The sequence below is a fragment of the Nansenia antarctica genome, assembly GCF_963989245.1.
Source record: "Nansenia antarctica genome assembly, chromosome: 1".
In the NCBI taxonomy this organism is placed as follows: domain Eukaryota; kingdom Metazoa; phylum Chordata; class Actinopteri; order Argentiniformes; family Microstomatidae; genus Nansenia; species Nansenia antarctica.
Window position 1 is genome coordinate 93,721,010 of NC_137674.1, and position 144,179 is coordinate 93,865,188.

A 144,179-nucleotide genomic window follows, 5' to 3' on the forward strand; every position below is an offset into this window, starting at 1 on the left:
GTCAGAACATCGACGGGAGAAAGGTCTACGTGGGCCGTGCCCAGAAGAGAAGAGAGCGCCAGACCGCGCTGAAGCACCGGTTTGAACACATGAAGCATGAGCGTATGACCAGATACCAGGTTTGTGGCCTCCAGTTCTCTGATACTAACACAGAAGTTGATACTATTTACACATAGTTATTGTTGATGTATTTGAGGTATGAAAAACATCTCACTAAACAGGTTTTTTCGCTTACCAGGGTGTCAATCTGTACGTGAAGAACCTGGATGATGGCTGGGACGATGAGCGTCTGCACCGAGCGTTCTCCTCCTTCGGAACGATCACCAGTGCGAAGGTGATGATGGAAGGTCAACGCAGCAAGGGCTTCGGCTTCGTGCGCTTCTCCTCCCCCGAGGACGCCACCAAGGCCATGACTGAGATGAACGGCCGCGTCGTGGCCAACAAGCCGTTGTATGTGGCCCTGGCCCGGAGCAGGAAGGACCGCCAAGCACACCAACAGGCGTTTATCACAGAAGAGTACAGTGTCTGCGGCATGCCCGACCTAGTCATCGACCCCTACCAGCCTGCTCCACCGTCTGGATACGTCATGGCTCCCGTTCCACAGCCCCAGACCTGTGGTGGTACTACCTACTACCTCACCAACCAGCTGGATCAACTGAGACCTCCTCCTGGCTGGGCCACCCAGAGTGTGCAACCTCAGTACTTCCAGAACATGCCCTCCTACATCATGCCTCACTACCCAGAGCAGCACATGGCTCCTCCCCAGCTCCAGGTCCCCATGCAGCAGCAGCAGCCTGCTTCGCTGACTGCCTCCATGCTGGCCGCCACTCCTCCTGAGGAGCGGAAACAGCTGCTGGGTGAGTCTACTTTACGATCTTTAGATCCCCCATTAGCTATACTGTATAATAACTGTTACTGATTTGTTTGATTCTCCATCCCTCCAGGTGAGCATCTCTTCCAACTTATCAAGGAAACTCACCCCAGTCTAGCTGCCAAGGTCACAGGGATGCTGCTGGAGATGGACAACGAAGAACTTCTCTACATGCTGGAGGCTCCAGAGTTCCTGAGCTCCAAGGTGGATGCAGCGGTCGCTGCGCTGCAGGCACACTGGTCCCAGGTCCCCATGCAGCAGCAGCAGCCTGCTTCGCTGACTGCCTCCATGCTGGCCGCCACTCCTCCTGAGGAGCGGAAACAGCTGCTGGGTGAGTCTACTTTACGATCTTTAGATCCCCATTAGCTATACTGTATAATAACTGTTACTGATTTGTTTGATTCTCCATCCCTCCAGGTGAGCATCTCTTCCAACTTATCAAGGAAACTCACCCCAGTCTAGCTGCCAAGGTCACAGGGATGCTGCTGGAGATGGACAACGAAGAACTTCTCTACATGCTGGAGGCTCCAGAGTTCCTGAGCTCCAAGGTGGATGCAGCGGTCGCTGCGCTGCAGGCACACTGGTCCCAGGTCCCCATGCAGCAGCAGCAGCAGCAGCCTGCTTCGCTGACTGCCTCCATGCTGGCCGCCACTCCTCCTGAGGAGGGGAAACAGCTGCTGGGTGAGTCTACTTTACGATCTTTAGATCCCCCATTAGCTATACTGTATAATAACTGTTACTGATTTGTTTGATTCTCCATCCCTCCAGGTGAGCATCTCTTCCAACTTATCAAGGAAACTCACCCCAGTCTAGCTGCCAAGGTCACAGGGATGCTGCTGGAGATGGACAACGAAGAACTTCTCTACATGCTGGAGGCTCCAGAGTTCCTGAGCTCCAAGGTGGATGCAGCGGTCGCTGCGCTGCAGGCACACTGGTCCCAGGTCCCCATGCAGCAGCAGCAGCAGCAGCCTGCTTCGCTGACTGCCTCCATGCTGGCCGCCACTCCTCCTGAGGAGCGGAAACAGCTGCTGGGTGAGTCTACTTTACGATCTTTAGATCCCCCATTAGCTATACTGTATAATAACTGTTACTGATTTGTTTGATTCTCCATCCCTCCAGGTGAGCATCTCTTCCAACTTATCAAGGAAACTCACCCCAGTCTAGCTGCCAAGGTCACAGGGATGCTGCTGGAGATGGACAACGAAGAACTTCTCTACATGCTGGAGGCTCCAGAGTTCCTGAGCTCCAAGGTGGATGCAGCGGTCGCTGCGCTGCAGGCACACTGGTCCCAGGTCCCCATGCAGCAGCAGCAGCAGCCTGCTTCGCTGACTGCCTCCATGCTGGCCGCCACTCCTCCTGAGGAGCGGAAACAGCTGCTGGGTGAGTCTACTTTACGATCTTTAGATCCCCATTAGCTATACTGTATAATAACTGTTACTGATTTGTTTGATTCTCCATCCCTCCAGGTGAGCATCTCTTCCAACTTATCAAGGAAACTCACCCCAGTCTAGCTGCCAAGGTCACAGGGATGCTGCTGGAGATGGACAACGAAGAACTTCTCTACATGCTGGAGGCTCCAGAGTTCCTGAGCTCCAAGGTGGATGCAGCGGTCGCTGCGCTGCAGGCACACTGGTCCCAGGTCCCCATGCAGCAGCAGCAGCCTGCTTCGCTGACTGCCTCCATGCTGGCCGCCACTCCTCCTGAGGAGCGGAAACAGCTGCTGGGTGAGTCTACTTTACGATCTTTAGATCCCCCATTAGCTATACTGTATAATAACTGTTACTGATTTGTTTGATTCTCCATCCCTCCAGGTGAGCATCTCTTCCAACTTATCAAGGAAACTCACCCCAGTCTAGCTGCCAAGGTCACAGGGATGCTGCTGGAGATGGACAACGAAGAACTTCTCTACATGCTGGAGGCTCCAGAGTTCCTGAGCTCCAAGGTGGATGCAGCGGTCGCTGCGCTGCAGGCACACTGGTCCCAGGTCCCCATGCAGCAGCAGCAGCAGCCTGCTTCGCTGACTGCCTCCATGCTGGCCGCCACTCCTCCTGAGGAGCGGAAACAGCTGCTGGGTGAGTCTACTTTACGATCTTTAGATCCCCATTAGCTATACTGTATAATAACTGTTACTGATTTGTTTGATTCTCCATCCCTCCAGGTGAGCATCTCTTCCAACTTATCAAGGAAACTCACCCCAGTCTAGCTGCCAAGGTCACAGGGATGCTGCTGGAGATGGACAACGAAGAACTTCTCTACATGCTGGAGGCTCCAGAGTTCCTGAGCTCCAAGGTGGATGCAGCGGTCGCTGCGCTGCAGGCACACTGGTCCCAGGTCCCCATGCAGCAGCAGCAGCAGCCTGCTTCGCTGACTGCCTCCATGCTGGCCGCCACTCCTCCTGAGGAGCGGAAACAGCTGCTGGGTGAGTCTACTTTACGATCTTTAGATCCCCATTAGCTATACTGTATAATAACTGTTACTGATTTGTTTGATTCTCCATCCCTCCAGGTGAGCATCTCTTCCAACTTATCAAGGAAACTCAACCCAGTCTAGCTGCCAAGGTCACAGGGATGCTGCTGGAGATGGACAACGAAGAACTTCTCTACATGCTGGAGGCTCCAGAGTTCCTGAGCTCCAAGGTGGATGCAGCGGTCGCTGCGCTGCAGGCACACTGGTCCCAGGTCCCCATGCAGCAGCAGCAGCCTGCTTCGCTGACTGCCTCCATGCTGGCCGCCACTCCTCCTGAGGAGCGGAAACAGCTGCTGGGTGAGTCTACTTTACGATCTTTAGATCCCCCATTAGCTATACTGTATAATAACTGTTACTGATTTGTTTGATTCTCCATCCCTCCAGGTGAGCATCTCTTCCAACTTATCAAGGAAACTCACCCCAGTCTAGCTGCCAAGGTCACAGGGATGCTGCTGGAGATGGACAACGAAGAACTTCTCTACATGCTGGAGGCTCCAGAGTTCCTGAGCTCCAAGGTGGATGCAGCGGTCGCTGCGCTGCAGGCACACTGGTCCCAGGTCCCCATGCAGCAGCAGCAGCCTGCTTCGCTGACTGCCTCCATGCTGGCCGCCACTCCTCCTGAGGAGCGGAAACAGCTGCTGGGTGAGTCTACTTTACGATCTTTAGATCCCCCATTAGCTATACTGTATAATAACTGTTACTGATTTGTTTGATTCTCCATCCCTCCAGGTGAGCATCTCTTCCAACTTATCAAGGAAACTCACCCCAGTCTAGCTGCCAAGGTCACAGGGATGCTGCTGGAGATGGACAACGAAGAACTTCTCTACATGCTGGAGGCTCCAGAGTTCCTGAGCTCCAAGGTGGATGCAGCGGTCGCTGCGCTGCAGGCACACTGGTCCCAGGTCCCCATGCAGCAGCAGCAGCCTGCTTCGCTGACTGCCTCCATGCTGGCCGCCACTCCTCCTGAGGAGCGGAAACAGCTGCTGGGTGAGTCTACTTTACGATCTTTAGATCCCCATTAGCTATACTGTATAATAACTGTTACTGATTTGTTTGATTCTCCATCCCTCCAGGTGAGCATCTCTTCCAACTTATCAAGGAAACTCACCCCAGTCTAGCTGCCAAGGTCACAGGGATGCTGCTGGAGATGGACAAAGAAGAACTTCTCTACATGCTGGAGGCTCCAGAGTTCCTGAGCTCCAAGGTGGATGCAGCGGTCGCTGCGCTGCAGGCACACTGGGCTAAGGGCTGCACAGAAGTATGACCCCCAACCAGCTTTAGTTCAATGAGACTAAGACAAGGGATGGAAATCCAGACATTTAAAACCTACTCGTACAACATTTAAAAATATTTTAACATAGAACAGCTTTTGCTATATTTTTTAATATTACAGTATTAATAAATTATTTCATTACCAAATGAACAAAATGTACTCTGCTATGTCTGTGTGTCCTTTACTGTGTCAGTGATCAGAATATCAACAGTGTGGTCCTGTAGAGAGAGACTTGATAGCTCTGCATTTTGGATTGTACATTTTGGAAAGTCATTAAATACCGCTGACTGTGATCAATTCTCAAACTATCTTCAGAGGCCAATACATCTCTGTGCTTCTAGATCCAGGCCAAACAATAACATTTGAGATCAGCAAGATTTGTTTACCTCTATTTGATTAATCTCATTTTGGAAAACTAAGTAAGAGCTTTTATTCAAGTGCAGTGGGCTAATTTATTATACAGTATACAATCGTTCAATCATTTGTTATACACTATAAAAAAAAATCCATTCTGTTTGCAAGATAGGACTTTGATTTCACTAACTAGTCGTTTAATTTACTACACATTATTGAAAAGTGATTGCTATTCTGTAGCCGTCATCAAACATCAAAACATCTCTGTGTTTATAGATCTGGGAACAAACAATACGATTTGAAACTAGGGATGTACCTGAATACGAAAATGTTATTCAGAAAAGCATAAATAATGCAATACACATACAGTTTCTAGTTGCTCATTATTATTATGAAAAAATGTCAATATTGACATCAACGCAATCAGTCATCATGTTTCTTAAACAGCTGATGAATGGGGCTGGAGAAATGTAACCACTCTCTCAGTTTCATAGATGGAGCTATGGATGCAAAGAATGACCATCCATGAGATCAAAATTCTAACTCTATGTTTTGAAGCAATACAGTGTTTGTTTAGAATACATTGTTTACAAACAACGGAGTAATAGTGTAGTATATTTTGGGTGAGACAGTTGACTAAGATGTTTATAAATTATAATCTACAAGAATCAATGGCTATTCATTAAAAAATCCCAAAATGGATGTACCAATCCCATACTGCCCCAGAAGGACCAAACAGTGATAGTTGTGAGATGCATGTATGAGACATGACAACAACAGCATTTTCCAGTAGACTTTGCTTATTACTATAACGGAGGAAAAAATAATTAGAAACTGTATCAAATTGAGTGAAATGGTCTGTAAGAGTTTAAGGTATGCCTGGGCACTCTGAAAAACTAATGAAACATTCCTCAAATGAAGAAATGTATATTTAAAAAAACACCCTGACACATATTTGACAGTATAATGGGTTCCATTAGAGAAATTTATTTTTAATTTTCAATTTAGGCAGTTGCAACTCTCTGTGGAGACACTTCAATAACAATTGTAACAAGATATTCCTTAATGCATGAGTGGAATCATATTCTCCAAATGGAATATAAAGCAGTTACACAGAACGCCTGAGTACCCTCCTTGTGCCAGACACTCCTTCTTATATCTCAACGTTTATGGGTCGCTTCTTGATTAACTTCCCTTGTCATTAATGATCCCTTCATATGAAATATGATTTTAAGATTTTGACAATGTGTGCAACCATTTTCAACATGTTAATAGGGATTAGAGTTGGGATGGAAATTGAAGACTTTCATTGTACTCTTATCGCCTGCACAAAAAGCATCTCACACAGGGCCAATCAGGGTTCTGTGACTGGAGGTACGAGGCGCTATTTTAAGCTACTGGATACAAGCCCAGATATCTTGAACCACAGCCTAATGGGACATCACGATGGGACCCATGGTCTTGTCATTTTGCAGAACTTTTTTTATCTGGAAATGGCACTGTACTGAATGGTGAATCATGAGCACCCCTCAATATGGCATACTTTGATGTCAAACGTTGAGCATATTTTTTTGGCATAGCAAGCAGCAATGGATATAATTGCTCTTGCCAACAGGCTACGGGGTCCTGCTTGAGTCTGAGCTGTCTTTATGAGTTTGCAAACCAACATTAAACACAGAGATGGCATATCCCCTGCCCTTCATCAACATCTTATTGATTTAATGTCCGAAACTCTTAAACTGCTGCGTCATTCCACTCCTCTGCATCATTAAGTGCTTTCTAAGCCTCTCGCCGTCTTTTCAACTTATTGCTTTCATGAGCATACATTTCTCCATATGTTGGGATGCCTGCTGGGATTGCCTGCGGCACTTAGAGAAATGCGGCACCCGCACTCCCCTGGCTGTCAGGAAGAGAGGGGTCAAATGTGCTAATGACTGACCCACTTCACTGGCAAGGTGTCTAACTGCCCTTGTTGGCCTCAGTTGAATTTCCACAGGCAGTCCATCTGGCAAAACAACGCAGAGACCCTGGACTTGGAATGTTGCTTACTGCTTTCTCAGGGAGAAAGAATCAACCATTGTTCAAATCTCATTCACAAGGTTTTGACTGGAAATAATTGCTTCCCAAGCTGATATTGGTAGATGTGGATATTGTGTGATGTTGATCAAATTAAAGAGTGAATACATTGTAGAAAGCAGTTTTATCTTCTGTCAAAAATGTAAAAAAAAAAAAACTAAATAATTTAAGTGTACTTTTTCATGAACACTGGAAAAGTGACTTGTGATTTTAATACATACCAAAATCTCACAAACTCATTAGGGGCTATATTTGAACAGCGTAAAAAACGTATCTCATTTAAAATCTGTCTGGGTGCTGGAGGTGGCGCTTAGGGTGTGTGTCTGAAATATTAGTGCTATTTTCAAGGCCAGACTTTTCAGAACACATGATGGCTCTTGACCTGCTTATTATCATTAACACACGTCTATTTATCTCTACTCTACCCATGTGAGGGCAGGTGAGACAGCGCTGCAGGGTAGTGGTATTTTCACCTGTTACTGCCAATACAAATTGTCAACATGCCTGCGTTTAAAGTTGCGTCCGTTTTGCACTGACTAAAAATGGAGCCCTGTATCTATACAATGGATACACAGACACTCACATACTCATGGATAGACCCAATAAGGGAACAACTATAAATGAGAGACAAACATACAACAAGACCAGTACAGTAGTAGCTATGGGCAGTGGTGCGTGCGTCTTGCCCACCCGATCAACAGCTAAGACATTTTTTTCTTCTTCAGAATTGTTGTTATTCTGGGGCGTGTGTGAATGTTTAATCTCATATTTGTATTTACTGTACACCCATATACTATGTCTATTTTAGTGCTGGCGTTGCTATTGCTGGCACCCACCCCCGTCGGTTCTGGTGCCGGGCCTGGCATACACTATGGTCATACAGTTTACAATTACAATTACAATCTCTTAAAATACCAATAAATCTTCCTCTCCAACTCTTCAATTGTCTCCATCAGAGTCATTGGTCTGCACTGCTCCTTCTTGCACTTTGCACAATTTCATGCACAACGGACAATGTTTATACAACAATGATAAACCATTTCCTCATAAACGATTTTGTCATCGCCTTTTGCTGGCTGTCATCTGGGATTCCTCCGCCAGACTAAAACAATCATAATTCACTGGGTGTATTTACCTCCTCAGAGGACAACGCTTGACACATGATAAATGGCTGCTGCTGACAATCATCAACACATGCCGCTCTGTGTTTGCCTTCAGTATAAGTGGTGGCAGGACATGGAAATAAGACTTTGACATAGCACGCATTCAGAAAGAACCATGGAGACACATCAATACAACATGACACGAGAAAAGTGCTGACATACACAGATGTTGTGACTAATTAGTATTCATAACTTCTCATGCAAGCTGGTATTATGTTAAGTCAGAGAGATACATGATTGTAATTTGAGGAGCCCTTTAGAAGTTCTCAACCGAAGTGCATATGTAACCAAATAACTCCAAGAAGGAGATACAGTATGATCCCTATCATGTTATACAGCCAAACTAAACACTACTATTTATGGACCTTCATGATACCAAACAAGAAAACAACAAGCCATTCCAAAACACAAGCATACAGTGACTGAAGGTATGAGATAAAGTATATATATATATAGATTTAAAAATATATATATATATATATAAATATAACTGCAATATTCAAACAGTCCTCTTTTTGACCTTTGAACAGTTTCTTCATTACCAAATCCTCCCAAAACACAGTTTTGTACTATACTTTCAAGTCTATCCAGCAGCATATACAGCATGGATAATCATCTCAATTTCATCTAGGTACGGTATACTCATGAGAACACTACTAATTAGTGTTTGAGCTTTGATTTTTTTCTAACAAAGTCAATGTATTGTGTTGTGTGCTTCAAAGGTAATTACAAGTAATAACAAAATCATACACTGTTATCGGGTGAGGTCTCTGTATAAGAAATGTTTTATTATGTTTTGTCAACATTGTTTTCTCATTGAACTCAACAACGTAATATACTTTTTTTACACTATGAATGTGACCCTGAATGGCCTTTGACCTCTTGTTAAGTAGAGAATGCAATTACAGTTTTCATCTCTACAGTCTGAACTGTTTTTTATTCAAAAGCAGGAGTGCCCCTTCTTGTGTGCCACTGTGCTGTGCTTTATCTGTTTGTCTGGGAATTTGGAGATTAGCTGCAATAGACCTTGTTTCCCATGCAGGGTATCTTTGATTTAGTGCTGTGAAGGACATTGTGCCTGCCAGGACCCTTGTTGATACATATTTTCCCCACATCACTCTTTCCCACAGTACTCTGTTTGCGAGGCATGGGGTGTCTACAGCTGTTCCCTACCCTCATTACTGGGGATGGATCTACAACCTCTGACAAGCAGAAGTCTGCATATGGTAACCCAATATGCTTGTGTGTTCAAAAGATGTATTTATGTTTTGTGGTCTACTTATTAATATAATAATATTAGTAGGCAGTGGTTCATGGTAAATCATCCACATACAGAATATCTGTTTCTATTCAATCACGGGGTAGTGTCCTCAAGCTCATAACTGTATTTTAAATTAATAAACGTACTGTATATTTGAAGTCATTGGTCCTCATCCTGCAGTAAGAACCTGTTCAAATCAATGCTTTATATCATCATGGCCATCAGAATACTCATAATTTCCTGTTTGAGATTCTGAGGTCTTTTTAAAATTACAACCACATACTGAAACAGCTTATTCAACAAGATATCATGGGGATATTGGATTTCCCAACAGATTAAACTGTTTGTGACCAATATGTCAATTTTTCCAGTCTGGTTGGAAGTGAGTGATGGGGGGGGGGGGGGGGGGGGGGGGCTCTGACACCTCTGTGCTTTAAGCAGACACATGTTCTGCTGACCAGCAGATGTTGCAAGTCTATTTAGACATGGTGAATTAAATTCACAGTTGTACAGCAATTTCCAAACATCCTGAACAGGTGATAGGGAAGTTCAAGCTCTGTCACAATTTTGGACAGGACACAACACATATCATAGAGAGGATACTTTCTTTACCACAGCTTCAACCATAAATAATGGATGACTTATACTTACCAATATACAAATAATAATAATAATAATAATAACAACAACAACAACAACAACAACAATAATAATAATAATAATAATAATAATAATAATAATAATAATAATAATCATGATAATGCAAATGATAATAATCAAAACATTAATAACAATAATATTGTATACTTTTTATTATATATATATATATATGCTACGGTACATGTGGGAATACGGTACATGTGGGAAAACTAGGGTTAGGGTTAGGATTAGGGTTAGGGTTAGACATGCCAGCATGTACCCTAGTTTTCCCACATGTACCGTATTCCCACATGTACTGTAACATATATCTATATATATATATATATATATAATTATTATTATTATCATTGTTATTATTATTATTATATATCTTTATGGATATGCATATACAATATTTTTGTTAATGGTTGAAGTGGTCTCAAGCATCAGCGAGCATTAGCAGGCAGTTCCCAATGGCAGTCAGGCATTTCAATTCTTGTCCTGAAATAGATTTTTAAGGGGAGCACTGTAGAACAATTCTGTTAACTGTGATGATCTCTTTGAATATGTAAATGTTCCCAAGGGATACACTCTGAAATTCCTGTTCTCTCAATAATTTTGATATGTTTGATATAACATGAAATTTGAGGGGAAAACCCCCCCATCGGTGTTCAATTAAATGAGAAAGTCAATATAGGCAAGAGTCCAGGGGTTAAACTTATACAGTCAATTTCATAAAACATGGCCTCTGTTTGATCATTTCATAAGCCATCACCAAAACCATGGCATTCCCAGGCTGGCTTGGCAGACTCTTCTGCAGTCTCAATGAGTTTGTGTACTTTTCAGAAACGATTTCTGTTGAGCCTGATTTATGTGAGCAGGCAGATGCTGCCATTTTGAAGTGAGACTGAAAAGACTGTATTAAATGTGTGAGAGACGTCAGCAGTTGCAACATAAGGTGCCTCACTGAATTGGTTTATTCTGTCACATTTCAATAGATGTCAATTTGAAGTTAGGCTGAGATCTCTGATATATTATATACCGTGAGATATACTGCGGACTTCCAAGCGACTTGAAGCTGATTTAAAGATTAGCACCTTAGGCTATTTAAAGATTAGCAGCGTAGACTATTTTGCTAAGTGTGAACCAGGTTATTATGGATACAGAGACTTGATGATAGACTTGACCTAAATTATGTTTTCACAATGTGATAGAATTTGATGTAATCTAACCTGAGGTTTGTTTTACCTGTGTGAAATTCCTGTTACATTTCGTGGGGCTATATTTCAACTACTCAAATCAGCTCCTCTGCTTGTTACAGTAAGTAACATACACAAGTTGCATTCAAAGATCTCAACAATAGAAGGGAAGGAGGCATATGCCCTCAGCACCCGCAGGCTAACTCAGGCTTGGTAAATCATGCCTCAAAAATTGGCAAGCTTTGGCTCTCCTGAGGGATGTTATGGTCTTATCATTAACAATGACTGCCTGTGGGTTATTTATTTTCTCATCACTTGTAATCAGTCTTGTTGACACTGACATGTGTGATCACTGATATCCAAATGGTATCTGTGTATACTGGATACCAGATTAGGATGGCTGTGGTCTGGTCCTAAATACTTCCTCATAGGCAGTAGTGACAAGTGGTTGATTTAAATCCAAACCATTCACTATTGGTTATAACTGCAACGTTTGCAGCTTATATGTCGAATAATGTAAAAAGGGCATTCATATTACTCAGGATCCAAAGAAGTCTTATGAAGAAAGATTGAAAGATTGAGTGAAAGTTAAAGCAAAGTCTATGGCCTTTTGCCCTGCAGTCACTCAGTGGACAGATAGCAGCTGGTTCTGGACAGCTTCATGACTGACTGCATCTCCATGGAGGAGCAGATCTTTCACATTTCAGCTCGGCGGGCGCAGTGCCGGATACGCTAAGAGGCATTTGCCTGTCTGAGAAGTGACTCTGGACTTGTGGGCAAGTGTGTGTGTACATGTCTACCTCTCTCACTTGCTGAAACGTATCCGTCCGAATTTTGACAGCACAGGGCAGACAGTCATGTTGCAGAATTCTGATCATTTAAATGCTCAGAGGCCTGCTTGAGTAGCACTGCAGAGGTATATATATATAAAAAAATAAATAAAGAGCAACCCCTTCACATGCCTTCACACTGCATAAGGGACTCCCTGCCACTTTTCCAGTGAAAAATAATGCTCACTTGTCAATCATTCTTGAGCCAGTCAAATACCCCAGTCCCTTTGAGACCACTTGAGGTGTATGCTTTGTTTCATCTAGGCACGCCTCAGAGGAGACTGGCACTGCTGTATCAACGAATTCCCTCCAAAAAACAGAATAAAAAAGCATACGATTAACATAACCCTCAAGTCGATGCACTGATATTCTGCTCAAAATCAAAACGGAACCCTTTTTGCTCTCACTAAAACGTCTATGACACTGAATTGGGAGCAGCACGAAATGTTACAGTCATTTAATGTTGGAGGTAACAGACTTGAAACCTAATAGGAGGGTTAGGGGCTCAGACTGGGATATTTAAGCCCTCCAGGTATCCAGGTAACTACTTTACCTTGTAATTCACTGTAACATGTTCAATAAGCCAATTGTCCAGAGGCGTTTTAAATAATCAGATTAACCACTGCCCTGATTACTCAAACTATCATCAGATGATTGATCTACTGTAGTACACAGTTGGATACAAAGAGGGACAGTACTGTGCTTGATACATCCAAGTTGAATCCAAGTTGAACAGAGTTCTCTGCATTCCAGATCCAAATATACAGTACTATACTGTGGTAGCATCAAGGGGTTTGTTTACACACCAATGCCGATGAAGGAGAACACTGATGACAATGTGGGGACAAGTACATTAAAAAGCTTTTCTTTGTGTCAGTCCATACAAGAATGGTCACACTGGAATGAAATACACTTCCCACATACTGTATCATAACATGGTTAAAGCAGTTGACTTTATTTATATAACTCAACTCCCAGAAAGCCCTGTTTTATAAAGTTAACTGTGTTCCTAATGACAATGCTCAGACAGACCCAGAGCAGCCAACCGTGTCTTTAGCCTACGGCGATTGTGTTAAGAGAATTTTAATCCCAACACTCCCAGGGGAGTTGTTAAATGAGGAAATTTATATCATTCTATCTCGGGCGAGAGAGTGAAAGTTTTGCAAATTATTTGCGAGAGAATATAAATAACACCCCTGTCAATGTGTTCAACCTTGGAGAGAAGTTTTCTATAATATAAATGACATGCGAAACAATATCTGCTGCTATATAAAAAATGGTCCATTGTAAACAAACAAAAAAGAAGGGGAAAGCAGGGGATCCTATTTATTAGCTCATCATTAAACTAGGGGAGTTTTGTCAAGTATTGTCATGTAAGATAAAGAGGGCTAAGTGTGAACTTCTGGAATTATGATCCTAATCTTGAAAATAATGTCCTGAAAAACTGACGTTTATGATTGGGCTGAAGATTGCTGTACACTAGCCCTGACTGTAATAAAAAAAGAAATTCTCACCATACAGACCATTTGGTTTAAGATAGCTAACACCTGGTGTAATCATTGTGGCTTTGGCTGAGCCGACTCATCATTATACAGTAGTAAGTGAACATGCGTCTATTATAGTTACACCATACCCAGACAGGTGTGATCCCTTTTCTGCCACTATAGCCTTTTCCTATTATGCAAGTAAGCCAAGTTAGTGTTTAACTAACTGAGCTGGATGGGGTTGTGTGGGGGCTAATGAAGGTGAAGCACAATGACATTCCATTTCCATATGAGCCTCCCTCTCCTCTCCTCTGCTCTCCCCTCCTGCAGCTCTGCGGGTATCCTGGTGACCTGATCCTCCCAGCTCATCTCTCTCTCTCTGTGTGACTTGCACTGTGAGTCGCACGGTCGGCTCTGAGAATCCTCTTCGGATGACAGGGGCTGGTTTCACACCCTGAACCCTGGTGGGAAGAAGGCAAGAGAATGAGTTAGCCTTACCATCGGTCATATATCCTGTGGCAATGTGAGAAGGCCCTGCAGCCTCATCTTGAGACGAGGCCTGCTGTGATGAGCTTGTGGTGAAGAAAAGACTCTGATTAATTAGAAAAGGGGGGTCCTACTTTTTTATATGTATTAAGTGGCTGTGAAATACAGAGCCTGAGGTTTTTTTAGGATGTCATTGCCTTTTACTCAAGAAACTACAAACCACCTTGTGTTATGATGTGAATTACATTGGAGTTGACCATCTGGGTGAAGTAAATGAGCACTAGGGAACCAGCACCAGTTCATATCTAATTTCATTATTAATTGACACTTTATTGAATGCCTTTAGGACTGGGTTAGCACCATTTCACATAACGCTTAATCATCTTAACTGATTCAAAATTGCTCTCATTTGTATGATAGTCAAGACTTCATGACGTTGATACAGACTGTCAATGTCATAATTGAGTTACTTGACAACCCCAAACATGCAAACAATATACATTTTTGTTACAAACAGCCTTTGATTTTCAAGGCAGCACATATGTGACGGCAGCTGGTGAAAGGGGGAACAAGTCGGCAACCAATCCAAATGTTCAGACAAATGTAAATTAAAAAATGTGTGTAAATAAATGTTAACGTTGTTAAATCAATGACACACTCGCTAGTCAAGCCTAAATATTGCAACGCAATAGATTCGGTGAGTAATCCCCACAACTACCTAGTTAACTAGAACACTACTTTACATTGTTCGCAGGCTCACAAAACAAGCTGTGTTAGTTGACTACCGAATGTGTCATTGATATTTTCAACGTTGACATTTATTTACATTTTTCTGAATAAAAGTCCGAACATTTGGTCGGTTGCCCACTTGTTCCCCCTTTCACCGGCTGCCGTCATATATAGTGGCTTATGTATGCATTTTCATACTGTACACTAATGCTGTGCCTATGTAATTTTCAAGTCCAAATGTGCCACACTCATCGTCACAGGGAACATGACACATTCTTTCTTAAATGCCCATTACTTTATTTTCACTGGTCGTTTTATTTTTCTTCTTAGGGGATTTCTGTTCTGGGAGCACCCTGCCACCTGCTCACGCTGTTACAAGATTAATTCTAATCCCTTCTAATTCTTTCACAGGCAAACATTTTCACAACAAGCAAGTGTCTGGCTTGGGGATGCAGTTGTAATGTGGCTGTTGTCAACTTTTAAAGTGATGTAATGATGTCTCCAGATTGACTTTAAGCAGATGCTCAGTTAGATGCTAGACTCTTGGTCCCATGTACGTGTCACTGACAAACCAGGGGGATTAAACACCAAGTATACGACCTCAATTACAAATTATTTCCAGACATCAAACATTGAAATCCCACGAGGAGGGTTTATAACCATCATCTGCGTCTACTAAAACACTGTGAGAATGTCAGTGTATTCACTTTTAAACTCTAGGCATGCAATGTATATACTAGGATTATCCTGAGGAGTATATTTTTGTAGCCTACAAAAAGGATATGACCATGAAGGGATGTGTCAGCATTTCTACAGGGCTGTGGCTTAACAACGATGAGTTACTCCTGAGGGTGTTGATTAGATGCAAAGGTGAAAATCGGAGATTGTTGCAAATCTAACAAACCAATATATATTCATGAGAACAATTACCTGATGTGCAAAATTACACATTTCTATTATCATTTCCATCATCAAACAGAATGTAGCATTGAGAGGTGTTGTTGGTTTCATGAATCATTGTCATTAAAAAGACCAATACTCAATATCAATATTTTTTTAGATGGATTTTTGTTGATGCAGATAACCTATAGTCTCGTTCCCAGACACTTCCGCCCAAATGAGCAAAATGTCTGTTGGCCTTCATTAAGCCAATAGAAAGATTGTCGAAAATGGATGACGGATAGCCATTGCCTTTACCTTGCATCAATGTTCTCCAACAGCATTTCCCCCTCAGTGCTCGCACACCACACGTTTCTGATTCGGAGCTACAGTACACTTCGCAGCTGTGTGATGTCTGAATCAAATCAAACGATAACAACTACTTTATTCAGTAAATCTAAGGCCAGGTCTGAGTCGTTATTTATGGCTTATACCAGTGTGTGCTGTGCACAATAGCCTGGGGACAAGATTACCAATAACCCAGTATCACTTTGATAAAGCCACTTCTTGGAACCTACAGGGTTAAAAGGATTGTTAATTGGTTAGTGTATGTGTGTCAGGAGTATGTGCCAGGGGAGACAACGTGAGTCTTAACAGACACATACTGTATGATGTTCTGCAGGGTGGAGACCAATGTGTAGAATCAGTTTGACAAGTAGCAGTGCTAATATTAGCCATCTATATTTTTCTTTAGAAAAAAAAACAAGGTATGCTAAATATCTAAATTCTATATTATCTTATAGATCTAAATCATCTATCATTACCTTCATGTACATGTAATAGCAGGTCAATATGAACACCAGTTTTTCTGTACTACATTTTACTGTTTACTGCATGTATGCCTAGTAACATTTGAATAAATTACAATACTCCTTTTCAAAAGGGAATAAGCTTGAACCAAATATACAATTTAACCGACACATGACATAACTTCACTTGGTCGTTGGTGCAAAAGGTCCTCCATGGTCAGCAGCTCTTCATATTGCTGAAGAGCTTCTGCTTTTCACTGATGAATAATCAGCTTGCTTATTATTCAGATTAGCTTCTCAACTGTTGATTATTGCTGCTAATGTACACAAAATCAAGTCAATCCACAATGCGGCTTCAATAAAGGGGACCTTTGTGTTAAAACCACATAGTGTACATGCTCACCGACCATGGTCCTTCACACAATGATTCACTATTGATCAGGAGAGAGTCCAGACACAGATAAAGAAACCCTCTGTTTAACTTGACTGTTTTCTCCCTCCATGCATCTCTTTGTTCTCTCTCTCTCTCCATCCCTCCTACCTTTCACATTCTCTGACTCTCTCCATCCCTCCTACCTTTCACGTTCTCTGACTCTCTCCATCCCTCCTACCTTTCACATTCTCTGACTCTCTCCCTCCATCCCTCCTACCTTTCACATTCTCTGACTCTCTCCCTCTTCATCCCTCCTACCTTTCACATTCTCTGACTCTCTCCCTCCATCCCTCCTACCTTTCACATTCTCTGACTCTCTCCCTCTTCATCCCTCCTACCTTTCACATTCTCTGACTCTCTCCATCCCTCCTACCTTTCACATTCTCTGACTCTCTCCATCCCTCCTACCTTTCACATTCTCTGACTCTCTCCATCCCTCCTACCTTTCACATTCTCTGACTCTCTCTCTCTCCATCCCTCCTACCTTTCACATTCTCTGACTCTCTCCATCCCTCCTACCTTTCACATTCTCTGACTCTCTCTCTCTCCATCCCTCCTACCTTTCACATTCTCTGACTCTCTCTCTCTCCATCCCTCCTACCTTTCACATTCTCTCACTCTCTCCCTCTTCTCTCCATCCCTCCTACCTTTCACATTCTCTGACTCTCTCCCTCTCCATCCCTCCTACCTTTCACATTCTCTCACTCTCTCCCTCTCTCTCTCCATCCCTCCTACCTTTCACATTCTCTGACTCTCTCCCTGTTCCCTCTCTCTCTCCATCCCTCCTACCTTTCACATTCTCTGACTCTCTCCCTGTTCCCTCTCTCTCTCCATCCCTCCTACCTTTCACATTCTCTGACTCTCTCCCTGTTCCCTCTCTCTCTCCATCCCTCCTACCTTTCACATTCTCTGACTCTCTCCCTGTTCCCTCTCTCTCTCCATCCCTCCTACCTTTCACATTCTCTGACTCTCTCCCTGTTCCCTCTCTCTCTCCATCCCTCCTACCTTTCACATTCTCTGACTCTCTCCCTGTTCCCTCTCTCTCTCCATCCCTCCTACCTTTCACATTCTCTGACTCTCTCCCTCTTCCCTCTCTCTCTCCATCCCTCCTACCTTTCACATGATTCTCTCCCTCTTCCTTCTCTCTCTCCATCCCTCCTACCTTTCACATTCTCTGACTCTCTCCCTCTTCCTTAGGGAATGCTCAGGGTATAGAGTAGGGTATTGCAGGCAGGAAGTCCACTGGCTGAGCATTCCATTAGCAGCGAGCAGCAGTAGCAGTATCCGCCCCAGGTCAGTTGCCCTGACCCCGGAGGACCTTTTGCACCATCGACCAAGAGACACAGTGTACGGTTCAGGAAAAAACATGTTTCCTGCCCTCACAAAGGAGTCCCACAGCGGCAGGGAGAGTGTCTGTGATATGACTGACATCGGGTGACAAACACTTTGAACTCCCGAACAGGAAATTAATGCAGGGAGCACTGCTCAAGGCTCAACACCTTGCATGTGGCACACTTTAAATTGACACGTCTCTTAGAGATGACACATGCTGATACTACCACCATGGCCTATAAGCACCACTTGTGATTCTCTATGCCTGCTTGTCCTGCTAGCTATTGGCACATTGTACACATAAAGACAGGCCCTGCAGGTAGCAGGACAAGGAATACAAATGTGGAGGCAGTTCTCTACTTCAGCACAAATCCCTACATGGCAAAGCATACTGGGATACTAAAATCTATATTAAAGGATCCACAATGCTAATGAAAGATACAGCTGTGTGAGATGCTTAATGATTTGCTTAAGCCCAACTAGTGCTGCTTGACCTGCATGAATGGGGACATTTCCGAATCGAATGCCTAATATGGTCTGGTTGTGGCCACCTACAGTCTGAATATCTACTGCATATCTAATTTCATGAATTGATCTGCGACAAGCAGCTGTAAGCTATAACAACAAAGAGAGGCCTAATGTGGCTTCCACATGATATCACCTTCAAGCTGAAAACATGTAATGTACTAAAGACAAAACAGCCATTCAACATCTGTCGGGATCCCCCTGGCTCTACTTTAATGGCACGGAAGACTGCATGTCTTGTGAGGATGTATTGTAAGGCCCGCTAGACAGACAGGGAATGAGAGTTTCCATAATAACAGCAATGTACACATTGAATTGCAAAGTCGAGCCCTAGTCTGGTCATTGACATGCTATCTAACTCAGGAAATCTGCAACCGACTAGGATCGTGTGGTGTATATAAGGGTGAAACAAATCAATCAGGCTGCCGGTGCCACCTTAATCCATTACACTCAATGGAGCATTATTGAAATATATTCAAATTAAAAGTCTATTTCCAGGCTACACTGGAACATGTAATAGGAACCATTCATTGTACAGGGAGTCGATGGCAAGATGATCACAAATAAGCTGAAAGCAATTTACCTAACTGTATTAACATAGAGTTCTGGGGTAGAAAATATGGTTTACATTGTCCATTTGTGTCCATTTAAGTCTATTTTGGATTGCTAAGGATATTCAATCCCTGACTCAGACGTCATTAATGTTGTCCATCTTACTCTATCTAACTTTTTCTGCAAATGTGATACATTTAAGCATCTAATCACCTGACATTTACATTTTTGGCATTTAGCAGACGTCTTTATCCAAAGAGACTAACAACAAATACATTTCACTAAGTAGTGAATCATCTATCCACCAGTCATAGTAGGAAAAGTAATCTATGCTTGGGCCTGGGGCCATTGGCAGTCATAGTGCTAGAAGAAGGATTTTTCTTTTTACTCCCTGACTCCTTCTTGGTTAAGCATTCTTGTTTAACCCTGTAAGGCCCCCGGTAGCAATATTACTCAATATCACATTGAGCTATCTAAAAAATGCAACGCCTACCACCTGCTCCGCATCCGTGAGGGGGATGAATGGAAAACCACGTTCAACACCCCCCTAGGGCATTTTGAATACCTGGTCATGCCCTTCAGACTCACCAACGCTCCTGCTGTATTCCAAAGCCTGATTAACAACGTTAACGTACGTGACATGATTGGGCGTTTCGTTTTTGTCTACCTGCAATAATAAAAAATACATAAATAAAAAAAAGGTTTTAGAAGAAGGTGATAGGGAGAAGGTTTTTCCTTCTATCAGTGGCCCCGGGCCCGAGCTAGATTACTCTTCCTGCAACGAATGGTGGATTGCTGATTCACATGCTTAGTATTCAAATGTATTGATTGTAAGTCGCTTTGGAATAAGGCGTCTGCTAAATGCCAAAAATGTAAATGTCTGAAGCCAATACTACCATCTTGACAGTGGTTGACCGCTTCTCCAAGTCCGGCCAACTTCATCCCTCTGCCTAAACTGCCTTCGGAGAAGGAGACAGCCCAACTAATGGTACTGCATGTGTTCCGGATCCATGGACTACCCTCGGACATTGTGTCAGACCGCAGCCCGCAATTCACCTCCCTGTTCTGAAAGGCCTTCTGTACCGTCATCGGATCCACCCTCAGCCTGTCATCTGGCTTCCACCCCCAGTCCAATGGGCAGTCTGAGCAAGCTGGAGACCGCCCTACGTTGCCTGTCCTCATCCAACCCTACTACTTGGAGTCAGCAGTTGCCCTGCGTGGAGTATGCTCAGAATACTCTTCCCAGTTCCTCTACTCTTCTCTCACCCTTCCAATGTGCACTCAGATACCCTCAGGGTGGAGTCCCGCAAGCTGGCCCCCAGATACATAGGTCAGTTTCCAATCAGCAGGGTGATCGCCCGCTTTGCTGTTTGCCTCTGGTTACCCCGCTCCATGCGCATCCATCCCACATTTCACGTCTCCAGGATCAAACCACCAGTTTACTGGCTCCCCCCACTCCCGTTTCTACCCTGAACAGGATTATCGACAACCACCCGGCCTAAACTGTCCGGCGGATCAGCCCTCCATAAAGACCCGGTCCAGCCTTCACTCTGCCAGATCGTATTTTCTGTTTACACAGTCAGTCGCGCTTCTAGTCCTCTACTTAACATACTGTTCCACCAGTATTAGCTTTGTGTTCATCCTTGTTTCTTATGCCTACAGAACCCCTGCCTGACTCCTGCTACCTGCCCTCCAGCCTGCCTGCCCTACCAGTCCTGCCCTCCTGCCCTACCTTATCTGCCTCCTGTCTGTTTCCGCACTTGGGTTCTATTAGTCTGGTTCGTTACAGTAAAATTCCCTACATATTTTTTTTTAATGATTATTAGAATGTCTAGAACATGTAGATATTTAGTTATTGTGGAATACATTCATCAAATTAGATTTTGAGCTTGTTATGTCTGTGTTGCAATAATACTACCCTGGGCGAGGGTGGTAGTCAAAATGACCCTCACATTACATGAGGAAGTGCAATGGTGCTTCTTACATTACATGGGGACATTGCATTTTTACATGTTCACATATAGAAAAAAAATACTAATAGAAATGTAATGTCTTTGATGATTATTATTATAACTAAGTTCTAAATGTGTTTTCTATGTTAAAATCGAGAGTTGAATAAATGAATACATTATTTCTGATTTAATATTTATTATTTTCAGTACTTGAAACTATCTGTAGCTGTATTTGAAGTGTATCTGTATCTTATCAGTTAAAAAACTGATCTTGGACACAGCTAGAATGGAATGTTCAGGGGATGAATGTTCTGTTGCTCTGGGACAGGTGTGAATGGGACAGGTGTGAATGGGACAGGTGTGAATGGGACAGGTGTGAATGGGACAGGTGTGAATGGGACAGGTGCGAATGGGTTAGGGTGTTCTGGGGAGATGCATGTATTTCTTTTGGTATGATAAGGAGGGAGCAATATGTTGGCCAGACAGTATTGTTTGAATGTGGTTGAGTGGTATGTGTATTCCACTATTCCTCCTCCTTCCTTATCTACTACAATATAATATTTGTATGTACTGTATGTATGTATGTATGTATGTATGTATGTATGTATGTATGTATACTCATATGTTTTAACTTTTTTCATTTCAGAATGCCACCAGCAAAGAAAGGTCTTCTAAACAATGTGTAGGATGTGATTGCTGCCATCCAAAAGGGAGAGAGTGATTTTGAGATGGAATCAGACGACACTGATGCATGTGACGAAGAGGCAGATGATGTCCAATGAGTTATGTGGACATCGAGCCTCAACCAACCAAACAAACCATACCCCATGACAGGTATCACTGGCTCAAAAATAATTGTATCAGTCCCAATACTGATTTTCCAGATATCACCGATGGTGCCGTTCCCCTCCACACCACTGGAGTACTTCCAGAAGTTTGTGTCAGAAGACATCATTCAGGCTCTGACAGAAAACACAAATGAGTACAGCTTTCAAAAGAATGGCACATCTATGAACACCAATATAAAAGAAATTGAGGAAAAAAACAGTTTCTGGGACTACCATTGCAAATAAACACTGGGACTAAGACGAAATTCAGTTTTGTAAATAACATTTTTTCCAGTTTTTTTTTAAATTAATAAATGACTATTCATAAAAAATATGACTGTGTGATTATTATTCCGTTTATATTCTGTTAAGGGGCTAAAAAAATATATCAACCCTGTAACTGAACCTCTAGTTATTCTGTATTTGTTCAGACCAGAGTACAAATACAGAGATTCTGCTCCCAGTTAGGGCCAACGTAGCAACATTACAACATTTCCCTAAACGTAAACATTTTGAAAACACTTTAATTTCGGCATCAGAGGCCTCTGAAAGGTGAAAAAAACCTCTTTTTTTTCTATACCTGGGTCTTACTGGGTTTAAGTTGTCTAGTATGTGGGGTCTAACAACATTCCCCAGCTGTGGAGGGGAATTAGAGTACGTGTATTTTGTCATAATTTTGACATGCAATGTATTTCTAGAACTTATATCATTATCATTATACATTATATAATTTCAAAACACTTTTACTGTTACTGTTATGTGAACATTGCTGTCGTTAGCCTGGGCACCGGAAGAATAGCTGTGGCAGCAATGGTGGTGCTGGTTATGCTAGTGATGAGTGAAGCATCGTGTTGATATACATCAAAAACTGAAATTGATTTCTTGAAATGTATTTTCTTATTCTCATAAACTGAAATTAGATTAGATCTCACCACACTTCACTCATATTATATTGAAACTGACCCTGAGTTCAGAAGACATTAAATTATAAAGGATGAATTCCTTGATCTTACCAATCTCAGATAGGTTTATCTTTTATTCCTTTACGTCTGCCTCATTTAATTACATCTCTGCATGTGAACCAGACGACAAAGAGAGGAACAATACAATAACTGACCTGGTTTAAAATTACATTTTCATTTGCAAGGTGACTTGTTTCGAAATCCTAATCACCTGTTGATGCATTTCAATACACAATCAAAAGTTATCTGTACACACAGCATTGTGTTCTAGTGTATTCTGTGTTTCTAACGCTAATGTTTGAGTAAGACAAAGGTATAGTAGCTACAGTAGCTACAGTGGGGGACATAAGTATCACACAAGTATCAACACACCAAAACAATTTAATTCAACATATTTCCATTGCAGCTATTGACATGAAATTGAACTTAGACATTGGTATTAATTTAATAAAACTATACAGCTAAAGAAATTGGAACACTTCAATCCACAAAAAAAGTGATGTGCCATTAAGGGGAATGATGGGGGGGGGGGGGGGGAGAAGCCTTTGTTTTCAATGACAGCTTCAAGACGCTTGAAAATCCGTCTTTAAATCTTGAGCTGGTGAATCTTGATCTTCAGTTCCTTTCACAAATGTTTTATTGGATTTAAGTGTGGTGATTGACTAGGCCAGTTCAGCCCCTTTATTTTCTTCCTCTTGAACCAATATGAGAGTCTCCTTTGCAGTATGTTTTGGATTGTTATCCTGCTGGAAGATCCACCCGTGTCTCATCCTCATCATCCCGGTGGATGGCAACAGATTATTATCAAGAATTTCCAGATACATGGCTTCATTCATTTTCCCTTTGCTAATTTGGATTCCACCAGTACCATGTGAAGAGAAACAGCCCAAAATCATAATGCTTCCACCTCTGAACTTTTAGGATCATATGCAGAGCCATTTCTCGTCCAAACATGGTGTGTCATATTGTTGCCGAAGCTTATCCAAATGTTCTGTAGCAAACTTCATACAAGCTTCAACATTTCTTGATCACGCATGGAGACTGTGGCGGTGGAGTGCATTGCCTATTGTTTTCTTTGTGACAACTGTACCCGCTTCTTCCAGGTCTTTCTGAAGCTCTGTTTGAGTTGTCCTTGACTCTGGGACTACTCTTCTGACTAACTTTCTAACTGCCCGGTCAGAAATCTTGCAAGGAGTTCCTGTGCGTGGCAAGTTGATGGTTGAGTAATGTTCCTTACACTTGGGGATAATGGCCCCAATGGTGCTTATAGGAACATTTAGGAGTTGAGAAATCCGTCGGTAACAAGTGCCTTTACTATGCTGCTCAACAATCTTGTTGCGAAGGTCTTAAGAGAGCTCTTGAGATGTTCACCCATCATGAGATGTTTCTTGCAGGAAAGCTTGGTGAAAAAGATTTGTTTACTTGCATTCAAATGTGGGAAACCCTTTTTCAAAGAGTGGAAGTAGTTACCAACATGCACCAACATGCACTAACCCAGCTGATTCTAATTAGCACAGGTAGGAGAACTCATTAGTGGCGTAAGCTGGTTTAGTGTTTTTTCTTTTCCTGTGTCATTCCATTTTATTGCACATAGCTTTTTTATGGATTGGAATATTACAATTTCTTTAGCTGTAGTTTTATTGAATTAATACAAATGTGTGGTCTAAATTTCATATGATGAATGGAAATATGGAAATATGCTGAATTAAAGATTGTTGATGTGTTGAATACTTATTTCCCCCACTGTAGTAATAATAATACAATGACAACACAAGAGCAATGGCAAGAGAACTGATAAACTGTAAAAAGATCATATGCACACACTTTCTAAGAAATGAGTGCTCTCCTACCCCTTTCCAGTCCCTGGGACCCTATGAGACCACTTGTCCTGGATTAGCATGACAAGGTTCCTCTGTACCACCCTTCTTGAATCTTCATGAGCCGACTACAATACATCAGAGACATTTATAATATATTTTATATCATGTCTTCTCCGTCACCTTGCACCCTCGCCATCAGCAAGGAAACTTGAAATCAATATTCAGTTGCAATACACACCGACAGTATACTCAAGGTTACAACCTGGTTTTCCTCAACCAGTTCATTAAAAAAACAGTGGTAAGTCTGTTTTATGGATCATATCTTTGTCCCACTGAGGATTTTGGCACGTAGAATGACTACTGTATGGCCAGTCGTGCTTGCTATTTTCGCCATTGGTATAGGAAACAGATGTTTAATGCCTTCATTTATTTCAATTTAAAATAATACATCATCATTTACCTTTAGCACAACATGTGATGAGGTGAGGCTGTTCAACATAAGAGTGTTACATCCCTGTGGAGCACAAAACAATCATTACAAGTCGATGAGGTGCTAATAATTTATGTTGTATTCCTAGTGCACACCAGCAGGGTTTAAATATTAAACAAATTATAAAACATTCTCTTTTATTAGGCTAAAACATGGATACAATGTACAGAGAGAAACACAAACCCTCAGAGATTATCAAATTAATGTTTTAGGTCAGAGAGTGACCTTCAGTGAAGAGTAATTAACTATTCGATGGCCCGACCAAAAGTTGGATTTTTATGATGGTCAGGTGAGGACTGGATATCCAGCTAGCCCAAAACGTCCAAAAGCAGGCGTATTTGTGTTGGCGGTAACAGGTGAAATTACCAGAGTGCTGGAGCACTGTCGCGTCTGCAGTCAGGTTGGTGAAGTAGCAAAAAAGAGGTGTATCTACGACAATAAGCAGATCAAGTGCCACTATTTCTGGCCTTTTTCAGACACACCCTCTAGTGCCACCACCCCCGCCCCTGCCTGTGTATGTGCTAAGGCCTATACATACATACATTGAATACAATTTTCTTTCCATGGTTTCTTTGTCTTCTCTCTTTCTGTGCTGTAAGTTTAATTTGTTATTTGGGTGATGCACTAACAAACCATGACACCAAGGGTACTGTTTAGGAGTGCTCATTACAGAGTGACACTGATAACAGGACGTGATATTGATGTAAGTAATCCTTACTTTTAAAGGTCACATGAATTCGAACCAATCAACAATAATCATTATCTAAAAGTGTAACTAGGGCTAAAATTGATAATGATGCAAATGCATAACAATTATTAGCTGGCCAGTAACTCTACACTGTACAGGACTATTGTGTGCGGGGTAGCCTTTCAGGCTACTGCAGAAGATCCACTGGTTTTGCCTGATGCTTCCCTACAGCAAGTGACAATGAGTTTATCAATTGAATGTTTCAGGTTCAATGATAATGCACACGCTCCACATGCCACAGACCTGAACACCTGGATTAGATCTTTAGTCTGCCTGTGTGTTTGGAATTATTCATTTGACTAATTCCACAAGAGGTGCTGTATCTGTATTCAGCCGAGAAGAGGAGTGCATGATTTCTCATTCTCAAAGCAGGCCAATGTAGGCAAGGGATCATATCGTGTTGTTCAGTATGTCAAGGGTCAATGAATTACATCACCCATACAGTATATTATTAGTGGTGAATACTATTATGTAACTTCAGAGGCTCATTCTATCAAACACAGAAATTCTGTCATTTCCCCTCAGCAAAAAAAACGATAATATTTTTCCCCCACCACTCATTGCTATCCCACAAGACAACCTTTAAAAAAATAATGTTCTCTCTGTGTGCTGTGACATTTCTGACTCTAATGGTCACAAGGGGTTGACATCTTTCACCTCTGACCCCAGCCATATGAATTACCTGCTCTCCCCAGAGCAAAATGGCAAATGGTAAATATCAGATCTGCGTGAAGCTGGTTTGCTCGCATTATTTCATCTCCACGTGTTGCTGAGGGAAAGTCGCTCTCATCCTTTTCATTTGAAATCCTGCATCTGGTAATTTCATAATTATGGGAGGGGATTATCGGGCAGGCAGCTGGAGCTGCAGGTTAATTGGGTTTTTCACCTCAACGGGACCAGATCTCTAAGTCTCCAACAGGCCACAAATCCATATATTTGAAGTTGGGAAAGGACAAAAGAGCGTGGAGAAGAAACAGGTAGTATAGTTAAAGGTTTTCCTTTAACTTAAAGAGTTTGAAAGTTATTTTGCACGGTGAGTTGGGGTTTATGACTCATGAGGCTTTTTTCCCCATGAATCGCCTTCATCTACCAGATTGACAGCAGCCGTATCTGGCACAGTACAGCATGTGAGGTGTTGCAAACAGCATGTTAATACTCCTTCACCAACTGCAAGAAGCCGGTCACCATCACTTCTAAAACATATGCATTTACAATGTAATTACATAGACAGGTAAATTGCAACTATCATGTATACACATTTTTCAAGGATTTATAAACATAATGGACCTAACTTTGTAATACACTCGCTGAACATTTTATTAGGTCCACCTGTACACCTGTCAACAGTCCAAGCTGGTGGAGGTGGTGTAATGTTTTCTTGGCACACTTTGGGCCCATTAATACCAGTCAATCATCACTTGAATGCCACAGCTTATTTGAGTATTGTTGCTGACCATGTGCATCCCTTCATGGCCACAATGTACCCATCTTCTAATGGCTACTTCCAGCATGATAATGCACCATGTCACAAAGGAAAAGTCATCTCAAACTGGTCTCATGAACATGATAATGAGTTCAGTGTTCTTTAGTGGCCTTCCCAGTCACCGGATATGAATCCAATAGAACACCTTTGGGAAGTGGTAGAACAGGAGATTCACAACTTGAAAGTGCACCTGAAAAATATGCAGGAATTGCGTGATGCAATCATGTCATCATGGACCAGAATCAAAAAGGAATGTTCCCAACATCTTGTGGAATCAATGCCATGAAGAATCAAGGTTGTTTTAGGTACACCTTGCTGGTACTTGAACATGCATTTCATTTCCTGATAATAAGACGCAGTCACAGCTTTTCAGCAACACACTCCTGGCCTTAACTGTCCCTCCTGAAACCTCTCCATCCCCTCTACCCCCTTGTTCAGCTTCTCTACTGTATATTAAAAAGAGGGGGAAAAAAGCTTCTTCTATGTGGATAATTTGTGGATTGGATTCACTGTTCTCCTTTGCTGTAGGCTACCGGTAAGGGAGACTTTGCTAGTAAACATATTTTCGTTTTGGGACGTGTTCAAAAGCGAGAACTGTTTGATCATCTAATTATGTGTAGTTATGTGTTTTTAGCATGTTGATGTTCTATCAGCATGTTGTGATGTTATAAAAACGCAGTTAGAAGGTTTGTAGCGATGTGCCAACAGCCACTAGCTGTTAGCAGCGTTTGTTTGCTGTTTCATTAGTCACTTTTCTCCCATTCTGTGTTTGAGGTGGACCAACATTCAAATACGCAATTTCAATGTATGACATCATTTGAAAGCTTACAATCCGTAGTTTCAGAATATGTAAAAAACTGAAAAATGACTTGGTTGATGAAAACACTGGCTGGTGACACAGGGGGTGCTCAGTGTTTTGACGTAGCGTGCGTAAGTTGTGGAGGGGCTACAGTGGATGTCTGTACCGGAGAAGTTCCGCTGTCTCAGGGACATTGCACTGGCTTTGCTGACAGTCTTCGGATCAACCAATCTGTGTGAGCAGATATTCTCACACATGAAGAGTGTGCTGAGCCTCTGCCACAGCTGTTTGACAACTGACCACTCCGAAGCTTGTGTGCAACTTAAAGTGACCAAGTACCACCCCCAGATAATGGAGCTGAGCAAAGGAAGACAGGGCCAGGGATCACATTGACTGTTAGGCCTGTTTATTTAGCATACATAGCTCTTTGCTGAAAATGTGTGTTTATGTTGGAATAAAATTGCAGGGGGGTATTCCATCAAGTCGCTAAAGGAAAATCCAGACTATTTTTGGTAAAAATGTATCAGAATAAGCCTGGATTGTAACTGAAGGTAGAAAAAAAGGAGGTACCCGGTAAATTAAAGTTTTTCTGAATGTCTTGGAATGAGCGGAGACCCTCAGCCCCAAATAAATCCGAGAGTGTATGAACTCCATTGTTACTCCACTGGGGAAATGAGATTGGACGCCCTCCCAACTGGAGAGTTGAATTTTGAAATATAGGCGAATGGAGGTACCAGTTGGGTGAAATTTTGCAGAACTTTTCTGCGGAACGCCAAACTGAGATTAGTTCAGTGATGATGGAACCGAATTTCAATTTGGTGTTGTGGACCGTAATAGGATCATGCGTGACTGATTGGTGAATGGCCTGGGCCACAGGTTCAAGAGATAGGGCAAACAGCAGAGGAGAGAGAAGGCAACCATGGCGCATTCCCAACAGAAGAGTGCCAACTTGGGGCCAAAAGGCCAGATAAAATTCAGGTGGTAAACCTTCTAACCCAGGTGACTTGCCTTTATTCATGCATGAAAGAGCTTTGTGTAGTTCAAATAGAGTAATAGGAGAGTCTAAATCAAGGAAGTCATTCTGGGAAAGCTGGGGGAGCTGTAAGGGGTTCAAGAAGGAACTAACGGCTTGCTCATTATAATCTGAGAAGTATATTGAGCCGAGTAGAATGGTCAGAAGTTATTGTTAACCTCTGCTGGATCAGTGCACAAAGTCCCTGTAGAAGATTTGATTGAAGAGTTTGCTAGCTGTTCGTTCGTTTTAAGTTTTGAGGCTAGTAAATGGCTTGGCTGTGCACTGTGCAAGTACCGGTAATGGTTTTGTCTAGCTCTATGAATGAGGAAGTCAGCTCTATGTCTGAGAAGATGGTTAAGATCTTTAAATGACACTTCTCTCTTAAGAACTAACTCAGGGGTCACATGTGGAGTCATAGTGATCTCCAGTTCATGGAGGTACCCTGGAATAGCTTACTAGGCATGCATCCATTTCACATAGCACTCACCAGACCCAGGGGTCAGGTCTCAGCTCTTTACTCCATCCTGGTTAAGGCTTCTTTAAAACCATTACTTATTGACAGAGTACGGAAAGAGACTTTTTCACACAACAATTTAAATTGGCAATTAATTTGGCAAAACATATCGCTTTCCTCCAGAAATCCCAACAATCAGGTTATCCATTTCAACTTTATTCATAGGACATACTTTACCCCATATCTGCTACATAAAATAAACCATACCCTCACCTAATTGCACCCTGTGCACACACAATACAGTTAGGGCACTTTTTTGCACATGGTATGGGAATGCCCTGGAGTTGTTGATTTCTGGAGGAAGGTTTGTGACACATTGTCCCTCATCCTGTCCAAGCAGATCCCACACTCACCATCAGTCCTATTGCTAAATGACAGTTCAACTCTGGATTTAAATACTAAATAAAGACGCATCTGGCTGGCCGGCCATACAGCAGCCAAAAGGCTTATAGCTTGCAGGCGGAAGTCACCCCGTTTCCTGACCACGCAGAGGTGGATCTTGGACTTTATGGACTTAGCCAGCATGGAACATTGGATAGCTAACAGGCATCATGCAATCTCTGACAATGTTTCATGCTGGGACCAAACTATCACCATTCTCAAGACGCTACTATAGGCTGGGGGGTTGTGATTGGGCGGGTGGGTGGGAGGTATTTGGTGGGAGGGACATTTGTGGGAGGTGGGGGACTAGGGAGTGGTAAAGGGAGATTGGGAAGGGGAGGGGGGGGTGAAAGGTTTATGGGAATGTTGTATTTGTACTGGTAAACCGTATTTTTGTTATTCTATTTTCTATTTATTTATTTGTATGTTACCACTCCCTTGTTCTACTCCCTGAAATAATAATAAAAAATGTATCAATTTTTTTTATATTGATATTGTGGTTGGCACACTGAACATTTAAAAAGGCACTTCATATCAAAAAGGTTGCCTATCCCTGTTCTAGCATTATGACTGCCAATGACCCCTGGCCTGAGCAGAGATAACTTTTCTTGCGATGACTGATGGATAGATGATTCACTTACCTAGAGAAATGTATTTGTTGTAAGTCGCTTTGGATGAAGGCGTCTGCTAAATGCCAAAAATGTAAATGTAAATGTACCGGAAACATTCCTCCGAGATTTTGGTCCATATTGACATTATAACATCACACAGTTGCTGAAGATTTGTGCCAAGAAAATATCCCCCACACCATTACACCACCACCACCATTTTCACCCAGAGAACTGCCGCTCACTGGATATTTTCTCTTTTTCTGACCATTCTCTATTACCCTTAGAGCACCCATGTCACGTTCAAAGTCAAATCACCTTTTTTTCCCATTTTGATGCTTGGTTTGAACTTCAGCAGATCATGTTGACCATGTCTACATGCCTAAATGCATTGAGTTGCTGCCACATGATTGGCTGTTTAGATATTTGCATTAACGTGCCGCTGAAAAGGTGTACCTAATTAAGTGGCCGGTGAGTGTGTATATCGGTATATCTCTCTATACACTCTCCTCTTTAATTTTGACAGCTACTGTACCTGCCTGCCTCCTCACCTCTCAGTCTACATACTGTATACAGGCACATCATCAGAACTCACTCCTCCCACACTTTATCAAACTTTAACATGTGACTGTCACCTTAGAACAGCTGAACATCACAGATCCAATCTTATATACAGGCTTGGAAACCTTTAGTATGATCTCACCAAGTTGATGCAGTAAAGTACTACGATACTAATAGTAGGGTTATTTTGCTGTTACCCAAGCTGGGTAACATTCGTGCACTCATAGTTGGCTCTTTCTTTAGTACATATTTATAGCACATAAGTATGGAGGATAATTCGTGCTACACACACACACACACCGAAATGCAATACACACATCGAAATGCAAGACATGTGTAACACTAAATACAATGGTTAAATACGGAATATCTGTGCCAAAATGAAGTCTATACAGCTGTATTGTATTTCGAGATGAGTAAGTTACATTTCGAGATGTGTGCATTATATTTCGAGATGTGTACTGTACATTGCATTTCGAGATGTGTACATTGCATTTTGAGATGTGTGCATTACATATCGAAATTAGTGCATTGCATTTCCATGAGAGTTTTGCACGTGATGAAATTCTGTGGGAGTGGCTGTAACAGAATTGTCATAAGGCATTGACCTGTCTTAACACATCAGCCAGATAGTGATAAATATAATTCCACAAATGGATACTACTTCATACAAAAATCCCAGCAGGCCTTTTTCAGTGCCTGTTATTTCTTAAAACAAACACATTTGGCAGTGCTCCAGTATGTTTTGTGATCTGGAGAAAACCTTTCTTCTGCTATGCAATGATAATATTCCTCTCTTGATTCATCCATAGAAATTACTAATGTTTCAAAACAAAATGTACAGTATCTGCGATAACATCATGACTTGTCATTACAAGTATGATAATCAATAACGGTCCAAACCTAACAATCACACTGTCATTGTTCGATGACAGTGTGTCTTTCCTTTCAAAAGTCAACCCATCAAACACAACCGATTTCTCCTCATTCCGCTGACAGTATTCCATTCCTCTGCTTGTGTGTCTGACTCTGTTCCCAGAGACCATGCTGTCCTCTATGGGAGTAACAAAGCTGAGCGCCCCTCGGCTCCTGGCCTACTTTTAAATCAATGTTTGACAAAGAGTGAGCCTCCCCCGGTGCTGGAGTGGGAGTTATGGAGGCTCTTGGAAGGCAGTAAGACCACACACAAGGCTAGGGGGGGGAGTCTAGTCTCCCTGTTTCAGACCGATAGCTAATCCTGGATCATATTGCCCCTTAATAATGAAAATAAACCTGCTTACCAGCCAAGCTTGTCTTTGCCTAAGGCCGCCATGTCAGGTAAACAAACTGCGACAGGAGGTTAGGAGAGGGTAGACTTTTGCTTAGTTGTATGTATGTTTTTTTCTAAACACACCAACTGTAGTTGGGCCCTCTCTGGGTTGAGGGGTGAGTTTCTGTTTGATTAATGAACATAGGTGTTGGTTCCATCAAACGGATAGTAGATTTCTTTTACCAATATGCTGTGACTGTGACACTGGGAGGGTGTATTTTCATTTGAACAGTTTAAATGAAGTACTGGAAGGATAATCTATTCTGACAGTAACACAAGCTTCCAGGAGGTGATTTTGACATTGAAAGAAAAGACAATCTGCATTAGTTTAATGTTATTGTTATGCAATAACACATACACAGAGATTGGAATAATACCACTGTCAATACATCTGCAAGCTGGACAGAAGACGATGTTTCAAATGTCTTCTTAGTTGTTTCAGAACATCCTATACTATCATTGTCAAAGTCTGTTGGCCCAATTGAATTGAGCTGTCCAGTTAAACCAAATAGGGACGATGAAAAGTTGTAATTTCAGAATTAAGTCTAAGCGCATCCCTGGAAAACATGGTCATTCTAAGATCAGAAATGGTGCCTCTGATAATTGCACAAAAGTGTTCCCCACTCAATCGTACGAAAACTAAAATCAACACAGCCCACACGGCGTGACACAAGCTTCCTCTGAAAGTAAGAATGTCTTTGCAGCACAGGATTCAGAATAGTTTCCTTCAATGGCAAACGGCACAGTAACCAACCTCCCTGCTGTGAGCTGTTATCCTGCTTCAACTGGCGCCCTGTTAGAATGGTACCCTGTTAGAATGGTGCCCTGTTAGAATGGTGCCCTGTTAGAATGCCCTGTTAGAATGGTGCCCTGTTAGAATGGTGCCCTGTTAGAATGGTACCCTGTTAGAATGCCCTGTTAGAATGGTGCCCTGTTAGAATGCCCTGTTAGAATGGTTGGTGAATTAGCAGTACATGAGGCAGAAGCCAAGGACTGACTTCAGTCCTTAGTAGGAGTAGACATTACTTGGTGCAACTGTGTGTCATAAATAGACATACTTTATTAACTATTCTATTATTATATGCTATTTCTTCCAACGCCTCAGACTGTAACAGTGACCCTTGTAAGTCTCCCACACATATTTCCACCGGCATATTAAAGGCACCTTATGAGAGTTAAAGGATTTTATAACAGGTTTTAATTTAATGGTGGAGCAGTGCATAAACATATACTTAGTGGACAATGCTACGAACTGGTGTAATTTTCGAACTTTTATTGGAGTGTTACAACCACACAGAGGAACATTTACAATGTGATTTTCCTACCTGAGTTTCTCATCATTGAATCACATGGAAAGATCTGTCTTCTCTACCACATCAGGTGAAATGAGCTTACTAATCTGAAATGTTCTGATGGAAAACAAAAGCAAATAAATCCCCCTGAAAATATCACTGATTACCTTCCAAGGTGCTTGGGACTTACTTATAACCTGAGTCAAAAGTATATTTTATCCATAGCAAAATAATCAAACCTAGTCTTTAATCGTACAAAAACACAAAACATTAATAAAGCAACTGGCATTTGACAAAAAATCTCACATTTATTTATTTGTTAAACAAGTGTTGAACTTTACATCAGCCTTTAGTGATGAGCCCCTTAATAACATGTAATAACATACATAAAAAGATGAGCTATGTATACCAGTGCTGGAAAATAGTCACACATTTTCCCATGTATAATCTTTTTGGAAATATTTCAATAAATAAATGTCCAAACCCAGGCGGAAGAAATACATTTATAATGGATAGAAATGTTATTGTCAGAAGTTGGTCTTAAGTGGCTGTTGCCTATTTCTCTATCATGATTGTTGAATAGATTGGATCGGATTCACGCAAAAAAGAAAAGTGCATGGCATAACCGTCTAGAATAATTGTATTCCCACTGCACTCAAACAATGCCACTTTGGCAATATCAAATCAATTAATTTTAATTGACAAGATATATGAATTCAGTAAGCAAAAACACTGTTCACAAGTGGAAAAAGTGAGTAATTTGTTGTCGACTCATTTTGTTTTCATTACCTTTTTGGTCAAACATACTACAATGAAGGATGTGTAAGAACAATAAACACATTTTATAACATATGTGCAACTTTTACACAATTGTCTCTTCAAACATTAAATCTTCAATTAAAAGTTGTCTTTATATTTACGGTTTCCATGAATTTTTATTTTAAACTAGCAATACAACAAAATATATATTTTTGCCATTTTCCTTGACAACAGTTCAATGTACAATTGAGAAAATATAAGGCCAGGGGCTTGATTGCTAGTGGTTATACAATCCAAACTTCACTGTAATGGGGACAACTCTAGGATCCAGGACCTTATATTCCTAATTTAACTATCTGATCAGGAACATCGCCAAACAAATAAGTCTGTATCCTGGTCCCAGAGCTTCATTTTGTATATAATACAAAACAGGGTTTGAAAAGGATGGTGGGAGTGTATGTACAACTTTTGACTGGAAAACTGCTGAGATGGAGTAGCCAGTAACATTTTTTTCCTTTTTTATTTAGATTTTTCAGTAATTATTCTATAACAGCAGCAGCAGCACATTTAAATACATAATTGGCTTGTCTCTTAAATTGAAATTTTCACTCTGCATTTTATATACAGTCTGTTTAAAACTCCACAGCGAAACTGAGTGGTGTTTGCATTGCTGTCGCTGTGCACTAAAGTCTGTTGGTCTGTAAAGATGGGGGGGGGGGGTGTCGAGGTGGGAGTGGAGGCTAGTGTGTGTGTGTGTGTGTGTGTGTGTGTGTGTGTGTGTGTGTGTGTGTGAGGGGGCTGCCAGGCTCTCAGAAAAAACGTCTCTGACAATTCTCTGAATGTGTCCTCCTAGGAACTGCGGCACGGAAAGATGATTTAAATACATTTTAAAGGCTCGTCACTAACTGCATCTGTCCTTCCCGTACATCTCCTTCAGGGATACAGCTGCCCTCTTTAGTAATAGGAATAATGTAACCATCACTGTTCCCTCGACTTATCTGGTAGTATGCTTGGAGCTGGTGTCCATCTCCTAAGTTGGGCATGCTCTTGTAGTAAACATCCTCGTTTTCGCTCCTCTTGGAGGGGGAAAGGTCCTCCTCCTCCTCTACATCGGGGCTGCTCTCGGGGTAAGGAGAGTCCCTCAGGTTGGGCATACTAGTGTACAAAGAGTCTCTGTTGGGGGACTGCAGGCTGTCGTCGGGGTCGACCGTTAGCTGGCTGACGTAGCTCTCCACCCCCTCGGTCTTCACTCTCTTCTGGGGCTGGTAGAGAAGCGAGTGAGTCCGCTGGGGGATGAGCGGTGCCTCCAGCTCCCGGTGGTGCAGCTCCAGGCCCACCGCCGCATCGCCCACGTGCACCAAAGATGAGGCGTCGGCCACAATGGCGTCATCTTCGCTGCTGGACCCGCCCACGGCTACCACCTTGGGCGGAGCCCGCTCCACATGGTGGTGCTGGTGCTGCTGGTGCTGCTGGTGCTGATGGGTCTTGTTGCAGGCCCTCAAGTTGTTGTGCACCAGCTCGGAGATGATCATTTTCTCAAAGGCCGCGTCGTCCAAGCTAAGGCCGCAGTCCACCACCTGGACACTGTCGCCATAGTCCCCATTGCGAAGTGAATAGCTATTGTTAAAGTTACCATTTAGCGGTAGAGTATCCATTGCACTTGTATCCCTTGCTTTGTTCAGTGAGTGTCCTGGAATGAGAAAACACGTGTGGGGATTTACATTAGTCACAATCACTGCCCCAATAATAATGACCAAAAATTAAATGAGAAAAGTGGTTTAATGCTGTTCAGGATGCTGGTGGTAATTTGGAAAAAAGACTGAAAATCAACTATTCTGTGCCACTACTTGGGGAGAATGTGTATGAATGCATATACACAATGCACAATCATTTTACTTTCTCATTTATGGAATAACATATTACCCCCATAAAAGCCTTTCCAATGAACTAAATATTCTCCCTTTGACTCTGTCACTGTAGTGACAAAGCGTTGAAGGTGATCCCAAACAACATTAAAAAAACATAAAACCATGAACATCACAAACACACAAGTCAGAGGTAAAATGTACAGGTATGTAGCCACAAACGGGCACAGCTACAACATCGACAGGAGTTTCTAGCAACTCATTGTTGGATGTGTCGAGGGGGAAAAAAGGAATGGGAAAATATGAACATATACAGATAAGAGTCATGGTCAACACGGGACAGCCATCTTTCTCACTACAGGGGGGGCCCACAAGCACCATCCGACATCACCACAGACAGCAGGTGGAAAAGACTCACTTTAGACAACTCACATCATGTCTGTCTGCTCAGGCTATCTGGCCTAAGAGTAGCTGATGTACAAAAGAAAGTAAAATGATTTATTGTAACATGATGAAGAATCACAGAAAGGAACAAAATAAAAACTTAGCAACTTAGTCAGAGCAAGGGTTCAGCAAATGAAATGAACAAAGCAATTAGCTTTTTTTTTTTTTTTTAATCATATAAATGCCACCAATTTCTGTTATTTATTTTTGGCTGTATTTGTTTAATTGAGTGGGTCTGAGCATGTTTTTTTCTGCCCAAAGGCTGGCAAAGGTCAGAGTTCGCCTGCAGCCCTGCGGTTGGCATCCGTCACAGTGACAGTTCCCAGTGTACCCCCGGTCACTACAAGAGCAGCCCAAGAAAGGACACAGCCGGTGAGGTCAGATGCAGACATGTTAGGAATTTCTGTTTGCACAGGGTCATGAAAATCAGGAGCGATAGAATAAATATTAGTGGTGGGATGGAAGATATAGAGAGAGGTGTGGATCTGGCATGTCTAACAGGACTTGGAAAATGTTAAATTAGGATACATTCTTGCCACAGATAGGATGTAGAGATTAAGAGGAATGTGTATTTTATGGTGACATGCTGTTGTTCAGATAAGGGATAACTAGTAAAAAAAAAAATGCAGACACAAAGACATCATAGAGCTTATCGAAGATGAGAGGAGAGAAATGACATGAGAGAAAAGAGAGAGGATGAGAATGAACAAAATAAATTAAACAGCTGCTGCCATGACGCTCATACAATTTGTTTGTACATTGCTAAGAGACAATTCTCCCCCCCAGACAGATGACGTCTGGAGACTTGGGGACAGATGTGAGGGGAATGCAACTGGACACTGGGACTGCTGAATGCCACAGGGGAACGGCCAATTATGAATTAAAACCTCTCCTCTCAATTCATCATAAATATTCTTTGCCACCAGGTAACAAAGAACCAGTTAATTTCAGCTCCCGCTCACACGCTACTCATAAGGGAGAGAGTGAGAAGCGGAGTATCTGAGGTTTAAACATTAGCAAGTAATCTTTCCTCTCAGATGCACTCGATGGGAAACAAAATCAATCAAATCGGAGATTATTTTCTAATTGTGGAGATCAAATTTGGTTGATATTTTGTGAACCACTTGCCCACTGAGTATAGTATGTCAATGACCTGAAGTAAACCATTGATAGTGCCAGGGTTTGGTTGTTTTTAAAACGCATGCTGAAATAAATTTACATTTGATAGGCAAAGTTAAGTTTGACTCCCATACTTGTCTCTCTGTAGGTCACTAGAGGGGAGCATAAGGGAAAAGCAAAAACATGACAAAAAAAGTCATTTAATTTCCTACAAAATGATTGCATTAAATCATCATACTCCATAACATAACTTAGAAATACTGGACTAACAAACAAATGAAATATCTTGTGAGCAAATTCGTGAGCATTTCTTAATATCTTTTGCCTTGGCTGTCAAAGACTATGGAAATCCAGTGTGATTGTCAGGTCTGTTATTGATCTTTACAATTATATGCATCATGTCATGAATAATGACATTTCATTCATCAAAAACTAAACTTGGTGCATCAAATTAATAATTAATACACACATATTCTAGTGTAAACTGAATATTTTGTTTGAATTCAATCAAACAAACACACTTTTAGGGGAAAGCTCCATCTAACAATTCAAACTAAATAAATAGCATAACAAATGCAACGTCATGGTACGTAATCTCAATAACCATGCAATCTGGAGTAAAGTTCATAGGCCATGTCATTGTTTATAGTATCTCAAGGCAGAGCATGGAGTATCTTCTTCCCTGATAAATCATTGCGTCACATTCAACATAGAGTTTGGAATAATTAAATCTGAGACCAGAGTGGATACAGATCTTAATAAATCATAAACAAGAACACTTTATTTTCTACTATCAGGGGAAGTTGACACTCACTAATGTTCTGCTCTTGATAAGGCCACAGTAAATAGGCTAGAAAAAAATGCAAAGTAAGACAATTAAGAGCGAGAAGGAGGACTGTAGGTGAAGTGTTAAGTAAGCACACCTGGAGAGTTAAACACTGGAGCCGTGGGGGTGCTGTTACATACAACTGTTTCAGCGAGCAAGGTGTTATAAGGGTTGTTAGTGCCTTGTGGTCGAAGAAGAGGGTTTGTTAGTAGATAATTGCCCGTCATTCCTGGAGTAGTAAGACAGAAGAAGAGAGATCAGTTTTTTGGCAACAGTACAGAGGTGTGTTAAAGGTGATTTATGGAACAAAATATGAATATCTAAAATCGGCCCTTTGTTTTCATAGTAAATACTGATGTTTAGATCTTCTTTAATTAGGATATGATATTATCTGTAACCATCTCTGGATACAACTTGAGCAGAGTTTGCAGCTTGTGGAAGCAAGCTAAGGATGATTACTGAGGAAAATAGAAAACAGAAAAGAAAGTGACTTCTAAAAAAGGCACTTTCAGTTCTTACTTGCCTCCTCCAATTCTACTCCTGACAAATTGCATTAATCTATTATGCAAATGAGAAGCACAGCAACACCATACTCTCGAATACAACTTAGAAATCAGCTTTTTCATGCTTTTGTTGTTAGGCAAGAGAGGTAAAGATACACACCAGCAGACCTGAGGTACAGTACAGTTACAATTTGGCCCCACTGTGCTCATTATTGTTTCCTGTCATCTTTATTCTTATTTCACCTTGTCTTCAACCAATTTAAAATGTTTTTTTTATTTTAGAATGTTTTTTTTTTACTTAACATTAAAAACACTGGATAGCAATACATATATACATGCTATGTCGGACACTTCCTTTGAATGATTATATTCACCCTGATTCTAAAAGTTCCACTGTCAACATTATGATTTAAAGCTTGGGCATTTCCTGTCCCATTTATATGCAGTGTAAAACACCATCTGTCTTGGGGGGAATTCTCAGAGGGTGTTTTAATGACAAGGAGTGCTTTCTGGAGAAAGAGCCATCTAGAGTATACTCTAGGGTAACTAGCTAGGATACTACACTCAAGAGTGATCGATACCTGACCTTTACCTATAACATCTACCATATGAAAAACAGCTTATCGGGGAAAAAAAAAAATCTAAATACTTATTGACGTATCGGCTTGACAACCTAAGATGAATATGATGAATATCGTAACATTTTACTTGATGGAAACTGAAGAGCAGAGAGAGAGAAGGCGGGCGGGGAGTTGGGAGGGGTAAAGTCAGACTACCTCAGTGTAACCTCTTTCCTTGCATGCTTGGAAAGCCCTTTTAGAGCGAGCCGGGGCAGCGAAGCTGAACAACACACTAAGCACTCAGGGTCACCTAGAGTTTAACATCATCTTCTCATCATCATATTTGTGCTGGAGCTAAATAATAAATGACAACGTTTTTTTTTTAGACGCTGAAATAGCAGAGGTCACCTTACATGCCAACCAATTATTGAGCCTCTGTGTGTCAAGCACACAAGATTGAAAAATAAATAAATAAATGTTTTGGGTTTTTGGTATTTCCTCTTCCTTTTTTTATGAGATTGAGCAATGAACTTTGATGGCCCGGCACTTAGTACAAACAGTACAGTTGGTGGCCCAGTTCAACGTTACTGCACGCAAAGTATTTGACTACAGCTTTCTGTAATCCCTAGTTGGCCTGACAGGGATGCTAGCTTTGCTTATCCTTTAGTGCAGTGCAAATCATTCACCGACATTTTCGAGGACCGTGCCATTTTTCTCTGTATAGAAATCATTGGTACTTGAGGATGTCTCTGTCTTGAGAATGGGTGTCTGTGAGAATGTGTGTGAAGAGAGATGAGGTGTGTGACTGACCTTGGTTAAGGGTGGAGGTACTGTTGATGTCACCTGAGATAAAGGAGGACTCAGATTGCTTTCTTACGGTGTCATTCCACATTCTCCTGATACGGCTCTGTCAGATTAACAAGGGACAGTTATTAGGACTTAAAGAAGCCCACTCACCTTTGGGATCAACTTTCATTATCTGCTACAGTATGTACCGCCTTGCTCAAACTACTCTACAGCATGGCTAGTGCACACATCTCCTGTAGTGGTTCAATTAAAAAAAAAAAAAAAAAATCTAATGGGAGATGTTCCATAAGGTTTAGAAGTTCTATGGGAATGTCTTGTGAGGGGGGGTGGCATACTATTAGCTCAATGACACTGGTTGGAGCGTTATCCACTATCAACGAACAAACAAAAAAGGTGTACTAGTGCTCTTGAAAAAAATCAGGAATCAACATAAATTGATATTCCAGTTTTAGATTCCCCTGTAAAAATGTGCTTGCAAAGCTTTGGAATAGTGCAATAATAGTGTTCATGCACTTGGCGTTAGTGAGAGAAAAGATCAAAGCGGGTGCTTAGGGGCAGGACAGAAAAAGGTACTCATGCAATACAGTAGATTCTCCTGTAAATGTGGGTTTACTTTACAATATGAATACACTTTATACAGTACATCATTCTATCTAGCCAGTGAGTACAGTATCTGTTTCTGGTATATACTGTATGTTTTGGCTGTTATCTTCTGTGTATCTTTGGGTGTATCTCTGGGAGTAAGACTCCCATGACTTCACTCATATAGATGCTACACTGTGTTAAAACTGTGTGTGCAACTCTGACATCCCTTCCATACAGTTTGTTGGAACACTTGGCCTACCTGTGTGCCTGAGGAGTAGCGTGCACTTGTCCTGGTGGTTGAGGTTTTTGCTGAGCTGTGAGAGTTCTCAGTGGGCAAGCCACCACAGCAGTACGTGTGGCGGAAGCTCTTGCTGTACTCTTTACGGACCTGCATAAGAAAATAGTTCTGAGGTTTAGTGGCAATTCTTTTTACTTTTTGATGTGACAAATATTGGTATATATTTAATTAATGCAAATATACTGGGAAAAAAGACTGTTCTTGCTTGTTCTATGCTCAAACATTAAAATAAATATTTGACATTTTCACATACTGTATCATTCAAGGAAATCAAGACATAAAAATGGAAGACAGCAAACATACTTTTTTCTGGAGAAGGCAGTGGAAGATGAAGATAAACATTCCTTGGAATGTGTTGAATATTGTGAAGAGGTACGCCATCACCACAGAGGACTCGTTGATGAAGAACAAACCAAAGGACCAAGTCAGGCCCAGCAGACACAGCAGTGCGAACGCACCCAGGACCCAGGACCTAAGGAGGGAACACAAGAAGACAACAACACATGAAACTCAGCGTGAGAGGGATTCAGTGGACTAATGATAACCCAGCGCTATCTAAACCATGACAAGTAGACAACACGACAGCAGATTAAAAAACCAAAAAACATGGAAAACTCTCAAACAACCATACAAGTCTCATGACACACCAAGCTTGACTATAGGTCCGACTATAGGACCATTTGGCATCATACTGTATCTGTAAAGGAAGAAATCAGGCTTGCTGATAATGACAGCATTTCTTTATGCCATTTTCTTTGTTAATGAGTGAGTGAGAAACATTTTGCATGCCACACCAGTATGCCAACATTGGATGACTTTAGGGGGGCAGCATGTCCAAAAAAAGGAAGATGATTTAAGGTCATGTTTGGGGTCTATACACTATGTGACGCCAGCTGGTGAAAGGGGGAACGAAGTTGGCAACCAACCAAATGTTCCGACTTTTATTCCGAAAAATGTAAGCCAAAATATTGCAATGCAATGGATTTGGTGAGTAATCCCCACTACTACCTAGTTAACTATAACACTAATTTACATTGTTAGCAGGCTCATAAAACAAGATTCGCTTGCAAGCTAACTTCAATTTAACATTTTCTGGAAAACATCACCTCAAACGCAGACAATGTGTGGACTAGAACAACTAGCCAGTTTGCTAACACAGCTTGTTTTGTGAGCCTGCTAAGAATGTAAAGTAGTGTTCTAGTTAACTAGGTAGTAGTGGGGATTACTCACTGAATCCATTGCATTGCAATACTTTGACTTGACGAGTGTGTCATTTATTTTCAACAATGTTTCAGTAAAACAATGTGTTTTTAATCAATGCTATTTTAAAGGCGATTTGAAATAAATTAAGTCACCACCCACAAAGAGCTTAACTTTTCCAGTCCAATTTATTTACATCTTTCAGAATAAAAGTCTGAACATTTGGTCGGTTGCCAACTTGTTCCCCCCCCTTTGACCAGCTGCCGTCACATATATTTATTTATTTTGAGGATACCTGACAACTGGACAGCTACAGAGCTGAAGAGAGAGAGAGTTAGAGACGGGAGGAAACCCAAGCCTGGTGTGTGAAGGTCATACAGAGCCTTCAGACACTGTTACAGGTCAAATGTTGGATGTCAGACACACAACAGCAAACTGGATAGAGACACGATGGATATGGGGAATGTGAACAATCAGGAGGGAAAATCAGAAGCCTCTGAGCTGAGAGGTTGGAGAGAGACCCGACAAGAAAGAGAAAAAGAGAGAGAGAGGGAGAGCAGGAAGAAGGAAGAATGGTGAGGAAGGTAAACTGCAGGCTGAAGAACAAGACTCAGAGTTCTGGGGCTAATATCCTTACTTGATAAATGGTTTATTATCTTCATAGCTAGAGAGCATGATAAGCGGAGGAGAGAGAAACACAAATTAGATCAGCCGCATCACAGCGTGGGTTAGTTGGCATTTTAAGTCAGAGATTCTCAACTTTGATCTTGAAAATTACGATGGGAGGAAAATTAAGAGGCTAACAGAGAGAGAGAGAGAGAGAGAGAGAGAGAGAGAGAGAGAGAGAGAGAGAGAGAGAGAGAGAGAGAGAGAGAGAGAGAGAGAGAGAGAGAGAGAGAGAGAGAGAATGTGTTTGGGCTGTTGATTAAGTTACAATATGTGTAAACCATTGAGTCAAATCATGTATATGCTGGTTGAATTTGTATTTAGCATATGCGATGTGCATTCTGCGATGAAGACAAATTGGGAATGTACAGTGAAAGCTTACCCAGGCAAATCGGTATTATAGTAGCCGTCACAAACGCGATAATTACTGGTGTGGATGACAGGACAGAGAGGAGAGAAGAGAAGAGAAGAGAGGAGAAGAAATGCAACAGGAAGAGAAAGGAGACGCTGCAGATTAGCTTTTGCGTTACATGCACCATGCAATGACACTAGCGCTGCTGATTTCCTTTCCCCCATCTATGGTTGACAACCAAAGTCTGTGAGGACTGGTGAAGACAACATAAGAACAACAAGACAACATAAAACAACATACTACTTTTACCTCTCTCACATGTGCCAACAGGGCTTTGAGAAAACATTGTAGGTGTTGTTGTTTATACACTAAACTGGATGATTGACATTGAAACATGTCACATGTCACAACATGCCAAACATACAGCCTTACAATTGTTGCAGCTGGTGGTTGGTAGGTTTACATAAATATACATGTTGAACAATGCTCCTGGTAGTTATTTTACCCTATACCATAATGGTCAAAACACAGCATCTTAGAAGAAATGGGTAATAACAAACAGTGTTAAGAATAGACACATCCGTGTTCCTATACAGAGTGGAAGGGAACACTTACAGTACATAATGGCATGGTGTGAATTGGTACTCTGCAGTCATGGTATTGAAAATAACACTCTTTAAAACAACCCACCAGAAGAGGCCCTGGAAACTACTCCCTGGATTTCAAGCAGTAAATATGTTTTTCATAAAATAATGGCAAACAATCAGGACTATGGAAAACATTTACTTTGTTAAGTTCCTCAAACGAAAACACATAGGAAATGCTGAGGCGAACAAGAAACCCAAGCTCGTTAGAGGGTTGGGTGGGGGAGGTGGTGGTGGGGTGCTTCTTTTCTGGGATTCTAGGGCTGGAACCATTAAAAAAAGATTTTTGTTGTTCCATAAGAAACACATGGTAGCACTTGCACATGCCCCGCCCTGAAGGGACTAACAGCGCATAGTTGAGTCAGACACTGACTGGCTGTTTTTGGGCCATGCCAACACAATCCTGTGGTAATCGGCACAGAGGAACACAACAAAGACTAAAGACCACTCACAAAGTCAATGCTGTCATCATTACAGGACTGTCATGCCATAATTCCCATTCAAAACCACACCAGCCCCTGTGTAAAATATGATCTTTCTGGAGTCAATTTGAATTCCTCTGGTAAATGCTCTGTCTGGACAATTTAAATTTCGACCAGAGGGGAGGCAGATACGGTAATGCCGTGGACAAGGGTGTAGTCAGGGAGTGAATTTGACATGAAAGAGAAGGAAAATAATGCATTTTTCTCCTAAATGTTATCACTTCAAAAACATTACCTCTGCCTCATGAGAAGAAAGCTACAAAAAGCTATGCCTTATAAAAAATAGTTTGTAGGGGCATGAAGACACATTAACAACTATATTGACAATAAGTATGAGCATGTGGGTTACTGGGAAGCTTTACTTACTTGATATTCTCCAACCGGCTGGAGTCGGGTTTCAGGGTAGTGGAGTGCTTCACCATTTTGTACATGGTGATGACCAGAAAGATGAGATTGAGCTGTCAACACAGAGTAATGGCTTTGTTAATGCATGAAGATGAATGGCAAAGATATAGGAGAGAGGGATAAAAAACTGTTAATTTGTCTATAACTATTAAAAGGGGAGTGCCGCCGAAGCTTTCTCTCATCCACGGCCTAATGCAATAGACTTCTATCGTCCTATAAGACTCAGACAAGCAGACTGGCGCCAAATTTAGTGTCATTCTATATCAATAAGAGCTTGAAAATGCATTTAAATCCAGCGCAGTGCAAGAGAATAGTCAGGAAAAAAGAGGGGAAATCGGCGATGTTGTTGTATAAAACAAATGCATATCATTTTATGCACACTATAAAATATTATAAATATATAACTAGCTATAAAAAAACGACATGAAATGCAGTATATCTTCCCAATTTCAGCACAGCGACAGAGGGAGAAAGAGAGATTCACATCACATTCACTTCCTTGTTTTAAGACCACATTAGGTCCTATGAGAGCAAGTGGTGCATATCAATTCCAGACAGTATACAGTGTGGTGTGTCTCCCAGCATTTATTTGGGCCCTTAAAAATCAATACCACGATTTAGAGACACAAAGACTGGTCTGGCCAAACAGGGGCAGCTTCCAAATAATTCACTCCTAAACATTTATTGTGAGACTGAACCATCAAATCAATCGATTGCAGATAAAGGACAACACACTGGGGGGACTGTTTACGCTGTGGTTTAAGGACAGGTGGGCTTTTGCATAAGTATCAATGACAATATAGGAAAGAAATAGACCATGTGGTGATAGAATAGACACTACATGTACAAAGTGAAAAGAAGCAAATCTAACCTCTAAATGGTACAAAGTTAAACATGACACATTTCATCACATTTTAAAGCAAGATTACATATTCTTTTTCTTTTTTCTTCTTTTTTTTTACTTTTTACAGTTTCAAAATAATAAAACAAGGAAAAAGGCCTTGTGCAAAACTTCGGGAACCCTGTCAGCTAGTACTTTGTATCTCCTATAACAGCAACTATAACAGTTTGCAAACGCTTCCTGTAGCCAGCTAAGAGTCTTTCAATTCTTGTTTTTGGAATCTTTCCCCATTCTTCCTGGCAGAACACCTCTAGCTCAGAAATATTCTTGCATTCAGCCTTCTTGCATGCACGGCATGTTTGAGATGTTTCCACAGATTTTCAATAATATTCAAGTCTGGGGACTGTGATGGCCATTCACCTTCATCTGTCTTTCCTGGAGGTACTTCATGGTTGATTTTGAGGTATGCTTCGGGTCATTGTCTTGCTGGAATACCCAACCTCTCTTCAACTTCAATTTCTGGACTGACCTTCGAACATTAGCCTCTAGAATGTCTTGATATTTGGTGGAATCCATTCTTCCTTCCACCCGTACAATATTGCCTGTGCCATATTGGAGTTACTTCAGAATATATAGTTCAACCCTGGAATTATATTCACCTGACTCATTGAAGCCATAACGAGTAAATCAGCTTGGTCTGGGCCTTAGTGATCATCTTCTCAAAAGGTAACAAAGAATAATCCAAAAGGGTTCCCAAACCTGCACAGGGCCCTTTTCCTTTTTTATCATTTGAAAACTCTATAAAGAAACCTTGCTTTAAAATGTGCAGAAAGGTGTCATGTTTAACATGTAGCATTTAGTGTTCAGGTTTGCTTTCAATCACTTGGGCCCAGTAGTTCAAAAATGTTGATATCCGATCAGATCAGGAAATCGAATCCAAGCTTTAATCTAGATCAAATCTTCAAAACGGGTAGTTCAAACCGACAACACAGGAATGGGATCAGTTCAGCAAAATGTACTATACAATTTATTTACAAATATGTTTCAATAAAAATAAGATGGCAAAGTTTGTTAACTGAAATAATACACAATGTTTAGCCTTCATGGCAAATCAATTAAATTTTTAGGTCACGTTTGTGATGGCCTATTTTGTTTTCAACCAAATGTTGATGACATAAATGTTTATGCTCATAAAAGTCAACAACACAATCACAACAAAGATTGTCAATCACAAATGTAATTTAGATTAAAGAAAAAATATATTTGAAAAGTCCATCATCTGTCATCACCTTTCAAAAGTAATTGCGGACAATAGCACCACCACTCAGTCTCTCATTTAGAGGGAAATCCATAGGTGGGGCTAGATCATCAGCAGGTGCAAGGGGCTCTGGGGGATGGACAGCGATCCATGTCAGAGAGGGGGACTGGGATGGACAGCGATATTGTGTAGCACAATACAAGCCAGTGTTATGCGGCATGCTCGTTGGGGTTCCACTCTCAGAGAGTTGAGGCATGCAAAACATCAGTACTCTATTATGATTTTAAGTCCTTTATGTATGTACAAATATAATTAGACATTATGTGCAATGTGGTCAATGTGGTCTCTTGTCTCTTGTCTTGGCAATGTGGTCTCTTGTCTTTCTTGTATTATTTTTCATATCCACTAGATAGAGATTGGTAGGATTAAAGCACTGATATTCAAGATCTAGTAATCTTGAAAAGTCTGAATCTGGATCAGGGTGATCCTATCCTGAATTGCTTTGAAATACTGGGACAAAATCTGTCCGAGTTGTCTGATCCTGGATCACCAAAAATGGGATTTCAAAATCTGATCGGATCTGATTGAGATTAAACGTTTTGAACTACTGGGCCTTGGAGATTAATTGTAACATTTAAACCAGGGGTGCCCACATGTTTTGCACCCCACTGTATGTGTAAACCTGCAGTATCTGCAATTGATTGGGGCCCAAATGTATAAAGTGGGATAAAGTATCAATACTGCAAATAAAGCATAGAAATACACAAACAAAACGTTCTGAAAAAGAGAACCTCTGGTACGGGGCGGACCTTTCATTCATTTTTTAAGTTACCCCATGAACATATCCCAAAGCTCTCTTGCCAAGAGCACATGGAAAAAACACCAATATGAAGGAAGGAATGAGATACATGGAAGTCCTTTGTGAGATTCATATTGCACCTGGCCATTCACTCACTCTCACACACACGCACGCACGCACGCACGCACGCACGCACACACACACGTATAATCAATATTTGTTCTCCTCCATCCAATCAACAGGTGGAACCACACGCAATTACCCCCAGAAGAAGAGAGGAGAGAAGAGAGAAAAAAGAATGGTGGGGAGCTCCTTTATATCATGAAGCCAGTGGATGCTGCGTTTTGTTTCGTCGCCATCAGCTAAGTCGTTTCTATCACTCCTGCACGAGTCGAAATTTAGCTAGGAGGGCGCTTTGAAAATGCCTTTCACACAGCCGGGAGTGGTGACATGGATCCAATGATACAGAGGAGAGGGACACAGTACTTTAAAGTAACCTAGCTCCACAGCACATGTTCCCACCCCTACCGACACGCTTTCTGGACCCTCCCCCGGGGACCCCCAGTTACCTTGAGAGAGAGCAAGCCTGCCAGCTAGCTTTCTCTCTCTCTCTCTCTCTCTCTTTCTCTTTCTCTCTCTCTCTCTCTCTCTCTCTCTCTCTCTCTCTCTTTCGCTCATCACCATCGAGTCATCACCGCTAGCCATGCAGAAGCACCTTGCCACAGCGGGACTGAGGAGAAAAGCTTTTTGCAGAGCGGAGTGTGTGCACATACTAAACTCCGGGTGAACCGGATGAAATATTAAAGGTGCAGATGGAGCTGTCCGGATGACAGGAACTGCTCGCAATGTGTCATGATCCAGGCTTGCATTAAAGCATCTCAGGCATACTTAATGGTTCCTCCCCACCACTCATTATTTCCATGTTCGTTTTATCATGGAGCTAATACCCTCTGTGCCCGGAGACAGGGGCAAACCTCTGCCTGAGAAACAGGGGGGCTCAAAGTGCCTTCTTCAAGCCTCACTTCAGCCTGGCTTTAAGATGGCAGAAAAAAAAACGTGTGGAGGAGGAGGGGATAGTGGAGGAGGGAAAAAAAACAACAACATTTTGAGTGCTTTTCTTTGAACCTGACCACCTTAGGTCAAACCAAAAGTTACACAGCAGGAGCGCGGAAGTTTTTACAGACAGGAGCAGGGGCTGCTGTTGCTGACTGGGAAGATTGAACGTGTTCTCGTCTGTCCTTTTTTTCTCTTTCTCTCTCCCTCCCCTATCTCTGTCCTGTCTCACACAAACAAAACCCAAAACACACACACACTCACACACGCACACACACACTTTATCTCTCTCTTTCCTTTTCTCTCTCTCATTGACAAGGACAAAGCTAATTTGTCGAGGAGCCGGTGTCACAGGTTGTGGAGAGAACCTTGCTCCCACACACTCCCCCGAGACCCCCTACCAATGTGCTTTATCTTTTGTTGTCAATTGTTGCAAACAGAGAGGCAGCCTCGCAATGCCTCAGCTACAACTGCAAATCCTCATTCCTGTCTTATAATAACGCTCCGACAATATATCAGTTCTGTCAGGGTCGCGCTTTTAGAACGCAGGTCACTGAGAATGGGATTCGGATCATCGTCTCAATAGCCAACACATTTTTCATGCAAATATTTTGTGCGACCCAACACTACAATATAAACAATAAGGGTCCAATTTAGAGGAGAGAATATCTTACATGGCTGCAGAAGCATTTGCTGAGCTGGAGGAAATTTGAACATAGAAGTGTTTTCTATTCTATTTCTCCATTGAAAGGGGGAATGATTTGATGCGCAATAAAACCTTGCAGGTCTGCCATTGGAACACGGTACGACTTAGTAAGAGCCTACCTCTATGTACTGTTGAGGGAGGTCACTGTGTTGGTAGGCTTACTAACCGTTAAGCTGGGTAATGCACAGAGTGCTGCTGAGCAAATATTGCTCTTCCTCCCTCTGCACTGAGACAGTTTGGGACGGGTTACTCATGCGCCGGTGTGAAAGAGACAAAGCAATAGTAGAAAAAGGCTCTGAGGGCCTGTCGGACCAAAGCCACCTGCTATTTCATATTTCTTCAAGTGGGGAGTAACATTCCCCCAGGCCTCTTCCCTCTGAGCGCTCGCTGATGGAACTGGAGATAATAATGTCACGACCAGTAAATAATTGCACGCTTGAACAGCACATATGTCAATATAATACGCTATATGTCCTTCACCTCTGCGGTCCTTGAGCAAACAGAGAGGTAGGTGCCTTTGCTTTTCTCTGACACAGTCGTCTGCTAGTTTCTAGAGGAGGACACGAATACAGGCCACCACCATTGTATAACAAATACGTAACTCAAAGCCGTCGCACTTGAAATTTATGAATTCCCTGGGACCAGATTTAAGAACAATTGGTGAGCTTCATGTCGGACATGTTAAACTGTAACATTAAAGTTAAACTGTAAAACACCCCGTTCAACCCTAACCCTTGTCATGTAAGAGTTGTTGGACGTCTCAAAATCTGTAACCTGCACTCGCTCTCTCTTTCTCTCCCCTCTTCCCTCCGTTCGTATTCTCAGGAAACTTACCATGATGATGAAGGTGACAGGTCCTATAAAGCTCCATATGAAGTGATTGTCCACTCTTAGCCAGCAACTATGATGGAAGAAAGAAATATGGATATTAGTGGTCCGGAAAACAACATACAGTATTGAGAAATAACGACAAAATCATCCTCAGCCTCCTCAAGCAAAATATTAACGCTAGGAAATGAATATGAGCACAAACGACGCCTTGCCATTCTGACACATGGAAGTTGATTTTAGGTCAATAATCAACTTAACTTTAATTTTCTGCCTCACAAGTACAACATCATACTCACAGTCACACACTAGAAAAGGAGGACCCTGCTGCAGCCTAGCCTCCAGACTGAGGCTTAGCTAAAATACTATCATTAATCTATGTAAAAGGCTTTACCCGGACAGCACTCCTCTCTTTAAGAGGGCATTTACAAACAAGAGGTCGCAGGAGGGTCTTTGAACAGAAAGGCATTAATGCAGCCCCTGAAACCACAGTGTTGAGTCTGTCAGATGCTTTTAAATGACATAAAAAATGGATATAACAGCTACCCTGGGAAGATGATCTCATATGTTTCAAGTGTGTGCTTTCACAGTTGCAGATAATGCAATGACAGATATGAAGGCAATACATCATATTTAGCTGCCTCATTATTAGTGATGGGCACTGATATGGAAAGTCCATATCGATATCAGTTGAATTCTTGTAATGCAATATTCATATCTTGGTTGGAAAAGCTTTGATGAAGAAGAGCTATGAACAGCAGCAGCTTCAAGGATTAGAATAAAGGACAACATAGCCTGTATACTATCAGTGCCTTAATTGCTTTAACTTATAACTTTCACTCACTTAAAACATAATCAAATCAGTCAAGCAATCAACGTGATTATTATATGCATACATGTTATATTGGTGCCCACCACTACTCTTTGTGCTGCATTCTGGCACCAAACATAAGCATACTGTCCACACAGCCTTTCAGTAACTAAAGCATCAAAACGATTTTACTCACGCTTTCTTTGTCCCATAGCTCCTGTAGTCGATAGCAGCAGAGACGCCCACCACTATGGCTGGGAGGAGGTATCCAGATACGTAGTAGTATTTTTTCCTTGAGTATTCACTCTCAAACACTTCCACCAGCATGAGGTACAACTGAACGCCCTCAAGACACATCCAGGAGAAAGAGGCCAGGAAGAAGAAATGCAAAATCCCAGCGATAATAGAACAGCCGATCTGTAGATAGATATATGAATAGTTTCAATTAATCAAAGTATCAAAGACCTGCTTGCAGATCAAAGCAGAAGTTGAGAGGATGTAACTGAATGACAGCACAATTGGTCATCTTTTATTTCAAATCCTAATAAAAAGTAGAGTATTTCATGTAATAGCAATATTCGTGCAAAATATCAATGAAACCAATGAATGGGCCTTAAACAGTATAAGAAAGCCATTCAGTCAGTCCACTAATCGGGTGCTAAAAACGTGGGTTCAACCTTGCAGCAAAAGCTGCTTAAGTGACAGTTGCATTGTAAGGGGAAGGCGATAGACTCCATGGTCAAACTATTAAGCTTACTGGATTTATACTATTATTGAGCCTTGGGTTTTATGGTGAATACTGACAGTGAACAACAGGAGGAACTGTCAATGAACAACACAAAGGCCATCCCTCATAAAGAGAGTGGTGAAGTACAACTACGGTAAACCTCACAGTATTTTGAGGGAAATCAAGAAACACAAGGGTACAGAGCGTTTGACAACATTTTTGAGCAATAGCTTTAAGTGACACAGAAAAGGGAAAGTTAACAGTGAGACACTGCTCTGTAATCCGTCTTAATGGTGCTGTCCACCTCATGTCGAGCTGGGGACAAGCGCTGAAGGTTAGAAACTATCTTTAAAGTCTCATCAATTTCCCATGAAAGTGCTTTTTGTTTTTTGGTGAAGAGACAAAGAAAGAATCTTTGGGCGGACTTACCATGGAATCTGTCATATCAATCCCAATGAGGAATATCAATTCGGCGATGAAGAGATTGATGCAGAGATTCTTGTGGATGGTGTTCCGATCGCTCTGCAGGCCGCGGAAGAAGCAGAAGGTGAAGATGGAGATGGCCAGGCAGACTAGAGAGACCACGATCCCCACCCGGGTGATGACAGTCAAGAGTATCTCATGCACCCCGTCTTTGTCCTGAAAGGATAATGGATAGTGCACATTAATATGCCTGTTTGTCAACCAAAACGTTTAGGAAAGCAAGGCTAAGCCATATGAATGTACTGCACTTCAAAGTACAGTAAAATGAATGTGCACTAGATGCAAGCATAGAATGGCTGAAATGTGAAAACTAATGCTAGATAACACCCGCCAATATCCTGATTTAGGCGACAATAAAAACCAAGGTAATAGAGGAGCTACTCACAGAGATTTCCCGATGTGCCATGAGGACCGCAAAATTGGTGAGATGACTGCAGGAGCAGATGGTGTGTGTTTTATTGGAGTCCAGGAGTTTGCAGCCTTGTGTGGACCAGTACCCCATCATACTCCTCTCCGAATAATTCCAAAAGGAGCAATTGGAGTTGAAGAAGTGCTCAGTCTGAGGATCAATAGAGATATGGTTAAGTGTCCAAATAATTGACTGTCCAAAATGGGTTATAGCTGTTCCCCCCCCCCCACTCATACAAAGTATTTCATACACTGATATGGATGAGATGCTCCTGCAATTCATGCGTTGTATCACATTTGGGGCATGCTTGTTAAATCTACCGAACCGTCATTGGTTATACGAGGCGCTTAAAGGGTAGCATAATTGTCTGATGGCATGTCTTTGGAATTGCACAATTTCTTTGATAAAAGAAGGGGAATCACGCCTAGCCCTCTGGGATCTCTCTCTTGACAACGTTAAAAGACAGAAGATAATTGGTGCTCCAGTAATTTCATCCTACATTGTATGGCTAATCTAGGAGTTAATTTCCCCCCCCATATAAAATGAAATTGCATCATTTATATCCTAATGTTGATTAAAGAATTAGTTTCCATTAAGAATTCACTTAGGTTCTTAAAAGACATTTAATTTTATGTTCAATGACTTAAATAAACTCGCGGGTGACCTAGCCAGGCATTTAAAATTCAAATGGAGGATTTCTGACTGCCTGGCTGTTCCCTCCTGGTGGTTTTATGACCTCTCCATTCATGTAGCAGGAAGACTTACATCAATGTGTTCCAGGGTGAAAATCACAGGGTCTGTGATAAACACACGACTGGACTCTTTGTTGATGGAGGCGGCAATGATGTCAGTATTTACAGTCACGTTTCGTCCGTAAGCATCATTGGCCATTTTGAAGGTGGCATTCTCAGTGCTGAGAAACTGGCCAAGGTTTTTGTACACGACAAACACCAGCTTGGCAACACCTGGGGACAAAGAAACACAAAGGAGGAGGTAAGGGATTAAAACGTTCAAATGAAAAAATAGCAGTAAATGTAGGAGAAAAGAAAGGGCTGAAAAAACAACTGTGGGCTTTGACAGGAACAAAAGGAAGAAAAAAAACCTTTTAAGTGAGGCTTGTCAGTTTTCCAACAAATATCATAGCGAATGGGTTATAGAGATCAAATCCTTAGTGGTGCTCCTATCTAACAGTCCCACAGAGTAATCACACTGTATTGTCAGTTTTGACAAGTTGCATTGGCAGACCGGTTTGACAGACTCTTCACCTTTTCATAGACACAGGAAGGGGAACAAAAATCTAACTTTGCCCCCCCCACCCCCCCCCCCACCCCCCTATAAATGAAGTGAGATTTTTTTTTTCAACAGTGCATCTGGGGGCTTACCATTCCGGCTGTTGAGCTTGACAGTATTGGAGGACAGCTGGATAGAGATACCACCCTTGCTGGTCTGTGGAAATTTGAAATCCTGCACCTGGCCATCTGTACTGAGAACATAAACATCCAGCACTGGGATTGGCCAGGCCAGATGATAAGAGGGAGAGAGAGAGAGAGAGAGAGAGAGAGAGAGAGAGAGAGAGAGAGAGAGAGAGAGAGAGAGAGAGAGAGAGAGAGAGAGAGAGAGAGAGAGAGAGAGAGAGAGAGAGAGAGAGAGAGAGAGAGACGAAGATAGGGAGGTACCCGTTGTTATAGTGTGTTTGAGTTTGACAAGAGTGCAATAAAAAAGATAATAGAATATGTTTATGACGAGGACTCCTTGCTTACATTCCTAAGTCAAGCAATACTGTGGTGGGGTGTGTGGGACTACTGACACTGTAGACATTGTTACTATCAATCTCGGCAACAATGTGCTGTTGAGTTAAAGTGTCAGAATATAGATGATCCTTACGTCACTATTCGAGACAGTTGTGTGATGACTGGACTTTCAAGATGAAGCAGCATTTGAATACACAAAGGAGTGCAAATGGATTGCGGGATGAAGAATGTTACATTCCTTTTCTCTTATGTGTTGAGATGTTGGCGAGTGTGGTAGACATCATTTAAACACTGCTTGTACTTTTACAGGACTCCACTGCGGCTAATGTTCACATCGTTGTATCGGATTACATGAACTACACATCCAGATTCATAAACCATGTCTTCCCAATCTGAGAATCCAGTATATGTAATTGTCTGAAATTCATCACTTTGTCAGAGAGAGAGTCATTAAACCTAATATCCTGTATTCACTTTCCCCCCCCCCACGGTTTTTGTGAAAAGAACCCTCCATGATACAACAGACTCATTCTCTTTCTTACTATCAAGGCCAACTGATTGAGCTGGAATCATCGAGGATACGTCTTATTTGTTAACTGGCAATTCAATTACTTACTTATATTATCAGCGGGTACTTTGACAATAGCGGGCTCCATGAGATTGTCAGCAAGGACAAACGCCCCTTCCTCCAGGGTATCCAGTAACATGGTAGCAGCGTGGGTCTGTTCTGTGGTGTTCATATCTTGCCAAGATTTCAACGCCTCTGGTCTCAGAAGATTGTCAACTGTGTCTACAATGGCCTGTATCCATCATGAAAAAAGAGTAAAGTAAGCATTTTTAAAAAACATTTCCAGGTTGTAACACCTGAAGAAACTGACTGCCATGAAAATAAAACACAAAGTAGGCATCCCATTGAAATAATATCATATGTCTGATCATAATATCATATGTCTGATCAACAAACTGTTTTTGGTTACTGTAAATGCTAAGTGCTACACGTAAGCATTTCCTGTTTATCTAAATGGTGTAACATTTGGTGAGATTTGCTGTGCATTCAATCAGGTCATTGAATGTAACACTCAAACTGGGGAGGTTTAAATGCCCACACTAATACAAGTGAACCAAAAATACATATCATCAGATCTTATCTTGCTTCTGAGTGTACAGTAGCTAACATACGATAACATTATAACATTGATATTTCCTGTCCAAGATGTTTAACCTGCTTGCCAGGACTGGACAGGCAGTAGATTAGACAACACTGGAATTCCCTCCGAAAATAATCAAATCAATCAGACTGATTGGGTAGTCAATGAAGTGGCCCCGGCTCCTACACTAGCATATGGGCTAATGCGCCCTCACATCAAATATACAGCACTGGATGTCAAATACTGCTGGCTCAGCACTCTCGTGGGTATCTCAGTGTCTAATTCATAGTGTCATTAGTGGCATAAATATTGTCATCCTCATCGACCTCCTCACCACCACCACCCCACCCAAAAAGAAGACCCACGTGCCACAGAAACATGCAATGCATCGGGAGGAGAAGGGGACATAACAAACACATGAACTGATGATGTGACATTTGGGACAAAATGTAGAAACATTCTTTTTCACAAGAGCTTAGCTGTCTAAGGGCTAATTAGTCTGATCCATTTTAACACCCTCCCAGAGGAGCTATCTGGATGGGAGAGAGCTTGACTTTGGAGGCAGGTGGAGGACACTGAGAAGTCCTTAATGGGTTGAGGATATGGCCATAATACCTCGAACAGGCAGGGGCTGGAAGTATTAAATGGAGAAAGGACACAAATTGGTTTGCCCCTGCTAGTCTTATTAGTCATCCAGACGTCCAGACTTGTGCCTCTAATTTATGACACAAGTGAAAATCTTTGTCCTGATGAATGAACTGTCAGGAATTACGCAATTAAATGTCAGGAGTTTGGATGGGAATACAAAGGTTTGAATAAATCACAGGTGAGACATGGTTTCAATGCAACTCTCGCTGAGTCTGCAGTGTAATGTAGTCATTCTGAATCAGGTGCTTACGACAGAAACGTAATTGCTCCGACTCAACAAAAGCTAACTTTACACTGACGATGACCCCTACTGAGGTATGAACAGATTGTACGTTTAAACATTGTTGATTTCTGCAATTGACTTCTTGACTTCTAATGCAAACATTACATAGAAAACACAAATTAACAAAACAATAAAAAATACATCATCCTGTAAACATGAGGAACAAAATAAACAATATTTGTGAAAAGACGATTCGTTAGTTATTGCAAATGATTTCCCTGCTACACTTAATCAGCCACGAGTAAAAAAAAAAGTGTTATCTTTGCACTCGACCAAATTTCAGGACCCTCCTTTCATGACTTTTCCTGGATATGTGCGTTCTACCACCCAGTATCCTTACATTTTCAAAATCACATCAGGATAAGCTAATATAAAGCTATTTTGCCGTATTTCTGTGTAGGAAGCAGGCTAATTTACAAGCGGCCAACTAGTTTGAGCATTGTAAAGAGGCGGCTCTTTTAGTAGGTAAAAAAGGTACGGCTGTTCTAGTGTTAAGATTGTACTTTTGACAGGTTTATAACTGTAGGGAAGGCAACTGCTCAAAAATGCAGGAATCACAGAGAGGAGGGGAGAGGCTGCATGACAATACAGACGAACATGCTGCCGAGCAGGGGAGGGGAGAGGGCAGGGTGTGCGGAGAAGCGGAGTGGTACAGTAGCATAGCTCACACACCTTCATGTATGCTCTGCATGTCCTTTCTCGTTTTTGAAGCTTTTTTCCATAAGAAAAAAAAAAAAAGATCAAAGGAAGAAACACAATTAGCAAATTTAGGAGCTGGAGCACAGTGTTCAAGGCTTTAATTGTTCTGTCCGACTGACTGTTCTGCTCACTCCCCACTCTTCAGCTGGCTTTCTCCTGTGCCGTAGACGACACTGCCTGCAGGTTTCCAGAACAAAAGCACTCTCATGTCGTTCCGTATTTTCTCTCTAAGATGACTGTGACTTCTCAGAACAAGCCTTGGCAGAGCCAATTACAGCAATTACTTCACATACAAATAGGAATGGGAACATCTTATATATTATAATTGGTTTGTTCTTTTTTGTAGCATATCAAGAAGGAAGGGATAGAGGGACAGACATACTGTAATATGAGGAACAATAAGTGAGATTGAAATAACCATGTACATTTCAGTAAACGAACGGAAACCCATTTCTCCTGCTAACTGCCATGGTACACATGGTGAGTCAGATCCGGAGAGAATATTTGGGTCCCCAAAAAAAAAACACACAAAACAAACCACCAGTATCTCCATGAAGCACAGTCAACATGATAAGAAATGAAGATTCAAGTAGCCGTTTTCGGAGAGGGTGGAGAATCAGTTTACCTTGTTGAAACTGCGCCCGGCCGAGTCCTTTTCACTAGGTCTCAGCTCCTGCAGCTGAGCATCCAGGATGTCAACCAGCTGCTCCATCAGTCGCACAGAGGAGCTCACGTCCCCTGCAAAGATGGGGCCCTTGGTGTGTCTGGCCAGCTCGTTTGCGAGGTTAGCAGCGTTCTCACCACTACGAATCTGGAGGGAGAGAGAGAGAGAGAGAGAGAGAGAGAGAGAGAGAGAGAGAGAGAGAGAGAGAGAGAGAGAGAGAGAGAGAGAGAGAGAGAGAGTGAGAGAGAGAGAGAGAGAGAGAGAGAGAGAGAGAGAGAAAGAGAGGGTCATCTCAACTTGGCTATAAGGGTACATGACTCTAAAATTTGAGGCTGTTTCTTCTCACAGCCTGATATGATGAGGTTATACTAGTGAGGTCAGACTGAGGAGTGGGTGGTTATGGGTGGCTAAGTTTATAATAAGTTCATAATGCCTTGGGGCATTGTATAACAACAGAGGTGTGTGTGTATTTGCTGGATGTTCACACACTGTGGTGAGGGGTTATCGGCTGTGCTTAAATTACCAAATATAAACTCTGAGTCACTTATCTGCAAAATATCAGGGCATTCTACTGGTGACCCATGGCTATGGGTTGTATTTACCACATGATAAATACCACATGGTTTAAGATGAAAGGAAGATTCAAGATTTATTAGGGGATACAGGCCTACAATCGACATAGATTGTCCGTGTGGTTTAGTCAAGGGAGTACTGTAAGCATATGAACAGCACATAGTTCAAAACACTAAAGTATAGAGTAGCACACACAGACCTTCTGGGCCACTTGGGTAACCCAGTGGGAGGTGCAGTTGCTGAGATCTGGGCCCTTCGGGTGCCAAGCCCCAGTGGAAAGTACACACGAAAACGAGGCTGTGCCTGTCAGGAAGAAGGAGTTTAGATTAGCTAATGATCAAGTTCAAAGCCTTACACCTCATATCCTCAGGTTGTGAAAGGCTTATACAAAAACATACACAGTAACAGGCTATTGGCTTTGAGCTAAGGGGTACAATGTTGATGCTACCTGCAAATGCTGAGAATAGTCCAGTGCCAGTTTTGCTACAAATGAAGTAGCCTAATAATAAGACTTTTCCTTCCGTCCCAATTACCCTGCATTTAATGAAGCCTGAATGATAACTTGATTTCCCACACAATTCAATAAGCTCGTTCGAGCAAGCCTGGGGAAACAGTTGGGCCTGTTCCTTTCAAAACATAGGTTTAAATCTGCGGCTGTTGACCTAAAAGAATGCAGTGAATTATTAACTTAACACTAACATTTACGAATGGCCAGCTGATTCCCCTACACATTCCCAGAGCCAATGTTCTTTATTAATAAATGATTGTCAGATAAAATCAGCACAAAGATAACAAACAAATGCACTTCTTCTCTATCTCTAGCCAGGCATCATCCTGAAAACATTAGTAGGAGCCCTGGGAGGTAAACAGGCTGCTTACCCCGGGTCCCCTTGGGGCAAGGTCTCTCTACTAACATGCCCCTCTGGGTCTGAGGCCACATGATGTCCCTCCTCTTCGTGCTCTCGCAGAAGCGCTCCGTCAGGGGGAACGACTCCAGAGGGGGTGGGGACGTGGTCTGGGGAACCTCTTGAGGTGGCTTCGGCCCTCCCCTGTTGCCCTCCTTGGGCCCTGTTGTGGTGGTAGTGTTGGCCATGCCCTGGTGCTGGGTGGTAGTTGTTGTGGTGGTTGTGGTGGTTTGGAGGGTTCCTGGCACCATGGTTGCTTCTGAGAGAGGAGGAGCTGTGAGACAAAATGATACCGTTAGCTCTCACACAAGCCTTTTCTTTCATTCTCAAAACACACCTGCTTTTCAAGACTATACAACGGTGGACGCACAGCAGCCAAGTCCTTTGTGCAAATAGATTTGCTTTCCCTGGACTATGTCTTATTCAAGGCACTCAGTCTGCAAGCGGCGAACAAGACAATAATTACAGTAACACCTTCCAGCCTGGCAGTCATTTTTGCCTGAGAGATTTTGAGACACCGCTGATTGAATTCCACCCAAGAAACATGAAGCTTGTTTGTGTAATTTTGATGTTGAACATATAGACATATATTTTGTGGCCGTTTTTTCTCCCAGCTCTCCACATTCTGATAAAGCAGGTATGCGGTAACTCATGCAATGCCTGGGGCAAAAACAATACATTTCAGTCAGGAGAAAGAAAGGAAAAAACACTGCACTGTTACATTCGACTTGAACCACAGAGGGTGGTCTAGGTGAAGACATTTTTCTTGCTACACAGGATACGAGTTGCATTGTATTTACATTCCATATACGAGTGGAACATAAGAACGTTTCATCCGGTGAAATGTTGATGAACACATTTGTTAGATACACATCTGTTTCACACACTACAGATACTGTACTGTGAAGTGGGAATAGTATTTAGCAGGATCATTTAAAATGATATATCAATCAAAGTGACTATATATATATATATATATATATATATATATGTGCATAGAATTTAATCCCATTTGAGGACTTTCATTTTCCCAATTAATTTGTCCATAAAAATAGGGAATCTGAAGTAAACAACTAAAAGTGATGAGAATATTGAGAGTCAGAGAAAAGTCTGACTAGACGATAAGGAGACCGCTCTGTCTTGCCAGAGAGAGAGAGGAAACCATCACATCACTTCACCACCACCATATCTATTGCTTCCATTGGATAATGGGACTGGATGATGGAAATAATTTATGTCTGGCAGCGGCCCCCGTGATAGCCCCATGGTGTGGATGTGAGACATCAGCACAGCCAGACTGAAGGAATCTGCCTTTGAGGTTGGCAGCTACCTGCGGCGAATTAGTCTCCATTGACCAGTGGAGACGACTCTATGTGCTCTCTCCCGACGGGAGTCTGCCTGGGCTGCAGTGCATCCTGGGTTAGAGACCTGCATCGTGACATGGAGGGCGTTTGCGGCTGGCTGAATGTTTTGACACTGAGCTCAGGGATGATATATTTGGTTGTTTTCACCAAGTCCCCCCCCGTATCCCTTTACTCAACACACTAAAATTCTTGACTACATGGTAATGCCTGTCATGGTGGTTGAGAGACAACCAGTGCTTAGCGTCCTTTTAGCACCACCATTTAAATGGCTGGGAAAATGCCTGTCTTGATTCTGTCTGTTTCCCCACTGCAACAGGATACGGTGCTATAGCCTGGCCTTCTCCTCATGGCTACTGAGCTGAGAGGACTCGTGACGTTAGAATTATAAGGTTCTATCTCCATTTTTGTCAAAATGTAGTTTTTTACATAATCTGATCCATTAGGTGTTTATTAATGCCTGTGTGTTGACATTTTTGAGTTAGTAATTCATAAAATACAAAGGTTCCATCTCACAAAACATAATGGAATGTAAAAACTTTGACGCTCAATATCTCTGAACTACCCTAAACGGAGATAGAACCTTATCATTCTAAGCTCACAGACTTGAAAGCAACACAAACACATAACGAATAGGTCCTCCACTTACTATTGTCATGTGCACCTCCCCAGATAATGCAAGTTGACTTGTTGAACATTGTCTGCCTCAAAAGGATACTAACATAATAGTTATGTCAAATAAATTGGGATAGTAGAGCAAGAAAATATGAGATTCAATGGCAATTTAGTGATAGTGACATCACGTGCGCATTTCCAGAATCCATACTACGACAGACTATGATGTAAAGTATCCTCTTGTCGGGTGAATGAAATGAAATGACAACAACATGAATCCTTGCTGTATAGAATGATTTAAGATGAGGGGTTGGCCAACCAATACATCAAGGAGCATCCACTGTAACTCAAGCACATTCCTTGAGCATGCCAGCTGACTACTGTATCATGTCCACACACCTATTCAGCAGGCTCCTTGTATTAGCTTGCTGGAGTGTGGTAAATCCTTTCCCTAGTTATGCTGAAAGTTATTTTTGAAGCCTATTCTTTAACTAAAACCAGGCTGAACTGGTTATCTGTAAAAACCAGAGCAATTAAACCAGGCTAGGCTAACATTATAACATTGTTTCTTCTCAATAGCTTTCAAATTAGAGGGTATATATCTCTTCTTCTATGATCACGCCTCCACTTTTGTTGATCCTCAGTAATTTTTTTCTCAGAGGAACGCAGGATTAATTCTGGGCCACGAAGAAAAAGAGAGAAAAAAAGAGGAATTGAATTCGCTGAGGCAATTTCCTTATTGCAGAGGGCGGAGCTGTTCCTCTGTCTGTGTTAATTCAACATTATTGTTCTCAATATGGAAGTCATAAGAAATGTCTGAATATGGGATGGGTTGTTAAGTGTGTAAAGGCACTTTGTGTATTTGTGAGTTTTGCATTTTTTTTTTTTCTGTTGTTAACTATCCCACTGAAATGTAGTTATATATTAAAATGCTATGGTAAAAATGAAATGGGATACACACAATGCACAACGCTTGGTTTAAGTGCTGTGCTATTCAAATGTACAGTGTTTTTGGTCTTTAATCCTAACAGCTCCGTAATCTCATTACCGTGATGCTGAGGCTCCGTTTAATCCAATGAAAACTGGGAGGAGTTAAACACGACAGGTATTAAAGGTTCAAATAGACACCCGTATTGCCCTAACCCCTATTACAGTACAGTACAGAGATGGTTATCATTGACTATGTAGCCTCTGTGGGGTTATACGTATATGCAGATGGAATACATTTTTGAATGTGTTTTCTGCGCATATTCTGCTAACATTTGTCTGATAGCCCTCAGATACGCTCCCGTGCAATTTTATTTTGATTCCAACAGGAGTGATCTCTCTCAGGCTGGCTGAACCAGAGAGGAGCCTCAATGAATATGTCTGTCTGGTACTCAACCCAAGATAGGACCTTCAATTAGCTCTGATGGACTACAGGTATATGGTAGATATCCTTCAAAGTAGTGAGAATAGTCAAAACAGACAAAACCTCTTTATATGATTGACGCCCACAAAGTTTCCATAGCAGTGTTTTGTTTTTACCACTGGGGTATTTGGATATTCGTTTTACAAGGGGAGGCCAGGTATTGCCTGGCAAGGTAATGGAATTACCAGAGCATCTCTGCAATTTTAGTCCTGTACGAATCCGCCATGTTAGTCATTATGGACTGTGCACAGCGGCAGTTAATAATTCCGGCCTGGTTTATCTCCTATTTTTTGGCCTGTAAAAATAAAGTCAGGTAAAACAAATCTGATGCGAATCGACATCTTTGTGTTTCAAGGGAAATTACTTTTTTTGGCCAGTGATATGCTACGAGTGAAACAACTACAGTTAATGGATCTTCACAGTTGACACTGAAAACAAAACAAAGTCCTGCACATACACTCAACGGACACTTTATTAGAAACACCTGTATACTTGTCAACAGTCCGAGCTGGTGGAGGTGGTGTAATGGTGTGGGGAATGTTTTCTTGGCACACTTTGGACCCGCTAATACCACTCAATCATCGCTTGAATGCCACAGCCTATTTGAGTATTGTTTCTGACCATATGGCCACAATGTGCCCATTTTCTAATGGCTACTTCCAGCCTGATAATGCACCATGTCACAAAGCAAAAGTAATCTCAAACTGGTTTCATGAACATGACAATGAGTTCAGTGTTCTTCAGTGGCCTTCCCAGTCACCGGATCTGAATCCAATATAACACCTTTGTGATAGTACGGGAGATTCACAGCTTGAAAATGCACCTGAAAAATCTTGTGGAATCAATGCCACAAAGAATTTAGGCTATTTTGAGAGCAAGTGGAGGCCCTACCCAGTATTAGTAGTGTGTTCCTAATAAAGTGTTCAGTGAGTGTATATTTCATGTCTGACATAATTTGATCATGTGTCCATGAAAACATTATATGTTCTAAATTAAAGTGTGTCCAAGGACATTGCGTGAATAAAATGAACAATGTCAAATATATCAACCTAATTATACAAATGCTTATATTGAAGTTCACATAATTCAGACTTTCTCTGACCTGACATTCATTTCTGTCCCAAATTGAAAACATCTTAACTCCTATTTGTCAAGTAACATCCAGGTAATTTGTTGGATAAAACCTGGTAAAAACAGATGTAATAATGGATGTAATAACTATATAACTGACCCCTGTCCCCATGTACCACTAGTCCAATCCGAAAAAGGGCTAATGAGACAATCCAGGGGAGAGGGAGACCAGGAAGAAGAGGTGGGGGGGAGGAGCTGTCTGATGTTGTGAGCGCTGCACCGAGCCGAGATTGGACTTTGCTAGGCCTCACCAGTCATGGCGGAGTGAAAAATGAAAACTGACAGCGAGTGTGTCTTTTATATTATGCTTAATGGCCGCACTTACGATGTGCACCGCATGGTTGTTCACGAGAGTAATGTTTCATATACGTTATCAGAGGCTGTTTATCTTGACAGAAAAAAAGAAAAGGAACACAGAGGGGAGGGGTAGGTTGACTAGAAGACCAATATTTCAGATAATTTGCTCCATACAAATCCAAATAGTTGTCCTGCTGCTTGCCTTTTGTCTGAAGAATAAGATAATGCAAAAATAAAGCTGGAGAAAAGATCCCCTCGGTGATTGCCTGCCTAGCGTTAAAGAAAAGAAATCATTTAAACATGTGTTTTATCAGTGGTGAAATATGGGTCCCAGGTGGTAATCACCTACTAATGGAAGAGTAATAGAGAACAGAAGAAGTCAATAGCAGCTCAAACAATTAAAAACCCTGTTTCGCCATCAAAAAGGTTCAGCCTTTGTAAAGGCGCCAAAAAAAACAGGCAGGGAAAATAAATGAATAAGACATCTGCTCTCAAAAGTAATTTACAAAAAAAAAAGACTTAACCCTTGTTTGGCTTTTTTGAACTTTGGCTTGTATGCAAGCTACAAAAAAACACATGGGAGTAATTACCTCCAAGCAAATCCATGCCACAATAATATGTGTAGCATTTTTGCTTACATATGTACATTTGACTTCATCCTATGTATTCAGCAATTTCCCCTTTGCTTTCAATGAAAAATCCATCTGGAAATGATATTTGCTGATTGTTGGTGGTGATTTCTCTGCCAATAAATTCAAATATCCTTCTATCAAAACAATAAGGCACATGGAACATTTTAACATTTGTCTTCCGCTGTGTATAGAGAAATTCAAAGACTAGAGAAAATAAAATAACGTAACAATGGTTTGCAATAGAGGCAGCAACAAAACAAAAATGACAGACACACAGTGATGTCCTTGTATCTTTGTCCATGTCCATGTCCAAGCGTACAATACCTAATAGCTGCTTTACTTGTTATGTAGGACTGTCTCAAATGGCACACACACACTAAAGTATAGAGAGCAGACACAGCAGCTGCCAGACGAGAGTCTGCCTTTTTCTGTGAGCTCTCTACTGTACGTGCTTCACATTTCAAACATTAACTCCAAATGCGCTGATCTAGCCTATATTTGAAGCCATGCAGACGGGGTGTCTATTTCAGAGAGTTCACACACGCACATGCACACACACACACACACACACACACACACACACACACACAAACACACACACACACACACACACACACACACACACACACACACACACACACACACACACACACACACACACACACACACACACAAACACACACACACACACACACCAGAAGTGTGAAACAAATCTCCTCAAAGGCAGCAAGAGAACTGTTAGGGGACTGTTGTGACGCCTCAGTAATACTTCTTCAAATGTGCCTTATTTCAAACCCTAATCAAATCAAACAAGAGACTGCTGATCCCATTTGGCCATACCTTAGAGTAACAGTAATCCTGCTGTTATGTAAAACAACTCTCTGTGACATTCTGTAACATAACCCCTGGCTGAGGGTTGCCCACATACAGTATGCTGTCAGCAGAGATCATATTTGCAGCACTCTGTTTAGACTAGATGACATAGAACAGATCAAGTCCAATGTGATGTAACCCGAACTGTAAAAGCCCCCCCCCCAAACCACTGAAGGACCGTCATCATTTTGGATATTTGGAAGTGCATGCAAATTGCAAGACAACTTACAAGGTGTGAGATATTACTGATCATTACTGATATTAAAATCATAAGAACATAATATCCTTTTAATATCAGAAGTGGCATGTACAAAACCAATACATCTTCAACCTCTATTAAAATAAATAAATAAATAAATCCCCCAACCTCATAGATATCATGTACCGAAGGCATGAATTACATGACTGCATAACTTTAAAAATAACATAAAAGCTAGGATGTACTCAGAGGAGTAGTGAACAGAATCCAGAACAGGGTAGAAAGCCTTTGAGCGAAGCTCTGCACACCGCACAGGGGGCTGAGGATCTGTCACTGAATTAGCATGTTCCTCCTATCATCAGTGCAGATTGCGGAGGTAATTAATTTATGGCTAATACAGGAGAGAGACAGGCGGTAAGGAATGACGCTGGCATGGATCTGGGTCTGGAGTGGAACTGCACAGTGGTGTAGTCTACGTGATACGCAGGACTACGCCGTATACCCACTAGGAAAGGCCAAGGATTTGCGTATACCCACTAAAAAATGTACGAGGATACGTAACAGCGTTTTGTGACAGAACTTTCACACTTTTATTCATAAAATTCACCCCGTCTGTGTTACGAAGCACTTACTTCGAACTTTCGGACATGTTTGTTATCGCATAACCAGTCGTTCAGAATGCTCTCAGTATTTCCCCTACAATTGCCTTGGGGTGGGCGGGCCAGACCAACCTCCACACTTCGCTTCGTGCCGCGCTGGAGAATGGTTTTGTTTTTGTTTTGTGTGCGCGTGCGACGCGAGAGTTTTTGCAGGGTGAAAGCTCTGCAGAAGAAAGTAAGCAAGTTGAAACGTTAGCAAATATAATTACTGTGTTCTGACAGAGAAAGTTGGTTCAAATTAGTCGTTATTATTGTGATTAGAAAGTGTCTGATTATAGTTTCATGGTGTGAATAATAGTGTCAAAGAACTAGCAAGCTAGCTCAGAGGTGATGAGATGAGCTAGTCTCCTGCACACATACCAGCTAAAGAGCTAACTGGATGCACTTTATTATTTTACTTAAAGTAGATATACAATCTTTCTTATTCTGCTAGAATTGGGCTTTATGGTAATACCATAATGGTATATTTACAGTACATGGACAGTGGATTGAAGCATTGGAACAAACCCTCACTAATTGGAAATGTCTGTTTTGTGTAGTTGGACATACGATTTTCTTACAGGTGAGAGAGTAAGTAAAGACAGTATCTGACTGCATTGCCCACAGCAACCCAATATTCAATTAGAATGATGTTATGATTTGATATGAATTCAATGTATACCTCTTATTAAATTAGAAATACTCTGGTTGTTATATTTGCCTTTTGGTTGACAGCAAAAGAGGGAGAGAGGAGGATAGAGAGGGAGAGAAGGAGAGAGAGCAGGATGGTGTCGGCACACGAGAGAGAGAGAGAGAGAGATTAAGAACCAGGTGAGAAAGTGTCAAGACCACATAAGTAGAACCGATGGTTCTTGAGCCTAACGGCCCTTAGGGGGCAGGAGCCTATCTCCTGTTTCTGTAGCGTGAGGCAGCTTGATGTACAAGTACAGTCCCCCCAAGGCAGCAAACACCGGTGTAGATGCATACTGTATGCATAAGTGAGTGTGGTGGTGCTTATGGGGTGTCGCTACGGGACAGGTGTCGCTCTGACTGGGAGGGCAAAATCACAGTATACCCACTAGAAAAAACTAGACTACACCACTGGAACTGCAGTATGAACCCCAGCCTCGGGGCATGTACGGGGGCTCCTTAAGTCGACCCTGACCAGTAGGCCAGTAGAAACGTATATCTGTGCCAGACATGGATGGCACAATGCTCGTCTAGAGGGACATGGGGACTGTTGACTAAGGAGAACAATAGAAGGCCTCACTATCAGCTGCCGCAGTAAGACAGACTGACAGGGCCCACGGACACAAGTCCGGCAAAGGAGAGAGTTAGAGGGGGAGGGAAGGGCCATAAAAACGGTCATTTTCCACATCCATACGCTCTCCCTTTCACCGTTGTGTCCACTCAGATGCCCAGCTCATAGGGTTCATGTTGTCAAAGCAAACAGTAGCTATCTCGAACATTCTCCCTGTCCACCGCGATCTCTGCCCCTGCCTAACAGGGGGGTACATTATGTAGAGAGAGAGAGAGGAGGGGGGGGGGGGGGGGGGGGGGGGGCTTGGGTGCCTGCAAAGCTGTGCTTTACATCCAAAATGTTAGCTGGTGAACACTGCATTAATGAATGTGCCAAGGCCTGCCACCTCATCCTACAAAGAAGAGTAGCCTTCATGAGCATCGCACAATAAACTGCCCCCTCCTTTTTTTTACATATTTCATTGCCTTTACATATTGTATTTTATTGTAATGCCAATGGTATTTGTTGTGTAATAGTTCAAGTGTAATAGTACTTGAATGTACGTTTTTAATTTGTATTGCTATGAATTGTATTGTGTCTCACAACTCCATGTGAGTGGTCCTCAACTTTTTAATGCACCTTTTGTTGCTGTTCTTTATACCATACCTGTTTGTTGAGGAGTGACACATAAATAAAGATATATCTATTTATCTATCTATCCAATGTCTAACATTTAGATGGTGGCCACAGAGATAATACGCTTAAAGGAGGTTATTGGAAACGGAATTCTTCTGGAAATAGGGGTGAACTCTCTTGGGTATTTGTGTATTATGTTTTGAACAGAACAACCTCTCCATCTGAGTATTCCAGTACTGTGCAAAAGCAGAAGCAGGCTAATGTGTTGACCACATACTGAGACTGGTAAGCTAATTGGCAAGTTGTGTCACCGCCAGCATGGCGCATATTATAATTTTCGATAAATTGGGTCATTCTGCACTCTAAGAGCGCATGTTGTAAATGTATAATTTGAGGCCACACAGATGGAATTGTATGCAAATGTATTGGCATCTAAACAATTCAAAAAGGCACTAGTGAGTTGTGTGGGAGTTAACTGCTGTTCAGGGCCTTTTTTATGAAAGCTATCCACGATATAATTTCACGACTCGGGATAGATAAATAGTTTACCCAGCTCATCTGTGTCCCATTGAGGTGGTAGATGGAGGAAGTTTGTGCATCTCTGAGTCAAAAAGCCACTTTTTAAATGCTTACTCAGGGATTTGGGACAATATTCAAGATATGCATGCATAAATAGCCCATATAAATGGATGCTTAATGAGTCTTCCAGGGGTAATGTCTTATTTAAATCAATGTAGGCCTAATCATCTCACTACACAAGATGTGATGGAAGGATATATCTTTGTAGAAGCTTTGTTGCAAAAGCAAAAAGCAATAGAACCAAGCATAGAACCAAGTGTAACAACGTGGATTACAGCTTTTGTGAGAGACACACATCCGGGTCCTATTGGTCATGAAAAAAGGGCTGACTGACCCATTTAACTTCCAGTTTTCCAATCGCTGCTGCCGGCCAAACCAGTGTATTCCCTCTTAATCCTACAAGATCCTCTTGCATGGATAAGAGCAACATTTGCACTTTACAAGGACCCACCTGTCTACCAGAAATGTTACATTGTCATGTTGTACCTTGGAGATTTGAGAGACAGCAGTGACAGAAGGAGTCACCTATTTACCCCAAAGGTCACACAGTAGGGCTCAACGTGTTTGTACCACTTGTGTAAATCCATAACATTAATGCAAGTTATCAAGATCTAGAGTTTTTTTTTATGTTTGTTAGTACTTAACTACACATACTGTGTACTACACAGTAATAACTATTTTATAAATGTATTAGAGCCATTACATTATATTGGGCTATTTCAATACAAAGTGAAGCAACTACCGCCCACACTGAAATAATCCACGATGATATCATAGAAAAAAGGCCTCTGTGACAGCAACACAAAGTATCATTGTTTCTACGTTAATATCAGCCGTGTGTGAGGACAAGTCAAGTGTATAGACATTCTGATGATCATAGGCCAATCTCCCCACACCCACCGGCTGCAACCCAGCAGATGACTCCGCAGCATGCAGAGCCCTACACTGTGTCTAATTGATCAGACCAAGAGAGCAATCCTTGCCTCTTCTTAAAGTTAGTCGTCAGTATAGGCCTAGGAACGTGGGAGGGAATAATGCTGTTTCTCAGACATGTGTCTGACAGGAAGGAACCCAGTCTTATTTCAGGGAGAACCCTTTTAAGTGCTTTAATTTCTATATCGGCAATCAATGTGCTGAGTAAATCGATTGAGTGTTACAACCTATTCCGAGAATACAAAACAACGCTATTGAAGCCATATGGATTTGAGTACAATGTCTGGCTGTTTACTGCTGTATAACGAAGTGCAGTAAAAATATCTTAACACTACTTAAAACACTATTTAATGAGATGACAGGTATTTTTTGCTACTGCTATAACCAAAGCTGTCAGTCTTCATAAATGTAATACACTGGCCATATTTTAGCTGATTATCACCTCTTTGTATTTGAGTTTATGTTAATGACAAACTATTTGTGGAAAGTGGAAATTGGAAAAGAGGCCCATTTCCACAATGTATCTCGAAACTGCCATTCATTTCTAATGCTGCAAATATTTTAATCACAATTGACTAATACCTTTTTCATTGGCAAGAGAGAAACATCAAGAAGTTGCACATGGACAGAAAAAAAGGAAACGTGTTTCTCATTTATTACTCCAGTTCTACCCAGTGTACCCTCTGCATACAAATGTTCCCCTGAGGTCTGCTACTAAACTTAGCATAAGTTACATTGTTACACTAAAGCCTGTCTGGGTTATACTGCAGTGCTCTTGTTCCACTGGCTGAACCTGATTTAGCTGCATTGGCCCTATCAATACAAAAATGGACAATAAACTAAGAAATATTGAGCTGCTAACCTGTGAAAAGTTGCTTGACCTCTATGCTCATAGCGAGACTGTATGGACTAGATTTACAGAAAGAGCTCAGGGTGAAAAGGGATTAGGATAATTACAGTTATTATATTCTCAATATTAACACTATCTGGGGCCTCATTTCAGCTTTTGACAGCTAAATTAAAAACATGCTCGACTGACATGACCCCGACGATTGATCCCTTTTCCCTGTGTGTGCCTGGTTGCTCGTCTTCCATAAGACACACCGCGCTTCACACTACCCCTCAGAGTGTGAACTGTTTGTTTGAATTGGCCGATGGGGATCCACATGTTCTGCACCACTGGGAATGATCTTTGTGCCTGTCCAGACAGGTACGATTCAAGTGGTGAGGTGACATCTCTTCTATCTCTGGGAGAGGAGCTGGTAGTAGAGCTCCCATGTGCCTTTTCGCTGGGGGAACACTGGGGGAACGCCTGCGCTGTAAACTTCCAGAACTCCCCAGATACTGATCCCTTATGATATGGTAACTGGGTTTGTGATGTTGTTTACTGCTGAGCTCCAACTACTTACAGCTTGTTTTGTGAGCCTGCTTATTGCTAACAATGTAAAGTAGTGTTATAGTTAACTAGGTAGCAGTGGGGAATACTCACCGAAACCATTGCCTTGCTGTATTTTGGCTTGACCAGCGATTGTGTGTTGTGATTCTCAACAACGTTGAAGCGTACTTCCGTGTTTCAAAATAAAAGTCTGAACATTTTGATTGGTTGCCGACATGCTGACCAAATGATCAGATTGTGTCACATATATTAGATTCTAAATAAATCTACTGTGACACTTGACACACAGGTGGAATACCAGCACACTTAACATCAGCTAAAATCACAAAGTATAAAATGCTAATCTACCAGTAGACTATTGTGTGCAGAAGAAGAGCTGAGAGACTGCTTACCGTGAGCGGGATCAGGGGGTCCGAACTCCAGATTGTATCTCAGGATGTAAAAATTATTCCACACATACAGCTGGTTATCTCTGGGATTGTAATCCACAGCTGCAATATACTGGTACTGATTGGGAAAGTGGATATCCACGAACTCTCCACGGTTCTGTTTAGTATTGTAAATGTAATCTATCAGGCTTTTGCTGACTTCACTCTCGTTATCTTCGTATGTGGACCTAACGACATAGAGTACTCCACAGATCATGAAGGCGTTGGAAGCAGATCGCTTGTCATAAGTCGTCTCCCATGTGGCCTCGAAGCGTAGGGTGTAAGGGTTCAACTGGCTGATAACCATCATGCCGTTGTTCTGTTCGGTAGCATAGATCACCCAGAGGCCGTTCTCATCCACAGCCAGGTCTATGTCCGTTTTCCCGCCCCACTTGTAGGGTGACGTGTCATGATAGTTGGCGTTATTGATGATGGCCTCACCACTTTTGATTCTGGTCCGTAGATCAAACTTTACAATGTTGCGGGTCCTCTCCTTGTTGAAAAAGACAGCCCCGTCATACACCACAAATCCAGTCCCGTCCACCCTGTGGGGAAGCTTGTATGTGATGGTTTGTCGGGCGTTTTGGAAGTCGCCGAGGGAAGAGTACTCAATGAGAGTGTCTGTCCGGTAAGGAGTCCAGGGCATGAAGTAGATTTTGTCGCCGGCCTGTAGCGGGTCTTTGCACCATGACCCGGCTTGCTGCTCCGCTTCAAAGAGAAAGGAAGGATCGCCGACAGCTTTCAGAGTCCCAGGACAAACAAAAACTAGTGATGGGGAAGAGTAGAACAAGAAACAGATTTAAGTTAACAAAATCCAAACCAAATGCCGTAAAATAGCAACAGACAATTTTAAAATATATCTATTGTTGTCCATTTTGTTTTTACGGGTTGTCCAGGAAGAGTGGGGGACAAACACACATTGAAAGTGGCTGAAAGACGACTACAGCTATAGCCAATATTCACAAGCAGTATGGGGAGTTTGGTTTTGTGCATAGAAAGAAAAAAAGGAAAAGGAAAATTGTTAGGAAAGCATAATATGTATAATATATGAAGTCATAACGTTGATTATAATAATTGTCTGAAACAAAAGAAGCCTTGCCTCTTAGACATCTACTGTTGGGGAATAGAAAACAAATGAGAATGAGGGGATAATAAGAACAGAACAAAAAAATCAAAAACAATTATACGTCCTGTAAACAAAAATCAGCCAAACTAAAAGTCACTTGGCGACAGACGGGAGGTTACAAGAGCAGTTACAAGAGTCAGCAGGTCTGCAAATGTGTGTTCTCTGAGATGTTTGTCACTTACACCACCTCTCTGCCATTTACACCTGAGAGGCTTGTCGTTACGAAGTGGTGCAAATGTCACAACCATTAAAGTTTAAATACATTTAAGTGAGGGGTCTCTTGAGGTGTTTCTGTGTTGTTGCTCTGAGCATAGGCATAACAATCAACAGAGAAAAGAGCAGCAAGTGGCAAGGTGGGGAGGGGGAGAGGGGGCTAAGAGAGAAAAGACTGTAGATTTAAAAAGGGCCAAAAAATACTGTTACCATGGCATGCTAGGAAGAGGGGGGGTGGAAGCCAAGCAATATGAAATTGCAAAAGCACCCAGGGGTATACGGGGAGAAAAACCCTATGGACTCCAGCCAATACAGGGGTACAGGAAGAGAACCCCTATGGACTCCAGCCAATGCGCCCCCCACTTATATATTAGATTCTCTAGTGTGCTAGCTATATCATCTCTTTTAAAATCTAACTCTCCTCATTGCAGTTTATTGACCTTTACAACTACAGGGGACATATTGGAGCTACTGCCTGCTAAGGGTTTGGACACCATAGTCGGGGGGGAGGAAGGTTTACAACCATATGCCACAAAACAAGGAGCTACAGTTTGGATTGTGTCAGTTATTTACCTTTTTGCTCCACTTCTATTTTGAGCGTTGGAAGAGAGAACGAAAGGGGTGGAAGGAAAATAGATTAATATGAATATTTCCGTGTCATCTCTACGGTTACATATGCAGTTGTACAATGTAATGAGACATGGACAAAGACAGGAAGACCTATTTTTGGGAAATGAAAGAGAGATGAAAGAGCATATACAGCAGGCAATCCCCTATCTCAAGGGAAGGATTCAGGTTAAGACAGGAAAAGTTGTCCACATGGACAAAGTATGGAATCATGACCATGTGTTAAGATTGGTTTACAGCAAGTCTGTTGATAACCTTTGGAATGGAGCTTGTATGTATTGGCTTCACATTCCATTTATACTCAGGTCAACTGCTACATTTCAGAATGTAGTAAGTATTCTTATATTGAAAGTATTCAATATATTGTAAATGCAAGCAAGTGAATTAGAATCAAGTCACTTCTTGTTCCAGTCCTCGTGAAGGCAAATGTTGCAGAAATGAATAGATTGTATTTTAAGCTGTACTAATTTGCCAGAAAATGATAAATCAAAGTTTGATTGTCTTGAATTAAGTACCAAACCACCCACTTGGCACCTCTAGCAAGCTAATTGCATTTCCTTGCTAGATTCTGTTTAACTGTTTTTTTATGCACTCAAAACATGATTTAGTCTATTTGTGTTTGGAGAGAACCGGCAAAAGCATACAATCTCTAATCCAGGCTGATCCAGGGCCTGCAAGTGTTGTTTTTTTACATTTACAGTATATGTTTAACAAATAACATTAACTTGATGCCGTATGAAAATATACCTGACATCTCTGTGATTTCTGATGAGGAACAGACCATAAACCAAGCCTAACGCAAGTTAAAGATAACAGCAAAGATATTTCATTTATACTATGCATGTCAAAATATTTCCTTAACTATTTACATCAATGTCAGGCAAAAGAGTCAGTACGTTGTTCTTTGAAAAACAATCTGTCAATCATGTATACACCACAACCACAAACACACCATACACTCACAGATGGTTTGAGCAGCATTGAACAGACATATTAGTAGACTTAATATCAATAAACCAACATAGGTCTAATGTAAATCATATAATTAATAGTTATCAATGACAGGCTGTAATACTCAGATGCAATATACCTGTCATGGGTAACATCTTACAGGTTACCTTTATGAAGGCTCTATAAGTTGATGTTATAAGCATGTGTTAATTTATGAACAAAGCATCAATACCAGTGTAGCCACACACAAGCTCATTATTTCTCATGCACCTACCTACTACTTCATTTGAACCAATGAGTTAAAACAGTTTAAAATTACTTACCTATAAACACACAATTAAGAGTCAATACACTCCATATACACCTTTAATAAAGGCAACTTTTGAATGTGATACCCAGACATGATTCTGTACATTAAAAAAAAAAAAGGGTTCTAAAAGGATTCTGTGGTTTTGTCCCCAGTAGGGGAAGCCTTAACCCTTTTGGGTTACACATAGGGTTCTACTTAAGAAACCTCTGTGGAAGGAGTTCAACATGGAACCCAAAAGGATTCTACATTGAACCCAGAAAAAGGTTCTTCACAGGGACAAATGAAGAACCCTTTTTTTTCTAAGAGTGCAGGTTTACAGAATGAGATTTGAGTGATACAACATCTATACCTGTTTCATGGAGGCTCTAAGGTCCCTATGCGTTGGTGATTTCAAATGTTTGCACTTAATACCAACTTATAGTGCAGCACCTGCTGGCAATGACTGTAGGCAACACAGGTGCAGAAAAAACAACAGCCACTGACTAACTAACCAAATTATTTAATAATAAAAAAACACTTATTTATTTTCCCTCACCATATAGAGGAAGTAAATCGTGACGTTAGAATTATAAGGTTCTATCTCCATTTTTGTCAAAATTGATTTTTTTACATAATCTGATCCATCAGGTGTTTATTAATGCCTGTGTGGTGTTATTTTTAAAATGTTGACATTTTTGAGTTAGTAATTAATAAAATACAAAGGTTCCATCTCACAAAACATGATAATGGAATGTAAAAACTTTAATGCTCAATATCTCTGAACTACCCTAAATGGAGATAGAACCTTATAATTCTAAGCTCACGAAATAATCAATTGTAATATACATATATATATATTATTTTAGTTTTTTCGTCTAGTAGTCTATAGTTACAAAAGAAGGCTGAAGCGGTTTACACATACAGAACATGTTTTGACAATGTTTCTAACATGCATGAAGTTCCAGTGTAAACAATGCACTATAATATGAGCTTCAGATAATAGACCCTCGCAACTGTTGGATTGACTCACTGTAGCCTCCGGTATCAAATCCTCAGAATTGTACTGTACCCTTGAAAGCCTGATTAGCCAGTTCATGAGTCTGAGGAAAGTTTTTAGGAAAGTCAAACACATAAATGTGAGTCAAGACATTCAAATAATGTTATCAGCTATACATTATCTACCTGGATTGTTTTTGTTGTTGTTGTTGTTGTTGTTGTTGTTCTTTTTTTACAATAATATGTGATGTTGATACATCTACGCTTAATCTAAGGCCTGCAATTAGAAAGTATGAATAGCAAAACAAATGAATCAATATCAAGAGCAAAAGAGCCTGTCAGTTTCATTGGACAGAATATCATTGTGATAGACATTTAGAAATGTCACCAGCTTGAAAAAGTTCTAAACAACACATACAGTATGTTTCAAGAAAAATATGCCCCTCTCAAGTGTCAAGGAAGGAAGTGAAAAGAGAAGGAGAAAGTAAGGGAAACTTCCAAGATCAGAAGTATGAAATCCACTCTGCAGAAAACAAGCGATTCAAGTGCCACGGGATGGTTAGAGAACAAGCAGCAGTCTGTCTACCTAGGAGATGAAAAGCAGAGAAGTAAACCACATTAACAGACAGCAGAGTTCCCAGACACAGCCAGCCAGATAAAAAGAGAAGAGAGAAAATCTGGAAAAGAGAAAGGGACCAGATGGAAGACCCTGAGTCGATGTTAGTGGAAAAGGAAGAGTGATCAAAACCCAGTCAGAGGAGGAACATAATGAGTCAGGGAGCCACGGAGGTTGCCTGCAGATTGCACAAGGGAAGAAGAGAATGAATAGCATTTGAAAGTGCAGCATTCAAACAAGACACTCCCCCCCCTCCCACAAATCCCCACAACTATTATCACCAGACATTACACACATTACGACTATAGCGTTGGGGATGTCCATGTTTGTTTGTGGACTATTTGAGGATATAGACCTTATTAATAATAGTTATGTTGTTCTTGATGTAATTACTCTACTTTAACCCCAACAAACAACACATTTAAGACTCCTCTGAATAACATGTACTTTTAAAAGTGACTACACTGGTGCATTGTCTGCACTCCCTTGCCTCAGATGTCTGCTGTCTACCATACAGACTCCATCAATGGCTCCAGCATAGGGCAGAAATTCAATTGGTCAAATAATGTCAACTCGAAATAACATAATGGGACAAAACAAACTAGATTACTAATGAGTTACAGTACAGTAACAAACAGAAAAAGTTTGGCCATTTTCTTAATTGTTTTTAAATGCAATTGAACATTAACCAAAGCATTATTTAATTGGCCTGAATATACAAAATAAATATGTCTGTTGTGGCATCAGGAGGGTAGCCAAGATAGCAGGCGATGACATTAAACAAAATGAGGTCTGATTGCTTTGGAAGCCAGTTAGCATAAGTTTGCATGTCTCTGCATTTTTATAATGCGGCATAGCAACAGCCGTGACGTATCTTTGTCTCACCATTTCGATACAGTATGCAAAGAATGAGCTTAATGTCGCTCTGTTTCAAGACAATTAATGCAGCCGATTCAGAGGGCTACTGGATGCCAGGTGAAGGCCACATTTCCACCCACTGCCTGAACACAGAGATAATGGGCCTAATGAGGATAGCGCTCGACATTAACCAAATTAGAACAGAGGCAAAGCACCAGGTAGAACTAAGAAATATAGGTTGTACATAGGCTATTTGGCTAAGAGACAGATAGGCTACGTGACAGATCCAAGATAGCCAGTTTGATATGAAGGCTTGGACAAGAGCAATGAATAAATGACATGGCACATTACATCAAGCCAGTGGTAAAGATAAAATAACATGTTTGTTTCATTTTGATATAACTGTCAGTTACATTCCATAGAGAGGCTTCAAGGCCTTGGCTGGGTCTAGAATACTTTCTGCGTAGCTGTTGAACAGTTGTCGATTTGTTTAATGGGGGATTAATATGTTGACTTGAAAACACTTTCTTAGACTCATGTCCCATACAAATCCAAGAGATAAATTCATTCAGCTTAAGCAGTACAAAGCTTCAATATCATTATCTTCATAAACACTATATGTGACATGGGCTGGTGAAAAGGTCAGCAATTCTCAAGTTGCGCAAATGACCAAAAAGCCTTTTTTTTGTTCTATCAGCATGTTTTAATGTGCTAAACATGTTAGATGTTTATCTCAGTTAGTACATCCAATGTTTTCTTTTTAGCTGCTAGGTAGTTACCAACGCGATGGTTGCAAATGCTTGTTTTGATTCTGAGCGATTTTCTCCAATTCTCCGTTTGAGGTATAGGCCTACCAACATTCAAATAACCATATCTTCTTCACCTATTTTGAGATTTCAATGTATGACGCATCAGTTGAAAGCTTACAATCTGCACATTTATAATCTGTAAAAAAACTGAAAAATGTGACTGCAACTGGTGAACATGCAAACCACACACTCACTCGAAGGGGTCAAAAAGTGAAAGTGAAACTTATTGTGTCAACAATATCTAGTTTTCGGGTTTTTTCATAACACCAACTTGAAGTTTTAAAGTACCCACTCGATATAATAAACAACAGTTTAACGATCACTAAATACTTTTGTGGATTGAATTTTTGGATTGGATTCACTGTTCTCGTTTGCCGGAGGCTACCTGTAAGTCACTTGTAAACATACTTTCGTTTTAGGTCGTGCTCAAAAGCAAGGACTGTGTGTTCATCTAGTTATGTGGAGTTATGTGTTTTTAGCATGTTGATGTTCTCTCAGCATGTTGTGATAAAATATAAAAACGCAGTTAGACGTTCGTAGCGATGTACCACTGTTAGCCGGCCGCTAGCTGTTAGCCGCTAGCTGTTAGCAGCGTTTGTAGCTGCAGCTGCGTTTAGAGACACTTTTCTCAGATTCAGTGTTTGAGGTGTACCAACATTCAAATATGTTTGTCGTGTTCAATTTTTCACCAATTTCAATGTATGACACATCATTTAAAAGCGTACAATCTGTAGTTTAAGCACATGTAAAAAACTGAAAAATGACTTTGGCTTTTCACCAGCAGCTGTCACAAAATGACCTTGCCCTACTTGGGGACTTTTTCACCAGACGCTGTCACATATGATCTATTCCCCTGGGGAAAGGTGGTTATATCTTTGCGCTGTTGCAGAGGCTTCATAAATCTTGCCCTGTGCAGGCAATTTTCAACAACAGCCTGGCTGTAGCTAAATATTCCATCCTGCAAAGTGGATTAGGTTGCATTTGATACTTCAGAAAAGTCTAACTTGAGCAGAGTCGCCGGTCACTGCTAGTTTGTTTGTGTCTGTGTGGGGAAAGACATGGGGTTGGTGGGGGGAAATAAAACAAAACACGGCACTGCCCAAAGGATCACGGTCTAACAACTGGCTAGCTGGGCTTGGGAGTGGAAGGGAGGGCTGGACTGGGGGAACACTAATAACTTACCGGGGCAGTTGCGATACGACACATTCTGTGTTCTCGGTCCTACGCTTGGCGGGCATGGACCTTACGGAAATTGAGAAGCAAAAAGATGGGACTACATACACGCATGCTACGTATCACCAAAAGTGTAGGGAGGGTCTGCTTGGCAAGTTTTTATTATAAAAAATTAAGATAACCATAAAAAAAAGAAAAACAAGTTGGGGTTCTTTAAACATGTTCAGGAGGTGCGAATGCTTCCATGTAGCAAAAAGGGGCCAGTGCCAAATAAAACCGTGGGTGTAGGTATGCAGCGAATGCCAGGGTGTCTACAGTACCATCAGGTTAATCCTATCATTAACGTCTGAGGTTAAACAGCAAGAGATGGATCAATAGTGTCTATAAATTTGAGATAAGGAGAGCCACCCCTTGAAAATGAATACTGAGAATGACTTTCAGCTCAGAAATAATTAATTTGTCTCTGATGTTCGTTCTCAGTTAGTTTAATTCTTAATACTCATCATTGCACAATTAATTATTAATTGCAGGTCCTCAAAGCCTTGAAGAGGTCAACCTTAAACGTGTAATGAGGTTCACTCCTTAATGATGTTCACTTAGATATTCAGATTGAACACTCAAGGAGAACAGCTAGGGGGGAAACATTTGGTAGCATATGAATAAAGTTGTAAAGATGTAATGCTACCTGTATAATATTGTACAAAATCATAGATCATAGGATATAAGGTTGAGCTTAGCCACCAATGAACAGCTCAAAAACATTAGTAAGCCATTTCAAGAGGTGGGTAATGACTAGTTACTGTATCTACTAATCACTTGTGCAGCAATCATTCAAGCACTATCTATTTTTAAAAAAATAGAGTTTATTGAGTTTTATTCAGAAAAATGTATTTTTCATCAATAATTTTTCAAGCCAAAATATTGCAATGCAATGGATTCGGTGAGTAATCCACTAGTTAGTGTAGAGTAGTGGGGTTTACTCACCGAATCCATTGCATTGCAATGTTTTGCTTTGACTAGCGAGTGTGTCATTGATTGAACAACGTTGACATTTTATTTTCGTTTTTCAGAATAAAAGTCTGAACATTTTGATTGGTTGGCGACTTGTTCCCGGTTTCACCAGCTGCTGTCACATTGAATCACATGTTGTTCAGAATGTGCATTGAGCCATTGATTGGTATGAGCATTGGTGGTATTTTTCTCGGATATGATTCCTAAGAGTTAGTTACGTGAGTTGCATCTATGTGATGGAAAGAAATGACCGGCCTCTGCATGGTCCATTGAGGGGACCAATGAAATACAATACAGTAGTGAAAGAGAGAGAGGGGATTTTAAATTCATGTTGGAAGCGTCAAACTTACTGTAGGGAACACACTCATACTGGACCTCCAGGTATTTGTAAGTTCCTGGGCAGGGGTCCGGGAAGACGTCAGAACCTGTGATCACTATGCACTGGGTTCGGTTGTTGCACCTAGAAAAAAACAGAGCAGATATTTAGTACAAATCTTTACCACAACAGTGAAATATTTCACCATATACCATGTCCCAATAATCAATAACAATAAGCAAAAAAAACATAAAATACATTGTTCAGTGAGTTGTCAATAGCTCATGAAAAGAGAGGCAGAGAATTGTAAAAAAAAATGCAGATAGAACAGTGGTAAGAAGACAACGACTAATAACATAATGTCCTCCATACAAACCACCCACACACACACCATGCAGGCAAAGATGACATGTTATAATTGTATTCTTCGAATAGAATGGTCTATTAATATACCATGTACCAATATTATTCAGTTTCTCAACAATATAATGCCAAGGTCAACTTGACTCAAGGCTTGGGTATTGTCTCTTTTGTAGCATTTATGTGACACTGTCAACACGTATACTTGTGTGCTACTCCATACTCCATGGCCATACACATGTTTTTCTCAATAACACCTTGGAATCAAAATTATAATCAGAAATATTGAATCTGAATGGATTCAATAATACACATACCCAATAAAAACCCTCTAAATGTTCCACATGAACTTGCCTACAACATTGTATTTGTGTAGTTGTGCAGCATTACCCTTTGGGTCGGCAAGAAAGACAAAAAAACACCCCAGTGTCTTTTTTCCCCTCCTATTTTCTGAACAATGACCTTTCACATTTATGTTACAGACATTTTAATTGAAGCAGAAGTGTGTTGGGGGTCCTGGGAATTGCAGGTGGCCACCCCTTGCTACACAGGAATCATGATAATGACATCAATACCATCTTGCTAGGGGACTTTGCATTCTATCTGCAGTGCATGGTCCTGAATCAATAACCCTGTTCTGCTGATTTAGCAGGGACTAGAGATAACATTTGTTTCTCTTGTCACAAACCAGTGCACACATTTACAATAGATCATTGAAAATGTATTTCCGTTTGTTTGGTAAGTTGTTGGGGGGAGGGGGGGTGTAAGTTTTTTTTTTTTTTTTTTTACTCCTATGCCTTCCCTGAAATGACATCAGCAGTGCTCTGTCATTAAGTGCTATTAGCATAGTGGATAGTGGATATCATGTTTTCGTTGAGTAGAAATGGACTTAGACTAGTATAATACAGTGGCAGTAGCATGGCCTCTGAATTGTGAACCTCTCCGTTTTTAAATATAAAAGCATTGAACCTTTCTACTTTCTGCAAAGCAGAATTCCCTGACTTGAACAACAGCTCAGTGTTTAAATGAAAAGCCCACTAAATCATGATAACAGTGGGAAGCTGAATTAGCCATTGGGTTTTTTCCTGACCAGGCCTGAAAGCAATTAATCTCTCTCATGTCCTCTTTCTTTCTTTTTTTCTTCCAAGTCAGCATCTATGACAATTCATATAATTCACTGCTCAGATTTTCTTCAAATACATTTTCTTCAAATACATGCATGTTTACTTTGTCAAAAGGAAAACGGTAATTTGTTTTGCTTTCGGCATTAAGTAAAAGCAGTTATAGCTCAGAGTGAAAACCAATTTAAACAGTGTCATGAAACAAAACACCAGCTGTATATTCCCAATGGTCACAGGCAGTAGCAACCAGAGAGAGACATATATATATATAGAGGGGGGGGGGGGGGAGTCCAGAGAGGTGTCTCATAAGGGATTTTACTTTATTAACGACCTTCATGTGTGATAACAGATGAGAAGATCAGCATATTTGTTTGTAGAATTACAGCTGTGGAACTAAAACACACACCTCATGCTGTGCCCATAATGTGGCACTGGCCTCTCTTGGGCGATAAGTATTTCATGAATCTGCAGTGTGAAGCATTTTCCATATTTTATTTGGTCACTTTAATGATGCAAATGTTATTTTCATGCATAAGCATATCATGCTAAAGTCATATGAATTACAGCTCTAACTCAACGATTGCCAGAAGAATGGAGAACTGAATGAGACTAAAACAACACCACAAAGAAAATGCATGGCCCTAATAAGATATAGACCTGTCTGTATTTATCATGCAAATGTGTTTAACATGGAGAGGATGTGTTAAAGAAATAAAATATTCACAATATTCTGTGTCTCAAGGTTACCATACTGTATGTGTGGTACAGATATATTACCCTAATTTTACAACTGGGGAGTAAAGGACCCTGATCTATGGGATTGTGTGACTTGAGTTTGTCTCATTTGTGTTACAGCGGGCATCTCTTGAGACCAATTGAGAAAGCCTTAATGACTCCTCTCTACACCCTTAATAAGAACGTGTTATTTATAAATATTCCAATACCAACCCGTAGGCTTGGTCTTATTTTTTTAAAATAATAAATACATACAAATAATTATTGTTATTATTAAGAAATATCAAATGTGTTTTTTAAGAGTGCATTTATATTGTCTAAAAACTGATTACATGACATGCAGTATGTGCAGTATGTATCAATCAATTACATACGCCATTGCAACTCTAATTTGGTGTAATCGTCACACCATTTATTGCATAGGTTCACTAGCTAATAGAGAGACTATTGTGCAACATTTGTATGGTGTCCTTGTGATCAAATGTATGGCCTCCAATTAAGTAATCCAGAGTAGAGGGTGCAACTACCTTATTCTTTCACATCCTTTTTTCCACAAACTATTTGTTTTAACCACGGTGAGGTATTCCAAATCTAACCCCATCACATTCCTGACTATTTGGGACAGCCACAATTAGAGATTGTCATAATGAGTGTCATAATGCTGCAAGGATCTGATGCATATCTCATTTTGAAATAAGCACTTGGCTAACAGCAGGAAGTGTCTGATAAGACGCCAACAAGGTGTAACTGATAGCACTGCAATTTAACCTTTAACATTTAGATCATAGAGCATGTCAAAGGAATAATTGGACAAAGAGATAATTTAATAATAAATTACCTGGAGTAAGAAACATGTTCTGCATAGAGAGATTACAGTAATACATCATAATATACTAGCTTTCCTCATGCTAGAGTGTGTTTTTGTTTCACTGCTTACTTTCAGAATCTATTGCTGCTTTTTAGCTTTCACAAGACCCATTCAGACCCGATGAAATTCATAAACAAACTGTGTATTGATAAATGGGACCAAAAACAATCCTCATAGTGAAGTAGAAGAGAGAGCCGACGTGACTGAGTAGAGCGCCACACAAAATAGGACAATTTACTTCTTCGAACTCCCACTTTGAATTTCAATCGAATTAGAGTCTGTTAAACTCAGAGTGACCCGTCTAGCTCCATTTCATCTGAAATGCTGATGAGGTTCATGGCACAATTATCAAGGCAGACATCCCACTCTTGCGGGTGTCCTGCTGATACTGGAGCCCATTGAAAATTTTAATAATTTCCACCGCCACACAAAAGAGTCCAAAGGGTAGAAAATGCAACAAATATACCCCTCCCCACATATCCCAAATGCCAGTACATTTAGACATGTTTTTTTTTCCAAGGGGTGGTCTAACAAGGTTTCAGGAAATTGGTGGGAAAATTAACTGTTAGCATTCAACAACCACTTTCAACTACGTTCAACCAAATAGCCGTGGCTAAACATCCTATGAACTGTAAACTGTCACATGCTTATGTTTCTGGTGTGTTTCTATGAGTGCAGCCAAAGCAACTGATGAAGGGTTAGTTCCTTTCATAAGTCAGGAGAAGCGAGCAAGTCTGAGCAATTCTTGTAGCTTTACCTAAACCAGTGAAATAGTATTGTGTTGCACAGGGAGCATACTGTAGTCCAACATTGTGGTTTTAGTGGGGAATGCAAAATGCCTCTGTAGAAACTCTCTCCTCCAATGGGTATTGATAATCAATTCATACAACAGCCATGATATTCAGACAGACGCAACTGAATTTAGAGACAACATACTGTATAGCGTACGCGTCTGGTCATTAGTTTGTATTTACAACTTAATCTACCGGTATTAAGTAATATCTCAGAAGACAAACAATATCTGTATTTGCTTGTTATTCTTTAGGTGTTTTATAACAGTAACTATTGTTCTAATTTAAAATATAGATAAGATATAGATATAGATAATCCACTATTGAACTGAAATCCACTACTGGTTCTGCAAACCCAAATGTATCTGGATCTATGAAATCTTAATCTGGGACTTTAAATAAATACTAACATGATATGGACAGCAGGGAAGTACAGGGCTGTGTGCTGTCAGGTGTAAGATAGAGGTCCTTAGAGAGCTCTGCAAGCACTTCTGTCACTGATATAAATAGTGTAAGCACAGAGCATTATTACATGGTCAAGACCTGATAGACATTTCTACTTTTGTTCCCTTGTATTTTCTCTAAGAACATCTTAAATAAGAACATACTCAAAAACTATAAATCACTGAAATACTGGTGGTGAACTCAAATGACCATTTTCATAGTTCTATAGTAACATGGCTTTTGGAATAATAATAATCATCCCAAACACTCACTGACTTCTATCTCCTCAATGAATATCCCTGTTCTCATTACAGACTCATCTACATTGATCATTCTTGTTATTGATATGTTCTTCCAAAACACATGATCCACAGACCAGGCTGGAGTAGGCCATGTTGTGTTACAACGGTCGATGACGTGGCTATTGAATATTTACAATGAACCTCATTAATCAAGAAGAGATCATTGGGGTCGTGTCTTCATTTGTTTACCCATGCATGGTCATTTCTTACAATTTGATTAATCTAGGTATGCTAGTAAAATATGGATCATTATTCAGTGTCCTCATAACCATTGGTAGTGACAGTAGTAGTAATAGCAGTAATAGCAGTAGTAGTAGTAGTAGTAGTAGTAGTAGTAGTAGTAGTAGTAGTAGTAGTAGTAACAGTAGTAGTAGTAGTAGTAGTAGTAGTAGTAATAGTAGTAGTAGTAGTAGTAGTAGTAGTAGTAGTAGTAGTAGTAGTAATAGTAATAGTAACAGTAGTAGTAGTAGTAGTAGTAGTAGTAGTAGTAGTAGTAGTAGTAGTAGTAGTAGTAGTAGTAGTAATAGTAATAGTAATAGTAGTAGTAGTAGTAGTAGTAGTAGTAGTAGCAGTAGCAGTAGCAGTAGTAGTAGTAGTAGTAGTAGTAGTAGTAGTAGTAGTAGTAGTAGTAGTAGTAGTAGTAGTAGTAGTAGTAGTAGTAGTAGTAGTAGTAGTAGTAGTAGTAATATGATATCAGTATTTCTATCAATGACATGATTATTAAAAACTGTTCACCAATGCAGTTTCACATCTGTCAGGGAGGGGTCCCTGTGAAACATTCCTGTACAGATTATCACCCACTTGAGCCAACTAATTGCTTGCAGCTGAACATTCTAATTGAGCCACAGCAGTCTTAGGGCTATTTACATAGAATAATTGTGCTCATATAATAAGCCGACCAGATATAAAAACAACTTCTAGTGCCAACAAGATCTATCAAACTCATCGGCGCCTCGACGTAATTCTCTACTCTTCTGGACCATAGCCGTTCATGATGTTGTTGACTGTGCTTTCTTGTCTCAGATTAGAAGACAGAAACCATCATAGAAACAATTGTCTATTCCTAAATGCATGGTGGAGTCATCAATTATAAGAGAGAGAATTCTGTATATATTTTTTTCCCGTATCCTACAGTATGCAGTTGGCCCACATATGGAAAACTTTAGCTCGGTTAAAAAGGGCAGAGCACAGGACCCAGTTTTGACTTGTCCTCGTGGCTTATTAAAAAGTTTGCATTCCAAAACCCAGGAAAGTTCATTATGTGTTTTGAAGATAATTGATTTTGGCAGCTAAGGCGTTAGAATGTATTTCCCAATTCAGTCTATTTCTATAAATATACAGAAAGAGTATTTAATTAAATTCATGTGTGATCTTGGGGTGCAAACTCAAGTTGTTTCTAATGTAAGACACTATTGCTTTGCTTTGATGCATTGATTAGTTAGGCATACAATATGGTTTCATTATGTAAAGACTAGATAAAAAAACATACTGGGTCAATCATAATTTGAAATGCACATGTTTTGGCTTTCACATAACTCCACGCATGGATGCATATGGAAGATTTGCAAAAATCAAAAGAAGTTAGTAGTTGGCCCATAATGAATATAGTTAAAGAGAAAAGGGATAGAAGTCATAATAGGGCTAATACAGGCTTATACAACACACACGCAAACATCCTCATTTAAATTGTGAATAGAAAAGAATAACAGATAAAAGCAACCAAAGGTTGTCTATGGATTTGTTAATGGACTGTGGCCAGGATATTCAAACTTGAAACAAAGGAGGAGATACGGAGGGTCAAAAACACAAGGCACTATGTCCAGAGTCTCTCAGGAAAGAGGGTATGAGTCAGCTATTTGACTTCATCAAATACGGCTTGACAATAACCCCCCTGAATACAACGGCTATGCTGTTTTATTTCATTATTTCTTATTTCCCAAGACAAATCGCTCCAGTTGCTGACAGCCATATATGATCCAATATCTTTGGCGGTGACGCTCGTACGTCATCCTATCCCATGCACTTTGGCTCAGGGCCCTGTGTGACAAGACCTCATGTCAAATAAATACAGCATTGCTACTGGTTCCCCTACTGGTGTGTGTGTGTAAGGAATTAGTAGATTTAGATTTTGGAAATCTGTGTACGGTACTGTGATGGGAATGGTGATTCTGGTTGATGAATAAGTCACATGATGCATTGGTATTCGGTTGTTAAGTCGTGACGTGTTTCCGGGTCCAAAGTTGGCTGAGGCGCTGTCTTTCGAAATGCCTCAGTAATAATAATAATTCATTATATTTATATAGCACTTTTCCGAGGCTCAAAGACGCTGACAAATATGGGAAAAACGGGAAAGTGCTGTGTCCCTTGTTGTATGAATAGATCTGAGTCTAAATAAAAGATTGAACTGTCATTCTACCGCTGTAGTACACTGGTACTCTGGTGGAGGGAATTTCTGGTTTGGACCCGGAAATTGCTAAACGTCACGTTTGACGTCAGACTTAACAACCGAATTACAGTTGTCAGACTGTTAGTTCTAGAATGCTCGGCCTTTGTCTCTCAGGTAACAGACGGTCCACAGAAGGATTTGTTCTTAGGCCAAGCTGCTGGGGCCATTCCTATACTCAGCATGGTAAACACCCTAACCTTGGAGGGGGCACCTGCTGCCCATGTGCTAATACAGAGAGCAAGAGGGGGGGGGGGGGGGGGGGGTTAAGCGAGATCATTAGATTTGCTGTCTCTGGTACTTTTCCACTGCTTCTATTTTAGCTTCAAACTGAGGTCCGACCGGAATTGTGCTCCGCAAGAGATCCTCTCCCTGTTTTGCAATATGCTGTATCGCTCCATTGTATTCAATTATTGAAAGACATCACAATCTGATTTCATCTTTTTTCTTTTGAACATCAAACCTGAACCCTAACAATTCCTAACAATGACTAAACCCTGCTGTAGTCTGCTCTAAGACAGGGGGCAACTAGAAGAAGTGGCATATCCAGTGGTCATTCGTGCTAAGATGTCTGACCTTCATTTGTCAATATGATTTGCTAAAGGAAGCAGAGAGAGGAGAAATCTTAATGTTAAGCAAATGTGGTTGAGTAATGTTTGGGTAAACAAGGTAATTTGCCTGAAATTATATTACTGCCAACTGAATATCAATATCAGTGATTCTGAAAAGGTTCTATAATCCATTTGGCCATATCATAGTGGATTACACCATGAAAGACAACAGGTGTAGAAGAGCACAATAGGCCATGTCATGTTGTTTACCTTTGAGACATGATCTTGTAGGCATCTGGGAGGTAGCAGTTGATGTTCTCCATTTGGAAGGGGTCGGCGTCGCAGATCTTGTCGTCTGTTCGCCCGTAGTTGGCGCTTTCAATCATGATGACATCACTTCCTGGACAGCGCAGATCGATAGGATAACCCTCACAAGACAGCTCCCTCCTCACTAAGCCGAACGGCAGGGCAGCCCGGCTAAACCCTGGGGGGGAAGAGGAGTCTTCTATGAGTACAACAGAAAATCAAAGAGAGAAATGTAGCCGCTCTGATAAAGACCATGTGGAGGAGAGGGAAGGAGGGAAAATACACGCTGGACATGATTTCCGAAAGGCTCTAGACTGGAAAAATGTCTACAAACCAGAATACGTGCTTGGCTATCATGAGAAGGATGCATGGCATCAACTACTAAAGCACATACCAACAATATTCAATAGTTTCAGAACAGAAGTTCAATAGTTTCCTATGTGAAGTATGATTTTCCAAAGGTTTATTTAGTTTCTCATCTCCCTACTGACAGACTTCAGCAAAGCTTACTCAGCATTGATGCAATTTGATATATTTAATATAAACACCCCGAAGAAGGCTATTGGGCTGAAACGTTGGTGGTGAATAAATGTTACAGCTATGACAGAAGAGCGTTACTTTCAATGTTACGGTACATGTGGGAATACGGTACATGTGGGAAAACTAGGGTTAGGGTTAGGTGCTAGGGTTAGGGTTAGGGTTTAGGGTTAGGGTTAGGGTTAGACATGCCAGCATGTACCAAGTCGACGTAGCACTTAACCCTAACCCTAGTTTTCCCACATGTACCGTATTCCCACATGTACCGTAACATATATATATATATGTATATATATATATATATATATATATATCCATATTAGTATGTCTATGAACCAGTTGAATGACTGACTCTCCAATAAACAGTCTAAAGGAGGGTGAAGCCACAATCAAAACCCAAATCTTTGAGATGCACTGTATCACTCAATGATCCTAACCTGATACCATGACAAAAACATCTGGATCAATTTGTTTTCACAACACCATTGAAACAGCGGCAAATGAGTTCTCAATGGAAAATATTTCAGTATTGAAATGCGTTTCAATAACATTCTGCCATTGGAATCTCGTGGTTTATTTGCAATCTTTTTTCTATTTTGTGTAATTGAATCAATGTTACAGGGCTGACAATCGAAGGGAAGGCTGGTGGGAGACTGTGGCGGGGGGGCATGTGTGTTCGGGGAGGTGGGGGGAAATCAATATCGTGGCTTTGTGCTCTGCAAATGTGAACACTGCCAAATAGCAGTATATATATATATATATATATATATATATAGGAGCCGTAATCATAAGTACATTGCTCAGTGGAATTAGCCTAATATAAACTCTGCAATACTCACAACCACGGTTTCACAATGATGCCAATTTAGAGTAGAGACACGGCATCTGGCATTTGCTCTACGGAGGAGCACTCTGCCACCCTATGCCCTTGTAAATAATAATGTTGTTAGCTGCAACCCTGTATCTTTGCTGAAGCTGAGGTCGTCTGTGTTTACAGAAGTCTGCCTTCCTAATTAGTCTCTGTTCACAGTCTGGTGGCTTGAAAAATTGAAAAAAAAACGGCATTATTTCTTTTCATACACTCACATTTGTTTGGTAAGATTGGCACTTGGCTGATCCTTTCGTGATATTTTTGATAATCACCCAGAGCCTTTGCCAGTCATGAGTGACATTGTATGTCTATACCTTCCGAGGTAGTAACAGTCTACTACAAAGTGATTATTTTACTCTGGTAAATCTGCCTTTGAGACTAGATTGTTTTCATCCATTGAATGCTTCACCAATTAATAACAACCAATAAGATTACCGTTGTCTGATTTAATACTGTTACACAGAATTAGCTTTCCACATTGTCTCCCTCACTAGAAATGCTATCCCGGTATGTTGTTAAGGAAGATAAATGTCAGTTCAAACTGCCTGATGTCTCACTGTATTTACAAATCAAGTGGTATTGGTAATGCACTCAGTGCTTAACATTAAGACAGGTTGATTGGAGAGTCAACCATGGTTGTATTGCTATGGAATAGGATTAGGATAGTGTCTAGGATAGTGCCTGTAGAGATGTTTTTTTTTTTCATTTTCTCCTGTGTCCACTGGGTCCACTAGACATGAAAAGGGAAAATCATTCAAGTCTGAATCATACTTCAAAGTATTCACTTAATGTTTTCTATACGGTAGAAAAAAAGAATGCTTCAGGTGATGCACATTTCATCAGAGGTATTGGCTCACGAAAAAAACCTAAAGTGAAAAAAAAAATGAAAACATGGCATGCCAGGAACACGATGTTTATGTCAATGCATTCCAACATAGCTCCATCATAAGTCAGTCACACACTATGTAGTAACTAAGAGAACGTGTGTAATACATCAATCTGTGACAAATTAAAATGTTTATATACACACACACAACCCTTGAGACTAGTCAATATATGATGAAGACATCTGGCTATTGCTTTTCTGTTGCAGGGTATGTCATTGGAAAACTCTTTGCTCTCTGCTTTAAGACTGAGCTTGTATATGGCCAAAAGAGTTGCATATTTTCAAAGTGAAAATGGTGTTATGTGCAACACAGGTAATGAAGGATTACTGTTCACCCTGACATGATGAAATGTAGCCTAGTTGTCTAATAAGTTTGATCAGGTAATCAAAATAAGGACTTTTGCTTTAGCTGGTACTGTCAAGACCTGCCATCATACAAGGTTATCCAACTAGCAACAGCAACTCAGCGCAAATACTGAAAAGGAGCAATACTCTCAAAATAGAAACAAACATACCATATTACTGTGCAAAGGGCCCATTGTTGATCGCTTTAACACCGTTCATACAAAAAAGAAAAAATCCAGTGGCCTAGATTGGACTACATTCCTGTTTTACTAATACAGAGGTCACATGGACTTCATATGGATCAATTGGGTTGCAGTCATGTACATCTGAATGGGATACAGTACATTGGCTTTGCGTTGCCACACTTTGTGGCTGGAACACATCTGGTTCTTGGGCCATGCACAAGCTTGATCTTCTATGTGATGCCAAACCACCCATGCTCCGTGTCCCAAGAACACTGCTAAATTACTTAAATCACTCTGCAGCGCCTCTCAAACTCAGCTTCTGCTTTATGATTTAGACCTGATTCAATTGATACTATTTGAGTAGGGAAACAGAAACCAGAGAGAGCTAATAAAAGAAAAACATCCTGAACAACTCGCTGGTTTTCCATTGCTTGGATGGACAAAGGTATAGCCTACAATGTACACTTATTTTCTTGACCAAATCCCTGGACATAAAACAGAGAATTGTCAAAAGATGTTGACTGGCTGAGTTCATAGCTGTTCATAAAGTCCAAAAGCCTCTCAGTCTCAATTGATTAAGCCCCAGGCTGAACTACTCTCTCAACCTAGTGTTGGATGATCTTTCAGGACAAGGGGTGAGTGACACGAGTCACACGACAAACCAATACCGTATATGGGAGGGGGAAACACAGGACAAACCTACAAGCCAATTTCAGACCAACACATTTGAGTCATCATCATCATCATCATCATCATCATCATCATCATCATCAGTGCATCAGTTCTATTCACTACCCTAACTACTCACAGAAAACGTCATCATGCAATACACACTCACTGAACACTTTATTAGGAACACCTGTACACCTCATTCATTCAGGTGGAGTAATGGTGTGGGGAATGTTTTCTTGGCACACTTTGCAACACTCATTCATAGCTTGAATGCCACAGCGTATTTGAGTATTGTTGCTGATTATGCATTCCTTCATGGCCACAATGTACCCATCTTCTAATGGCTACTTCCAGCATGATATTGTACCATGTCAGAAAGTAATCTCAAACTGGTTTCATGAACATGACAACGTGCTCTACAGTGGCCTTCCCCAGTCACTGGATCTGAATCCAATAGAACGGGAGATTCAAAGCTTGAAAGTGCATCTGAAAAATATGCAGGAATTGCGTAATGTCATCATGGGCCAGAATCTCAAAGGAATGCTTCCAACATCTTGTGGAATGAATGCCACGAAGAATTGAGGCTGTTTTGAGATCAAAGGGAGGCCCTACCCAGTATTAGTATAGTGTTCCTAATTAAGTGTTTGGTGAGTGTATTTTTTGTAATTGACCATCGGTCATTATTGGGTTTGTAACCCTCCTTTGAAAAACATAATACATTTTTTTGATTTAGTCTATGATAAACATGAGCAGCAATTCCTCATCAAAAAAATGCAATGTATGTCCTCTCCAGAGAGTTTCATTGGGAAAGCAGGGAAAGTTCATTTGAAATACCGCAATGGCATGAACCAAAAACATTTTCCACATCAAAGAAAGTAGTGCTGTAACGTATGGCTTCTGTGCCTTTTCCAATAAGACTTACTCCTCCCTTTCATAAAGAGGAGTGAAGGAACCAGAACACCATTGATCATGAGCCCATACAATAATGCACTGCAATTACACAGGAATGATATGATATCTTGGCAAATCTAACATTAACAAAACAAAGATACTGATTGTGTCAGGATGTGTCTTTTCACATAATAATTGCATCATCAAAAAGAGAGAGAAGTAATCATTATTATTATAATAATAATAATAATAATAATAATAATATATTTGCTCATGGAGCTAATAAGTTAATAATTCAGACAGAGAAGAACAGCTAAATTGTTTATTTCTCTTTTTCCCCCCACAGTTAGAGGATGTAAACTGTCTAAACATATCCACATACAGTATATTGTTCAAATGTTAGGCTGCAATAGGCTGCAAGCCATATAGTATTCTTCTGTGTAGGGCTGGGAATTGCAGAAATCATGATTCAATACATATTGTGATTCTCTATTAAATATTGCCATGAACAAAAGTTGTTCATTTGATAATGGGAATCAGGATAATTACAAGGCTCCCTCAAAGGACAACATTCAGTAAGGGAAAGAAAACATTTAGCGTAATTTAATAAAGTTAGGTACGAGGCATGAATCAGTAAGAATGTTGTGAATACGCTCCAATATCTTAAAAAAAAAAAAAACACCCACAACCTGTCAAATAGATAATAAAGTTGTCTTCCGGAGGGGAGTGGAACAAAACAAAACAACAACAACAACAAATAAATAAATAAATACATCGATACTCAAGAGTCTCAAAAACAGTTTGTGATGCATTGTCCCTGATCCTGTCCAAACACATTCCACACTCACCAGTAGTCCTATTGTTAAATGACAGTTCAAACCTTGATTTAAACATCAAACAAAGACGCATCTGGCTGGCCGGCCTTACAGCAGCCAAAAGGCTTATAGCTTGCAGGTGGAAGTCACCCCATTTCTTGACCACGCAGAGGTGGATATTAGACTATATAGACATAGCCAGCATGGAACACTGGATAGCCAACAGGCATCATGCCATTTCGGACAATGTTTCATGCTGGGACCAAACTATAACCATCCTCAAGACACTACTATAGGCTAATCGATTTGCTCCTTCCATAGGGTCCTGTAGGGGGGGGGGGGGGGGGGCTGTGGGTGGGTGGGGGGCGGGGGACTGTGATTGGGCGGGTGGGTTGGAGGTTGGTGGCGGGAGGGACATGTGTGGGAGGAGGGGGAGGTAGGGGACTGCTGGGGTAAAGGGAGATTGGGAGAGGGGGGGGGGGGGGAGGTTTCTACTGGATTTTTGTTATTCTATTTCTCTTTTGTTCATTTACATGTTACCACTCCCTTGTACCATTCCCTGAAGAAAAATCAATACAAAATTGATAAAAAATAAATAAATAAAAAAGAGTCTGAATCATGAATAATAATATCACAATACTGAAATGTACCTACATTGTCCCCCACCACTACTTTGTTTCTGTTTATTTAGTTTGTGCGGTTGTGTCATGAAACACATCTAGGGGGATCTCAACAGCTTATTAGGGGTCTCAGAGAGCACTTGTAGCTATATTGTGTTTCAGAGGCCATTCTAATACCGTGCTTTGTGACATTGAGAGGTGTTTTAGGGCCAAACAAAAGGAAGCAAACAGGTTCCTGAGCTTCTCATTGAACACAAAGCATTGATACACTTGGAGAAACAGAGCTAGTCAGCTGCATGCAGTTTGTGTGTGTGTGTTCTTTATGTGATCAGGCAATTTAATAACCCCCCACTCATGTCTCTCACTTCAGTTTATTTCGCAAAAGGTACAAACCTCTTATACACACCCCAACACACCATCATGCTGTGACAATGTGTCTGCACTGTATACCACTACAAAAAGTGTCACAAAAAGAAAGACACATATCAATCAAGGATGCTAAGGTGAGGGGATTCCAAATAATGTGCCTCCCCTTCTAATTAAATGATGATCAGGGGTAGTAAATAATATATGACAAGGTATGCTCAACCCTGTGTCCATGGCAACCAGTCCAACAGTGCCATAATTGCCCAGAGCCTTGTTGACACTGCACCTTATCAGGCATTCTGGTCAGTCACTCTGGGAGTAGCTTTTCAATTCCTCCTCCCAGGGAGGCTATGTAGCCAGCATTGAACTCAAGAGTAAGCAGGGAACCAAGTCATAGCACAATGGTCTGCATTCAGCAGGGCCTCTCTGTCTACAGACTGTAATCAACTCGTAAGCCCTGGGTAATAACACTGAACATATACCAATTGTGAACCCCTGATTACTGATTAGCATGGAAGCGTTGGGGAAAGACAACTTTTTTTAGTTTCGCCTGCTAATCAACTGCAAAAATTTAGCAAATGTCACATGTTCTTTAGGAATCACTTGCATTTAACACGTTGGTCATGCATGGTTATTATCACTGACATGTTGCTAGCTGTTTTTGATTGGTGCTCAGGTACTTCTGTTTCCATGGGTTACAGCCCATATTGTGCCTTTGGTGAATGCTTATTTTTAAAGATTCCCACGATGACATTTACTTCTCATGCTTAACCTTTCGTGTGACATTGAGCCAATACATGAGCTGCAGTTGGTAGGAATGGTAAAAATATTAATATGTTGGGAACATATTACACACCGTCTCTCTGGTACTATAATTATTGAATTATTTCCTTTTTTTCTCCTACGAGCTAAATCAATTGGAAAGTGACCATCTGTCGGGGATATCAGTGTCACTGAAGCGGAGGTAATGAACAAAATGTCTCCTCATTCACACAAACAGGGAGTCATTAGGCTCATCACCAGCCATGTGTAATCCTCCTCAATACCAGAATGCTAGGGGGACATAACTATTAGCCAACAGATATTGGCCATATTGCAGCTGCACACGCCACACGCGCTAAACGGAAGAATCATTGAGTACATATGGATGATATGGAATATGGTGATGCTGGAAAACTAACTGAAATCCTTCAAAGATTAATTGCTGACAAATGATTCCACTACCATCAACGACTGATATTGCAGACTGTTACAAAGTTGTTGTTTTATCAGTGACATCACATTTCAAAATGAAACTGGGTAACTTGATGATGTTTCCAGAGTGGTCCAGCAGGCAACGCGAACCTGATCAAAAGGCCCATTCAACCTCTCATACCCTTTGTGGCCTGAGCACAAAAGAGGTCACCGGATTATTTTGATGTGAAACCAGATAATTTTTTCTGTTCAGAGGGAATGAGAAGTGTGACAAGGACACTCCTGATGCTTGTCGTCTACTGTTAATACAGCCCTTTGGATTCTCCTTTGTTGCTGACGGTTTAACAGCTGCTTGTAAATGAGCTAGCATCTCTGCTAGCTAGGGCTGCCTTTATTTCACACCCATGGACGCTTGCTGGGTGGATTTGGGGGCCAGAGAAGAGTGTGGTCTATAGCATTAGCTTGGAGCCACAGGAAACTCAGCTTGAGTCCTCCAAGTCCCCCCAAGCCCCACCCCCTCCCCAGACCCCTCCTCCCACCCCCTCCCCAGACCCCTCCTCCCACCCCCTCCCCAGACCCCGCCTCCCACCCCCTCCCCAGACCCCTCCTCCCACCCCTCCCCAGACCCCTCCTCCCACCCCCTCCCCAGACCCCTCCTCCCACCCCCTCCCCAGACCCCTCCTCCCACCCCCTCCCCAGACCCCTCCTCCCACCCCCTCCCCAGACCCCTCCTCTCACCCCTACAACACGGGCAGCGGAAGTCCGTTGAGGAAAAGAAAACCTTTAAGTCAAGTTCCTTCCCACAGTGCTGATTCTATAATCCGCAGATATCCTTTACAACAGCATGTATTCTTAACAAGTCAGGTTCACACCGGGGAGGATGAGAGGGAAAATATTGCATATTTCTGAGCAGGATGTAGTAGGATGTCCTACTAGCTGAACTACTACTAGCTACTACGCTCAACTACTAGCTGAACTACTACTAGCTGAACAGCAGGGCACAATGCATAGCGCAGCCCTGGAGTAGTAATTGGGAAATAATGCACTCTTGCTCTCCATATTTATTGTGCACACATATCGTTACAATCATTTCAATTTCTCAAACAGGAAGGTTGATTTCACAACAATGTCTCTAGAACAACACAATGGTATACCGCCGGACGTGTTTTTTTTAGAGCCAAATGAAGCCTACTCATGGACACAGCATGTTGAAGAGAAAATCTCAATTGAAATTGCTTTTTTGCTCTGGCAATTGGCTTAATCTAGGACAGAGACACCAACCTTGCATGTATTCGAAATTTACCAGTTTATCTGCTGTGCACATCAAACATTTTCAATGAGCCATGAGCATGCAAACATTTTGGGAAGAAAGATCATTTTTTCTTCATGGAAAATAGTGAAATCCCTCATAACAATATGTATTGTACCCAAAGGTGGCCTCTGAACGCTGGCCGTCTCTGTACACAGCATTATTCTACCAGGCACACGGGGAGTGGTGCCAGGGTATCAACATCTCAGCCTCATTTGTATTCACCCATCCATTTTGCTCCAGTTCATTTACATCTCTTCCCCTCCATAGCAACAGCAGGAGGGCTATCAGGAGCATCTTTGATATAGGTACATGACTCTGAAAAATATCTTGTCATTTATCTCAGGATAGATATCATAAAAACCTCTCCCGCTGGTTCTTCCCTTTGGTGCTCAGGTGGGACTCTTTAAACAGAGATGTACCCTCTCAGTGAGTCTTTAGATTGCTGCCCTCCCCCTCTCCCCCCACTTGTAGATACACGAGAGTGTGCTTATACCCCTCTACACAGCATTTGCATAGTTTGTCTAACAAAAGGATCTGAGTATAGCTTAGCTAGATATTACTGTTAAGTGTAAGGGCAAAATACATTGCAGCATGCAGCATGCAAAGGCAATCGAAACCGATAACACACTGTCTTATTTCAGCTCCGACATGTTTTTTGTGATGTTTGTACTAAGGAGGGTGAATTACACTGGGAGATCTCCGATGATGGTCCGAATCTATCAGCGACAGAGATTCCTTTGGTTTTTGTGCCATTGAAAGCTGTGTTTCAAAAGTCAATAATCACCTCCTCCACAATCTTTTTCCCCTTTCTCAAAAGTGTTATGTGTAGTGTACATTTCATTTTTAGGAGACCCACAAAGGCATTCTGCAAGTCAACTGCAGAGTGCAGAGGTCTTTTAAAATATGTCTCATGAGGCATATATTCTTTACTGCCCGCCATGACGAAATCAGGGAGTTGACTATGGATTTATCTCTCTCCGTTTGTACAGTATGTTCGTATGTCACACACAATATCTCAGACACTACTGGGACAATTGTGACTAAACTTGGGTGAATGATGTGTCTTCCCATAGAGATCTGGCATGTATACAATTACACTGATTTGTGTTACAGACTTGTATAGTTTGTGTTATGTCCTGTGTCTGTTTTTGTTTTGCTTCTGTCTGTCTCCCCCTAGGTGAAGTGGTGTGTGAAATGTGGTTCCTCCCCTGTTGGTAGTTGGGTCCTGAAGATCTGTTTCCTACTCAATGTGTGTTGGGTCATGTGTAGCGAGAGAGGGAAGCAGTGTTTTTTTGTTTGATTAACTTTTTGTTTAGAGTCTGTTCACAGAAGTTGTTTATTTTGTTCCTAGTTGATTGTTGGTTTAGTGTGTGTTGGTGGACCCCGGTTTTCTCTTTTCCTCACCACGGGAGAAGGGCTAGGTAAGATACCCTGGGGTATACATTTGCATCATGTAGGTAACCACCATTTAAAAACACTAGGTTAGAAGTGAGCGGGTGTCACCCCCACCGGTACCCTTTTGACTGGTTGTCAGTTAGTTTTTGCACTACACCCATGGTTTCAATTGGTTTTCCATCTAGTGACAGAGTTGGTATGGGCAGGAGGTTGCCCTCTCCCTCCCTAGTGGCTAACATCTCAGGGAGAGCGTAACATTTGGGCCAAAGGGGGATAGTAACAACTGAAAGTCCAAACTCTGAACAAGCATATCTCCTGTCCCATTTGAGCTATAGTCAGGAAATGTTGTACATATTTGCAGCCCCACATGAGCAACATGTTTCTTACAAGGACCTAGCTCCATCCATTAGATATTTTTAAAGACCGCCAGCAGGCAGTGTCCAGAGTAGTTAAAAATGAGCTTGTGTCCACTAAGTGCGCTTTTGCCTAAAAAGAAGCGAAGAGTGCTGGTTTGGTAGGCTACATGAAACCGAAGCTTTCAAAGCAAGTGGAAAAAGACCTGACACTTGTTGCTAGTAGGGATGCACCGATTTATTAGTCAGCCGAAAATAGCAAAAAAAAAAACACATTCGGTGTTCGGCCATTTGGTGTTTGTCCGAATGCGAGACGTTTTGATGACGCGATTAAACAGTGCAAGCAATCCATGCTGTTCTGTGATTGAGACAAGCATGTGATGACTGCCTACTGCCAAGTCATATAATTGCAGCATGTAACATGTCGGCAGTTTGGCATCTGTTCTCTGAACGACAACGAGAAGCACATTCCGACATTAAGACTTCCGTTTTCGTTTTCGAGAGTTCAAAATAAAAGCACGAGCTACGCGTTGAAAATCAATGACACATCGCTAGTCAACTAACACCGCTTGATTTGTGAGCCTGCTAACAATGTAAAGTAGTGTTTATAGTTAACTAGGTAGCAGTGGGGATTATATCATATATTACATCATATACTTCATGTATATCTACCTGGCCTGACACTGCACTCTAAGGACCACCAGCTCCTGAGAGCATACAGGAACTACAAACTCCATGTAGTCAAAATCCTACGGGACACGGTCCAGCCAACCTGTCAGTCGTGTTTCCAGCCTTTGTACTACATGGTTTCATTTCATTTCAAGCCTTTATTTCAACTCAGGGACCACTGAGAGAGACCCTCATTTTCGGTGAGGCAGAGTGTACAGGATGTACATATCCAGTGCAACACAATAAATACATAAACATACATAGTGCAACAATAAAAACACAATAACAGCAATAACAATAACAATAATAAATACACATTTCAGCAAGGATCAATCAAAGCAGGTACAAATAGATAATTAATTCCTGAAAAATAAAATGTTACTAAAAAACTGGAAAGGTAGGCTAGTTCTTGATATTCTTTCTACATACACCAATGTAATGTTTCCCATTCCATTCCAAAATAAACTTAAATCACATTTTCTTTAGCTATGAGATGTTAGCAGCATAATCAGCACAATCACACCACTTAAATATAGCTACCTAGAATGTTGATACATGCGATCACAAGACCCTACCAAATGTTAGACATCAGAACGCTCATAGACTAACGTTATGGATAGATAAAAATCGATTAAATTATTTCAAGGACTGATGAAAAACATTGATTGAAGTAAAATATGTAGCTAATGTGTATGTAATAGGATGATAGGATCATGTAGTCAGTCACCCAACCCTGGTCTTTGCCCCCAGTATTTGAATTGACAAAGAAAAAACCCCATCAAACACTAAAAATAAGAAAGATGCCACTGTTTTGTATGTAAATCAAATCACCTTTAAGCTTAATTAACCACTATGGGGCTCGTCAAGGTCATACATTCTTTTTTTGCAAAGCTTTATTGACTACACATCAATGTCGTCTGACTGCGTTCACACAAGAGCAATGTCATCCCGCAGTCTAATATCAGATAGCCCTGGGGAGGGACTTTTTCAGGTCCCAAAAAACGTGTGATGACCATCAGACAATCAATGATTTTTTGTATCGATTTTTTTCCTGAAAATAATTTAGGCACTGAGTTCTGGAAAAAGAATTCCTTCTGAAGTACTGGGAAGTCCCTGCTTTGAGGCGTGGCAGTTTTGTATTACAACAAGACCTTTGGACTAGCATTTGTTAGTCTTATCATTGACGTCAGGAATTATCATCTCATCAACATTCTAATCTCCATAACAAAAACATCACCAACCTACAAAATATGTAATGTGAAAGACTAATCAGCTTATATGTATGACTTTAATTCTGACTTTGTTTGCTGTTCTACATAATTTCTTCCACACCAACTGATTAAAAAAAAGAGTAGAAGACATGGAGCAGCAGATTTCTCTCTCTGCTCCAATGAACCGTTTTATGCTCCTCAATTCAATAAGGAAGCATTCCCCCATGGGTCAACAATGGCAGCTCACACAAATGAGTAGGATCCTTATGCTCCGTTTGTGTTTCCACATGTACTTCCACACAGAACCCACAATGCCGTTTCCCACTTCATACAGAGTACTTGGAAAGCTCTCATGTGTATACATTTATGCCACATTATTCGACTGCGCTTCAACTGACCCCCATCTGGCATTTCCCCCAACCCGACAGCGTAGTCATGCCCGATGACACCTCTGCTCTGTCTGCATTCTTTATGCATTCGTATTCAGGCTAAAGCTTAGGTGTAACAGCTCCTAGATTTGGTCCATTGTTATGTGACACAATGTGTTTTATTCAGAGTGATGCACTGGCCTCGTAGGCCTTTTGTTTTTCTAGTGCGGCTTGTTCAAGGTTATGCACAGGCTCTGAGACTTATAAAACACACCTCTGATACCATAGGGATAAAATAAATAGGTTTTTTCCAATGAACCAATTTAATGAGCACATGGTAACACATACATTCCGGAAAACAAACCAAAGCCTCACTTGCAGTTTAAAGTAGAATTATGTGTAACTAGAACATAATATTAACAACTAAGAGACAACAACATTCATTGGCTGAAATATATCACACAGGGCAATACTGTCGACCTTCTTCCATACTAATTGTTATTACTTTAAAAAGGGTCCCCTCAACAGGTTTTCGATTCGAAAGTAAAAAATTGGATTAACCTCTTTGAATCAGGTCCATGGACGTGGGCTGCCTCCTACTATTGTCAGTGTTCCCTCTGTTTCTAATACTCACAGAGACACAGCAGGAGGACTTTGATGGTCCCATGTAATAGTTTATCACATGTCTCTCATGCTTATCGGCCTTAATTATTGTATGTTAGCTACTTAAAAAATAATTTCATGAATTCAGAAAATGTTTTGCATGGAAATTAGGGTATGAGGCAATAATTAACAGAGCTTAGTGCTCCAGCTGTGACAAGTCAATATAATAAAAGCTGGTTGACATACTAAAGGGGATTGATTTGAAATGACTTATTTCGTTTGATATTGATTGGTAATGGGTTCCCACAGGGTGATCCTTGGCATATACTCTTTAATGATTGTTTGCTCAGCCATCATTTACTTCAGACCATGTCAACGTGGAGAGGCCCGCACCTATCTACTCAAGCCCCTGACACAGAGGCACTCAGAGGTCAATGACTTAGAAGGGTCAATGTCTGACGCAGGGTGAGGTCATAATGATTCCCTGATACATCAAGGGCTAGGCTGGTGTGTATTATGCTTGCCAGGAAGTAAATTATGTCTTGATGAGCTTTCAATTCCAAATGACAACCACCAGTGCTGACAAGTTGACTGAACTGAATAACGGATCACATATTAAATGTATAAAGTAGGTAAGCTATGGGAGGTAGGCCTACGTATGGGAAAGATGAACAAAAGGGTAAATATGAGTTTGCAAAAATATCACCAATGTGGTGGGTACTGCTCCTAAATCCTTTATATTTATAGGAATACACTTACCGCCTCTGGTTTACAGGACCCTCTTTAGGATTTATGGCCACTTTAAATCAGGATTGAAAGGGAGAGGACAGGGGGGACTCCACTAAGGGCAAGGAGGAATATCAAGCATTTTTCTCTTGAAGAGAAATTGATCTTTGAAATGATGCCACTGTTGGTCCTATTGCAGTTTGAGTGTATTTGATTCCACAGAAATGATATGTTTATTTCTGCTTTTAGGCTTTTCAATATGTTGTAAAGAACTCTTAGCAGGAATTGTGACCATTATGTTAGTGATTTTACCGTATTGAGATGCTTTTCATTACATGCTGTGGGTTATATTCATAAACCTGTGCATCTTTCTGCTTCAATACACATGCCTTTCAACTACAGGGACACCATCAAAAGCAATGATTACATAGGCCTACCTTTGAACATTGGCACAATGTCAATGTTTATATGTATTTCAACTGATGTAAAAAATATCATGGCTATCAGTTGACATTTTCACAAATAACACTTCCCACACAAGCAAGACTGCTTGAGGCAAGATTGACCCCCATTCCTCACACTAGTCACTGAGAATTAGAAAGGTAAGGTTTAGAGGCGTTGAAATCAATCAGCAGGAATAGGAATTATGTCGACTAATTAGCAAATCAAAACTCACATTCACAAAATGTCGCACACTGTTGCCAACTGTACTTGGAATGTTGGACCACTCCGGCGGCAACTACTCATTTATCCGTGGGATGTCATAAGCACTTTACATGTTCCTCTAATTGAGAGGAAAACACTCAAGCTTACACGAGTCACATGAAATGAATACTGCAAGCCTGTGTGACCCTAATCCTGTACAGCCTAATCACCTTAAAATTCCACAATATTACGGTAGCTAGCGAAAAGGAAACCGCTCCACGTTTACCCTCTGACCCCATTTACCTTACTTCATATGTCTGGCCCCAACGAGGACATGCCAGTTCCTGTTTGAAATCGCATCTATGTTGGATAATCAAAAACATCTCTCTCATCCGCCCCTGCCAGACGACGGTTCATCAGCAGTCCTTGCACGAGGTCTCCCGTCTGTGGACCTTGATGCCCCCTACACAGGTTCAGACATCTCCAGACGATGCACTTCTGATAAACACCTTGTCTTTCTGCACTCCCAGAAAGGTGGAGTTGGATATATACATTAGCTAGATATAGGCCTACTATGGAACTGCATATGCTTAACCTTCAAAGGCAAGCCCTGTAGGTAATTTGAGAACTGATTTTTGTAAGTTATTGTAGTGAAAATCACAAAAGAGAGATCAACATAACAAACAAGCAAAACAAAATCATGAATGCAGCTTTTCATTGCTGATCTATCTCCATATGACATCTAGGATCTCTTTCACAGAGAACCTGTATTCGGCTAGCCATGTCTGTTATGGCCAGATTAGAGTCAACCAACAAAAACTTGAAACAACAAACGTTCTGTGAATAATTGCTGTTTGGATATACGCCGCTGCACAAGAGATTGATAAGTGATATCTGTTTGTCCCCCTTTGGTATTCAGACAGTGGAGTCTGCAGCTATCGCACCATGTTGTGCTGATTGTTTGGGATATCCTTGTTAGAGACCCACATCGTTCAGCCTAGACAAGAACAAAACGAGACAAAGCAAGAAAGCGGGAAGAAGAAGACAGATAGGATGCTGGTAGATGACTAATCTAGGTGCTGAGTTTTCCCACCCAGTGAGGCACCCCAGGGACCATGTGAGCTGCTCTTATCCACTGATATCAGAGTGTAACGTTAGAAGGAGAAGACATCAATTCTGAAGAGCTGACATGCTGCACTGCTGTGTGAGGCGAAGTTGAAACCTAATTAAGAACTATGTTAAAGGTTGAAAAACACACGTCAAGGAACACAATACAGTTGCTGTGTTTTCCTGAGGCCCGCGAGTTGTTATGACTTAATTAAACAACTGCCTTAAACTCCTTGAAGAAAAGCCCTTTGCCTCGGTTTATAGAACAAAACGCATGGGTCAGGAACTCTGAAGGAGGAAGAAGAGCTAAGAAATGGGAAGATAAATACGCACATACGTTACTGTTGACCGACCCTCCCCTCTGCAACTGTTCCATTGACAAATCGGGAGTGTGACTGCAGTTTAAAAATGCATTGTATCCTTCGTCTGCGCTGCCAAATCACTGTGACAGGGGAGATCTCAGGATGAGTTATGGACGGTGACAGCAAACACAGAACTAATGATGCTTCTCAAGGTTATCCCTGTATAAATAACCATTAAGAGAGATGCTGATGCAGCAGACCCAACTGGAGGAACCTCACACGGGCCACTAAAATCACGATAAACCCCTGGGCAAGGGCAGTAGGCTAATAATAATAATGGGTTTCCTGTATTTAGGTTTTATTTCACATGCTACGACTGCCTTGACTGACATCTAGTCAGGAAGGACTCCAACAGTGGGGTTGTGTGTGGGGCGGGGGGATGTTTGGATGTCACAGAACCCTGCCATGCTCTTGCATGACAAACACCAACCTGGAGCCAGCTGTGACAGAGACTTAATCCATTAAATCCCTCCTTCCTTTGCTGAAAATCCTAATGAGGACTTAAAGTGCTCAGCAGGGTGGAGACCAGGGGGTTGCAGTCACACCTTGCCACTGACTTGCTCTCGGGTGCCATTGTTATCTTATCTCCTTATCTGCGAGGGGCTGGCCCACGATAAAAGACGCCTAGCAGCAGGGTAGGTCTTGGTACACAGGCCCCACGCCGGCCCCCGCTCAGTGGGAAGTCAGATTTCACAGTCTGCCACACACCAGGGTATCATCAAGGAGGGGGGGGGAAAGGCGAAACCAACAGAAATTGTTTACTGAAGACACACAGGACAAAGGAATCAACCTCTTGGCCTTATTAATTAGTACTCTTAAAATTAGAGCATTCGCTTGAGCAAAAAAGACTTATGATACATGAATTGGTTCTAATGATTACCTTGTAAATGATTCTGTTCACAGTTCTGCTATGGGTCATGCTTTTTGAATTTCTCCAATAATTACATTTCAGTAAAAGTGTATTTCACTCCTTTAGCTATGGCAGAACAAACTGAACGTTTTTCTTTTTCTTAAGGATACAAAAGAGCCTTTAGAGGAGCCCCTCTGTGTTACCCCCTCTGTGTTACCCTTGAACAATCTCAAGCACTTCAAACATTTCAAGCTTTTGAGAAGTAACAATACCCTGGTTTCAGTATGAGAAGGGAACATGATTTCTCAGTGTGTCAGACTTGTCCCCACAAGTTCTGCCACTGAAAGAGTTGGAAACTGCGTCCATATCCCGGCATGCTCTTCATGTAACCTTAACATCCGAAGGCTAACCATGTCTCTCTGTTTTCATCTTTCTGAAGATGCAAAGGGAGCTAGTGGGAAGCATTATACCTCAACTAATACTGACAAATCCCAGCCATCTACTACTGTACCACAGGCTTGGTGTTGATTGCATATAAGCTAATTCAACTATGTGTTGTAAGGAAATCAAGACATTTTTCACAGTTAACATTATAGTCTCAAGTTGGTTATACTTGTAGACAGCTAATGGCCATGTAAAGTAATAAGCTTCAAAAGAGACCACGCCGCAGGCATGGGCTGATGTTATACGGTATCTCTAACTAGCAGGGTTGGGCTGATGTTAGACGGTATCTCTAACTAGCAGGGTTGGGCTGATGTTAGACGGTATCTCTAACTAGCAGGGTTGGGCTGATGTTAGACGGTATCTCTAACTAGCAGGGTTGGGCTGATGTTAGACGGTATCTCTAACTAGTTCAATGCAAAGGATTATTGAACACAATATCCAGATATAAAATATTAAATTCCAAACATATGTCTTACTGTAGGTAACTTATCAAAATCATTAAGGAGGATGAGAGTAACTATTCAGCCAACATGACCACTGTCTCTGTCTCTGTCTCTGTCTCTGTCTGTGTCCCTGTCTCTGACTCTGTCTCTCTCTGCCTCTGTCTCTGTCTCTGTCTCTGTCTCTGTCTCTGTCTCTGTCTCTATCTCTATCTCTGTCTCTGTCTCTATCTCTGTCTCTGTCTCTGTCTCTGTCTCTGTCTCTGTCTCTGTCTCTCTCTCTGTCTCTGTCTCTGTCTCTGTCTCTGTCTCTGTCTCAAGGAAAGCTTTGGGCATCAATTGAATTTCATGAATTGAATCTATTTCTTAGGGGGTTATAAGTTATATCATAAAGCAGTGGTTGATTCCACATGGTTGGTTGAGGAGCTCCTCCAGGCTAACGATCTAGAATCACTAACTAGAAACACAGAGGACATATTCAAGCAAATATGGGACATTCCATGGGGGTGGACTGGCAGAAGATAATAAAGGGTGGGAAAGGTATTGTATGGGAGAAGACCTTGTGTATACAGATGAACAACACAAACATTTGTAGACATGCATCTGCCCATAGAGTGAATGTGAATTTCCGAGAGACGTAAAAAAAGAGAAAAAAAACCCTGGAGCTATCAATCTTGTCAAATCTCTTGAAAAGCTAAAACTTCTAGCCCATTTATAGCATGGCAGTATCCCATTTAATTCAATTATAAAAATGCATTAAAAAGATATTACGGCAGGATGCAGTTTAATGAACCATGTTTACTTGGGGATATTGTTTATAATGAACCGTTGCTAGGCTGTATCCTTGTGGTTACAATGGGACAGTGACGAGGAGAGGGGTTTGAGAGAGAAAGAGACAGAGAGAGAGAGAGAGAGAGAGAGAGAGAGAGAGAGAGAGAGAGAGAGAGAGAGAGAGAGAGAGCTAAAGGTGAATGAGAAATGGAGTGACACATGAAGAGATGCTATTTATAAACACAGGCCTAAAAATGGGGACCACTGTCTTTGCCTCAGGCTCATTTTGAGAACGATATCTCTCAGTTCAGGCATATAGGACAAATGATTACCGTCAGCGTTAACCTTGGTCACTCATAAATCCCTTTCAGCCCACAGGCTAGACCAGACAACAGTCAATACAGTACCTCACAGTAGAGACTAATGGCCCTTTTCCATTGACCAGACCGGTACGGCACGCATTTGAGAAGTTCGGAACGGTACGGGTAGGATACGCTTCTCCATTATACACAACAGACCTGGAGCGAGCGGCAACAGTAGGAGGAGTTAAGTGTCATAAGAGCACTTCACTTTAATAAGTGCCGCTATACAGCTCAACGGGGGGAAATGCGATAAGAATTATGTCAAAATGCATATCTAAATTCTGAAAATATATATTTTTTCCTTAAATGGGGTTGAAAATAATGTTATGCCACGTTTGGTTTCTGATTCCTGACATTATAAAACAACAGTGTGTGCATAAATGCAGTTTACGAGATATAGTTTATGCCCATAATGAGGCATTGTATATTGGATTAGTCCAAGCTATATTTTTGCTGTGATTAAAGCAGACTCAAGCTTTTGACATGCAGGGTAAGATGTATCTGCAGGACGCATGGCATGCCACCAAACAAGAGTCTGTATGAGGAAATTAAACATGAATCCCGCTTTGATGCCACCAGGGACAACTGACGCTTTGAAGCAGAAAATCTCAAACAAATCACAATTTACCAACTAATGAAACCATTCAAGATTATCCCCCTCCTCCGAGGCCACTGTTCTCAGAGCAGTATTATGCACAAGTACTGCGTGCAATCAGAGGAGCAATACTGGCTAAAGTGACCATTCATTAAGTAGCCTTAATACTACATTTGAGAATGAACCTAGCCTTTGACACAATCCTCATCTATGTCACAAAGAAAATGTAGGTTATTTTCTGAGTATAAAAGGTTTCAAATATGATGATACTATGAGTTATCATGAGGGGTGAAAGTCATGTGTACTTACCCTCTGAAGACTCTATGTGGGCCAGTGCCCACAGACAGCAGAAGGTTGATAGTGTCCACAAAGAGCATGCCATAGTGCCTTGTGTGGATGGTCTCTGCATGTTAGGTAGTGGGTGACTGTGGTTACAAAAGTCCAGGCCAACAGCTGTCAAAGATGTTCATCGTTGATCCTCTCACCTGCAACGCAAAGGAAGGGAGACATTCGTATCTCATGTTGAAGAGGTGTCCAGTGGTTTCCCTACCCCCCCTATCTCACAAGAGAATACCATTTAACATCTTGTTCCCACTCAACACAGCACTTTTGACACTTGTGTGCTTTTGTCCTCCTCCATTGCAAACATGTCCAAAACTCCTAACTATGAAATGCTACAAATCCACACAAGCCAGTAAGAAGAAAAAAACAGAAGGTCAATAATCCTGAACAGGGAAATCCCTAAATGGATGCTAAGTGCTGCTGATTATTCCATGAGGGTGTGCCTTTGCTGCTACACAGATAGGATCCGCCTCCACCTCTACATGACCGAGAGTCAGCCAGCAGTGCTCACACCGTTATCTCCCTCACACCTCCACATAGAAACAAACAAACAAACAAACAAACAAGCAAGCTAGCAAATGGTGTCTACACTGTTGTGAGTGAACACAAACCAAGTTATCTTACATAGCTCCCTCCTCCCACCTACATCCCTCACTCACTCCATCCATACCTGTCATTCTCATACGGCTGTTTGGTTGTTTGGTTTTCTTTCTTATTGCCACAAAGGAAAGTAGCCCCCTGTCATGGACACACAGTGCACAAGTGACTGGCATGGTGGAAGGCTGGCTGGTGAAACCCAATGCCCACCTGAAAGCCCAGGCATGCGTTTCACACTCCTAACGGCTTCCCTTTGTCTGCATGTTTACACTGACTAGCTGTGCCCATTCTCTCCTCCCATGAACCATTAGCGGATCCACCCAGGGAGACACCATCACTCTGGTAACGAGGCACACAGGAGCCCATTAGAAACTTGTTTTTTTCTTGCCTTTAAAGGAGTAGAAAACAACTATAGTCTTTATTCTTCGCTGCATGCAACACTACACCCTGAAGCTCAACACTCTTCTAGAAACTGTATGCACATGTTGCTGCTCTTGTCAGCTGTAGAGGAGGAAAAACAAAACACTATAGATAAGACAGTTGGTGGTGATGAATCCCTATTTTTTAATTACGGTAGTTCATCCAAACTGCATCTGTTACATGTCTTCCTTTATTTATTTATTTCCTGTATGTTTCCTTTTTTAAATCTTTTTTTTGTCTCATGAAAGTTCGGAGGAGTTACAAATCTCTTTCTTGTCTGCGTTCTCAGACAAAGCTGTGATTCATCATAGTGAGAACACGCAGCGCATGCACATTAGATGACAAAGTTATAATTAAGCCTGGCATAATAAACTCATTTGGAATGACATTATGCCTCACCTGACACCTCTAATTTTAGAGACATTTAAAACAAGTTAACAGGAGCATAATGAGAAGGAGTGCATTTGGTTTCTCTAAAACGTCAGCTGCACTAGTACACTACTGTCATGCCATGGTTGAGGTGCATAGCCCTATCCTATTCTCACTAAACCTATCCTAATTGTCTTGTATTTAGGCATCACTGTATGAGACATCAACCGGATTTACAGTATCAGTCAATGGGATATACTGCACATAGGGCATTATTAAGGTAAAAATAAAGGCCTAAATCCGAACTTAAATTGGGAATTGGGTTGACCTTGGGAGACCGCAAACACCTGATTAAGAGCAAGGGCCTTTCCTAGCATAATCAATGTTGTACACAATCTAAATTGGAAGAGCCTTATACTAGGAACCTTGTACCCTATCTCAGGGAGGATGGAAATCCAACAGGAGAGAACTAAAAACAGTTGTGTTCTAATCCTGAAAAAAATGAGAGGCACTACTGTAGACTACATAGTAAACCGTTTTTGACAAATGCAACGGAGAACAATGAGTAACTTAGAAACAGAAAGTTCTTCCTTTCCTTGAGACAGTTGTACTGTATCATTGTGAATGTCATTCTTCGTTTTAACTTGGGGATATAGCCACCACAGATTGTCTGAGTAAGGCTGTGTGGACAAAGACAGAATGCTTTCAACAGCTGTGCCTCAGAGACAGCAGGGCCTCCCGCCACGTCGAAAATAAATAAATAAGTGAAATAGCAGATCCCTAATACATGGAAATGGGTGTTCTGTAAATCGATGATAACAGTCCTGTACTTTAATATCTTTGTATCCTGCTGTGAGTGTTTAACATGCTGAGACACCAAAGGCATAGACCGGGGGAGTCTGCCTGACTGCCATTCTCCTCATTAAATGAGCTGAGGTCTCCCTTCTCTGCTGGAGTTCTCTTTTCTCTCTACCAGTCTTTGCAAAAACCACCGGTGATCATATCCTGACTGTTTTCTTAAATAAAACTCCTTGACTGGGGTTTGATCCGAAACGTGTCTAACATGGGAAGAATCCAGTTTAGAGTTATTGGGTGTCATCCTCATCACACCTTCTAATTCCAATGTAGTGTGAATGTTAAGCACAGATTGCTAAATGCCACATTATTGTGGCTAAATATGAAGCTAATGCAGACAGATGTTTAAGTACTCTGAGAAATGGAGAAGCCACAGGGGTGTGGACCCAAAGGCTTTAAACATATGTTACTAGTGTTTTGGTCCACATGTCGGCATCCGATTTAATGTTCAGACTTTTCTTTCCAAAAATGTGAATACATTTCCACGTTGTTGAAAATCAATGACACATCACTAGTCAGCTAACACAGCTTGTTTTGTGAGCCTGCTAACAATATAAAGTAGCGTTATAGTAGTAGTGTTATAGTTAACTAGTTAGCAGCGGGGGATTACTCACCGAATCCATTGCGTTGCAGTATTTTGGCTTGACTAGCGAGTTTGTGTTGTGATTCTCGCTAACGTTCACAATAAAAGTCCAAACATTTTGATTGGTTGCCGTCTTGCCGACATGCGGACCAAAACACTACAATGTGTCACATATGTGCACTTGATGTATTTGCTGTTTCCAGCAGAAAGCATAATCAAATCGATAATCAAATCACAATCAAATCATTGATTTAGAGTACAAAATGGTGAAATGTTAAGTCCATTCGGTCTTCCTATCATAAAGCACAAACTATAAGTATTTGGGATGAAGGGCATAATTAAAGGGGAGGAGGGGGGGGAGGGGGGGGGAGTCTGAAAAGGACAGTTTGAAATTTGAATGCAGGGGGCTGAAAACAAGAGGCAGATGTGAAAGAGTTTTTTGGACAAAGCACTCAGTTGTCCCACTCAAGCTGTTGAGAGGGCCACAGGAGAATAGAAGAAGAGTTGGCTATTCTACGAAATGAGGTCTGGAAGAATGGGGGGGGACACAGGATAAAGAAACTGAGAGGGGGGGCTAGGGTTACAATAAAAGATTGACAGCTTGCAAGTCTTGCTTGACCCCTGAATTAGCCCCCAGGCTTTCAACAAACTCCAAGAAAGAGTTGGGATGTTAATTGTCACGCAACATCACAAGGATGTTAAAAAAAAGAGGCAACCATTGATTCATCAAAATGTAAATCACCAACCAACGAACCAGCACATGTTGAATGGGAATAGATTTGGTTTTCATTTGATTTGAACAGCAAGATTCACTATACCGGTACGTGCATTTGTCAAAACAATTCTTATACCTGTGTCTCTCACTCACTTGGAAAAATTATATTTAAGGGCCTGAAATACCTTGGGATCTAAAGCTCAGTCACATACTCTGCCAGGGCTGTTGAGGTAATATATTCCCTAAAAGAGGTTGCATTTCTTCTTTGACACTGCTGAAGATGTACAATTTGCAAGCGTAAATCCAAAGACTCTCACTCCAGTGGGAGATCGGGTCAGGGATCGGATGACACTGTCGTCCCACTGAGTCAGATATGGGGGAGCAAAATCAACCAGTGACCCCTCTGTGGTTGAAATGATTGAGAGCAGCACGGAGCAGGGTAGAAACAAGGAGGATGACTGACACCACAACCAAACACTGTGCCACTGCTGTTGCCCTGAACACAGCCCCTGACCCTGCTAGGGCTCAGATGGTGAAATACCAGGTCAAACACATAGTGTGACCACGACAGCTTTTCTATTCTGGGGAGATGGTCGTTAAACTGAACACTACTAAAAAGTCATATTTATTTCTGAAAAGTAACAGTTGTGAAATGGGTCACTATTTTTGGCATATCTAACTCCAAGACAGATAGCTAAACTCGTATATAATGTTGTGTGTACACAAGTACATTTCTCCAGTACAGTAATAATCATTAGCTAACATTTCATGCCATCCATGATGCATTTAATTTATTTCAAGCCTATTACAGACAGAGAGGTCTTACAGGGACAAAATTCAATTCAATGTCTATTATGAATTTTCCATCCTGCAGAGTCAGCAAACTGGTGCTGTGAAAGCCAACACACAGGCATCGATCACGAGGGCATCCCACACTAACATACTGGACGTACTCAAGAAAGATGCAGGAGCGGAAAGTACCAGCGAGCTAGCCAGATGTATGGAGGTCTGAGGATGACCTAGTAGTAGAGTCACATGGTATTACACACTAATCCACCTAGACAACCTAGAAATGGGCGAGGTATGCCTCTGCCATTTTCCGTCATTAATAAACTGCATTGATCATCTAAGAATACATGGACATGGCAATTTCAGAGAGTATATATGAACATATCAGGGCTCTGTAAAAATGGAGCAAGGAGTGAACAATTGAATATTGTTCTTCCTCTTAAGCCTCAACCATAGCGAACCATACAGCACTATGGACTGTTATGGTGGGCATGCTACGCTCATTGCTCTTAGTGTTGTCCTCATAAATCATTTTTACTGGCCTTTCAATTAATCGATTAGAGCATTCCCCATTGGTAAGGACATATGGCTACTAAATAAAACAATCATTGCCTAAAATCTGATACATTAGGTCATCAATGCAGAGTTGAGGGAGAAGAAAAATGTCTCAAACCCAAAAGAAGTCTGGCACAGCAACATCAAGAATTCAATTCACACAAATCAACATAAAACAGTACTGACGAAAATACAAAAGCAGTACATTTAGCACATATACTATAGCAATATATCTTGAGCAAATAACATTATGTATAGGCTACATGCTGATTCTAAATTAAACCAGTTGTTCATATTACCCCTGGTTGAAATGTTATTTTTGTCTGTATTTAAGAAAGAGAAGATATGCTTAGGCTGCATGATCAGGTGATTTGTGTTGTTTAGTCTTTCCCCAGGCTATATATGAAATGTATAACCACATAATCGTTTTAGGAACATAAATCCTATTAGTTCTGAAAGATACCTATTCCTCTCTCTCCATTAGGATTATAGCAAAAATGATTTGTGACAGTAACAAAGTTTTAATACAGGTTTCATATATTGTTAGGTGGTAATTTTGATGTTTTAGTGGAAGTGAAGTGGATCATCTCGAATTAAATTTGAAAATGTCATTTCCATTTACTGATAGCAAGAAACTATTCCTTTTAGGTGCAAAGAGATAAGAATGATTCAGCCATAGCTGTTAAATGGTGTCTTTGCCAAATGCTTCTCAGCCCAGGAATTAATAGGCTGACATTAATACAGCAAGATGAATAAGAAGGTCAAAAATGTGAGGCCCACCATTATATAGGCATCTCATAGTGATAGTACTTGTCAATCAATTCCAATTCCAAGTCCTTGACAGTATATATTTCTCCTTGAAATAGTGCACGCAGGGAGACAAGCCACATGGTATCTCTGGTCATATATTTTATTTTCACAATTTTATCTCAAAGAGAGTATGGTCCATTGTGCCCTGCTGTGCCTAAATGAATCATAACAAATCAGGGATCACAAAGGAAGCTGGGCTGTGGGCCGAGACAGAGACAGAGACAGGTTCACCAACGCTCATATTCTCAATTTCACCAGAGTGCATCACTGTTGCACTGATAAAAAAAATTAAAAAATACAGTGTCAACGCCAAGACAGGCACATGACACAAAAAAACATTGGGCGTCGGGTCAATATTGTCGAGTTCACCAATGCTGACGTAACAAACTTCAACCACCAATAACAGTGCAGCCAGAGACAGACTCTGAAGTCCCGTGGAGGGCTGGTCCATTGAGGATGTTTCTAATTTTTTATTTTGAGAAATAAATGTGTAAATAAAAAATGTGTACATCTGCTCAATTCTGGTACACAAAATGCACTCACATACTAGGGTTGGACGGTTTTACAGTTAAATCGAAAACCGGGGTCTCTGAAAATAGCTTTTTTGTCAAAAACCGTCATAAAACCAGACTTTTTAAATGTATTTGTATTATTACTTTTAACATGAAATGAAATCATCAGTTGAGACGCTGTTCCAAGATGTCGTTCTTCATAGATCTTCCTTGCACCCTCGGTCATTCAGCGGAGCTAGGTAAGTGTTCCATGTATTTTCATGTACGGTATAGCCTACTAAAGTGTGCCTTTCCACTGTGCCTTTCCACTTATACAGTATTTGTGAAACTATGAAGTAGCCAAAGTGTGTGTACTTCTGGTGTTTCCACAGTGTTCGACATGAATGTATTGTAGTAGTATAGTATAGGGCTCCGTCATTTGAAATTGGCGGCTCCGTCAAAGCCCTACAACAATGTCATTTTGAATCCTGTGGTTAACCGGAAAACATAATCACCATCTGCCCCTTATATAGACCACCCTCAGAAGCCAGCCTCTTCGACCTAGAACCAGAGATGCGGGCATGGCTACGCGACACCGAGTTGGACCTCTGACGTTACACGAAAGAAGAAGAAGAACCGGAAAACCACATATCACATACACACACACACACATACACATACACATACACACACGCACACACCATGTGACTGACCTGCACTGTCTCTGAACACACTATATATACACACACACACACACACACACACACACACACACACACACACACACACACACACACACATTCAATCGGCTCAGGTAGAAGTAGTCTCAACGCTGGTCCCAGATGGTTGAACATGGTAACTGCAGGTTGAATGGGAATAGAGAAGACTGGATTTTGAGACTCTCCTCACTGCTCTGTTAAGCCCCATTCAATGTGTTTTAAATGTTTTTTTGTTTGTTTTTATCAATTAGCATTTTTGCTGTAAAATTAGCAAAATCCCGAGGATTGTCCTCAAACCAAATATGGCAACCTCATGTCCTGACCATCCAATCAAAAGCATAGGCTAGCTATAATTCTGGAGAGAGAAAGAGAGAGACAGAAAGTGAGATATTAGGACGGAGAAATACAAATTAATGTATTCAAAAATAGAAAGAGAGAGAGAGAGAGAGAGAGAGATATCTATTTTTTTAACATTATTTAAGTATATTGTTTTGTTCTTCTTACTAGTCTACCTTTCACTTACCTACCTTACTTAACTAATGTAACCTACTCAACAACCTGACCACAGAAGAATGCTTTTTATATTAGCTAGCTAGCTAAGGCTATCAAATTGCAACTCATCTGATTCAAGGTAAGCTTTCCATTTAATTAATGTATTGCCATCTGGGCCCACCAATGTAACTGCTTGCTTTTGTTTTGCTTTCCGTGATTGTAAACATTGACTGGAATTGTAGATTACTTGTGTTAGTTCTCAGTTTCTTAACTACCGTTATGGTAACAACGGTGTATGCAGTGTAGCAGTTACTGTAGCATGTCTGAGGTTTGGCTTGGAGAGGTTTTTGCGACTGGTCACATGCAGCTGTTGTGCACTGAAGTTCCCAAGCAAAGGGAAAAGGTCAGAGGAGAAAACACGTGGATGAGAGAAAGAATCATACAACAAGAAAGTGATGATTATATATGTGGCAGCTATGAAAGTGAACTGTGTGCGAGTCATCAGATCAGCTTGATCCAGGCAAGGGTGTGCAAGGCAATTTTGAATGTGTCACTGTCACCTTGATAACTCCAATCTATCTCTCCTCTTGTGCATCTCCGTTATAATTTTGTACGTGTAGGCTAGGCTGTAGCAAACTCATGATGGGCATAGGGTGGGCAAATTCTAGTATCATGCCCGCGCTGGATATGTAATAACCTAAAGCTGTTGATGTTACATTGAACTGGTTGAATGGAATAAGAATGCAGTCATCCAATATGCTGTAAAACTAACAGCGAATGAACAGCACCAGTCGCCACTGCGGAGGTCGAGTAGGCCATGGCAAATAGCTAGGGATGCACCGAAAGTTCAGCCACCGAAATTATTCAGCCGAAAAAAGCAAAAAAGCACATTCGGTGTTCAGCCAAATGTGTGAAAAGACTGAATGTTTACCAACCCACACTTTCCTGTGAATGAGACGAGCTTTGAGTGATGACTGCCTACTGCCAAGTCATATAATTACGGCAAACAAGTGAGCAGTTTGGTATCTGTTCTCTGAACGACAATGAGAGGCACATTCCGACATTAAGACTTCCGTTTTCGTTTTCGCGACTTCAAAATAAAAGCGCGAGCTAAGCGATCCCTGGAAACTGATGGGATCACAGTAGTGTGACTACTGATGGTGAAAGGGTTAATAAACCGGCAGCTGATTTAAAGTTCAGACTTTTATTTAGAAAATTGTAGATTCATTTCAACGTTGTTGAAAATCAATGACACACTCGCTAGTCAACTAACACAGCTTGTTTTGTGAGTCTGTTAACAATGTAAAGACTTTAAGTAGTGTTATAGTTAACCAGGTAGCAGTTGGGAGTGTTATAGTTAACCAGGTAGCAGTTGGGAGTGTTATAGTTAACCAGGTAGCAGTTGGGATTACTCACCGAATCCAATGCATTGCAATATTTTGGCTTGACTAGCGAGTGTGTAATGTGATTTTCAACGTTTTTCAAAATAAAAACCCAAACATTTTGATTGGTGACTTGTTCTTCCTTTCACCAGCCGCTGTCACAATTGTTACATCTTTCATGAAATGAGGAAATATTCTGTAACATTATATACAATTTCAAACACGTAATTTTGATAATTATCGTTTTTCATTTCACATGAATGAGCATACAAGCATGAATAAAAAGCTAAATGTATTTAATTTATGCAATCGCTATTCGGTATTCAGCCATGTGTCTCCTTAATGAATTTTCATTTCGGTGCATCCCAACTAGGGATGTCCCGATCCGATCCACTGCATTGGTATCAGTCCGATACTGGCCCAGAATGCTGGATCGCAGATCGGAGGGGAGAAAAAAGGATGCTTTATTTTACTCTATGCTAATGAAGGTGTGGTACCTTTACCACATCAGTAGGCAGCTTTGTAATCTCTTTCTGCATAGCAGGAAGAAAATCGGCAGTGGAATTGTTAAAAGGCCTGCTCTGTCCATCTATTAAAGACCAGGCTATCAATAATTCACTATGATCGTTAAGCATTATTCAACAGGATCATTAATTTTTAAGATGGTGGGTGTCAAAACAAAACATGAAAAAGGTAACAGAGAAGATTACTTGTAAAAGCTGCATCTAAAATTGAGGTGGAATAAGTCAGTTACCAGCCAATTTATCAACATCCAGTCACAACTCACCACTAAAAGACAAAAGGAAAAAGGTTGCCTTGGAATATGACATGTATCAAATTACATGATTTTATGAGATTAGTACAAAGGTGCAGTCTCGTGTACACTGGCAACTTGCAAAGCAATATTCATCAGTGAAACATTTCAGGTCAGTACGGAGTCAAAATTAGAAATGAGAATTGTGAGAAATGTGCTAATTCTTTAGATGCGACATTATACTACAGTTGTCTTGTCCTGGCAGACAACCTAACTGAGGCTGTTAACCTTTATATGGCTCAGAGTAAGGACAAACAAAACCAAAGTAAAGGACACCACATAATCTCAGCCCTTACTGAAATAGAAAGCCGTGTAAGGACCTTTCCCTTATACTACAGCAAGAACACAAACACATTGAGCCAGGACTGGAGCCGACATGGCATGCTTCCCAGTCAGCAGACAATTGTGGACCAGATCTGGTCTTTTGGTGGCACATAATGGCTCAGTGGTGTAAACGTCAAGAAGTATATGGGCCAGATCTGGTCCTAATGTGGGTGGCCAGCCCTAGATGAGAGTTGGCAATTTGCTATGAGCCAGCTCTGATATTAGAAATGTAGCCCTGACACGTTCCTGTAGTTACTAGGCCATCTTTGGTGTGAGTGAGGTGGACAAGTACTAGGCAACAGTTGGAACTTTGGTTATTGCAAAGTTCCAACTGGTACTGGTACTGCATGTGGTGTATGGCTCTAATCATTTCCCATTGTTAATAAGCCAGTGTAGGTCTGAATGTGGGGAACCAGTACGAGTTTGCTTGTTGGCCAACTCTGGCTGGAGGTACATAGCCCAAATAAATTATTCTATCTGCTTGGTCACTTTTGGGATTTGCTAAGAAATGCTATGAATTATGGAACCTGTGGCAGACAGAAGTGATCAAATTTAAGATTCATAACTGAAATCTGCAGTTTGCCAGTTTAATGCAGACTTAAGCAGTTTGGCACAATCAAATTCGATAAGAAAACAAACGGGTAGCACATCAGCTTCCTTTGACTGAAAACACTCCCTGAACACTTGACTGATCCTGAATTTATAGGAGACACTCAAGTCGACTCAGGTTTGGCCAATTAAGACACAACACACCTGATGCCCCTCCTCTCTTTAAGGCAGTATGTAAGCTATGAACTCAATGTCATTTAATCTGAGTTATTTGGCAGGAAGCCAAAGTCCAGACTGCTTATGCATTTGGTTAGATTGCTGGGTAGTGAAGTGTTCTTGTTATTACACATTTTCTCTTCACTTTTTAAGAGCTCATTATTATCTTAAATGTAAATTGTAGTTAACCTGACTAAAATACACCACAGCCTGTAGCCTATTTGACCTGAGTCTCTGTATTTTGTGTGGTGAGTGTGTTGTGTGTTTGTGTATTATGTCGCTACTGCCCTTCTTAGTGCATACTGTTTGCCCTCCCTTAAAGAATTATTTTCCAGAACTAAGCCAGGACACAAATAGGCTAAGCCTGGACCAGAACGTTGATGTGGCCCAGGGTACAACATTGTTCTCTGTGGTATGGCTCTGGTGGCTGTACCTAAGCCCGTGGAACAGTCGTACCCAGGCCAAATCCACATGCCAGCCAAGGCCCATGAACGACAGACCTGGGCCACATCTGGATGCCGGTAGAAAACAGATGTGAGCATGCGGGCCAGATCTGGGCCGTTACTGTGCTGACTGACTATGACAACCAATCTGTATATTTCGATGCTGCTGTAGCATCTATTTCCAATTTCAAAAAGATGGCAGAAATGCCTTTGTGTAACAAGGGAAGTAATGTATGATACTGCAACCCAAACAAGGTACAGCGCTGCTTCTCCTCAGGAAGCCGAAACAAAAGAGATGGGTGTAGTCTTTCCAGAGAGCAATCAGTTGTCAGCCATAAATCTTTACTCACTACTCGACTGACAGGTAATGCAGCTTGTTAAACCTGATGAAGGTATATTGACCTTTTTTCAAAGACACAGACAAACCTTAAAGCCCATTTAGCTGTTGCTTGCAAATGAATGGTTTGCACGCTCCAATGCACCTAACACAAAGCATGTTTTCTCCCCCAAAAAAACAATTATAAGAGAGAGTAGCGGCATGAAATAATGAAAGGAAAACAATTCAAGAGTACGATGAAACTGATTGAATGCATTTGTTCTGGACTGGTTTGGTTGTGCGGCTATATAGTACTTTATTTACATTCTCTTTTAAGACCAGTTAAATCAATTTCAGTCTCACTAATCATTTCCCTTTGCATTAGGTAGTGATACAGAGGGAAGCTTTCGGCCTGAGCTTTCATCTGGGTTGTTACATGGTCATTAGCATAACATCACCAGTGTTATACAATGTTGGATTGTGATGCAAACATCTTGGGGTTGGCTCATTGAGCAGACCTAGTATCTGCATAACTTTAAGACAGTGGAGCCCAGTGTTGTGTCTGTTGTCTGCTTACTGTAGACTGGATACTCAAAGAGGAAGTCATCAAATGTAGTTAGTTTAAGCTCTGCCATCTTCAGTGAGATTTGTCCTTAAAACAAAAATAGCATTCTATTCATTTTTATATTCGATAACCTGCCGTTTTTTTTTTACTCTCAGCATGAATGGAACTTGAATGAAATCAAGTGCACAATACCACTAAAATAATTGAGTCCCTCTCGACCAATCATAACTAAGTATTGAACAAAGCCGTGGTATAAGGAAGAATTATACATGCAACCTACAATATTAAACAGCAGCATCCATGAAATGTAGAAGAAGTGTAAGCATCTGATTTCCTTTTGTTGAAGTACACAACATCAGTCATGCAAAAATATGTATTTACAAAGGACGTTCCATCCATTCAATAGACCATGAATCTTTTCAAGAATCCGTTTTGCTGTGATAAAAAATTATATGTGGAAAAAAAATTAGAATGTAAAATGGCATGTTATCGTTCTCCACCACCCACAGCAGGACACCAGATACAGCAATCACTGCTTCTGCACCTTGTGTATGTTTAAGATGTTTGCTTTTTTGTGATAACAAAAGGAGGGGAAACAAAATGATTCAAAGTAACTGGACCAAAGTCTGCAAACCCAAAGACACAGAGGATGATACAGCAAACTGTCAGAGAATTATCTCCCTGTCATATAAGCCATCCTTTTTTGAATACCAAAGAAATTCAAATCACCCAAACAAACCCTGAAAGGTTGAACGATGTTGTGTTATACCTATACTGATAAAGAATTTCAGTCTGGGTCATGCCTTTCAACTGGTATGCAGAGTGTGGGGTAAAGATTTACATCTTTGTATCTCTGTACAGGTAATCCACTGAAGTGTAATTGCTGCTGCAGCTGTAAGTTAAACAAAATAATAATAGGAGTATGAAGACTCCATATGAATATGGAGTGAGCGTGATAACAGAGCCACATGGTGAGAGACAAGGTAATACCTTGACAATGGCTCTTGTTAGTGGCAGAAATCTACTCGAAAGACAACAGCCCCTCGGTGAGATATCTACTTAAATGTTGTTTGACATGACAAAGCATTCAGAGCAACATAATGTACTAAGTCACGGAGATGGAAGATTATCTAATTGTAGAACTAATGTGGCTTAAGCAAAGGTAATTGCTTAAATAGACCCAACTTGAGATTTCCCCTCTAAAGACAAAAACAAGCCTGGACATGAATCTCGTCTTTGTTAACATGCTGCACTATACATCTCTTTTTTACTTGGTATGGCCTGAACATTTTCAACAAATGACGTGATGTTTCTATAACAAAAAATAGCCCATAAACGTCTTTTATTCTATGTGGTAGAAAATGTATGCATGAAAGAAATGCATAAAGCTGGACAAATAATATTTGACCAAACATAACACCTAGACAAATGGCAAAAAGTCAATAAGTTATTGGTACTTTATAGATTATATATCTGTACCATACTGTTTTTCAAGGGTAATGTAAGCTTGATACACATCCATGATGTCAATTAGCATGTGTGTTTCAGCCTACTGCAGCATGCTCCAGATTTGAAACATGCTGATTGGTGCACCTCATTACACATTACACTTTACAAAATCAGCAGAGGATATGATTATCGAGCTGTATGTATGTTATATACAATAGAATAGTAACCTTACTTAGAATAATGACCTCCCTGGCCAGAAAAGCTAATTCTGAAGTATAATTTGTTATAGGCTTGTCTGAAGGACAGCCTATTGAGGAACATAAAAAAGTATCAACAACCGAGTCCCAGTGTCCCATTTTTGGCTAATGCACAAAAGTGTGAACATGTTGTGTCATATTCACGATATAAACAACAGGAGGATCTCTCAGGCAATGCAACAAAAAAGATACCTTGCTCCAAACCAGCTAGATGTTATCAGGCCACCACAAAGCGACTTTTAGAGGCTTTGAACAGGCTCACTTTTGGAGCTGTGACTCCTTGGCTGCCCCCGGGCCTGCTGGACCTATTTTTGATGGTAATGGGTGCTGGAGCTGCATCCTGTCAGCTCACTCCAGACTGAGTAGTAATCAGCATGAGGTGATGAATGATGGAAATGCCACGAGCGACCAATGCAGCACTGCAAGGACAAAAATACACCCCTTCTCTCTCTAACCCCCCCCTTTTTTGTCTATCTCTTTTGTACTTTTTCCAATTCCATTGACTATACAATTGCATGGCTTAGCCTACACCAGTTATTACAAATGGCACAGCAAAACATGTAGCTTGTTGTTACTGACAATACATTTCTTGCATAAAATATATTGTGCTTGTGACTCAACTCACCCACTCTCTCAATGACAGATCCTCTGAGCAGTTGGCATAAACATACACTTCTCTGACTATCCCATTCATGTTATAGTTTCGTATCCATTCCATTATTCTTTCTTTCTGGTCATATACAATTGCGTAACCATGACTTAAAATGTGTGGGTGTATCTGAGAAGGGTCCAATTAAACAAACAACACAAGTCCCGGTCTTTTAGGGCATTGGATAATAACACATATTAACTCAGGCATGTGGCTCAGTTCAGATGATAATGCCAGGTGTGAAGTAGGAGTTATGATTCTCACACCATATTTAATTAAGAACTGGTGGGAGGTGAATAGCTGTCTTCAGCAAACAGGTCTATCTAATGGTAGTAGTCTGTGTGATTATGATAATATTCTCACCAGTGACGTCTAATTTTTTGACTTTGTTTTATTTATTTTTTACTTTTTTTTTGTCAATACGAGTTGTATACGAGAATTTCAATTCATCATAGACAATCAACAAATCAATATATATCAATATATATCAATATATATATATATATATATATATATATATATATATACCGTATATATATATATCTGCAATCATAACTGGCAACATTTTAATTACTGAAAATGTAAATGTTACTGTTTGACAGTCAAGAACCATACAAATCCCGGAATATCCCTTTCTGATCAAGCGCCAGTGACTGGCAGGCCACGTGCAGCTGTACATGCAAAGCTTTAAGGAGAAGTCACCACGGCCACTGTCGCTCAATCTTTCAGAGTGTTAATCCCACACAATCTGCAGTCACTCCATCCCTGCAGTGTTTCTGTGTTTCTTTTCACATTCAGATCTAGCAGCAACTGTCAAACCACACTGGAGTGCCAAAAAAACAATAGTACAATCTTAAGTATCGTATAAACTATTGTTAAGAGTGTTTCACAGAACATTTATTGATAAAGTGGCATCTTATTTCTGTTGTTAACCAACAAGCCGAAAACAGTTATTACTAGCTAGCTAATGTGAGATGGTATAAAATTACATTGGGTTTATAACAAGAACAGTCAACATTTCTTGAGTGAACAATGAACATCACATCATTACTAAATCATGCCGTCTGAATCTCTCAAGCTCACCGCTAGCAGAGGTTGTAAGCTCCATTTTGTCAGGCTGTACTGTAAAGAGTATAACAGTAAAACCAAATATGGCTTGCTACTGAAGTACAGTATGAGTGAAGAACAGTACACTCCAATGGAGATCTGTTTTTTCCAATCCCAACCTCTCATTGGCTGCCTGTAATTAATGCTCTAGGGTAAGTTTCCCATTAAGAATGGATCTTTGAGTTTTCATAAACCACTTCACAAAGGACTTAGCTAACGTGCAATGTAGTTTGAGGAGTGTTTCCCAAACCAGATCGTAACTCACATAATTGTGAAGTTCATCTTGAAATGGAGAGGAAGATGTATCAATCAGTGGTTAATCAATAGGCCAGATGAGCTGCTCAGATCAGCTTTCTCCACTCAATTCCAACCGTATAAGAGGTTAATATAAAAGACTGACACTGGACCGGTTTTTACAATAAATGTTTGCCTATGTCGACATTGAGGCACAATAAACACATAATAAATAAAGGTATTCACTGACGTCCATGTTTATGAAAAAATGTTTAAGAATAGTTTTTGTTTTGCTTGCCAATACCTAGTTATTGGAATCTGCAAGATTTAAACTATGTTTGTGGTGTATTGTCAATGAGTAAAGTGAAGCAGGAAGGCACATTTCACCTAACGACGCACTTTGACTGCTACATAAGTGGTCTGCAGTTCTCGTGAATTCACAAAACAATTTAAGTACTTCGTGAGCTACGAAGGGTTTTGGGAAACCCGCTTGAACTTCTCATAAGAGTGACTTCAAAAAGTACTTAACGCTACGAAGCTTTCTGGAAACTCACCCCTGTTCTGTAAAGGGAGACATTACAGTCAGGCACCAATGGAACTAAACCTTGCCCCCGAAGGGCAGAAATTAGATTTTAACATCTCTATTTGGAGTGACATTTGTTCTGTTTTCCAGCGTTTTCTCCATTAATTCCTCTTGAGTTGACCCAGGCAGATCCATCTCTCTTGGCTTGTCAAAAAGAGAAGACTGATACTGCTATATGGCTAACAGAGATAGCCTCTTGCCGAGACAGCAGCAGGTGCGGCAGTGACAGTTGCCGTGTTGTTGCTAGCCTTCACTGTAGTCAAGATGAGGATCACAGATGTAGCCACTGAGTGCTATGGTTTATAGGCTACCCCTCCACAATGCATCTTTGTCAGGAGCAGCCTTTCCTGGGGCCATCTCTGTGTGTACTCTGCATGATACAGGAAATAGAAAAACCCTTCTAATCGCACACGGTCTGTTCTACCTCTTAGTGAAGCGCTCACCCAGATTTGTCAAGATATAGCCTAGCACCTTATCAAGGAATTATGAAATATCAAGAAATATAGGAGATATAATTCATCAAAGTGCATCCCATCATATTATCAAGTTAGCAGTTTCTTACTTCCAAACAGATTTGTTCTCAAGTAACCTCATTAATTGAAGAAATCATGGAAGAAAGTTCTAGGGTAATGAAGGCTCTTAGCATGCAATTTAGTGTTGTTGCTAACCTCTGTTTGTCAAACCACATTTCTCAGTAATTACATGCAATCTTGTATGCAAAAGGTTGCTGTGCGCCTCCAAAAGAAATCAGCAGTGTCGCCATAGGCAGCACTCCACCCTCAGGTGGTTGTCGCCAACTTGATGTCTAATCATGTGAAACCCTCCTATATTATTGCGCCTGGGAAATAGTGATTCAGTGTTTGCCGAGGGCTCGTGCGTCAAGAAAGCAAACCTGTTGTTTGTCCACAATTCATAGGAACTGAGCAGTGGTCTGAAAGTCCAATCTCAGATGGTGTCAGTCCTCAGAGCAGTCACGATACAGGGACAATATGACTATTGTTTTCCTGTAAAGCACCTCTCTGCTTGTTCAATTACTGGAATGAGTCTGTGTGAGGGTGGTTAAATCATTTGCCAAGACATTATCTCCGAACGGAGAGCGCAGACATAGGGGCTGAACTTCAGAGTCTGTCGCAAGGAAAACAGCAGCATGTTTTCGAGACCACACACAGGTTTCAGCAGTCCCGGAGAAATAAAAAAAAGACATGCATGACTCACTGAGGGAAATTAATAGAGTAATACAGTTTTCTCTGATTAAGAGCCAATTCTATATCATAACTAAGAAATGTGTTTCATTACAGGTGATGAGTGGTTTCGCTGTAGGGTTTGAAGTATAAACACAACCTATATGCCAAACTGACAGCAAATTAGATTTGCTCATAAGACAAACACTGTCTTGTTAGAACATATCTGTAAGCATGAGTAATCATTACAACAAAGGGGAGGAAATAAAACAAAGAATGCTTGTAAAATAACTAAGACATATCAGTTGCATACCTCAACACATGCATATCAATGTGTATATATTGGCATACCTCCATGAATTGTTGAACTTAAAAAATAAAAAAGCGGAAGAGCGTAAGCTTTCTCTTATCACGTGGAATGAGTCACGGACAACACCTTATCTGGAAGAAATATATTGCACACCCATGTTTACCCACACCATCTCTAAATAACAGCCCTGTCTTGTTGGAAAAAGGGCTTTTAAGTGTGGATGTGATGCGCTCTCCTATAATCCAGCAGAGACACAACTCTTCCCCTGGCAGACGTCTGCAGATCCCCCTCTCTCCCAGCCAGGCCTCGCTCTCGGCTGCCATGCCAGTGGCGCAATAACTGGTGTTTACTTAAAGCCTCCCAGGTTCTCCTATGTGACAGAGAAATTGAATATTTTCCCAAATACTGTTGCAGCTGTGCACAGATAAGACAAGTCCTGTTCACATACCTCCAACAGTGAGATTGGTGTGTGTGTGTGTGTGTGTGTGTGTGTGTGTGTGTGTGTGTGTGTGTGTGTATGTGTGTGTGTGTGTGTGTGTGTGTGTGTGTGTGTGTGTATGTGAGTGTGTGTGTGTGTGTGTGTGCATGCGTGCGTGTTCGTGACACAAAGAGAGAGAGAGAGGGCGACAAAGACATACGAAGACTACGTCTTCATAAAAATTAAATGTGCTTTACCATGTACTTTAATTTACTTGATTCGTTCTTCTTAAGCAAATTGCAATATTAACTATAATTAACAAATATTTAACAACAGCGAAGCTTTGTAATAATAATAATAACAACAATAGTAATAATAATACTAATAGCAATAATAATAATAATTATTATTATAATGACAATAATAATAATAATAATAATCTCATTGTCGTCATAATTATGTTATAATTAATTAATTGAAATAATAATGACGTTAATTGAGAACAGTCTCATGGCTGACACATGCAGGCCGCAAATAACACATGACATGCAATGTCTTATTCAAAAAACACAGTTGCCTAAATGTATGGTATATGATGCTGTAAAATATATCTCTGCAACAATCAGTAACCAGGCTAATTTGTTTTGCCCTAGAGCAGTTTTATGCCACATACGCTTTACAGCCAGGCTTTTGTACTTTGGACTTCCGTTTTCATTTTCAGAATCAGGAGCTCTAAATGGGCAAACTAATGAAAAAGAGATGCAATAGATAAACGAGGGAGGACTACAGTATCACTTGACCACTGGAGAAACGATATGAGAGCCATTGGCAAATATCCTCGCCATTTCTTTCACAAGAGTCTGAATTGACCCTTCCTTATTCACCGTCTCCATCCCTGCTTCGTAATGTCGGCGTAGGAAATTAATATGGCAAGCTGAAAGTTTCACCTGCCATTTCAGGGAGCAAATAATCCCCCACTGCACCAGAAGCCTTTGGCAAGTGAAACCAAATGTTACACAAAATGGCAGGGAGGGGGAACACCCTGGCTCATAGTGTTTTACTGATTTGCCAATCGTAAAATAAAATCTGTCATAAAAAGAGGTATTTTGGCCCACCAAAGACCTGCGCATTATATCAAATTTGCCGTAGCCTTTTTTTACAACCTTGTTTATTCCCTTTAATGGCGGGCAGTTATCTGCACAGTATGGCTCCATATAGGAGGAACAGCAACAGAAATGATTGCATCTGAGAACACAAACCCACAATTTGCACACCAAATTGCTAGCATCGATAAATTCAGAAGCCTTTTCTTTCTCTGATCCCCGTCCGCCAGTACACCTTCATGCCCCCTTTAGACCCCTCAGTCCTTTCTCTCAGCCTCTTTTAACAAGACAGCTGGCATCAACCCGTCATCACAGGTGAAGTGCTCCTCATGCCTAATTGCGGTTGGACACATTGAGACTGTGTGACTGCAGGTAGTCGTGATCTGTGTCATGCGGGTGGTCTTTACATTGTGAATAACAGGACCACAGCTTCAGGGCAAATCTGGCCAGTATCTCTACAGACACAGCGGCACATTCACACTAGTTGTTTTGGAGTAGCCAATCGCTTCTCAAACAAAGCCAAAATGTGATTATGGATAATCTGAGTGTAAGTTCCAAAAAAACATCTAAAATTGTAGCCTGTGTGTACACGGGAGTCATAGAACAATACAATCAGACAAATCAATAGCATACATCAGTGTCACAGTATGTAGCCTATACCTGGTTTGGTTGTGTAGCTTCAACAAGAGAAGACACAAAAGACACAAATGATCTCATTGAGGTGCACATCACTTACTTAATAACATATATCAGAATGAATTGCAAAAATCTTTATCAAACCAATCACACATATTTAACAGTAGAGTAGTACAATGAATATTACAGTGGCTTATGATTAATTGTATTTAGCTATATGATCTACATACTATTACTGTGAAAATAGAGGGTCACTGATCATTTATTCCAGTTTGTGTCCTTTACATCCCTATAGAACTACACTGAGCTATTGATCTGACAGTGGAAATGAACACAGAAGCAGAGGGGCAATCCGGGTTCTAGCAGATCAACAACAGCTGCAGTTCTTTGAAACCGGACGCACTCCCTCTGACACAAGACAGTATTGAAAAAAGCTACTGTTGGTTTGAATTAAACAATAACATGCTCATAAAGGCATGATGACTTCAAGAAACATGAGTGCATAGCGCTCAAAGGACGTCAAAGACCAACAAATAAGAAAACAGTCACTGACAAACCTAGTTAAATGGCCACAGCTATGGGTTTTATGATTCGCAATGGCTTGAAACTTATCAAATGGGCTTTTTATACTCGTTTTCGGCAAGCTTTGAAGGTTTGAGCAAATACCTTCTTCATCCATAAAATGTTTATTCCACTACAACCATTATATGGGAGTAAAAGATCCTCAAAATGTGGCATAAGATGCTCTCATCTAAGATAGAATATCATGTCAAAATAACAATTCTTACATTGAGTCAGAAACAAGGAAACATGTTCCTCCAGATTGGAATATAAAAGGTGCAAACAAAGAGCAGTGAGATTGTGTTTTCATACAGAAATACAAAGAAGGGGGTAGAAGTGTTGTCGTCCCCCCGCCCCCCCTCCCCACACACACACACACACACACACACACAAGACTGGAGTTCTCTCCATTGAGCAAGAGCTGTGACCACTTTGATATGCTAATCTATTCCATCAAACAGTAGGAATTCGAACTTGCATTAATTCAAATATTTTGTGCAGAAAGATGTGAAATGGAATCCCTTTATGCCAGAAGAGTAGCATGTGCCTCAGAAAATCTAACAAGACTGCATTTGTTCCTACACACTCCCTCCACTCAACTCAGTTCTGATTGTATGTGTATTATTAGCCCTACTGTAATCTCACTACATAAAAAAAAAGCAAGTTTAGTATCAACTCTACATGGGAATCATGGGAGCACTCTGGTCATTTGGAAGCAACTTTGCTCTTCTTAGTTTTTGTTGATCAAATGTATGTTAATATTATTACGACTACATTCACTTTATTTGTATGCAAATTGGTAGGCCTAATGTTGCCTTCATTTTCCCATAGTAGCCTTATATCAAAGAGTGGACGACCGAACACAGAAACAAATCCTGATTGCCCGCATTCATGGATAGGGTAGGCTAATCCAGTCAGGAATTTCCATCAGCCTTTCACATCAGGCGTAGAGCCTCACAAAAGAGGAGAGAATTGCGAATCATGTGCTAGTAGTTTAAGTAGAGGAAGAGGGACGACTTGGGCTAAATGTATCATGCAGTGATCGATCATTTGAGATTCTCCTTCGGTTTCACTGCATATCCCACACCGGCCGTTAGGACCGTTAGGACCACGGGTTGGCCAGGGTACGATCCCGCTCCGCATATGAGCGTTTAACTCGGTCTTTAACACATGGTTGACGAGACGGCTTTGGTATTAGTAAATAATGTATGTGCTGCCACGGTGTCTACCTGTGTTTAGATAGATCAAGTAGACTGACAAAGACATCGTGGTTTTGCTTTTTTTCTGTGAAATGATTTCACGTGACATTTTCAAAATTAAGTTTCCCTGCCAGTCTTATAGCCCAAGTGCATGTCTCTTTAAAAGTATTGCGGTTTTACACAAAATAGCCTAGGTCTACTACTAGCCTACTATTAGCCTAGGATATAGGCTAAGCCTATTTTTACTCTTCACAAATATCAGCCATGGATCCCCAGTTAGAAAAGACATTCATCTCAAGGATCACAGCGAGAGTTAATTCAAAAAAAATTAAAAGAGTCAAAGCAGCAACAGTCCTATTCAACCAACTATTCAACCAATGCACTAATTACAGCAGCAACCAACACACACCTACCTAAAGGAATCAATTCCAATTAAATGATCCTTTACGTGTTTTGGTTCATATAAATGTGCCCCTCATTTTAATAGTTTCCATGTACTGAAACTCTGAGAGGGACGGCAGCCGACCAAATCAATCCACATCTGGTTGTGTTTTGATTAACCATTTTTCAATTAACCATGGTACCTACCCCTTTAATCATTTTAATTACTCCAAACAAGACTAGTACTGTTCTTTTAAAGTCATTCATGGTCAAATACTGTTCTTTGGTTTCTCATAAGAAATAGATTTTAAACAGCCTGCAGATGGTTTGTTTGTAGTTGGGGAAAGTAAAATATACAACTGTAATGTATGATTAATGACTTGATATTACCCCATATGCGAGAATGAAACAAACTATAAATGAACTTGGCAAAACTATTTCTGTAATAACATGGGAATAAAGTTGCACCCCCGTTAACTTGTCAAGAGATTAAACTCTTGGCTATTGTGGGTAATACAACTAAGGGCGAAAATTAAACAAAGAAATGCAAATTTATGAATTCAGTTCTTACCTTTCGGGGGGGTTAAAAAAAACAGTCACGTTAAATAAGATGAATTCAGTGGCAGAGGGAAAAAAATTCAGTTGGACAATGGCAGAGTGTAGAAAGTAGGCAGTCTTGTAATAGGAACTCCTCTGCTGCAGCTCAGAGCACAGCAGGCAGCGTAGAAACAGGCTCTGCAGTTCTGATGCATGCTCCACTTATCTGGGACAGCTTTTTTTTTTTTTATGGTCCCTCTTTCAACCCATACATTCCCCTAGAACGGGCACACTCTTCCATAGCAAGGTGCTGCTCAGTCTTAACTCATCAACAGTTCTGCTTGAGCATTTATTCTCTGGTCCTCTATTCGCCTGGAGTCCGAGCAACAGTAAACAGCAGAGTAGAGAGACCGATGAGAGGAAAGAGAGCAGGCTGTCTGTCTGTGTCGAGCAGAAAAAAGGAGACCCCCTTCTCCGCAGTCGATGTCAATCCTCCCTGGGTTCCGCTGAATGGGAGTATGACGATCAGATCAAAGCCCAATGCGAAGTTTCAGCGGCTTGAGCTTGGCGATCCCGCTCACAGTATTGAGACACTTGCCTGAAACATCGGAGCGGGCTTCCAGTCAGCAGAGCTAGTGCAGTGAGTCGAATGCAGGCTGCCTTCTGCAACGAGCCGTCTGTGAATGGGCTCCCGTCAAAACCTGACATGGAGTTACCATCCTCGCGGATTCGGAGTCTGCACTGATGAAAAATGAACAAAAATGCACTATTCATATAACATATTATCATGTCCAGCAAGACTAAAGCTCTGCTTTTCAGACCGGGCTGTCGCAAAGAAGATTACAGTGAACAGAGCACAAATGTAAAGTAGATTATCTATAAATATATGCCAGTATTGGCCATTTTCCACTCTATTTGAAAGGAGACGTTCCCTTCTTTTGGGGGTAGGGGAGGCTCAAACCTTCTCACAGTAGGCAGTCCAGCCTATCCAACCAATGACTGAGGACTTATTCTTACTGTAAAGGGCTCTGCACACAGCGTGCGATTTCTGTTGCGCGTCAACGTTCCATTTTGAAGTTTGAATGGAAGTCTATGAGAACATCGCATTTACCCACACACGGCCCCGATTTTAATCGCACGGCGAACATTCGATTCCATTCATTTGACAGTGCGACAAAACTCGCACGCCGTGTGCTTTGTCCCATTCAAAATGAATGGAATCGAATGTTCGCCGTGCGATTAAAATCGGGGCCGTGTGTGGGTAAATGCGATGTTCTCATAGACTTCCATTCAAACTTCAAAATGGAACGTTGACGCGCAACAGAAATCGCACGCTGTGTGCAGAGCCCTTAACACTACCAAGCATAAAAAAGTGAGGGCAGACTTTTTTTTCTCCAACTGGCCTCAATAAAAACAGAATTGCCATTGCACTAGTGAATGAGGGAAAGCTGAAACTCTACTGTAAGGCAGTGGGCAAAGATGTACAAAGACTAAAGAATGAAGCCAGCCCAGTCCGACTGAGAATTGCATTGTCTTAATTTGCACTGTCTTAATGTATTACATCTATCTTATGAAAACCATTATAAAAAAACATCAGGGAATAAAATGATTGAAATATTTGCTTTATCGTAATTGTCAACACAATGATATCACAACATAATTAGCTTTTTATATTATTATAAATATAGTATTATCTCAAATGTATTTATTCATTGTAAATTGTAGGTATACATTTAATTTGGCAAAGATCAGTGGGACACCAACACAAAAAGTGACAACCATACAAGACTCTTCAGTGTAAACGTTTTATAATTTACCTCATCGTTCAGTGATGCTGTGGAAAATGTTATGGTTGAGGAATTCTGTCTAGGAGCATTATCAGGCACAAGGCTGGTAGACACCTGGCTTCAATCACATCTGCCTTTCAACTGCTGTGGGGAAATGTGAATCTGAATCATATTCACCAGGTGAAGGTGAACGGATGAGAGGGGCATTTCTTTTGTTTTCATAAGCATAATTTTACATAATAAAACAGCAATCTTTAAGGGACAAAAACAGAAAACAGATGTAATAAAGGTCATCCAATAGCAGACATTTATTTTCGGAGAGAAAATGTTGATGCATAAGCACTGGAGAAAGTAAAAACACATGTGGTTTCTGTATTAAGACAACCTAAAATGGCTGAAACAAGCATTTTGTATGCACTCATCTGTTCTCAGAAGACACAGAACACGCACTAACAATGAAAACCACACGTTATCAAATGTACAATGTCATTGACATGGTTGAACCTTGTGAATTACAATGTTATCAAAATGAAAATAGTTAGGCCTACTAATCAAGACTATAGAAATGGACTCTATGAGTGGGACCACCTACCTTGAGTTTGTTGTAGCAAGGTTATTGTTCACTGTGTGACTGAGGTTATACAGACATGGTATTTGTGTTTATGATAAACTGTTGATGATATCTCGCAAGTGGCATTCTGGTTGCACATAATCACTCCCTCGACGGAAATGTTTTAAATGGTGCATGCTTGGAGCGCCAACCTAAGATTGTTGCAGAGCTTTTTCCCAGCTCTGGTTACTTTCTTGACACGGCAAGATCTTTTTCTTTTCTTTTTTTCAGAGTGAAACAACCAAAGGTACCAAATGTGGACCCAAGCCCTGTCTAAAGCAGTTACAACCAAGTGTTTGTTAGTGATGATGTTGGTAAAGTATTGTTTTTCCTATTTCTTATGGATGTTGGTAGATTGGGAATTTAAAAATAAACTTTAGTCACCCAACCGTGGAGCATTTCTTTCTTTTTGGGCATTTTTCCCTCAATGACTTTGTTCTTAACCCTCAATTGTTCTAGGAACAATGCTTATGGGTTCTTAAGAAAAACATTTGCACATGATTGACATCTCAGGCTCACATGACCTGTCACAAGACTGCTGGACCCAATAAGTCAGGCTGTCTCGTCATGGACTACTAGATGTCGCCTAATGAATGTGGGAAGATTGATTTTGATGGAGATGATCACAGCATCATTAACATATATATATATACCATACCATTCCATTACCTGATTATTCATTTATTCTCTTAGCAGCTGTGAAAAGAAAGATGGAAAGCCCAAGGAAAGCCCATGAAATCAACATTTGAGAAACACTACAGTATATTCAATAAAGATGTAATTTTAACTGAGGTCAACTTAATAAGTAGGTATGGTACATACAGATCAACGTAGGCCTATGTACTGTATGATCCTTTGGAGCAAAAAACTTGGAGAACACCAAGGATGTTCTCTTCACATCTGTGCATACTTCTACAAAGAAATAAACCCAAGGCAACTTTCGAAACCAAAAAAGGATCAAAGTGTCATGCTATGGACTGTGAACAAACTAGCTTCAGGTTTGTTCTCTTTCACCTCAACATAAGTTTGCATAAAAACCAACAGCTTTTGGTGATCCACCTTGAACAAACTTAATACAGATTGTCTCCTTGTATATATTAATTCATTTGCATCAAACACAATTCGGTCAGCTGCCTGCTGTAGTCTCCACGGATATAAAACTCTCTGAGGAGATCCACAATCAAAGAAGGCCTCTCAACACAGTGGAGGCTTGGTTAATATTTATGTAGCCATGGGCAACCCAGCAGCTTAGAACTTTGTACTTCACTTCTTGTGCACCTTGAGGAGCTGCCCTCACACTGCAGCTAGTGAACTATGTGCAGCACTCATTTAGAGTGGAGTAGAGTGCATGTGTTGACTCCCTTGGTAAATCCTCCCCCATCATGGCAGCGGTGATCGCCATATTTGCCCATATGTTCAACTGAGTGTCTGTCATAGTCTTCATTAAACATGTGTTTCAGTCCATTGGTAAGTGAAGCAGGTGGTCCGCAACACCCTGTTGCCTGCAAGAGGAGTTCTTTCCTATGAATCTACATTACTAACCCTGTATTGAAAAATATCACAAAAACAATCCTAGATTTCAAACTAATGTAATTGCATTGTCCCCATCATCTATTGGTTATGAGTAATTTCATGATATAAATTATATTTTAAATAACTCCCTGCACTGCACATAATCCTAAGGAAATGACCATAACAGAATGCTGATGGGTTTTTTAAACCAACATATCACACACAATTCACCTGATCCAAAATCAATAACAGATAATAGAGAATAAGTCTGTCTTAAGCCTTTCTCAGTCAATACAGAGTTTTTTTCTTTCTCCCTTCATTATACCGACCAAACAAAAACAGCTCAGAGACCCGGACCAGTGTCTAAACGAAAATCGACGTGTGTATGCTATGAGCTGACATACCAAGTAAAATATTATCAAATCAGGCCTCAATGAATGAGCTCATCATTTGGTTCACATTTCAGTTATTTAATCATTCTGCCATTTCAAAATGTTACTTTTGCCAGTTTCCCCCCAAGAACCCTGTACTTATAATTGAGTCGGCAGACAGGAAGCAATTAAAAAGTAGTCAAACACACAAGAGGTGCTTTGAGATCAAATTTTAAAAACCAAGGTCCAGCGTGGACACATCGGGCTCTGGCTTGCACAACTGTCAAATAAGTTGACTGCAAAAAGACCTGGCTACATAAACAAATCATTCCAGCAAAATGTTTCATGGCATAAACACAGAATCTATGAGTTTCTTAACAGTTTTTCCACATGTACTTGTGTGTTGTACAAACCCCAATAGCCACATAACTCTTTCTCTCAATCAGAAAAGAACCATTCAAACAGTATAGAGTCAGATGTGTCAGATGAGGGAGAGATTTGAAAGCAACAGACAGAGGTGTAGAATCTCTATTAAAATGTTTTGTATGGAAACTTTGCCAAGTGGAAACAGATGTGCTTCACTTGTAACCATCAGAAATGATATATGGTGGCCAGTAATATGCTTCAGCAGAGGGCAACGGTTCTAATTTGCTTCACTTTGGAGCGCCGTGCTCTGGTTTGTGTAAATGTGGACACATTTCATAAACAAAAGAGGTGGCATACCTATACCTACTGAAGTCCCACTTTGCATTGAAATTCCTCAGATAACGTCAAGATGTGTGTGCTCTATGAATATGTATTTATAACCAAAGCCGCTTGTTAAGCACAATGTACATTCTTGTCAAAGCAATTTCACCAATTCACATTTCAAGAGAATTATTTCAAGATACAACAACATAATAATATTTCTGACTAACAACATTGATGGCATATCATTCCAGACATTACTGGTTATGTCCCTACCATATCCATCAAATACCTACAGTAGTTGTTCAGCAAGAAAAAGAAAAATCAGTCTTGTGAGGCCATGGAGGCCATATTGAAAGTCAATGGACATGGTGGAGAGCCCACAAGACCAAACATCTACTCACAATTTGTCTCTCAAGATAGATGAGCATTTTCAGCGACTGACACAGACAGAATACCTAGCCCACAGAAGTAAACATTGTTGGGAAAGTATGTCAATGGGTTTACTCAATGGTTAATATGAAATCTTGTTTTATGCAAGATATCCATTTGGGTCCTGCTTTGCACAGAATTAACAAGTTTGAACTGGTCAATATTTGTATCATAATGCAGCCTGGCAGGTTTAATAAGTGCAAAATAGTCATGTTTCCTTCAGGTTTTATCACTAGAGATTAGAGTTAATACTGTACATAGCACGAGGATCAGTTTTCCATTAATTCTTATTTCCTTAGTACATACTGTACAATAAAACCATCTACAGTATAGAGGAGACCATGACCCTGTCAGTCTTAGAGAGCCTCTTCTGAAATATTGTTAGATGTCACCACAGATAAAAACCATCATTTGCATACTTGAACCTTGAATGATTGACCTGAAAAGAATAACAAATCAAATGTTTTTCAGAATGTGGCAAAATCCCAAAGAAACTCAAAAGCCTACTGTATGTGACAATGATGAAGAATAGAATAGGTCACCAAAGAAGACAATGGTTTAAATCTCCCCTACCTGAATAGACAATAATAAAATTCAAATGTATTTGTGCACTCTACAGAGGATAATCTGCCCAAGTTAATACACTCTTATATGAGAGGAAAACGCCTTCAATTGTTCTTGTTAATTAAGATGAATACTATACCAAGGAGAGAGAGAAGAAAATATGTGACATGAAGTCCCTTCAGAGGTCAATAATCTTTTAGAATAATTGGCTGACATTTTAATTGAAGAAAACTATAATTCTTTCTTAAGCATTCATCATCGTAAATGCACATTCCTCCCTCCAATTGTGTATTCTTATTAATTCTACTAATTTAAAAAATTACTTCTTTGTGCTGCTATAAAGGACTGCAATTATAAAAGTTTTAAATACATATAGCTTATTTCCATGAAACATTATTGTTCTAAATACATTCAGGGACTGCTCAGCAATGCATAAAAAGTAGACAAAATGAATGCCTGGTATTGCTTGTTTGAAGTTATTCTAACTTGACAACAATTCATAGCCTCCCTCAAGGCTTCTCGATTGGTTTCCCTGAATGTGTTCTTGTGCCTGAACTCAGTGTTTCTAAGATTTTGATTACCTTGTTAGAGGTGAGCATGCTGAAGTCTATAGGTCCCTGGAATCAGCAGCTCAGTGAGTGGCATTCACTGTTCACAAGTACATAATAAGTCACATTTTTGGAACACCAGAATGTCACACATCCCAATCGTTACACTCAACTGTTTATCAACCCAAATTAGCCTAAATTAAATCATCAAATGGTAAATGTGATAAATGTGAGGGGATGAAATATGAGTAAGAAAGGGTAACTCTACTTCTAAGGACAATGAATTAGATTGTTCCATCCCAGTTTCTCAAGTGATACTTTGTAATTATCCCTAATTACTGTAGCAGGCAAATGTGGGTAACATGCTTCTGGTATATTCAATTCTTTACATAGAGTTTCAAAGAGGGGAATATTTGAATGATTTACAATATTCCATGGTCTTATATTGCAATACCCAGAGTATGCAATACCTAGGGAGCCACTTCATTCAACCTTATACTGTACAACCCTGCAATCTATTCTAATTCCCAGTAACACTCTTGTTCCACTCATTCAAGCCACCAGGTTTTAGTCTGCAAATCACTCGCAACACATGTGTTGGATATCGGAGATTCTGATAACAGCTAGTTCACTTAGTGGGAGCAGGGCCTCGAGGTTTCAGCATGGTAGCTAACCTACTGCAGCATTCTGCTTGGCTTTGTCTATTCTTTTGCACATTTGATATTGTTGTCTTTAGAAAGCTTGACAAGTCTCAAGCTCTGCTGTCATACCAATACATACAATGCATGCCGGCCTCCCTCAAACAATAGTTTAACAGTAACTCCATTTATAACACAGTGTCAATGAAATAAGCGAAGTGAATGAATGTTATATTTTACTAGTTGTTGAATGGTTGAACCTACACAATCTGCTCTAAAGTTATGTTAACCAAAACAAGGGGAATTATTTTGTAATGTAATCAATAAATGTGATTATAAGAAGCTCTATCAGCCATATTAAGTCAAATTAATAGTACATGCAAAAAAAATGGTCAAAGCTAATGGTTTAATTGCAATGTCTGATGGATTCCATGCATATTTCAGAAGACAGGATAGGCTTGTCATAGTAAAACTAATTGTTTGATTAACTTTGACAATCATTTTCACATGGTCCTGCCTAAGCTTTGATTAAATTATGTCTAGTCTTGCATTGCTCATTATGTGTACCTGAAGAATAATTGACTGCAGAAAAAAAATAAGCTTTTCAATCTGATAAGAAAGTGCTCTAATAATATCATGTCATTCACTTTGTATGGCACGTCATCCAGCATCAGCAGGAGAAATACATCCACGGCCTGACCTCTGAGGGTAGAGGTTATCATGAAAATTAGCACATCTGGCTTTCAACAGGCTTTATCACACTGGGTTAATAGCCCCGGTCAAACACAGTGACATGTGTCCTACTCTGGTATGCATCCTGAGGTACGGATCGTGCATAGAGCTCGACACATGACTGGAATTCAATTCTCCAATCCTCTTTTATATTCATACAATTATGCTGTCATTTTGGACATGCATGAGAGTTATTGCAGTGCAAATCTCTCTTTAAAGAGAGATCATATAATTCATCATAATTGATCATATCCAATAATTATTTGATCATATCCATTGATCATGCAAAGTAGTAATATACTGTATCAGCTGTAGGTCTATTCTATTAAATGGAAATCAGTATACAGTAGATGATGACTGACTTAACATAATATTTTGCCTTGATATAATCTACGGACAATGTACATAAAGTTGACTTACATTAAAGGTCTCAGTTGCAGTGCTTTGACCATCAGATTTTCTGTTTTCCAAATGTCACTGTAGGTAAATTTTATTGTACCGATGACAGTGATTAAATGATGGCCTTCTGAGACTTGTGTTTCCCTATTGTTTGCTTTTTTGTAATTTCAGAAAGAAGCAATTCAGGAACAGGATACTGTATAATATAACCAGTCCAGTAAAATGCACCATATTGTGCACCAGAGTCAATACAGGACCATGTCACATAAAGCTGACATAACATCATTTGTTTTCTATTGGCCAAAATACATCATTGTTTTACAATGAGCTACTCCAATTGCTACTATTCCACTTTACTAAATATCATGTCTTTAGATCAATGATGAAGAGTTTTAGATTGATGTTGCATATTCTATAGTATTCCAGACTCTGAAGCATCATCCCTCTCAGCTCTTGACATATCTATTTTCACATTTACATTCTTGTGTGTGTAGTTTCTATGGATAATAGCAGCTTCAAACCACTTTCTCTCTCTAAGGAACAACTTGCATACTTAATGCTAAAGATGATCAGCCATGTATCCTTCAGACAGCAGCTCCTATCAGACAGCAGCTCCCATGGTTAAACTGTGTAGTACAAAGAAAATAAGACAGAGCGAATTGAGTGGAACACTATTGTACAGCTTCGCTCTAATCCTAGGTCATTGCGTAATTTCTGAATCATTTATTCAAAGATGCATAGCTTATTTTCAAATGTCACATTCAAATTGCCCCCCAAAAGACCTTTTGTTTAGGGAGAGGAGCAAAAAATGAATGCACAGAGATTTTTCCACAAGGAACCTTTAATAATGTACTTTTAATAGCACGGCTTGCTTTTGTTGTCAGGCCCACTGACTGTCAAAACTACTAAAGGGCCAAAATTAATTAAGCAACTTCTTGAGCATTTCATCTCAATCGCTATGGCAACATTTAGCTTGCCTGGCCCCAGTTTGTGCTTCATCAGATATTACCTCCCTTTCAGCTCCACAAATGTAGTGCTACTAAGTAACAGTCTTGTGATAACTAGTGAATTAAAGGGCCTTCTTTTTCTCCACATACAGTACAAGCCAGGACACACTGTTGACAGAGCTGTCCCCAGTATCCAATTAAATCTTTATATGTTCATCATTTCTTAGAAAACAACTTGAACTGTCCTTGTTGATTTAATTATTTAAAAAAGGAGAACATTGGACGGACACGCACATACACACATTGGACGCTCACACACGCACACGCGCATGCACGTGCACACACACACACACACACACACACACATGCACGTGCACACACACACACACACACACACACACAAACACACATTGCTGAAACCAGTAATCCTAGGGTCACCAGTTTGTTGCACTGAACATAAGCTGGTTGGAATTACATTTTGGAGCTTTCCCACCATTGCTCGGAGGTGGCAAAGACTCAGAGATGCTTGCATTCTTGTGTGTCTTACCATTAAGACCTAGTGAATATCTTCGACAATGGTCATGTGGTCATTGAGGAAACAACAGTGGGCAGCTCAGACATGGGCAAAGGGTGAGCACTCTGGAATGGACTCATTAAGTCACAGCTGTTGTGTCGGGGACAATGAGAGCTACACTCTTCTCAGCTCTCTTCAGGATTCAAACACTAAAACCCCAACGGAAGATATTGTTGTGGAGTGGGGGAGGATGGTTGTATAATGGCTGAGTATCCGAGAACAAGCATTTGTATCTAAACTTTGTGTGCAAGAGCTCTGTACATATTTATGGGATTCTGTCTATTCTTTGTTTGAAAAGGTATATTGTGATCATTTGAAATGTACAAGTAGCTATTCTAAGATTCTAGAAGCTAAAAGAAGACATTTTAAGCAACAGTCTTAATATATTTGTATAATCTTGATGTCATCTATGAAACGGAGAGAGAGAGAGAGAGAGAGAGAGAGAGAGAGAGAGAGAGAGAGAGAGAGAGAGAGAGAGAAGAGAGAAATAAAGATGGATAATTGTCATATACTTAACATGGAAATAAATCAGACATTCACAGTTTAGACATTTCCACCACAGAAGACGAGTGGTTGGGATGTTGCAGCTGCATGTGTCATTGTTTGATAATGCTACCTACCACACACCTCATGTCCTCACAGCAAGAGGAAGCCAAGAGAGTGATGCTGGTGACCTCTGCAATGGTTTGGAGCTCAAAATCATACAGCCCTTCCCCTCTCCACAAAGGGGTTCCCTGCTGCTGAGGCCTCAGTACTGCCATGCCAATGCCATTGGAGTAGATTGGATTATAGGGACAGCTAACTGTGCGATGGAGCCCCGGACTTACCAGTCTAATTGTCATGTAAATGCCACTACAGTTCATGGTGCCCGACATAATAGAATGGATAAAACACAGTAAAAGGTTTTCCTTGTCAGCAGAATTACAAACGGCGACATCAATTGTGAGGATATTTTTTCGTTCCTTTTTTTTTCTTCTTCTTTTACTTTTTTGTTGCTAAACTCTCAGGGTGTGCGCCTGGGAAATAACTGCGATGTGAGTCCCCATCCCTTGTCATACTGTATTACTCTGTCAGAGTTTTTCATGGAGGAATGGACCCTGGATTTGTTCACTGTTTCCCTTTTCTTTTCCGTCCTGGAGTGGAGTCTGTTTGCTTTGGGAGCTGATGGCTGACGTTTAAGGATTCCGGAAGCAGGCCCACCAGCAGAACTGAAACGTTAACCTGGAATAACAAAGTCAGAGGACCCTGGCATCTGTGCATTGGCAGCAATGACCACATTAACTCGAAGGCTCAAAACATGTGAGCGCCACATCCATAATGTGGCGGAGTTGTTTTTCACTGTCTAGTCAGTTAGAGGTACCTCAACATTGGTCGTCAGGAAAATTACACTCAACTATTTCTATTTTTGACTTTGATGTATGAAATATACAGTATGTGTAGAAGGAATCAATTATTCTAACCAAATATGTGTTTAAGACTCTCTTAACAGACACACTGAAAAAATTAAAAATTATGAAAAAAAAGAAGAGGCATATGCAGGTCATCATATCAGAGGCAAAAGCCTTCGCACATTGTCACTTCGGATATTCACAGCAGAGTAGCCTGGTTACCAGATGATAGAAAAACCAACCGCCATTTAAATATTTATTTACGTATCGGTGTCAGCAGTGGTGGGGTATATTTCTTTCCTATGGAGTGTGAGGTCATGACTGCTCATCACTGTCTTCATATAAGGCCTGTGTCATTCAAGACCTTTCTCACATTTTCATAATGAGGCCCACCTGGATTTCATCACCACGGCCAGACTCAAGTGGTTTTTGCAAGCTAACATGTAATTAAAAGTCTGGTGGCTAGGAGCACATCGGGGACTATCATAATAAAGTCCAGACCTTTAGAGTCCCCTATAGTTATGGATGATAGCTAAAGAATTTGATTTGAGTTGAGTCAAATTGAATAACGGGGCAGAACAAATACTACAACAGAAACTCGTACCTAAATCATTGAGTAGATAAATCAAATGTGCTCCAGCTCTAATGGTTTTTGGGGTGTTTAATCTTTCATAGTTTACAGGGATATGATCAGGCGTTTCGTGCGCGATGGGAGTCTTGGCTGCTTCCCGTTCTCAATTAAGTTCTGTGGTGTGTAATGGTTAAGCTGGTGTTGGCCATCTCAAATTTGCCCCTCTGTGTAAGATAAGCAATCCCCCCCTTCTCAAAACAGCACCGCCACACAGCTGTCCCCCTCCTCCCTCCTCAGGGAAGCTTTGAAGGCCAAGCATGCAGCCACTGAAATGAGCTGTTAATCCCAGCACAGGCCCCCAAACATATTACAATA

The 144,179-nt window shown here is 40.8% G+C and overlaps 1 protein-coding gene across 1 annotated transcript; it reads right to left on the reverse strand.

The window, feature by feature from the left end:
* Positions 1–35,768: 35,768 nt before the first annotated feature.
* adgrl2a (adhesion G protein-coupled receptor L2a) lies at positions 35,769–109,502 on the reverse strand (the record flags this gene model as incomplete). Its single annotated transcript, XM_080536101.1, has 25 exons — positions 35,769–36,571; positions 38,444–38,461; positions 39,233–39,364; positions 41,009–41,105; positions 41,850–41,978; positions 42,192–42,360; positions 43,726–43,752; positions 44,137–44,181; positions 45,599–45,690; positions 51,129–51,195; positions 52,130–52,350; positions 53,090–53,299; positions 53,529–53,702; positions 54,318–54,517; positions 54,935–55,057; positions 55,920–56,103; positions 58,055–58,093; positions 58,707–58,892; positions 59,518–59,621; positions 60,198–60,497; positions 72,557–73,357; positions 74,505–74,519; positions 81,612–81,721; positions 89,463–89,676; positions 109,403–109,502. The coding sequence occupies 25 exons, from the start codon at positions 109,500–109,502 to the stop codon at positions 35,769–35,771; spliced, it is 4,560 nt and encodes a 1,519-aa protein (XP_080392227.1).
* Between the last annotated feature and the right edge of the window lie 34,677 nt (positions 109,503–144,179).